The 135,752-nt window shown below is 39.4% G+C and overlaps 6 protein-coding genes, 2 long non-coding RNA genes and 2 pseudogenes across 14 annotated transcripts; 8 read left to right on the top strand and 2 right to left on the bottom strand.

Annotated features, from left to right (window-relative positions):
* Window positions 1-10,711: 10,711 nt before the first annotated feature.
* On the bottom strand, window positions 10,712-12,901 carry LOC112184671. Its single transcript, XM_024322918.1, has 7 exons — window positions 12,871-12,901; window positions 12,577-12,818; window positions 12,135-12,438; window positions 11,888-12,043; window positions 11,708-11,803; window positions 11,374-11,607; window positions 10,712-11,259 (listed from the first exon to the last, which is right to left on the bottom strand). The coding sequence occupies exons 1-7, from the start codon at window positions 12,899-12,901 to the stop codon at window positions 10,712-10,714; spliced, it is 1,611 nt and encodes a 536-aa protein (XP_024178686.1).
* Window positions 12,902-14,325: 1,424 nt separating this feature from the next.
* On the top strand, window positions 14,326-21,052 carry LOC112185419 (ABC transporter C family member 8). 2 transcript variants are annotated; one of them, XM_024323670.2, is made up of 12 exons: window positions 14,326-14,836; window positions 15,133-17,096; window positions 17,186-17,506; window positions 17,587-17,673; window positions 17,803-18,420; window positions 18,514-18,678; window positions 18,762-19,056; window positions 19,164-19,378; window positions 19,465-19,770; window positions 19,903-19,966; window positions 20,077-20,316; window positions 20,740-21,052. In XM_024323670.2, the coding sequence occupies exons 1-12, from the start codon at window positions 14,809-14,811 to the stop codon at window positions 20,838-20,840; spliced, it is 4,404 nt and encodes a 1,467-aa protein (XP_024179438.1). In that variant the 5' UTR covers window positions 14,326-14,808; the 3' UTR covers window positions 20,841-21,052. The 2 variants fall into 2 exon arrangements, with proteins under 2 accessions (XP_024179438.1, XP_024179439.1); XM_024323671.2 differs by lacking the exon at window positions 14,326-14,836 and having other exon boundaries at window positions 16,288-16,392; window positions 16,479-17,096.
* Window positions 21,053-37,500: 16,448 nt separating this feature from the next.
* LOC112183301 (ABC transporter C family member 8) lies at window positions 37,501-43,680 on the top strand. Of its 2 annotated transcripts, none has more exons than XM_040515187.1 (13): window positions 37,501-37,566; window positions 37,748-37,824; window positions 38,028-39,717; window positions 39,804-40,124; window positions 40,255-40,341; window positions 40,472-41,089; window positions 41,191-41,355; window positions 41,450-41,744; window positions 41,825-42,039; window positions 42,143-42,448; window positions 42,528-42,591; window positions 42,709-42,948; window positions 43,286-43,680. In XM_040515187.1, the coding sequence occupies exons 2-13, from the start codon at window positions 37,772-37,774 to the stop codon at window positions 43,297-43,299; spliced, it is 4,068 nt and encodes a 1,355-aa protein (XP_040371121.1). In that variant the 5' UTR covers window positions 37,501-37,566; window positions 37,748-37,771; the 3' UTR covers window positions 43,300-43,680. The 2 variants fall into 2 exon arrangements, with proteins under 2 accessions (XP_040371121.1, XP_024177409.1); XM_024321641.2 differs by having other exon boundaries at window positions 43,281-43,680.
* A 1,518-nt stretch (window positions 43,681-45,198) lies between these two features.
* Window positions 45,199-46,230, top strand: LOC121051809. Its single transcript, XR_005807054.1, has 3 exons — window positions 45,199-45,291; window positions 45,499-45,771; window positions 45,912-46,230. It is a non-coding gene; the product is annotated as an uncharacterized LOC121051809 (long non-coding RNA).
* A 10,707-nt stretch (window positions 46,231-56,937) lies between these two features.
* Window positions 56,938-66,906, top strand: LOC112184669 (annotated as a pseudogene).
* A 931-nt stretch (window positions 66,907-67,837) lies between these two features.
* LOC112186140 (ABC transporter C family member 8) lies at window positions 67,838-74,084 on the top strand. 3 transcript variants are annotated; one of them, XM_024324495.2, is made up of 12 exons: window positions 67,838-68,119; window positions 68,412-70,033; window positions 70,119-70,439; window positions 70,540-70,626; window positions 70,779-71,393; window positions 71,522-71,686; window positions 71,791-72,085; window positions 72,189-72,403; window positions 72,498-72,803; window positions 72,960-73,023; window positions 73,153-73,392; window positions 73,736-74,084. In XM_024324495.2, exons 2-12 carry the CDS (start codon window positions 68,561-68,563, stop codon window positions 73,834-73,836), a joined length of 3,882 nt encoding a protein of 1,293 aa, XP_024180263.1. In that variant the 5' UTR covers window positions 67,838-68,119; window positions 68,412-68,560; the 3' UTR covers window positions 73,837-74,084. The 3 variants fall into 3 exon arrangements, with proteins under 3 accessions (XP_024180263.1, XP_040371122.1, XP_040371123.1); XM_040515188.1 differs by having other exon boundaries at window positions 67,838-68,220; XM_040515189.1 differs by lacking the exon at window positions 67,838-68,119 and having other exon boundaries at window positions 69,076-69,239; window positions 69,401-70,033.
* A 14,276-nt stretch (window positions 74,085-88,360) lies between these two features.
* Window positions 88,361-91,396, top strand: LOC121051296 (annotated as a pseudogene).
* A 530-nt stretch (window positions 91,397-91,926) lies between these two features.
* LOC112190755 lies at window positions 91,927-96,058 on the bottom strand. 3 transcript variants are annotated; one of them, XM_024330236.2, is made up of 7 exons: window positions 95,890-96,058; window positions 95,661-95,792; window positions 92,874-94,596; window positions 92,701-92,780; window positions 92,477-92,604; window positions 92,152-92,397; window positions 91,927-92,068 (listed from the first exon to the last, which is right to left on the bottom strand). In XM_024330236.2, exons 3-5 carry the CDS (start codon window positions 94,576-94,578, stop codon window positions 92,488-92,490), a joined length of 1,902 nt encoding a protein of 633 aa, XP_024186004.1. In that variant the 5' UTR covers window positions 94,579-94,596; window positions 95,661-95,792; window positions 95,890-96,058; the 3' UTR covers window positions 91,927-92,068; window positions 92,152-92,397; window positions 92,477-92,487. The 3 variants fall into 3 exon arrangements, with proteins under 3 accessions (XP_024186004.1, XP_040370755.1, XP_040370756.1); XM_040514822.1 differs by having other exon boundaries at window positions 91,942-92,083; XM_040514821.1 differs by lacking the exon at window positions 95,661-95,792.
* A 16,317-nt stretch (window positions 96,059-112,375) lies between these two features.
* On the top strand, window positions 112,376-112,889 carry LOC121051787. Its single transcript, XR_005806930.1, has 2 exons — window positions 112,376-112,460; window positions 112,582-112,889. It is a non-coding gene; the product is annotated as an uncharacterized LOC121051787 (long non-coding RNA).
* Window positions 112,890-116,814: 3,925 nt separating this feature from the next.
* LOC112184668 (NAC domain-containing protein 30-like) lies at window positions 116,815-118,662 on the top strand. Its single transcript, XM_024322917.1, has 3 exons — window positions 116,815-117,040; window positions 117,562-117,830; window positions 117,934-118,662. Exons 1-3 carry the CDS (start codon window positions 116,815-116,817, stop codon window positions 118,660-118,662), a joined length of 1,224 nt encoding a protein of 407 aa, XP_024178685.1.
* The last annotated feature ends 17,090 nt before the right edge of the window (window positions 118,663-135,752 follow it).

The raw sequence follows: 135,752 nt of genomic DNA, 5'->3' as shown, positions 1-135,752 counted from the left end.
CTCCAAGGCCACTAGCATGCTTCTTATGCAAAGGACCGCATAGAGTGAATGAGTGCCCCCATAAGACCGCCCTCTCTGCCCTACAGGCTCATATTCACTCGAAAGAAATGGAAGATCAGCAAGAGCCAGAGGAGGAACCTGGTCACATGGGAGCTCTAAGATTCTTGGGTGCGGTGGAGAAGCGACCACAATCCCCTAAGAAGTCCCAGGCTAAAGGCTTGATGTTCATAGATGGTAGTATTAATGGAAAGGTAGCCAAGAGCGTGATGGTTGACATAGGGGCCACTCACAACTTTGTGTCAGAACCTGAAGCACGGAGGTTGGGGCTGAAGTTGGAGAAGGATGTTGGCCGCATGAAAGCTGTGAACTCTAAGGCCTCACCTACAACTGGACTATCTCGAGGGGTATCACTCAAGTTGGGTCACTGGCAAGGGAAGACTGACCTCGTAGTTGTCCAGATGGACGACTTTGATGTCATATTGGGGATGGAGTTCTTGTTGGCGAACAAAGCTATCCCCATTCCTAGTGCCCAACACTTACTTATTATGGGAGAAAGGCCGTGTGTGGTTCCGGCAAGAATCGAGCAACCAAGTGAACCCCGTCTCTTGTCCGCCCTCCAGTTCAAGAAAGGCGTGAAGCGTCATGAGCCTACCTATGTAGCAGTTCCTTTGATAAAGGATGAGACTAAAGGAGAAGTGATTCCGAAGGAGATTGAAGGGGTATTGGAGAGCTTTGTAGATGTGATGCCTCCTGAACTTCCCAAAGAATTGCCTCCAAGGAGGAGTGTGGACCATGAGATCGAACTGCTTCCGGGGGCCAAACCACCTGCAAAGGCACCTTACAGAATGGCGCCCCCAGAACTGGCGGAACTTCGAAAGCAGCTCGAAGACCTGCTCAAGGCGGGATTCATTAGGCCATCTAAAGCCCCCTTTGGTGCACCTGTGATGTTTCAAAGGAAGCACGATGGAAGTTGGAGACTGTGTGTGGACTATCGGGCTCTCAACAAAGTCACGGTGCGCAACAAGTATCCGATCCCTCTGATTGCAGATCTGTTTGACCAACTCAGTGGTGCCAAATATTTCACAAAGCTAGACCTCCGCTCGGGGTACTATCAAGTTCGCATTGCAGAAGGAGATGAACCCAAGACAACGTGCGTCACCCGTTATGGTGCCTTTGAGTTCCTGGTGATGCCGTTCGGGTTGACCAATGCGCCAGCCACATTCTGCACTTTGATGAACCAAGTCTTCCACGAGTACTTAGATAAGTTCGTGGTAGTGTACCTGGATGACATAGTGGTGTACAGCTCTACCCTAGAAGAACACGTAGAGCACTTGAAGTTGGTGTTCCAACGATTGCGGGACAACCAGTTGTATGTCAAGCGCGAAAAGTGCTCCTTCGCGCAAGTGACCATCAAGTTTTTAGGTCACATTATTGAAAGGGGTCAAATCAGGATGGATATGGAGAAAGTAGAAGCCATAAAGGAGTGGAGAAACCCCAAGAATGTGAAAGAGCTACGTTCTTTTCTTGGGCTGGCCAATTACTACAGACGTTTCATTGAGAATTACTCAAAGAAGACGACCCCCTTAACTGAACTCTTGAAGAAAGGGGTGACATGGGACTGGAGTAGTAATTGTGAGAAGGCCTTTCAAGATTTGAAGAAGGCCGTGATGGAAGATCCGGTCCTTGCCTTACCCGACCTGAACCAGCCATTTGAAGTCCAGACAGATGCTTCTGACTTCGCCTTAGGAGGAGTCCTGCTGCAACAAGGGCACCCTGTTGCGTATGAAAGTCATAAACTCTCGGAAGCTGAGAGGAGGTACGCGGCTCAGGAGAAGGAGTTGCTAGCCGTAATTCACTGTTTGAGGACGTGGCGACACTATTTGCTGGGGTCAAAGTTCCTTGTGAAGACAGACAATTCAGCCGTCAGCCACTTCCTGACCCAGCCGAAGTTAACTCCAAAGCAAGCTCGATGGCAAGAGTTTCTCGCTGAGTTCGACTTCCATTTCGAACACAAGGCTGGGCACACAAACCAAGTTGCTGATGCTCTAAGTCGCAAGGCTGATCTTGCCACCCTCAAGGTGTTGGCCACTTTGTCGAGCAGCATCATTGCCACAGACATCAAGCAACGTATCAAGGAGAGTCTGGAGAAGGATTCCGTGGCGCAATCCCTCATGAAAATGGTGAAGGAAGGGAAGAGCCGTCGGTTTTGGATGGAGGATGGCATATTGATGGCCAAAGGAGGACGAGTGTTTGTTCCGCGAGCTGACGGACTGCGAAGAATGCTTATGAGGGAGTGTCACGACACCCTGTGGGCAGGTCACCCTGGATGGCAGAGGACCCATGCACTCCTCAAGCAGGGGTACTATTGGCCCCAGATGCGAGACGATGTCACGGAATACACCAAGACTTGCCTGACATGCCAGCAAGACAAGATTGAGCGCCAAAAGACTCCAGGGCTGTTGGAACCGCTGTCTATTCCTACTCGCCCGTGGGAGAGTGTCTCCCTTGACTTTATTACTAACCTCCCGAAGGTGGGAGACTTATCAGGCATCCTGGTTGTGGTTGACAGGTTTTCAAAGTATGCCACATTTGTGCCAACTCCAAAGTACTGTTCGGCGGAAGACACAGCAAGCCTCTTCTTCAGGCATGTTGTAAAGTATTGGGGTGTGCCTCAGAACATAGTCAGCGATCGAGACACTAGGTTCACGGGAACATTCTGGACCGAGCTATTCAAGTTGCTCGGGTCTGAGCTCAACATATCTTCAAGTTATCACCCACAGACTGATGGGCAAACAGAAAGGTTCAACGGGATGTTGGAGGAGTACTTGCGCCATTTCGTTCATGCCAACCAACAGAATTGGGCGCAATTGCTCGATGTTGCACAATTTTGTTTCAACTCGAAGAAGAGCTCATCCACCAACAAGAGTGCTTTTGAAATTGTCACTGGCCAACAGCCTCTCTTGCCGCATACGGTGCAAGAAGTCTACAAAGGGGCGAATCCGCGTGCTTTCAACTTCACAAAAGAGTGGAAGACTAATGCCGAGATCGCTCAAGCCTATCTCGAGAAAGCGGCGGGGAGGATGAAGAAGTGGGCAGATCAAGGCCGCAAGCCCAGGGAGTTTCAGGCAGGGGACATGGTCCTTGTCAAGCTGCTTCCGGAACAACTCAGGTTCCTGCGCTCCAGAGACAAACGACTATTCAGGAAGTATGAAGGACCGCTCCCCATCATTGCTAAAGTGGGGAAGTGCTCCTACAAAGTCGATATTCCCGCCTGGATGAGAGTTCACCCCGTCTTCCACGTCAGCAACCTCAAGCCGCACCAGCCAGACTGTGAAGATCAAGCACGCAACCAGCCTGTTCGGGAGCACGTCGACATCAGACCACCAAAGCCGAAAGAAGTGGAGGAGATTCTAGCAGAGAGAGTGATCCGAGTGTCAAGGCGCCCATGCCAGCAGTTCCTGGTCAAGTGGAAGAGTCTGGGAGATGAAGAAACTAGTTGGGAGAATGCTGACGTCCTGAAGAAGAAGTTCCAGCAGAAGATTGAAGACTTCAAGATCAAGGCAGTCGTCGAGAGCGCCGACAGCTTAAGTGGGGGAGGATGTTAGGGGCCGCACTTGTAATGCCGCAAGCAACCTTGTCCAGGGTCATTAGTTAAGCCTTTGGTTGGTTTGCTTGCGTGCTAGGGTTGTTTTGGTAATTTACAAATTATGTAATTTATTTTATTTAGCAATTAGTCTCCTCGGCCTTTTTCATGTTTCCTCCTGCCAAGTTCATGTAAGGCCGATATGCTCTATAGGGAGGGGTTCCTAGTCGGCATAGTTTGGACTACGGAACTAGTATAGGTAAGCACATGTACTTTTGCCTCCCTTACCGTCTTACCATCAATAAAAGAGGAATTATTCAATCATCTGTGCCCCGTGAGATTGCTCTTTGATCTTTCCTTTCGATTATTCATTGTTCTTCGTGGTTGCCCCAACATTCATATAATTGTGTTCTTGCTTGTCACTAGCACTATTTTAATATCGTGTGGCTTTCATTGTTCCTTGCAAGGTACTCACTTGGCTGACTTGCTTGCTAGCAAGTGCCGCACGGTCCGCTTTGCGCATTGCAAAGTTCGGCCCGTGACATAGTGCAAGGAAGCTATCCACATGCAGAACAGTTGTACGCGGAGAGCGAAGACCATCATTCCGGAGAACATGAAATATTGAAATAAGGTTGGTGGTGGCCTAGAGGTCCAACTGCAAGGATCCACCACCCTCATGGCAAGTGATCGAGGCAGCACTAAAGCTGATCCACCTCTCGGGGAGTCCACTCCCATCTCAAATCATCAAAAGTAAAGGACTATTGGAGCTTACATTTAGATGAAATCAAAATCAAGTTGCATTCTGAAAACGCGGTTTATATATATATATATATATATATATATATATATATATATAGCTGGCCATATAACTATGATCATGCATGGCGTATATATACGTGGGATGAAAGCAACTGATTCATTGTATAACTCTTGTGGAGGTCAATCTCATTGCCTGAAATCTGTGCCAGATTTAGGCAGATCGATCAGATCTGTCCAGTGCATGTCTACTTCAAATAATGAAGGTCATGATATAGATCGTAGATATAGTTTTCTAAACAGGAGAAATGTACTCAATGAGAAGCTTGGCTGATCGACTAGTGGTAGACTGTTAGTGACCTAATTAATACACAGACCAACTACGAAACCGTTAAACTTTTCTCCAATATTGCTAAAGTTACACACTTAAAATCCGCGTGTGCCTCATTCAGTCATTTGTAATGGCTTCCCATGATATGGAGAAATTGTAAATATTTAAGTATTAAATAATCATATTGATACTCAATTGACAGGTTTTCTCTCAAAAGGTTTTAGAACTATTAGGAATGTATTACCGACTTGTTGTCTCAATTTTAGGTGTCATGCCATGTCACCTATACACATCACCAATTTGTCAAATCATGACATGTAATTCTTGAAAAAAATACCATATTATCCTTCCAAAATCTAATGAATCTAAGTTATTTTGGCTTCTTTTCAAAAAAAAAAAAAAAAAAGTTATTTTAGCTTTCTTCTAAAAAACATTATTTTGGTTTTTTTATTTTTTTCTTTTCATTACACTCATGCTTAGATTTAAACAACAATTTTTTTCTTCAATCAATAATAGAAAAAAATTCATGTAATTTAGTCAATAAATTTGCACGTACACTCGATCAATATATTTGCATAACATATGTATATGAATTTAACGTTTGTTGGGTTCCTGTAAATTCTGAAAATATAATGTGAAAAATACATATTCATATGATTATATATATTCTTTTGTTCATTTTTTTTCCTCTTTATGTAGCGGGTTTACATGTTATATTTGAGTTTATTATTGTTTTTTCCCTTATATTAAGATTTGTAGATGATAATTAATGGCTGGAATTTTTTCTTGCCTTTTAATTTAGACATACGTATTTTCCAAATTCAATTTATTAATGCTATTTTTTTGGATGAAATTAATCAATATTTGAAAAGAAAAGTTAATGCCTATTTCTTGACTATATTGATGCTATTTGGAAAGAAAATATATAGGAAAGAATTTAATTAAATGAAGAAAAATATTTTTCAAAGAATTTGTTGACATATCTCTTAAATTAATACATAATTAATAGCTTATCTTTTTTTTTTTTCACCTAATTTAATTCATCAATGTAATTGATTCATCCTTTAACATCTAGAAGGAAATATAAAAGGGTAAAATTAGTGTTGCAATAGTATGACGTGACAAGATTTATTATGTGGAATTGAAAATAAAATTTGTATTTACTTACATGGCATGACACCTATGATTTGAGGCCACAAATCTTAGGCCTTATATCATTGCCCATTTCTCATATTGTTATTGTATGTTTTCCGATATCGAACTTGTTTTCTATATCCTTAGTCTTGTACCTAGCGACCCACTACCCCAAACACACACATGAATATCAATTTCATCTTCCGATGCCCCATGCTTGTCAATATTGGTATGAATTTGCACATGTAACAAGTTAGCTAGTTCAAATAATTAATTATAATTTATGTTTCTGTCAAGTATCGTTTCTTATTTCATTTGTTAACTCATAGTCTAATTAGCGTCATTTAGAACCAATTTTTGTTGGTACACAGAATGAGATATATGCCATACATATCTATTTTTTTTGAACTTTTGAAAGTACTTGCACATGATAACCTACCTAAATTTAGATATGTTAGATGGGTTAGATATGTGATATGATTTTCATAATCCTGATATCCGTCTCCTCCAACAAAAGGAACAAATGCAAATCAAATTTAGACGTAATGTTATATACCATATATATCTATTGTTTTGACTATGTTGAAACCATATTCATCAATTATATTCAAATCCCCTAGACCTTTTTGAAGTGATTGAAAACAAAGCAAACTGTTTCTTATTCTATGGTCTCCCACCAATAAAGAAAACGAAAAAGAACGAAAATATTAAGGTTCTTATTCTATCGTTAATTAGAAGCGTGTTAAACTTTTTCTTGAATTATTACCACATGGATTGAGCATCAGGAACAAGTAAAGATTCCTAATCATGACAAAGAGATATAAAACAGGGATGACGTCGTTGGAATACATCAAGTAATTAACACAATGAAAGTGAGTTGTGATGTGCACGTTTTCCACACCGAATATCGTCGATCTAATGGAAGGGTCCTAGCTGCGCTAGTACTAGTCAAGGTTGGTCACATGACTCACATCCACTCAATTCTAGTTTTGCTTTGCTTAATTATGTATTTGCAGCCATGCATGTGAACATGTGAAATTGTGAATGAGAAAAGCTACGATATTTATAGGCTCAAAATAACATAGTTACGTGTCAAAATGAATGCTGGACTCGAATCCTTTCCCACCCACTGAAAAGTGCAAAGAACTCAATCATGGAGATCGTGTGTGTGTTGGTGGGGTGGTAAGGCTCTGAACTCTCATTTGGGAGGTCAGGAGTTCGAGCCCCATCATGGGTGAGGAGGGGTGGGGATTAAAAAAAAAAAAAAAAAAAAATCATGGAGATCGAAAATAAAGCATCGTTCCGGAAACATTGGGGCCAATTCTATGTGATAGTGGAGGGTGGAGCCGAAAGTAATGGAGCTAGGGTTACAATGCTCGTACGTAGTTGTTGACGAAATAATATGGTGCTAGGGTTGCAATGCACGTACGTACTTGTGAGCTATTAGACGGTATCCTAGGTAGAGAATATTATTTGGCCAGCACCATATTTCTGACTCCAAAGCTAAAGGTAATATATTGAAACCGACTAGCTCGTTGATACTATAATTGAAGGCAATGAATGGCTCGCCATGATTAAGTTTGTAAGGAAAATTTTTCTATGTAACGATGGTGTAAGTGGGGCAGTAAATTGAATAGATCTCAATAGTTGATATTTATAGATAATTTTTTTTAATAATAAAAAATATACTTGTTATTATCAAACCGTCTATTTATATTAGTGCACTGAATACTCTCTCAGCTTGTAATAAGTATCAATTTAATAAAACAATCTTATGTATTAAGAGAAAGTGAGTAGCTTACTTGTTGAAATAAACTACGAGATTTTCTCTCACCCTAGTTTTTGCCCCAAAACCCTAGCAAATGGCGACCTTGCCGTTCTCCCCTACCAGCCTCACGTCTTCCTCCTCCATGGCATCCATTGACGTTGTCACTGCTAGCTTTGCGGCCTCCTTGGCCCTCCTTGAAGGAGGTCAAGCTCACGACCTAGGAAAGATTGGTAGAGGCCATGTGCCCAAATCCTCCCAATCTTTTCTCCTTGGAAAATCCCTCACTCGCAGGCTTGTGGACTCCGCAACCTTAAAGTCTCATTTCCTCCGAACATGGATGGTGGAAAGGGATTTTAGGGTACAGGAAAGAAATGACAATCTTTTCTTGTTCTCATTCGAATCAACCAGGGACCGGAATAAGGTTCTCAGAGGAGGAGTTTGGTGCTTTCATCGTGCTACTGTCTGTCTGGAGGAATACGACGGGCTTCTACCTATTGCTGAGGTTCCGATAAAACATGTTAGTATCTGGGTTAGGGTTTTGGGTAATCCTCCACTGTATGAAGAACCTGATAACTTTATTCTTATTGGGAATCTCTTGGGAGGTTTTCTGGATTATGATAGGAAAGAGTTTCAGAAAGGAATTATTCGCATCCTCTTCTCACATGATATCTCAAAAACTATTATGCTTGAATGCAAGATTTTCTGGACTACAGGGATTGAGCCTGTATTGAAGTTTCAGTTTGAACATCTCAAGGGTAGGTACTCTCAATGTGGCCTTATTACTCATTATGGGGCCAAGTGTAAGGAACCTAATGCGACAATCTATGCTTCTAGGGTTTTGCACATTGGTGGCTTTTCAACATCTAGATGATCCTTCTCTTTCTCGACCCAGAGTAGAGGTGAATTACCTAAGCCTTCCGTTGCTTTGCTGAAGAAAAAGAAACCTGTTATTCAAAGGTTAGAGAGATCGCCATCAGGCTTGGACCCATCTCGTGTTACCGTGCAAGACATGGCTGAGGAGGAAGCAAGAGAGCCTGTTATGCTGTTGTGCATGGTGTGGAGGCTTCGGGCTATGCATCAATGAATGGTGTTTTTGAATCCACTCCTCCTGCTCAAGCTGTACAGATGAAGACTAGGGTTTACAAGAAAAGAAGTAGGAATGGAGGTTGTACTCCCTCCCCAAAGAAGTTTAAAACAATTCTGGGTGGTAAGCTTCTTACTCTTCAAGCAGATGCTCTTGGTTTGGTTGAAGCTGACAATGAAAGTGAGTACAGAATTTTGAAGAAGAAGGTGGGAAGGCCTCTTGGGAATATGAACAAGAACCCTCGCCCATAAAAGAAGGTGAGTGGGGCTCCATTGCGTCTCACTTACCCTACTGTTGCTGCTGTTTAGGAGGTTATCCCTAAGGACAAGGGCAAAGGAAAGCTCTAAGCTTTCTGTTTCTCTGTACCTAGCATTTGGATTCTAGTCTTTTGCTATTTAAGTTTAGCTTCTCTAATTGTAAGTAATGAAATTATCTATTTCTCAAAAAAAAAAAAAAAATTGAGTAGCTTACTTAAGGTGTTTCGATCTTTTTTTTTTTGAAGTAAAGATGAAATTGTATTAATGATTCATACGATTGCAATCGTACTGTAGGGCATCCAGAACAGACTCTGGAGCTTGAAAGAACCATTCCATATGAATGTCAGAATCAAAACCAAGACCTGCTAATCTATGAGCAACATGGTTAGCAGTTCTATAAGTATGATGAACACCTATAGACTGCAATTCACCTAGCAAACCTTTAATATCTTCAACAATAGTTCCCAAAGAAGATAAATCTTGGTCCTCTTCTGTCACAGCCTTAACAGCCTCTAAACAATCACTCATTAAAGCAATATTGGACAAACCAAGTGCCTGGATGATCTCCAACCCAGATTTAATAGCAAACAACTCAATATGATAAGCAGAAGACACATTAGGCACCCTATACGCAAAGCCAGTGATAAACTCACCCTTCACATTACGCAGAACATCTCCTATGCCTCCATGTTGTAATGAAGAAACATAAGCACCATCAACGTTCAAGCACAACATACCAACCATGGGAGGGGACGAGTATGTTATAGCTTTTGTCCTCTTGTAGGTTACCGGTGTCATGCTTCTGTTAGCTTGAAGAAACTCCTCATACCAAGCCATAGTACAAGCAACAATTACTGGTGCTTGTTTAACATTATCATTCCATAGTTTATCATTTCTGTTCTTCCAAAGCCCCCATAGAATCATCAGCAACTTAGAAAAAATATCTGATGAGAGACTGGAAGCCTGTTCTAGTAACCATTCCTTGAAAATAAAAGAAGGAGTAATAGGAACCTGAATGGAAAAAGGAGGAGCTGCAAGGATTTCCTGTGCAGTAGGACAACCACAAAGCACATATCCAACACTCTCTAACTGGTGTGAACAAAGCAAACAGCCCATATCACCAGTATAGCCCTTCTTGCTTAAACTCTCTCTTGTTGGTAGCACATTGTGACATGCTCTCCAGATACAAATAGAAACCTTCCCGGGGATATTAGCTTTCCATAACGTCTTCCAAAGAGTACTGAAAGGGTCACCAAGAGAGAAAGAAGCAAAGAAATGCCCCATCACCATATCCCTAGCTACAAAATAAGCAGATTTAGTAGAAAACCTGCCTTTCTTCTCAAACTTCCAACTCAGGCGATCTCTCCTATCTCTGCTACTGAGAGGAATACACAAAATGGCATTAACAACTTCCGGAGAAAATAGAGGTTGCAGAACATCCAACCTCCAACTCCTAGTAGTTGCATCAAACAAAGAAGAGACAGACTCAATGTCACAAGCAAACGGTCTGCGCAAGTGATGATGAAAAATGTTTGGAATCCACTGATCATTCCAAACATTGATTGAGGTGCCCGTGCCAACCTGCGAAAGTAAACCAGCCTGAATCACAGTTTTAGCTTCCATAATGCTTCTCCAGAAAAGAACCAGTTGGAAAGTATCTAGCCTTAAGCAATTGAGACAGTAATGAGTTACGATTAGTGATTAGCCTCCACCCCTGTTTTGCAAGCATAGATAAATTATGGGCATGCAGATTCTTGAAGCCTAGACCTCCCTCACTTTTAGACAGACACATCATTTCCTAAGACCTCCAGTGAATTTTGCGATTAGAATCTGAACCTCCCCAAAAGAATTGAGCACAAAGTTGATGCAAATCGTCACAGAGACCTTTAGGAAGCATATAACAACTCATAACATAAGTTGGAATAACTTGAGCCACAGCCTTCATTAGAATCTCCTTACCAGCAGAACTCAAGATTTTGGTGCGCCAACTGATCAGCTTCTTTGTCAGTCTTTCCTTTAAGTAAGAGAAAATTGCTGTTTTTAATTTCCCCACATGAAGGGGTAGCCCTGGATATCTGCCATGATCCTCGACACATTGCACCCCTAAAATAGAAGCTAAATTACCTTTGACATCAGGATGCACATTCTTACTGAAAACAACACTGCTTTTATCCAGGTTAATCTTTTGACCAGAAGCACGCTCGTAAACATTCAGGATGGACCTGAGGGTAGCACATTCTGAAACAGATGCTTCCCCAAATAGAAAACTATCATCTGCAAATAACAAATGATGAACAACTGGGGCCCCATGACTCATACGCAACCCTTTCAGTGATCCCTGAGTGACTGCATGAGAAATAAGAGAAGAAAGGCCTTCAACACACAAAATGATTAAGTATGGAGAGAGAGGGTCCCCTTATCTAATTCCTCTGGATGTAGTAATGTAACCTGTAGGTGTACCATGTAAAAGAATAGAATAGCGCATTGTTCTAATAGAACATAGAACAATATCAATCCACTTTTGCGCAAAACCCATCTTAGATAAAATAGCAGTAAGAAAAGTCCACTCCAATTTATCATAAGCTTTACTGATATCTAACTTGAGAGAGAAGAAACCCTCATTCTGATACCGAAGCTTATGCATAAAATGAGAAACCTCAGAGGCAACCAAAGTGTTATCAGATATCAAACGACCTGGAACAAAGGCACTTTGAAGAGGGGAGATGATTCCAGGTAGTAAGACTTTCAATTTGTTAGCAAGAATTCTTAGAAGCAATTTTATACACCACATTACATAGAGCAATAGGCCTGAAGTCAGATGCAATCTTAGGCTCTTTAATTTTTGGAATAAGAGTCAAATGAGTAAAATTGCTCTCAGAATCCAGAATACCTGTGTTTAAAAAAGTTTTTACCGCTAAACACACATCATGCTGAACAATAGCCCAGTGTTTCTGGAAAAAAGCAGAAGACATACCATCAGGTCCGGGTGATTTTGATAGATGCATCTGAAACAAAGCCTTCTTAATTTCCGCATCTGAATATGCAGCTAATAGAGAAGAATTCATATCATTATCAACACATGGTTGAATCTGTTCAAGAACTACCTCCAAAGCTGCAGAATCAGAACCCTCTGAGTGAAAGATATTTTCATAATAATCAACAAAAATTGAGGCTACCTGAGCAGGATCAGTTTGCAAATTGCCCTGACAAATTAGTGATACCGGCCACCTTATTACGGCTACGTCCGTTAGAAGCTTTCCTGTGGAAAAAAGCTGAATTATGGTCCCCCTCTTTCAACCATAATACTCTAGACCGCTGGCGCCAATAAACTTCTTCCAAGGATAGAAGTTCATTATACCTAAATTGAAGAGCTTTTTGTTGTTCAAAGTGAGAATGATCAAACGGAAGTTTCATCAACATATCCATCTTAGATTGCAAAAGAAACATCTCCGTTTTCCTCTGCCGAAAAGTTCCCGCATCCCATTCCATTAGAAGTTTACCTGTTGAACCAATTTTCAATCCAACCTGCTTCAGAGGTTCACCAACAGAGGGAATGGACCATCATTTCTGAATAACAGCAGCACATTCTTCATGTTGCATCCACATATTCTCGAACCTAAAACGCCTAGACCTTGGCACTCTGAGAACTGGTGCAGCAACTACCTCTACAACAATGGGATTATGATCTGACCTGTTAGGAGGCAGTGTCACAACCTTAGAATAAGGATAGAGTGCACGCCAATTGTGAGTGCAACAACTCCGGTCCAAACGTTCCTTCGTATAACGGTTATCCCAGGTAAAGCGAGAACCCACAAAACCCATATCCTCCAGATTACAGTCGGCCAAAGCTTCCTGGAACATTGTCATCAGAACTGTCCTCCGCTGTCGACCGCCCGATTTGTCATCTACACATAGAATCTCATGGAAGTCACCGGCAATCAACCACGGCAGATTTACCTGTGAAGCTAGAGTTCGTAATAGGTCCCATGTCTGAACCCTATCACCCTAAGCAGCAAAGCCATAGATGCCAGTGAACCGCCACCCTCCGACGATGCCCGGAGACTTAACCACAGTGTCGATATGGTGTGCTGAGTAAGTACGCAGATTGACTTTCAAGTCTGACGACCAGAAGAGGGCTAGACCTCGTGAACCCTTCTTTTTGGGATAACAGATGCATCCAGCAAAATCCATTTCGACTCTCAGATCCTAGAGAAGCCCCTGTCCGGCCAAAGTTTCCGAGAGGAAGACTAGACTAGGGTTGACTTTACGAACCATCGAAACCAAAGCTCTCTGTGTTTCCGTGTTAACCAGGCCACGACAATTCCAATTAAGGATCTTGAACTGCTTCATCGAAACAGATGCTGAAGCCACCGGAAAACTGGACAGAACCGGCAATGGAGGTGCAGTGCAGGTGCATTGCGTAGCAGGTGCAGTCCGTCCTGGAAAGAGACAGAAAGCAGAGGATGATGAAGAAGCAGAAGCGTCTGGATATTCTGACAGCAGGATGCCGCCAGGATAGCACTGCGACCACCGGAGGCGGAGCCGCAAATAATGACGGGCAGAGGCCCGACCTAGGGTTTTCTGGAACGATATATGAGGCGCGTGAGGCACGCAGGATTTGCTTTAGGTGTTTCGATCTATTAATAATTAATACATTAGAGTAATACAAGAGTCTCTCATTTGAATCACGAAAGTATATTTTTGGTAAATAAACATTCTTGATCAAATAATAACTTGATAAGATTCTTGACTCTTGAGTGTATCATTTACTTTGATTTATAGTCACCTTATTATTATTTTTTTTCCTTCTTCTTTTGGTTCTGGTGACCTTGCATTGTACCACGTTCCGCTATGTTATAGCACTATCCCAACTGGTCACTCTCATCGGTTAGGGTCGTCCATGACTCATGACCGTTGGACCTTTTGACTGTATACATGTGGCGTGACTCGATTCATGTCGATTTTTTACCACTGCAAATACAGGGTCTCAAATTCGTATGAAGTAGGTCTTCAACCTTTGGTCGATGTCCATAGATGTTCTAGTTGTTTTTCTTTTGACAAAGATACATGTTTTGTTATTTTGTTAATGGAATCTGTTTTTGGTTGGCCAGGACTCAAGAAATCCATTCTCGATCGACCTTCTTCAACCGTACACATTACACCCTCATTACAAGAAATCACATTGCCAAGTGAGTGCCTTCACCTCGATCTTCTACAAAACCAGATTACCAAAGGGTTCTGATATTGATGATCATAATTGAGATTGTAACAAACTAAGGGTAAATTAGGGCGTTGAAGCTTTCCTTTTCACGCAGAAATTAATCTTGTTTTCAGGGAATGCCTGCCAAATCGATGATTTGTAGACAAAGTTGGCAGTTTATTCTTGTACACATTAATATCTCCACGCACGATACGTCGTACACAAAACTGAATCATGTATTCAAAGAAAGAATTAAAAAACCAAAAGGAAATCTGGGTTTGTATGTATCCATGTGCATTACAGAGACAAAACAAAAGCCTGAAAATACGTGGTATATAATATAGATAGAGTAGGAAGCCAAATTGTAGACGTTGCATTTATATACAGACAAAGATATGCCTCTCTCACCATTTTTGTGAGCTTGACCAAGAATAAAAAAGAGAGAGAAAGAGAATCAGAGAAGCCTTTTGGTGAGCATAAAGTGTCCAAACAAATGAAACAATAGAGAAAACAAGATGCTGATGTGAGAGTGAAGAAGCGCACTACAGGTTCTGACTGCAGATGCTAGTTTTGGTAATTGATTAATGCTATATCATAGAGAGTGTTACGTGGGTGCTTCTTTCAATGAGGATTATATATTGAGGTTTTCGAGATTTGAGCTCTCCAACATAGTTTGAGCTGTAGTTGCTACAAGTATGGCTTCCTTGAAGGGTTCTGTACTTGGTATGTTCCCTTATGAACCTTCTCTTTCTTTCTTGTGTTTAAATAGTGATTTGGATAATGAATCTAGTTCTTATATTCTTGTTTCCCACTCGAGCATGTCTTGCATATAATCGTTGTATACAACTTTTCTCTCACAACACCGATTATATGACTAGCATGCATGTGAAAGTTCGGATTTGAGAAAGTTTTGTATGTATGTATGTATGTGTTATTATGAATAGACATGCACTTGATTCATACAGCTGTGTACAGCATGATTGATTTAGATTTTTTCCCTTGCCATGGACCATATGCAGGGATCACTTCTCAGATTTGTGATGGAGAATTTGATCTTGGTTCTTACTGCACTCAAAGGACTATGATTAATGCAGTAAATCTTCTCTTCCTCTTTCTTTTTTGCTTATTTACTCTTATAGCTTCTATAAGGAAGCATTATAGTAGTAGTAGTCCATCCAGAAGGGATAGATTCTCAGTAGTGGTTTCAGTCTGTTGTGCTCTTACTGGTATTGCCTATTTTGGTGCTGGATTGTGGATTCTGATAGCCAATAATGATGATCTATCAAATTGTTTTGAGAGCTGGTTGGATTACCTTGTTAGAGGACTAGTTTGGATTTCCTTCACAATTTCCTTGCTTGTTCAAAGGTCTAAATGGATCAAAATTCTGAACTCTGTTTGGTGGGTGTCCTCCTTTTCATTGGTCTCGGCTGTAAACATAGAAATACTAACAAGAACCCATAGCATTTGTATTTTTGATGTGCTGACATGGCCAGTGAGCTTCTTACTTCTATTGTGTGCTGTTAGAAACCTCAGCCACTTTATTCATGACCAAAGCCAAGAAAATAGCATATCAGAGCCTCTATTAGCCAAAAAGTCTGCTGAAAAGAGCCAGAAAACACAACTAGGCAATGCCGGTTTCCTTAGCAAATTGACATTTTCTTGGATCAATCCTTTACTCACTTTAGGCTACTCAAAGGCATTAGCTCCTGAAGACATACCATATCTGGTTTCAGAAGATGAAGCAGATTTAGCATACCAAAAATTTGCTCAAGCATGGGAGTCCCTGTCAAGGGATAAGAGCTCAAGCAGTACCAGAAACCTGGTTATGAGAGCAATAGCAAAAGTTTACTTGAAAGAGAATATATGGATTGCCTTTTGTGCATTCCTCAGGACAATTGCAGTTGTAGTTTCTCCTCTTATACTCTATGCATTTGTAAATTATTCCAATGCCGAGGAGGAAAATTTTTCCCAAGGCCTCATCATAGTGGGGTGCCTAATTATCACCAAAGTAGTCGAGTCTTTCACCCAGAGACATTGGTTCTTTGACTCAAGGAGGTCTGGAATGAGAATGAGGTCGGCTTTGATGGTCGTAGTTTATCAAAAGCAGCTGAAACTCTCTAGTGTGGGAAGGAGAAGGCACTCAGCTGGGGAGATAGTTAACTATATAGCAGTTGATGCTTACAGAATGGGAGAGTTCCCATGGTGGTTCCATTCAACATGGAGCTTTGCATTGCAATTACTTCTTGCCATTGGAGTTCTTTTCAGGGTGGTGGGGGTTGGTGCTCTACCGGGTTTAATTCCTCTATTCATTTGCGGTCTTCTAAATGTGCCTTTTGCAAAGGCACTTCAGAAGTGTCAGTCCCAGTTCATGATAGCACAAGATGAGAGGCTTAGAGCCACTTCTGAGATCCTAAACAGTATGAAGATCATTAAGTTACAATCCTGGGAAGAGAAATTCAAAAACTCTGTCAATTCCCTTCGAGAAAGAGAATTCAAATGGTTGTCTGAGGGACAATTTAGAAAGGCTTATGGAACTTTACTCTACTGGATGTCACCAACCATTATCTCTTCTGTTGTTTTTCTAGGGTGTATCCTTTTCAAAAGTGTCCCTCTGAATGCAAGTACTATATTCACAGTTTTAGCTTCACTAAGGAGCATGGGAGAACCTGTGAGAATGATACCAGAGGCTCTTTCAGTAATGATCCAAGTCAAGGTCTCATTTGATCGGCTAAATGATTTTTTGCTTGATGATGAGTTGAAAGATGATGAGATAAGGAAGCTTCCATCACCAAATTCAGATGAGAGCTTGAGAATACAAAAAGGCATTTTCAGTTGGTATCCTGAATCAGCAATTCAAACACTGAAAGAAGTGAACCTAGAAGCAAAATGTGAGCAGAAAATTGCAGTTTGTGGACCAGTTGGAGCTGGAAAATCATCACTTTTATTTGCTATACTTGGAGAGATGCCCAAAATTTCAGGAACTGTACGTCTAAAAACAGATGATAAATTTTATTTGCCATGCACTAGGTTTGTGTTAGTGGTTTCATTTGCTTACTTGTTTTATGCTTACAGGTCGATGTATTTGGAACCATAGCCTATGTTTCTCAAACTTCTTGGATACAAAGTGGGACAGTTCGTGATAACATACTCTATGGGAAGCCAATGGACAAGAACAAATATGAGAAGACTATAAAAGCTTGTGCTTTGGATAAGGACATAAATAGTTTTGATCATGGTGATCTTACTGAAATAGGCCAGAGGGGAATTAACATGAGTGGAGGGCAAAAGCAAAGGATTCAGCTGGCCCGAGCTGTCTATAGTGATGCTGATATCTACCTCCTAGATGACCCATTCAGTGCAGTAGATGCACACACTGCCGCAATTCTGTTTCATGTAAGAAAGATGTAGTCAGTGATATTTTGAAGCATAGTCTTATTGTAAAACAGGTCACATAATATGAATGGCTTATGCAGGATTGTGTCATGGATGCTCTAGCAAAGAAGACTGTGATTCTCGTGACTCATCAAGTCGAATTTCTGTCAGAAGTTGACAAAATTCTGGTATATATGCTTTGGCTTTTGTTAGAGATTAATAAAAACTTGACTTGTATTATTTATGAAACCACATAAATATTTTGTAAGAAAAATAAAAGACAAATTAACGTTTTGCATATGTAATTTCATTTCCAGGTAATGGAGCGCGGACAAGTTACTCAATCCGGAAGCTATGAGAGTCTCTTGACTGCTGGAACAGCATTTGAGCAACTGGTGAATGCTCATAGAGATGCAGTAACTACATTAGGTCCTTCAAATAATCAAAGCCAAGTAGAACCGGAAAAGACAGATATGATCCGGCATGAGGAGTCTGTAACTAATCTCACTAGATACAGCAGTGAAGGGGACACTTCTGTGAAGGCTTCACCCACAGTGCAACTAACAGAAGATGAAGAAAAAGAGATTGGTGATGTTGGATGGAAGCCCTTCTGGGATTACATTTTTGTTTCCAAGGGAACACTTCTGCTAGCAATAGGCATAATGGCACAGGCTGGTTTTGTTTGTTTTCAGGCTGGTTCAACTTATTGGCTGGCTCTCGCCATTCAAAATCCTAGTATAACTAGTCTTACACTCGTCGGTGTCTACACTGCAATCTCAACACTCAGTGCTGTATTTGTCTATCTGAGGTCAACCTTTGCAGCACATCTGGGACTAAGAGCTTCTAGAACATTTTTTGATGGTTTCACAGATGCCATCTTTAAGGCTCCCATGTTGTTCTTTGACTCAACTCCTGTAGGGAGGATTTTGACACGAGTGAGTATACTTTAATCTTCAACACCTCAAACATATACTCTGTCAAGTGTATTTGAATTACATATTTCTGATTTAGTATTTCTACTTTTGCAGGCTTCATCAGATTTAAGTATCTTGGATTTTGACATACCTTTCTCCATTATCTTTGTTGTGTCTGCTGGTATGGAATTGCTGACATGGATTGGAATAATGGCTTCTGTCACATGGCAAGTTCTCATTGTAGCCGTTCTCACCATGGTTGCTTCAAAATATGTTCAGGTAAATCAGAACTTCAGTTTCTTGAATCTGTCTCATTCTTAACCAATGGAATGATGGAGCTAACTTCTTTGTTTTAATTAAAGAGCTACTATCAAGCGTCTGCAAGGGAACTAATAAGAATTAATGGAACAACCAAAGCTCCTGTTATGAATTATGCAGCCGAGACATCACTTGGAGTGGTCACTATCAGAGCTTTTAAAATGGCTGACACGTTCTTCCAAAAGTACCTAGAGCTAGTTGACACAGATGCAAGACTGTTCTTTCATTCGAATGCAACAATGGAGTGGTTAATTATAAGAACAGAAGCACTTCAAAATGTGACTCTTTTTGTTGCTGCTTTTCTCCTTATTTCACTTCCCAAGGGTTATGTTGCTCCAGGTATTATTAGAATAGTACATGTTTGATTCTTTCACACTTCTGCAGTTAGGAAAATGAATGTGTTTACCGGTGTTTAACAGTTTTCCTTCTATTCTGGATGTCTGCAGGGCTTGTGGGGCTTTCTCTTTCTTATGCTTTGACACTAACAATGACACAAATTTTTGTGATCCGGTGGTATTGTAACTTATCAAACTACATCATCTCAGTTGAAAGGATAAAACAGTTCATGCAGATTCCACCAGAGCCTCTGGCTATTGTGGAGGACAAGAGACCACCATCTTCATGGCCTACAAAGGGAAGGATAGAGCTGCATTCTCTCAAGGTTAGATACTCGAATCAACATATGAACTACCTCATCGTTTGATCACTGAAAAATTCTAATCATTGATGATTTTTTGCTTGGTGAAGATAAAATATCGTCCAAATGCTCCACTGGTTCTCAAGGGAATTTCATGCACATTCAAAGAAGGGACTAGAGTAGGAGTTGTGGGAAGGACAGGAAGCGGAAAGACTACACTTATAAGTGCTTTGTTTCGGTTAGTAGAGCCAAACAGCGGTAAAATTATCATAGATGGACTTGACATCTGCTCTATGGGTCTAAAGGATTTAAGAATGAAGCTCAGCATCATCCCTCAAGAACCAACTCTTTTCAAGGGTAGCATCAGAACCAACTTGGATCCTCTTGGTCTTTACTCCGATGATGAAATATGGAGGGTAAAGGCTTTTTCTGCATAGCTTTTCTTCATCATTTCTCAGAGTTTATATATTGAAAACCAGTTTAGGCATTTTCCAAATGCATTATTGTTTTGTACTATAGTATATTATGGATGACCTTTTTCTTTGTAGGCTCTAGAGAAGTGTCAGCTGAAGGCAACAGTCAGCAGTCTACCTAATCTGCTAGATTCATCTGGTGAGTTTGGAAAGTTATTATGGTTCTACTTTAAGTGCCAAATTCCATCAAGTCTAATGAGGTTGTGAAGTGGATAGAACATAATGTTGTATAACTGTAATGCTTTACAGTTAGTGATGAAGGGGAAAATTGGAGTGCTGGGCAACGCCAGCTGTTTTGCCTTGGCAGAGTCCTTCTGAAGAGGAACAGAATCCTAGTGCTAGATGAGGCTACTGCTTCCATCGATTCTGCAACAGACGCCATTCTACAAAGAATCATCAGGCAGGAATTTGCGGAATGCACAGTGATGACGGTTGCTCATAGGGTTCCAACAGTTATAGATAGTGACATGGTCATGGTCCTCTCCTATGGTATGATTCTACATTCCAGTAATATCTTTATCATATTTCAATCAACTTAAGATGTCACAAATTAATTCTATCCAACATTGAATATTAAGATAAATAGCTTAGCATAGGAGTTCTATCGGGCACTTAGCCAACCGATGTGGGATTAGTAACACTCCCTCCACGTAAAATCTGATCTTATAGATCTCCAAGTTATCCTGTTTTAGTAGACCAAGAGGGTTTTAGGGTGTATATATCATAAGCGCAAACTTTGGAAAAAAAAGGCATGCAAACTTTGGAAAAAAAAAGGTACATGCCACATTGAAAACGAATGCCTGTAAAAAGAGGACCTCAGGTCAGTGTTGGAACAGCAGTTTACAAGAGCACAATATGTGGATATCAAACTTGTGGTTAATGTATAGTGTGGTTGTGTTTGTGAATATGTAGGGAAGCTAGTGGAGTATGAAGAACCTTCAAAGCTCTTGGATACCAACTCATACTTCTCCAAGCTTGTAGCTGAATATTGGTCAAGCTGTAGAGGAAACTGAACAACAATTTCCAATGCTGCATACAAGACAGACCTGGCTAATATCCAACAGATCACGTGGAAGAGAGCATGGAATTATCTGTTATAGTTTTAGTAATCAATGTAATATTCTTAGCCAAATAATACAAAAGTTTGTAATCTTTATTGTAGAATAAGAAAATTTGAGAGAGAATAATATGTATTTCTTTATTAATAATAGACGCTTTATATAAAGGGTTAAGAGTACAAAAATTACTAATATACAAGGAATTCTATTCAGAATACGGATAGAAAATCTATGATTAAATATACTCTCCTTATTACATAAGGATTCACATTATTGTTTGGACCAATCACACCAAAACATTCCTTTGAATTATAGTCCAGAGTCCCTTAGAGCATCTCCAACAGTAGAATTTATTTTTTAGTTAAATTTAGCTAAACTTGTGAATTATAGCTATTGATTTAACAATGTTGCTCCATCAATGATGGCTATTTGTAAGTGATATATTATGTTTCATTGAATCGTAAACTGACATGTGGACAAAAGAGGAGAGAGAAATATAACTTTTGCTTTAGCTATGTATGATTCTCTAGCTAAATATAGCTAGCCAATTTAGCTAAAGTTAAATATAGCTAAGCTATAGCTAGTCTGTTGGAGCTGAATTTTGCTTCAAAAATAGTTAAATATAGCTAAAAATTAAATTTAGCTACTCTGTTGGAGATGCTCTTAGGATTATGATAGGTAAACTTCCTTCTAGCGTATATGGAACCAGCTTGAAAAGATCTTATTGCCTCTTGGAATTTAGCTCCATCTCTTCATTTTTTAGCTGGTTGTGATTCCTCTCCATTTTTTCAAGCACACCAGATGATATTTGCAATACAGCAAAGCTTGATTGTCACATTTCATAGATGATTGTTATTGAAAAAATCAAGATTAGCTAGTGACACCCGAAACGTAATCAAAATGGACAACTATGTTTCTATCGGGATATCCGGATATCCGTGCATATATATATGGTTTACATGATTACTGAAGTCATGGCTAGCTAGCTAAGTGTGGTCATGTCCACTGTCCACACATTAAAAGTATGGTTTTCAATCAGATAAAGGTCCTAAATAGTCTCCACACATTAAAAGCTTGGTTTTCCATCATATCAGCAAGGTCCTAATTAATAAGAATGCTAGCTGCAGTAATCATAGCCTCACAAAAGTATATACCGGAAGCATACGTTATTGATTCTCTAGCTCGTGCTCGTGCATGTGCTAGCGTATGTTCAACCTATAACTACAATTCCACATGAACGTTTGTTAAGTTAACCAATACACTGGAAAGTGATATGAGGTGGTAATTTGTGTTAGCGGATCGTGTTTGTGTATTGTTTCATCGCAAAGTTGCTATAAATTGCGCAGGAAAGTACTTAAATCAATTCCATAGTTTGATATATCCCATAGTTTTTCTAGCAGACTACATATACCCCATTGATAGGATTTCAAAACATAAAAAAACTCCACAACATTTGGTTTTGAACATTTAAGGACAAAAGTTTACACTTAAGGACAATATGTTCTCCATCTGGCACATGTCATGAATTAATTTACTCTTTTACCCTTAACTACTTATTTTGACTTGTAATCCCTTTATAAGGATTAAATCTTATAAATAAGGACAATCTGCTCTCCACTTGCCACAAGTCATGAGTTAATTTATTTTTTGACCATTAACTACTCATTTTGACTTCTAATCATTTTATATATATATATATATATATATATATATATATATTTTTTTAGAATAATCCGTTTATGTTACTTCCCCCCCCCCTTACTACTCATTTTGACTTTTAATCCCTTTATATTACTTTTTTTTTTCTGAGAATAATCTCTTTATGTTACTTTTTTTTGGCTGAGAATAATCTGTTTATATTACTTCTCAAAAGAAAAAATATATATATATATATATATATATATCTTTCTTTTACACTTTTCTAAGAGAAATAATCTCAGACCTCACGAGAGTATCTCATCGCCTAATCCTACTGTTGCACTCGTCCAATCCTGCTACTGCACTCATACTTGTCAAGTTCTGCTACTGCACTTGTACTCGTATCCAGTTCTGCTACTGCACTCATCTTTGCCTAATCATGCTACCGCACTTGCTGCACTCATACTCGTCCAGTTCTGCTATTGCACTTGTACTTGTGTCCAGTTCTGCTACTACACTCGTCATCGCATAATTCTGCTACTGCACTCGTTCAATCCTGCTAATGTACTCCATGAACTCATACTCGTCCAGTTCTGCTACTGCACTCGTCATCACGTAATCCTGCTACTACACTCGTTCAATCCTACTACCCGATCCTGATCGACAAAGTTTGTTTCATTTTCCTGCCCCCCACTCTAGTGTCAAAGCTAAAGTCATCTCCAATACCATCCGCAGCATCCTTAACCAAAACAAAATGATAATTCAAAAAAATTAGAAAATAATGCAGTATCACATTGTTACCAATCAAACTATATAAAAATAAGGTAAAGATCCAAAGTGAAGTAGACCAAAAGAAATTTGCAGAAACCGGAGAAAGTTAGTGATACTAAATTCATGAATATGCTCCCCATGCATATCAAAGTAAACTACAGAACCTTTGATTAACAAAAGACCAAAACCTTTAAATAAACTTCACAAATACAAGAAACTGCACACAGTAGCACATAACAATAATAAACTGCACAAAAAAACTTCAAATATACTGCACACAGTAGCACATAACAATAATAAACTGCACAAATAAACTTCAAATAAACTGCACACAGTAGCACATAACAATAATAAACTGCACAAATAAACTTCAATTGAACACAGTAGCACATAACAATAATAAACTTCACAAATAAACTTCAAATAAACTGCACACAATAGCACATAACAATAATATGTACTTCACACATAGCAAGATAAGAACATTGATATAACAAAACCAGAAGCCAGAACAACAAAAAGCCATAACCCAAAATGGGGTAAGTTCTAAAACTGCAATAGAAGATGTCTAGATAATCAATATACATGGAAACATGGTTAAGTATTCCCATCACATCACCAAATATCTGCGGGTTTCCAGCACCTAGTGCATATATCAATTAAGTAATCATCAGAAGCCTGAAAGACAATCTCTTTTGCTTTATTATGATAAATTGATCATCACTTTCAGTAACCCAAAGCATTCTATAAGTAACTATTGCAATCAAAACCTGTATTCATAGATAAATAATATAGAAATTCCATAAATTAAACAAAATAAATGCTTCATGCATCAATATAAGAATTAAACAAATAAGAACACAATTCATCAGAACCAGCAACGACCCAACTGAAATAAAGGGGCAAATTTTCGAATACCTTTTCAAGAAATGGCGTCGTACTGCCCTGTTCTTCTTGCCCAACAGCCTTGTTAGCACTCAAGCCACCACTATTGTCAGCCATCACAGCTTTGTTCTCTTCTTCTTCTTTCTCCCTTTCACTCTCCGAATTGGAGTCTTCCTTCTCTGAAATCACAATCACGCGGTCCTTCTCCTTCTCCAGCAGCACCTCCTCCTCCTTAAGCTTTTTCATAGCCAACCTCGTCCTCGGCCTCACCATAGCCTCAGCTACCAGCCTCACGATCGTGGCACGCGTCCTTCGAGACGGAGGCGGCAGCGACTATATTTACAGCCGCGAAGCTTTGAGAGTCATGGACATGACTGATATTTCAAGCTGAGTGGTGCTACTACGAAGATTTTGCAATGCGTTTAGGTTTTCTGATTTGGGTTTGGGCGTTTTGTGTTTTGCATTTTGGGATTTCAGGTTTTAGTTTGTGAGGATTATAGCAGTGGCATGAGCGTAAATTGTAACAAAAATTAAGCATTTTAGTCATTTTCTATCAAAATTCGAAGCCAGGCTTGCTTCATTTGGTTTTGGGCCTGGGCTTGTGTCCTTCTTTGTATAAAACAAATTGAAGGTGGGTTTTCTGTGTTTATATCTTTGGTCAGGTGCTACGATGTAATTTTCTATAGTTTTTCCCCATATCAGATTAAATAGGTTGAGATTCTCCTTAAAGAGGTTGTACAATCCATTCGGACATGACCCAGTAGCATAACTCGATCGAAACCCACAAGAAATAAGATAGGTTAAATATGAAAAATTTAAGGGTCCTTGACCCAAAGCACTAAAATAAACTAAAATGATCTCACTTACCCTAGCAACAGATTTTTATTCCCACCAACCCAATTTTTTTTAAAAATGACTATCCTACCCTCAACCTAATTAATTAATAAATTACATTGTGCCACTACTCCTCTCTCTCTCTCTCTCTAGCACGCCGGCACATACTACCTTCTGTTTTTCCACGTCGGTTTTTCAACACCAGTGAGATTCTTGAGAATGATACCGTCAGAGCCGGCGAAGAAGGCGAGGATGTGAGTGATGGTCGAGATCGACCTCCTCGGCGGTCCAGAACGACCTCATCAGCGAGGAAGGCTTCTGCCTCCCCTAGGTCCTTGCCCTCCGGTCTCTCTCTCTCTGCCATGGAAGCTCCGAAGCTGGAGGATAAATTTGATTGGAACTCGCCCAACACGACTCGTCGTAGCGCAAACTCGTCGTTCTCAGTGGTTAAGGTCGACGAACACTGGAATTTGGATGAGGAGTGAGATCTTCGGTCTTCAATGATGCCGAAGATTAGGGACCGTCAGCAACCGCGAAAAACAGAAGAGACGTGGGTGCCTAAATCATTTTTTTTTTGGTAAAATGGGGAAGAAGGAAAAAAAATGAAAAAAATTGTTCTATTAGGGGGCAATAAATGTCTATTGGGGTAATAAACTGACAGGACCCGCCCCGGATTTCACCCTGAAATCCGAAGAGGCCCTGCGGGGCCCACCTTAGAAGAAATTCTACCAAAAATTTGACAGAACTTCCCCTAAAAATGGACAACCCAAAACCTGTAGAAAAACAATTACACTTCTAAATCATCCATCCTTATTCTCCTGGAGCCACTTTGCTCCCTATATCACAACATCTCTCATATCACCAAACAATTCTGAAACTTAAGAATATTAATCTCATAGATTATCAGAGCAATCTAATATACAGGCGAACAAGAGAATAGAAAGCAAGATAAATGACCGATGCTTTTATAATGCGGAAGCTATGACAGCTATGCCTCAACCCCAAGTACGCTCGACCTCAAGCTAAACTGGCCTGCAAACTGGGCATTTAAAACCGAAGGGCCCAGGGGAAAACATTTAAAATCCGTTAGAGTGAGTGGATGAAAAATAAGTAATTTCAAATGAATAAGTAAAACTTAATGCTTTCCAACGACATCTTACACGTCAAAATCCGTCGCCGGATGGAGGAGTTATGGCCGGAAGAAGGTGACGAGGTCGGAGAGGAAGAGAGAATCGGGGAGAGAGAAAGGAGAGGGCTCGGTAAGTTTCCGAAAATGGAAACTTACCACAGTAACTCGTCCTATTTATAGAAACTTACCATGAACAGTAACTTTACCATTTTGCTTATAACTTTTGCATACGAACTCCGATTTTTACGTACCACATATGCACGCGCTCGGTTTAACGTCCTCTACAACTTTCATGAAGGAAATTTTCTCAAATTTTGACCCGAACAAAAAGTCAACTTTTAGGGCCCCCTAAAAGCATTGAAACGACAGTAAAAGTGAAAGTAAAAGTTGTTTACCGTCCAAATGACTAGTAAACCGGTGAATTCGGGTTCGGGACGTCACATAAACATTTCCGGCGACCTATGAGATCTCCGACGACTTTTTTGGGGACCTTCGGCGAGGTTTCAAGAAAAATCAGGTGGGCGGCGGCTAGTAGGCGAGGTTTCTAGAAAAATCACCAGAGCCCGGTCACCGGTGAAGTCTCATATGGTTTCTCTCTCTTCCATTTTTTTTTCTTTCTCTAAGTAACAAAGCGGTGAGGGTAAAATAGTCTAAAAAAAACTTAATGGAGTATTAGGGAAAACTTCTTTAGAGTGTTTTGGGTAAAGAGAAATTAAAAAAACTGAATGGGGTAAGTGGGAAAAAAACCCCTAGAAATAGGGTAAATGGACAAAAACCCAAAATTTAAAAACGTTTACTTGTATGTCAATCTTCTAAGATACTAAATTGACAAATACAAGTTCAGATGACACCAAACCCCATGCTTATTACCCCATTAATTACGTCCACTCGATTCTTAATTCCAAAAATATATGGTAGATGACACAACACGTGTTGCACTGATTTCTCTATCTAAGCGCAATTCCAATATCTTCCCTATAATTTCTGTATTATAGGGATGCAAAAGTTAAAGTTTTAGCCTATTTGTCTTCTCTAACTCGGTAACTCCAACATATTCTCTACTTTACAGTAATATTTAGAATCTCAATAATTCTTTCTTAAAATTTTAGATATTGCTGTAAATGTATGGAATTTTTTTTTCTCTTTCCTCACTAACCCTAAAATTGAGATAGTTATAGAGAATGTGGTGGAGCAAAAGATGCTTATTTTTCTATAAAATAGAGAAAAATTAAAATATGAGGTTGTTGTTAGGGTCGCTCTAAGAACATCTCCGGTGTCCAAGGGGCCAAAGTCATTTTGGGTCTTCACTCTTAAAAATTGATCTCCAACCTACCCCCAATAAATTAAGGGTGCGGCTATTGCCACCCTATCATTTACTTTGTTTACCCTACTTGCTCATTACACCCTACATTTTAATTTCAATTATTAAATTTACTTATCTAACTCATTTCTCTTTCTAGAAATATCCTTATATGACATATCCAATTAAAAAAGATTTTTTTTTTAACGAAAATCTCTCATTTAATTTATACCAATAACAAAACTAAAATATATGAAAGTTTCTCGTAAAATCATAATTTGATTTACTTCCATTTTTTTTCTTTCAATTTCAATGTTCGTCTATTTCAATCTATATAAAAATATTAGTAAGTTAACAACTATGAGCAATGAAGAAAATATTGATTTTTTTTTTCGTGTTTTAATTTTCTACTTTCAGTGCTCATAAAGAATATTGCAAAGATTTTGATGAAATTAACACTAATGGTTTTGTGAATTGAATAACGAATTAACCATGAGGAGAGAACAAAAAGACAAAAATAAAGTAATAAATTCAAATTTGGGTGGAGAAAAAAAAGATTAATGTTATCCAATGAGAAATTAAATAGATTTGTATTTAATTAACTGATTATGTATTTAGTTTTCTTTACAAATTTAGATTTTATAAAATTAGTGTACTTATTAGTCATTTTACATTTGGGTAATATAGTTTTTCAATAATTTAAATATTTATAGAGTGGATTAAGAAAATAGTAGAGTGGCAGTAGCCGCACCCCTAAATTAATCTCATTTTGTGTCTGGGCTCAAAACACGATCTAAAATGGATCAGTTTTGACGCGTTCTTTGGCGGACGCTCTTTGATGGAGCCTGAGTTCCTTACTCTCGCAGAGGATACAGTATTGGGCTGAAGATGATTACACGCGCTGAAAATGCAATGAACAACTTGGGGGACATGTGGAGCCCACTTGTCTGAAGTTCCTGTGACACATTCAAGTGTGGAAAATCCAATGGCCCATATTTGGTTCAATTAACAATCAAGGATCCAGATTAATTCCCTTAAAAACTAAAAAAACTGATTATATAAATTAACGGCCTAGATTAAATTCAACGGCTATTAATGAGGTAAAGGATTTTTACCGAATTTTTTTTAAAAAAATTTCAATTAATGACGAAATATTATATAAAATAATTATTTATGATATATAATTCATAGTATAATTAAATTTTGGGAAAATGATCATTTACCCGATTTTAGGCTAAAAATTGCCCACTTGCTCCACCAACTGTTTTTTAACCCCATTTACCCAAAACACTCTAAGGGATTATTTCCCATTTACCCAATTAATTCTTTTTTCTTTTTTTTTTGAGACTTTTTTGCCCTCTCCTTCTTTCTCACTTAGAGAGAGAAGTCACCTTCCACCTTGCTGTGCTACGGTGACTAGTGGCCGGTGCGGTCTCCGGCGACCAGACTCCGGCGACCGGTGACCGGACTCCGGCGAACGGTGACCAGACTCCGGCGAACGGTGACCGGATTCCAGAATCCGGCTATTATTGCCCCCCAGTAATCATATTACTGCTCCCCAGTAATCATATTATTGCCTCCCAAAAATCATATTATTGACGTCCAGTGAATTGTATGAACTCCCAAAACCAAAATGAATACACTACAGGAACAATTGATCAATTTATAATCATATTACTGCCCCCCAGTAATCATATTATTGCCCCCCAATACAAAGTCCAATGTTTCTACTGCCTCCCAATAGACCACCAAAAATGCACATTTTTGTAGGATTCACAGATAATTTGACTTTAATACACAGAAAACAACATATAACTTATCAAAACACCACACTATAGTGATCCCTGTCCCTCATATCAAAGTCTACTGGGGGCCAATAATGTGTCTACTGCCCCCAGTAGACCATCAAACAAACCCCACAGTTACATTGCAATTCCTTCCTCATTCTACTGGGTTCACAGTGTACAAAAAAAAAAATGCTTCTGGCACCCAGAAATTGCTCTGGGCACCGGATCTGAAGGACAAGGGACGGAGGCACCGGCGCACTATTTGCTGTCTGATTGGCCGGCCGGAACTGTGAAATTGCAGGTGCAAATGGCCGGACCTTGAAGCTCCAGAATCGATTGGATTTGGGACGAGGTTAATGGTGGAGCTCATCGGAGGTGCACGTCGACTGCTTCTCCAGAAGCTTGACGACCTCTTTCGACTGGTCATTGGAGAAAGCTCTGACGCGGATCGACGTCGTCCACGGCGAGGAGGAGAACGACGATCGCACCCGACGTGCCCGGCGAGGAGGAGCAGTTTGTCCCAACGGTTCGGGTCTCTGACAACCCGATGGACCTGGACATGTACAACCAGTGGAGATGCTCCAGTGGCACTGGAAGTTCGACGATCTGATTCGTCAGAAGCCTAGGTCGCCGGAGGCCTGGGTTGAGCATCAGTGAGAGAGAGAGAGAGAGAGAGAGAGAGAGATCGGTGAGGGGGGGAGAGAGAGAGAGAGAGATTAAAAGGAGGGTAATTATGTCAGTAGAAGTTAGATTGGGTAAATGGGGTCAAAAAACTCTTAGTGGAGCAAGTGGGCAATTTTTTGGTTAAAATTGGGTAAGTGGTCACGACCCCTTAAATTTTTATCTAAAATAAATATAGTTCATAGATATACGACTAATGAGTTGGAGATGGATGATCTCAATGAATAGTATTGAGACTTGGGGTGTCAAAATGAAAATGAGATTTTAGTCTAGGTTGGAGATCATGCCCTATTAGCTAACTAAAACAAATCAAAATATTTTATATACTTCAATAAAAGAAAACATATATTTTATACACTTAAATTCAAAGCATTTAGCATGTGCATGTTAGAATAATCTTGGGAAAATAATAAATATTTTGATCACAGTTTTCAGGGGAGACGTTTTCCCTAACCCTAGCTTAATTAATTCCAAACCTTTCTGATATTTCACGCAAAAATACATCTGAGTGTCCTATATTTTAGGGGGTCGTGACCACTTACATAATTTTTGACTAAAAATTGCCCACTTACTCCACTAAGAGTTTTTTACTCCAATTTACCCAATCTAACATCTATTGACAGTATTGCCCTCATTTTAATTAATAAATTACACTCATCTCTCTCTCTCCCCTGCCTCTCTTCGATCAATTCTCTCTCTCCTCCCCCCTCACCGATTTATCTCTCTCTCTCTCTCTCTCTCTCTCTCTCTCTCTCTCAGATCGCCTCCACCTTCTCTTCCAAATCGGCCGGTGAATTGCCATTTCTGACTTCACAAGGTGGCTCGATGTTTTGACCTTGATGTAGGGGCTCTAGTTCGCAGTGAGTCCACACTCCTTGACGATTCTGATGAACAAGTATGAAGACGGCGAGGACAGTAATTGAGAGGTGTAAAATGGCGTCGTAGCCACGGGCTGTGGCGGCGCGGGGGAGTTGATTGAGAAAGTGAGGAGCGAGGGCGTGGTGAATAGTGAGGAGAGGTCGTTGGGTTTGCGAAATTGGGTGAGGAGTTCAAGGCTGGCGAGGCGCTGGTCGTCGGTCTGTCTCAGACTTCAATAACTTCAAGCAGTCGTGAACCAGCGGCGGAGAAGATGGATTTTGTTTTTTTTTTTTTTTTTTTTTGGTAAATTTGGCAGAAGGCTTATAAGGAAATAAGAAAGAAGAATGAAAAAAAAAGTTTTATTGAGTAGTTATACATGTCCATTGTGGGGCAATAATATGATTATTGGGAGGCAATAATATGCATATAAATTGATCAATTGTGCCTGTAGTGTATTCATTTTGGTTTTGGGAGTTTATGCAATTCACTGGAGGGCAATAATATGATTATTGGGGGCAATAATATGATTACTGGGGGGCAATAATATAGTTACTGGGTATTATTAGGGGCCAATAAATTCAGACGCAGGAATCCGGTCACCAGTCAGGTAGCCGGATTCTGGTCATCGGTTGCTGGATTCCGGTCACCGGTGGTAGGATTCTGGTCACCGGTCGCCGGAGTAGGGTCACCAGTCGTCGGAGTCCGCCACCGGAGTCAAGCAAGGTCTCCAATGACTTCTTTCTCTATGTGACAAAGAAGGAGAGGGCAAAATTGTCCCAAAAATAAATAAAAATGAATTAAAAAATACTTAATTGGGTATTAGGGAAATAATCTCTTAGAGTGTTTGGGTAAGTGGGCAATTTTTAGTCTAAAATTGGGTAAATGATTATTTCCCCATATTTGGATGCCCATTAAGAGTCAATCTGACGACAACAAGCAGAATTGGAAATTGTTGAAAAGGATATATAATTGAGCCATGCCAATACCATGCGAAAAGGATGGAGCTGTAAGTTGAAAGAAAATAAAGGGTGTTTTTGTTTTTTTGTTGTTGTTGTTCTTTTTTTCCATGAGGAAAAGAAAAGGTACAAAGAAAAATCTCTAAAACAACCTAATTCATGAAAATCAAAGTTAAAAGCACGTAAGACACTAAGAGGGAGACCATTCCAGCTAGCTATATATGTGTTATAGCATCTTTAGCAATGCTACCTATTTTTGAGTCAAATTTTAGCTAAAGTAGCTAAAAAGTCATTTTGGCTAGCTACTTTAGAAATACGTCTGCATTAGTACTCTCTATTTTAGCTAGTTTTGAATTTATATTATTTTTTAAATGAAGATTAAATGGTTTAAATATATTTATAAATTACATAAAATAACTCAAAATGAATATTTTAAATTATAGAGAGCATCATCTCACTCTCTATATTTAGGAGCGAGATAACTAAAAGTTATAATAGAGAGCCATTTAGAGCATCTTTAGCAGACTCTCTATTTTGGCTCCTTAGCTATTTTGGAGAGCATGTTTAGCTTTTTATCTATTTTAGCAGTTGCACCAGACTCCTAAGTGGCTCTCTATTATAACTTTTAGCTATCTCGCTCATAAATATAGAGAGCGGGATGAAGCTCTCTATAATTTAAAACATTCCTTTTAAGTTATTTTATGTAATTTATAAATACATTTAAACTATTTAATCTTCATTTAAAAAATAATATAAATTCAAAACTAGTTAAAATAGAGAGCATTGCTGCAGATGTAATTCTAGAGTGGCTAGCTAAAATAACCTTTTAGCTACTTTAGCTAAAATTTGACTAAAAAATGGCTAACATTGCTAAAGATGCTCTTAAGAGTCTGGTGCAACTGCTAAAATATATAAAAAGCTAAACATGTTCTCCAAAATAGTTAAGAAGCCAAAATAGAGAGTCTGCTAAAGATGCTCTTATAAACCAAATCCACAAGAGCATTAGCAACAAAGTTCGCCTCACACCAAACGTGCTTGAATTCAATATCCGAGACTTGTGACGCCAAAGTTTTGATATCAAAAACCAGCATATGAAGCTAGCTTCCATGGAACTATGATCTTATTATTAATGCAATTAATCAAGATCTTGGAGTCTCGATCTTCGACTTTGATTTTAGACATGCCATGAATAGCAGCTGCTTGTAGACCTGCTTTGAGTACCAAAGATTTAGCCACAAGGACATTTGAATCACTTAGTCTCTTATAAGAGGCTAGTATAGGAATACCCTGATCGTTTCTAATGATAAACCCTACAGCATCTTGATTATTATTTCGAACAGAGCCATCAAAATGGAGTTTAACAAAATAAGTAGGGGAGGAAGTCACTTAATAAATTTAGTATTAGGAGTTTGAAAATTTCTAACATCAGCAAAATTGGAGTAAGCAAGAAACATATTAGCAGTAGCGAAAGCAACTTGGATGACCTTTTTACAAACATTTCTAAAGATTATTTCTAGTAATCCAAATATGATACCATATAAAAAGAGCCTTAGAGAGTAAAGTAGTTGAATGAGAAGAATTGTTAATAACAATATGATCCAACCAATTTAAGAAAGAGTGTTGCCAATCATAAGGAATAATATGGAGATTAGATAATGCCAAACATCTTTGGAAAAAGAACAATTAAAGAAAAGATGATCGATAGATTCTATATTAGTAGAGCAATTGAGCTGGGTTTTTCTATTCTATACCCAATAGCAACGTCAGTAAAGATTGATTTATGGGGAGAAAACTCTTAATTAGTTTCGTCTTACCTCAATAAGTTAGTGGAGTCCATAATTCTCGATTTTGGGGTAAGAGTCAATAAATCAATTTCATTGAGATGATCGCTTATTGAATAAGATAAGAGTGCTCGTTGGAGATGATTCGCACCTTAATTTCTTAACTGTTGAAAGAATTTCTCTTCCCTAGCTCTAATAAGAATTACTAAAGTTCTTTTATGCACCTACGATGCAAATGACGCAACACTTACAAAATGATCTCAACCCTTGATATTTATATTCAACTTTTTTTTTTAATAAACAAAAAGTGTATTTAATGTAATCCATCCGTCTATTTATGTTGGCGTAAGTGCACGTAAGTGCTCTAAATCCTCCCCATTCTTTTATGGGTTTTTGTCAATTTACACCATTTTTAGAGATTTTTTTCCCACTTACCCCACTAAGTTTTTTAATTCCCTCTTACCCAAAACACTCTAAAGAGGTCTTCTCTAATACCCCATTAAGATTTTTTTTTTGTTTTTATCATTTTTCTAATACCATTTTACCCTCACCTTTGTTACTTAGAGAGAGAGAGAGAGAATGGAAGAGAGAGAAACCATAGGGGACTTCGCCGGATTCCGGTTACCGGTCGCCGGAATCCGGCCAACTTCGCCGGAATCCTGTGAGCGGTCGCCGGAATCCGGCCAATTTTCGCCGGAATCCGGTCACCGGCCGCCGGATTCCGATCACAGGCTACCACCCACCGGAAAGTTTTTTTGCCCCCAATAGACGTCTATTGCCCCCTAATAGACGTCTATTGCCCCCCAATAGACGACTATCAGCCATGTATTGCCCCCCAATAGACGACTATCAACCATGTATTGCCCCCCAATAGACGTCTATTGCCCCCAATAAAGGGGCAATAGACGTCTATCAACCATGTATTGCCCCCCAATAGACGTCTATTAACCATGTATTGTCCTCCCAATAGACGACTATCAGCCATGTATTGCCCCCCAATAGACGTCTATTGGGGGCAATAGACATCTATTAGGGGGCAATAGACACCTCAATAAACGTCTATTGGAGGTTTTTTGCCTCCAATAGACGTCTATCAGCCATGTATTTCTCCCCAATAGACGTTTCGATTACCGAAATAGGAACTAATCTTCCTAAAATTAGACAAACAAAACTTTGATTAAAGAAAAAAAATGAAGAGATTATATCAATTTAAAAACGTCTATTGCCTCCCAATAGACATAGACATTCAAAATTTGTTTTGTCCTTCCTTCTGTCCCATTACTTAAAAAAAAAAAAAAATATTGATTAGGACACCCAAAAAATGATCTGGGCACCCACGCTGCACCTTTCTTTGCCGGTTTTCGCCAGTTAGAGACCTGTTGCCGGTTGCAGGTCATCGATTGTTGTTTTGATCCCAGTCAGTAGATTGAAACCGGAGCACGAAGATGTCTGAATGTTAAATCAGGCCCTCGGTTGCAGATCCGTTGCTGTTGCAGGTTGCAGGCCTCGATTGCTGTTGTGAGGAGACCGGCGAGATGGAGATCAAGACGTGTGTGTTGGATCGTCGGAATCTGCAAGAGGGAGGGAGAGAGAGAGAGAGAGAGAGAGAGAGAGAGAGAGAGAGAGAGAGAGAGAGAGAGAGAGAGAGAGAGAGAGAGAGAGAGAGAGAGAGAGAGCGGAGAGAGACAATGATTCAAATCGGCTTGGCTACCGGAGTCGAAGAAATGACGACGTGAACAGCACCGTTGCTTTTCGATGGATCAGCGCCGGAAAACGCAGTGAATCCTCTACCTCCACGTCTGGATCAAAGCCCGGAAATGCCACCGCCGTGGAAATCCACCGAAGTCGTGCTGGGGGGGGGGAGAGAGAAAGAGAGGCAAGCTCCGGCGAAGGGATGGGAGAGAGAGAGAGATAATGGCAGTGGTTGCAATTTCTTAATTGAGTTTAGGGCACAATGGTCATTTGATGTCAAATTGTGTAGATGAGAATAAAAATCTGTTGTTGGGGCAAGTGGGATAACTTTGCCTCATTTTGGGGCTTTTGGTCAAGGACCCTTCTTTTATTTTAATTAGACAATTAATTAAAAATTAGTTGAATGATTAGCTCAATAATAAATTGACAGCTACAAATCCAGATAACACAACCAATGCTCATTTAAAAAAAAAAAAATAAATAAAAAAAATAAAACACAACCAATGCTCATTAGCCCATTAATTACGTCCACTTGTTTCTAAGTCCCAAAAATATATGGTAGATTACCTCAAAAAAAAAAAAATGGTAGATGGCCACAACACGCGTTGCAGGTACTGATTTTTCTATCTAACAGCAAACTAAAACAAATCAAAATATTTTATATACTTCGATAAGAAAAATACATATTTTCTGTATTTAAATTCAAAGCATTTAGCATTTGCATATTAAATTCAAAGCATTTAGCGTATGCATATTAGAATATTCATATTTACAAATTTTGGGAAAATGATAAATATTTAGATTACAGTTTTCAGGGCAGACGTTTTTATTCCTGACCCTAGCTTAATTTTCCAAACCCATTTGATATTTCACGCACAAAACAAACTAAGCATGGCACCCTAAAAGAGAAAAGGTTCAATATATAGAGTAAGGTAGACGAAGGTTAAGTAAGCTGAGTTAGAAGGGTAGGTGAATATGTGAAAGGTACGTATTACCTGGAATCCTGGATGCAGGGTTGATAATCATTAATAAAATTGGTAAAAGTAACTAATTAAAATCTTAAACACGAAGTTGAGCTAGGGTCCATGCAGTCATGCAGATGTACCAGTTTCATAGATTCAACCACAAGCAAACACGATCGACCTTGCTTGAATGCACGGTTTTCTAGACACCTTCTCTGTTTCCTATATATCTTTAATCTGTAAAGAATTAATGAATGTTTAGTTTTGATATGTTGGGGTGAAATATATAATGTTTCTATTTTGGGTATCTGGGTTAGTTGAAATAGACATTTTTGCTTTTCATCGTTGTGTATGCAAAGTTATGCGTTCTTAGACCATTTTTTGAGTTGATTGATTTGAATGTTTTTCATGATTTTGGTATAAATGTGAAAAGACGGAAATGGGAAACCTATCGATTATCTTCTTGGCTCTGTTTCTTTATCTCTTTTTTGATTTTCATGTTAGTTTTACTTTACATTTTCTACTCATGTTCCATTGGATAAGTGTGGGTTTCATGTGGAAGCTAAGCATTATGTCCACACTTATTAATTGTCTGCCCTGTGTCATGAGTTCTAAATAAGCATTATTTCCACACTTATTCATTGTCATTATTTCCACACTTATTCATTGCCTTCCATGTGTCATGATTCATTTTGACACGGCTAATCTCATATTACTTCGTTTTCAGAACTGAATTCATGATATCGAAAATATATTAGAACTTTGAAAATTAAAAGTTACACCCAGCAAATTTCTTACACCATGCAAAATCATAAAATCTCTAAGTACATTCAACATATTGTTTCCAATAGTATCCTTTCTTTAATAAAACTCGGGAAAACCCAAACACTCGGTAAAACCTAAGAAATGAAGCAATTATAATGAAAAGTGAAATTTGAGTTTAAAGTTTTTACTGAAAGAAAACGATGTTGCTACGTACGTGAACACTGTGAACATCTAGGTACAAATAGCAAACATTATTCAAATTTTAGGATATTTTTATTATTATCTTAATTTACCATGACTTTTAACGTCATTTCTTACAAGGGCATAATTGTCTTTTCATGCAAAATTGATTTGTTGGGTATAGTTAGATATTTGTTTAGTACATTTAGAAAGACCCAAAAAGAAATGCAATTTATGGACATTGCCTTGACAAGGAAAATACTGATAACAAAATATTTAGTACATCTGTATATATAGTAAAAAAAAAAAAAATTAGTATATATAGCAAGTCTACCAAACAAGTTGCTACAACAATGGCTTCATTGAAGAGTTCAGTACTACTTGGTAAGTAACATATGGATTTCTCTCTTTCTTGATCTCAAATATGGTATTATTAACAGTTTGCTGCTCTTATATTATGAGGTAGAATTCAATATTTTTTTTTTTGAAACGGCAGAATTCAATATTTTGGTATGCAAGGATCTGCATCAGTTTGTCTGTTTGCATGTTTTCTCTGTTTGATCATGTCCATATAACTGCATTCCCGGCACTTTTTGCATTTCTTATATTGTTTTCCAACTTCTCAGTACTTTTTAACATGCAGGGAGTACTTTCTCATGGCTGTGCGATGGAGAACTTGAGTTTGGTTCCTACTGCACTCAAAGAACTATCATCAATGCTGTAAATCTGTTCTTCCTCTTCGTTTTTTGCTTTCTTACAATTGTAGCTTCAATAACAAAGCATTATAGTAGCAGCAGTCCAACTATAAGGGGTCACTTTTCTGTAGTTGTTTCAATCTGTTGCTCTCTTGGTAGCTTTGCATCTTTTACTGCTGGTTTATGGGATCTAATAGCCGAAAGTGATGTGGGATCTGATCGTTTCAGAAGCTCGGTGGATTACTTTGTCAGAGGACTAGTTTGGATTTCTTATACAATTTCACTTCTAGTTCAAAGGTCTATATGGATCAAAGTTTTGAATTCTGTTTGGTGGGGGTGCTCCTTTGCATTGGTATCCGCTCTAAACACTGAAATATTGGTAAGAACCCACAACATTGACATTCTTGATGTACTGACATGGCCAGTCAACTTTTTACTTCTCATATGTGCTGTTAGAAACCTCGGTCATTGTTTTTACCAACATACACGAGATCCTAACATCCTATCTGAGCCTCTATTAGCCAAAAGGTTTGCTGGAGAGAACCAGCAATCAGAACTAGACCGAGCTAGTTTCCTAAGCAAATTGACATTTTCTTGGATCAACCCTTTACTCAACTTAGGTTCCTCGAAAACGTTAGCTCTTGAAGACATCCCATCACTGGTTAACGAAGATAAAGCAAATTTAGCATACCAGAAGTTTGCTCGAGCATGGGATTCACTATCTGGGGAGAAGAACTGCAGCAATACCAGGAACCTGGTTCTGAGAGCAATAGCAAACGTTTACATGAAAGAAAATTTATTTATAGCCTTTTGTGCAATCGTCCGAACAATTTCAGTTGTAGTTTCTCCTCTTATAGTGTATGCTTTTATAAATTATTCAAATGTCGAGGAGGAAACTGTCTCCAAAGGCCTCATCATAGTGGGGTGTCTAATTCTTTCCAAGGTGGTTGAATCTTTGAGCCAGAGATATTGGTTCTTTGAGTCTAGGAGGTCTGGAATGAGAATGAGGTCGGCTTTGATGGTGGCAGTTTATCGAAAGCAGCTAAAGCTTTCTACTGTGGGAAGGAGAAGGCACTCAGCTGGAGAGATTGTGAATTACATAGCAGTTGATGCCTATCGAATGGGTGAGTTCCCGTGGTGGTTTCATTCAACATGGAGCCTTGGATTGCAACTATTCCTTGCCATTGGTGTTCTTTTCTGGGTGGTTGGTCTTGGTGCTCTTCCCGGATTAGTACCTCTCATTGCCTGTGGCCTCCTAAATGTGCCATTTGCAAAAGTTCTTCAGAAGTGTCAGTCCCAGTTCATGATAGCTCAGGACGAGAGGCTTAGAGCCACTTCTGAGATCCTAAACAGTATGAAAATCATCAAGTTACAATCATGGGAGGAGAAATTCAAGAACTTGGTTGATTCACTTCGTGAAAGAGAGTTCAAATGGTTGGCTGAGACGCAATTTAAAAAGGCTTATGGACCTCTAGTGTATTGGATGTCACCAACCATAATCACTTCAGTAATCTTTGTAGGATGTATCCTTTTCCAAAGTGTCCCTCTAAATGCAAGTACCATATTTACAGTTCTTGCTTCATTAAGGAGCATGGGAGAACCTGTCAGAATGATACCAGAGGCGCTTTCAGTACTGATTCAAGTCAAGGTCTCTTTTGACCGGCTAAATACATTTTTACTTGATGATGAGGTAAATGATAATGAAATAAAGAAATTACCATCACAAGATTCTGAAGAGAGCTTGAAAATAGATAAAGGCATGTTCAGTTGGTATCCTGAATCATCAATTCCAACTCTGAGAGATTTAAATTTGGAAATCCATAGGAACCAGAAAATTGCAGTTTGTGGACCAGTTGGTGCTGGAAAGTCATCACTTTTATACGCTATACTGGGAGAGATGCCGAAAGTTTCAGGAACTGTGAGTTTGTTTCATTAAGTGAAAAGTTTACATGCCTTTTGCCACTAATTTCAGTTGCTTACTGTCATGTTTCTTGCAAACTGCAGGTTGATGTATTTGGGACCATAGCCTATGTTTCTCAGAATTCTTGGATACAAAGTGGGACAGTTCGTGATAACATTCTCTACGGGAAAACAATGGAGAAGAATAAGTATGAAAAGACCATAGAAGCTTGTGCTTTGGATAAGGACCTTAGTAGTTTTGACCATGGTGATCTTACTGAAATAGGCGAGAGAGGACTTAACTTGAGTGGAGGACAGAAGCAGAGGATTCAGCTGGCGCGAGCTGTTTATAGTGATGCTGATATCTATCTCCTTGATGACCCCTTTAGTGCCGTGGATGCACATACAGCTGCAATTCTATTTCATGTAAGAAAAAATAATTCAAGCATACATTTTTCTGGTGTCACAAATTCAAATTTGAGATGCATTAGAACCATGATTTCTCTAATTGTAGACTGAGTATACTCATTCAACTCATTTTAAATGATTTATGCAGGCTTATGTAATGGCTGCTCTGGCACAGAAAACTGTAATTCTAGTGACTCATCAAGTTGAATTTCTCTCAAAAGTCGATAAGATTTTGGTACATTGTTAACTTACATTCATATTTTATCTGCAACAAAAGAGAAATATTGATTTTAGCATTGAACCAACTGCATGAATATATTGCTTGATAAATAAGCAAAGCATGTCCCTATCACTTCATTTTCCAGGTAATGGAACATGGACAAATTACTGAATCAGGAACCTTTGAGAATCTCTTGACCGCAGGAACAGCGTTTGAGCAACTTGTTAATGCTCACCGAGATGCAGTGACATCAGGTACTTCAAATTATCAAAGTCAGGGAGCATTCAAGAAGGAAGAAATGGTTGTTCCGGAGGAGTCTTTTCGGATTAACCTCACTGAAGATAGCAGTGAAGGGGATATTTCTGTGAAGGGCGTACCTGGGGTGCAACTAATAGAAGAAGAAGAGAAAGAGACCGGTGATGTTGGATGGAAGCCCTTTTGGGATTATATTTTTGTTTCTAAGGGAATAATTTTTCTATGCTTGGCCATAATAGCACAGTCTTGTTTCTTTGGCCTTCAAGCGGCTTCAACTTATTGGCTTGCTATAGCTATTGAAATTCCAAATATAAAAAGTGGAATGCTCATTGGTGTTTATACTGCAGTTTCAACGTTTAGTGCTATCTTTGTTCATCTAAGGTCATACCTTGCAGCCCTTGTTGGATTGAAAGCTTCTAAAGCATTTTTCTCTGGTTTCACTGATGCTATCTTTAAGGCCCCCATGCTTTTCTTTGACTCAACTCCTGTTGGGCGAATTTTAACACGAGTGAGTATACTTGAACTTCAAAGAACACACTTTTCACTTGAATCCAGTTAAGTGTATTTACTACCTTTTAAGCTTTCCTTTGAATGTTTCTATTTTTGCAGGCTTCATCAGATTTAAGTATTTTGGATTTTGACATACCCTTCTCCATTTTCTTTATTGTTGCTGGTGGCATTGAAATGCTGACAACAATTGGAATTATGGCTTCTGTCACATGGCAAGTTCTTATTGTAGCCATTCTCGCCATGGTTGCTGCCAAATATGTTCAGGTGGATTTGAATTTCAGTTTCTTTCTTCTTTAATTTCAGTTCTCTCTTTTTCAACGAACGGGATAGTAAAACCAACTTTTATGATTTGTTCAAGAGCTACTATCTAGCGTCTGCAAGAGAATTGATAAGAATCAATGGAACAACCAAAGCTCCTGTAATGAATTATGCAGCTGAGACATCACTCGGAGTGTTCACTATAAGAGCTTTTAAAATGGTAGACAGGTTCTTTGACAACTACACAAAGCTAGTTGACACTGATGCAAGGCTCTTTTTTCATTCTAATGCAACCATGGAGTGGTTAATAATAAGGACAGAAGCACTTCAGAATTTGACCCTGTTCGCTGCTGCTTTACTCCTCATTTTACTTCCCAAGGGTTATGTTGCTCCAGGTACCTATTTTATCAGTAGTCCAATTTTCACACTAGAGAACTTGAGGCCGTTTAAGGCCTAATTTTGTGGATATGCGCAGGGCTTGTGGGGCTTTCTCTTTCTTATTCTTTGACACTGACCGGAGCACAAATATTTGTGACTCGATGGTATTGCAACTTATCGAATTACATTATATCAGTTGAAAGGATAAAACAGTTCATGCAGATTTCACCGGAGCCTCCAGCAATTGTGGAGGACAAGAGGCCCCCATATTCATGGCCTCAAAAGGGTAGAATAGAGCTTTTTTCACTGAAGGTAAGATATGCTTTAGTCATCCACATGAGCTTCCTGCTGATGGACCACTTATCAATTGATCACTACAAATTCTAATGATTGTTCATTTTGATTGGTTCAATAGTTAAATTACCGTCCAAATGCTCCACTAGTTCTCAAGGGAATTACATGCACATTCAACGAAGGGACTAGAGTAGGGGTTGTGGGAAGGACAGGAAGTGGAAAGACTACACTCATAAGTGCTTTGTTTCGTTTAGTAGATCCAAGCAGTGGTAAAATTATTATAGATGGACTTGACATCTGCTCTATGGGTCTAAAGGATTTAAGAATGAAGCTCAGTATCATCCCTCAAGAACCAACTCTTTTTAGGGGTAGCATCCGAACCAACTTGGATCCTTTAGGCCTTTACTCCGACAATGAAATATGGAGGGTAATTGTGTATTCTGCATAAAATGTCATTGTTCCTTGGCTAGAATTGTAGTTCATTTTGATGTCTTTCTCATTTGTAGGCTCTAGAGAAGTGTCAATTACAGGCAACAGTCAATAGCCTACCCAATTTATTAGATTCATCTGGTAAGTTAATGTTGTTTGCTGTATGCAAAAGAGAAAAATAATGCCGAATTCCTTATTTAAGCACCCAATTTGATAATTTCTAATAGGGTATATAACTAGCTATAATGATTTGAACAGTGAGTGATGAAGGGGAAAATTGGAGCGCCGGGCAGCGCCAGTTGTTTTGCCTTGGAAGAGTGCTTCTCAAGAGGAACAGAATTCTAGTTCTGGATGAGGCTACTGCTTCCATCGACTCTGGAACAGATGCCACTCTACAAAGAATCATCAGGCAGGAATTTTCAGAATGCACTGTGATAACTGTAGCTCATAGAGTTCCAACAGTCATAGACAGTGACAAAGTCATGGTCCTCTCTGATGGTAAGCTTTTATATATTTGAATCTCTAATCAAATTTGAATTAGACAATAGACGTTGAAAATTTCCCCCATGCATGTTTATAATTTCTTCTTCTGTTTGCGAGTGTTTAGAAGAACAAAAAAGAAAACAAATAGCACAGAGGTAAACTAACTGAGGGGTACTACCATTGTAGAAAGTACTTTGGTGCATTCTACCAAGGGCTGTAAATGTAGTGTCTTTAGTTGGTATCAGTTGTTTACGGGTACTGTGGTGCAAGCCAGTTTGGGTATGTAGATGTAAACTATTAAGGCTGTTCCTAATCTGCAGTGTGGCTTTGTTTGTCTATAATCGTAGGAAAGCTGGTGGAGTATGAAGAACCTTCAAAGCTCTTGGATACCAACTCCTACTTCTCCAAACTTGTAGCTGAATATTGGTCAAGCTGCAATACAAAGTTACAAAACTGATGCATAAAATGCAAATAATTGATGCGATGCTGACATTTTGCATAGTGCGGACCAAGATATTAATGCGAGCTTGGGCCTAGAAGAACTGACAGCCTGTTATGAGTTTGGAAATGCTGCAATGCTGAACTGTGGGTTGGATTGAAAGTTTAAACCAAGTATTTTCTTACACGTACTTTTTAGTGTAAACTTTCATTTCTTGTTGTTGTTGCTTTTTTTTTTTTGGACATGAATAATTTTGGTAAACTAATTTACTTTTCCAAACATTCGGATGAAATCCAAAGCTCAAAACATTCTCCACTACGTTTCTCTTCAGTGTTTTTTGTTTTTGGTTATTTTCATTTTTACTACATCTTCACTACTTGCCAATTTTATGGAGTGTTTAAAATGGTAGACTATTTGAGAGTTCTTTGATAGAGATAAGACTGGAGTCAAGAAGGCCTAAAATTCTCACCAATTTAGTTGTAGAAGTCAATCAACTACACAAAAATATATAAGAAGATGAGAAGATGATAACATGTTTGAGTTAAGTTTTGATCAAGGATAGTTATGATGTTTTATGTCTTTAAATGATCACTTTTAACTGTTTGAAAAATAAGGTGAGATCAATTTGATATTTTCAAAACTGGTCGTTCTTCAAAATTTCTCTCAAAAGTTCAAGGATCGTTAACACAAGTCTATTTCTAAAGAAAAATTTCCCCAACAACACATCTGGAGTTGATATAAAGACTTTCCAAAAATATAATTTTTGCGAGATTATTTTGCATAGATTTTGGAATGATGGAGTTGTCATTTAGTTGAAAATTAGAGAGACTGAGATAGCTTGAAATGAGAGATATTCATTTGCGGATAGGTTTTAAAACTGTTAGTGGCATATTTGTAAATACATCATTGAGCTTAACCCAAAATCGTCATTTCACTCCTTTAAGTGGTAACAAAAATTTCCAAGTCAATCCAAACATGTTCAATAACAACAGATCTGGAGCGGATACAGATCAAAACCTGATTCATTTATAGGTCTATCTTACATAGGTTGACAAAAATAAAAAAGTCTTTATATTAAAATATATATATATATATATATATATATATATATAACTATATAAGCTTTGCATAAACCGTAATCACTAAAAACTCGTCAACGAATGCATGAAAAATATACAAAGGATGAAGAAGACGTATTGAGAAGTGGGATACAACTTATACAAGTGGCAGTGGTGTCGATCTGTCGGATGTGAGCAAGAATAGTCGAGACGGCCGGGTTGTCACTTGAACAGTTGTACGTCAACATTTTTTTTTTTTCATAGTCGCATATACCTTTAGAACCGGGACATTTTACTCAACATTTGAGTTGCACACCCCACAAGAAATATGTTTTTGAATTCTTTGTCTAAAAGCTGCAAAGGTAGTCAATTGGTTTCATGGAGGTTAATCTCCTACTCATCAGATTAATTTTTGCTTTTGTTACTTAAGAGTGTGGAGACAAAATATTCGGTAAAATGTCTTAAAAAAAAGTGCAGCTGCATAAAAAGGGTGAATGGCAATGCTGTAGGTGTGTGTGGGTTGAAATGAAGACGCGAACTCGATGCCTTCATCTTAATGTCTTTAATGCTTCTAAGTTTGATTTGCTTAACGTAGGTTGCCTAAGAAGCTTCGATCACTTAGTTTGTAAGTTATTTTCCCCCGCAAATGGTAGTCGTACATACTACATACCATAACTAAAGGCAGGAAGAAAAAAAAAGAAAAAAAAGACAGAGCTTGAGCTATCTAAAAACTAAAAAGACGAGCAAAGAGTAAGTTATACGTCAGTACTTATTTAGATACAATGGAGACACATGGAACGAGATTTGAGCTTCTGCTACAAGTTTAGTTCACCATCACAAGATTCTTCAATTACCCCCCATGTATGTATTTCTGATAACTTCATTATCAAAATCACATTTGCAGCTTTTTTGCTTAAAGTGAAGTATAATTCATCATCAATGTGGTATATTAGTCTCTCTTTTTCATTCTTGTTTTGTGTTTGATCATATGAAAAGTTTCACTAAATGAACTTGTTTGTTCTGTATATGATAATGCTGATCATTTTCCTAACGACGGGTTTTATGCAGGGAGAGTTTTCTCATAGATTTGTGAAGGAGAGCTTGAGTTGGGTTCTTACTGCACTCAAACAACTATAATTGATACCGTAAATTTGCTCTTCTTCTTGGTTTTTTGCATATCGACTCTTGTAGATATCTATAACAAACCATTGTAATACTAGTCCAGCCAGAAGGGACAGGTTCTCTGTAATGGTTTCTATCTGTTGCGCTCTTACTGGCACTGCATATTTTGCTGCTGGTTTGTGGGATCTAATAGCCAAAAATGAGGAGTCTGATCATTTTGTAAGTTGACTGGAACTTGATTATTTTGTCAGAGGACTAGTTTGGATTTCTTTATCAGGTTCTTTGCTGCTTGCTGAAAGGTCCAAATGGATCAAAGTTCGAAACCCTGTTTGACACGTCTTCTTTTTTCTTGGTATCAGCTATAAACATTGAAGTCCTTGTACGAACCCATAGCATTCAGGTTTTAGATGTACTGACATGGACAGTGATGTAGACCGGTTGGCGAGAAGAGTAGAAGAACAACTCGATCAATTCAAAGGAAAACCCGGTTTGCTGCAAATTTGGCATTCAGTGTCCGAATTGTGATTGCTATACCTTTCTGGAAAGGGAAAGACGCCAGGAATAAACTCGTCGCTTTGCCACGATGCGTGGGCTTTTTCGGATTTTCGGGGTCGTTTAGGGCCTTAAAACTACAATTTACTATTTTTTAGGATTTTCGGTTTTCTAGTTTGTTTTGGATTTGTTTTGTTTTTACCCGTGGGCTTTAGGGTTTCATTGTTAGTCTCCCTAGGTTTTCTTTTCTCATATATAAGCAACCTTAATTAAACAGCTGCAGAACCATCTTTTATCATATTATCAATCAAATTGAGAGTTTTCTCATTTATCTTTGGTGGACTCCAGAATCCTTATTTTAAGTTTATTGCTTGTAAACCTAGAGTTACTTTCCGACTGCGTCAGATAGTGAACCTTTTACTTCTCCTATGTGTTGTTGAAAACCTTGGACACTTGGTTTATCGAGATAACAAAGATCCTAAGAGCCTATCCGAGCATCTATTAGCAAGAAAATATGGTGGAAAAAGCTAACCTATCGAACTACCTCGTGCCAGTTACCTTAGCAAACTAACTTTTTCCTGGATTAGTCCTTTACTAAAGTTGGGTTATGAAAATATTTATAGAATTTGCTGTGTATTCTTCTCATTGAGAGGAAAGCATTATATACACAAATGGTTACTAAATTACAGCTATCTAGATCCTCAATCTAAGCTATTTAGATCCTTAGTCTAAGCAATTACAATGACTTAGCTATTTTGACCTTTAGTCTAGGCAATTACATAATGAAGAGGAAGCTAAGATCAAGCAATTACAAAATACATTGAATCTGGACATAGATGATTAATTAGGTGGTTTAGCACTCCCCCGCAAATCTGATGATCCAGGAGAGACAAGATTTGACCGCAGAAGATCAAACCGCTGGCGGGAAAGACCTTTTGTGAAGATTTCTGCAAAATGATCTGGAGATGGAACAAATTGAACGCGATGAGCACTAGAAAGAAGGTATTGGCGGATGTAGTGATAATCGAGCTCAATATGCTTGGTACAGGCATGAAAGACTGGATTAGATTCCATGTAAGTTGTACTGAGGTTGTCACACAAAAGGATGATTGGTCGAGGAGGTGAAAACTGAAGTTCAGTGAGGAGATATGAAATCCAGATAGTATCAGCATAAGCATAAGCAAAAGAACAATACTCAGCTTCAGCAGAGGAGAGAGAAATAGCCTGTTGCTTCTTAGCACACCAAGATATAAGATTAGGTACCAAAAACACACAAATACTTGTGGTGGAACGTCGAGTATCAGGACATCCAGCCCAATCTGCTTCTGAATAAGCACGAAGAGTGAGAGGACTCGAGGATCGACAAAAAGACAAACCAAAGTCTGGAGTCCCTTTCAGATAGCGAAGTATACACTTAGCGACAATAAGATGAGAGGTTTGAGGAGCACTCATAATTGGGCAACATGGTGAACAGCATAGGCAATATCAGGACGAGTGAATGTCAATTATTGAAGAGTGCCCACAATTTGCCGATACTCAGTGCCATCAGGCAACAAATCACCTTGCATGTGAGAAAGTTGAGAAGTAGCACAAACCGGTGTAGTACAAGGTTGGCACTTAGTCATGGAGTGGTGATGAAGGAGATCCATGGTGTACTTGGTTTAAGAGAGTCAAAGACCAGTAGAAGTAGGTTTAGCTTCTAACCCCAAAAAGTAGGCAAGACCACTAAGCTCAGTGAGCTCAAACTCTTAGTTAAGAGTGGTGATAAATGAAAAGAGAAGTTCAGGTTGATTCCTAGTCAGAATGATGTCGTCCACATACAGTAAAAGCAACATGATGGCAGATTCTATACTCAAAATGAACAGAGATGGATTAGCTTGACTTTGAAGAAAACCAAATTGAATTAGGAATCCACTAGGCTTGTAAAACCATGCACGAGGAGCTTGCTTCAAACCATATATTGCTTTGTTGAGGCGAAACATGATGAGGGCAAGCTGGATCAGCGAAGCCTAGAGGTTGGATCATAAAAACTGTTTAAGCAAGAACACCTTGAAGAAAAGCATTCTTCACATCCAACTGACTAAGGGTCCGGCCAAAAGAGACAGCTAAGGATAGAACTGTTCGAATGGTGGTATGTCAGACTACAGGACTGTAAGTCTCATCGAAGTCAACACCAGGTTGTTGATGAAAACCCGTAGCAACAAGATGAGCTTTGTACTGCTCAATAGAACCATCAGACTTGCGCTTGCGCTTGAGTTTGAACACCCACTTACAGCCAACAACATGTTGTTGCAGATCAGGAGAGACAAGGACCCATGTGTGGTTTTTCAGAAGGGCATTAAACTCTACAGACATTGCCTGGGACCATTTAGGATGACGAGCAGCTTCAGTATAACATGTTGGTTCAGCAGGAGAAGAGCTTGTACGTGAGAGCTAGAAGAGCCTTGGGTAAGGGATAACGAACAGTACCATCAGTGCAGACTAAAGGTTTGAGAGTGCCATCTTGCTTGCAGGTAACCATTGGATGGATGGTTACAGTAGGAGAACATGGATTTGATGAGTAACCATCTAAAGAATGCTCTGGAAGAGAGGGTAGGACAACTTGTGTGATGGATGGAGAATTTGAAGCAAGTTGTCGACGTTGATAGGTGTGTAATGGTGCTGGAGGAGGTTGGTGTGTTGAAGGAGGCTGTGGAGTAGGAGGAGGTGGGGGAGTCGGAGGGGGCTGTGGAGCAGGAGGGGACTGGGGATATGATGACCTGGATTTTCATTATGTAATTTTGGTAATTAATAATTGTCCAGTTGTACGAATAATTGTTAGTGTGCTTTATTCGTAGATTTTATATGGAGTGGAATGATTTTCGTACGTATAAATAATTGAATTTCACAGTTTAGGGGTCGTGTGAAGTTTGACTTTTTATATGTAGGGATTCTCGGAAAATTTTATTCACAAAAGTTGTAGAGGGCATCGATACGAGTTCGTGGACATGCCGAACGCGTAAATCGGAGTTCGTATGAGGAAGTTATGCCTATTGGAAAAAGTTTCTGTTTTAGTATATAAAGGAAAAATCAGAAAATATTTTCATTTTCCTCATTTCCTTTTCCGGAAGCCACTCCCTCTCTCTTTCTTCTCTCTCGTCCGCGCCCTCAGACCCGAACCCGACTTTTCCGGCGAGCTCCGGCCACCTACGGCGACGAAACTTTCCAGACAGGATCGCCTCCGCCGTCTGGTCGTCCCTCTGGTGTTCTCTATCGACGATTCTCCTTCACGGCGGCGCTGCAAGTTGGCCCAGATTGAGGAAATCGGACCCGGCCTGAAAACACAGCTCCGACGTCGGCAAGGCTTCGATTTTTCTTGGTTGAGCTCAGAACAGCCTCGCCGATCGATCCTTGGTGGTTGTTTGGATCGATTCACGTGAAACTTCGATCAACTCGGATTGGATTACTGTTCACGGCTTGTGAGGTAGTTTTCGATCCCTTAGGCTTGTTTTCTGACTTCGATCCAGTTATGAAAGTTCACAAGCATGCTTAGATGAAGCTTTTTGATGTTGGGAGTTTTGTGAAATATTGAGTTTTGGCCGGCGGCGGTGCGCCACCGTCTGTGGCGGCGTTCCGGCTGTGTTCCGGCCATGTATGGGACTGTTTCTGGTATTATATGTCTTCTACTCGTCGATACGAGTGTTTCGATATATAATATGCAAATTTTGGAGTTCGAATGAATTTGTTATGATTTTTGCAGTTTCATACCGATCGATTTATTTGATCCGTGAGGATTCGAGCGTCCGATCGACTTGTGGTTTGGTCACATCGATCGTGGACGTATTCCGAAGACTTTGGGAGGTCTCGGATGTGGTTTTGCCTCGATTGGCTCCACTTTGGGGATTTTAGTTCAAAAACAGGGGTTTCGAACTTAAATCAAATGTAAATCGTTACTAAGTGGGAACCGTTTGTGATTAGGTACTTGACGAAGTATTTGGACGGTTATTCTGTAGTTTGACTACTTATTCTGCATTGAAGACGCAACAGGAGTTTCGAGGTGAGTAAATCTCACAAGGACCTTTATGAACAGAAGTACCATTATTGTTTTGGCGTTAATTATTTAACTGCAAACTATAGTTGGTATTAGTAGGCATTCCTGAGCGAATGACTATATATATATATTTAGATGAAATATATATATCCTTGTGAATGATTGTGATGAATAATAATATGCATGATGGTGTTCATATTATTGTTAAATGCGACTTTTCAGGAAACGATATTATAGAAAAAGATGTTTTCTATTGTTTGAAAAGTATTGAGCTTGATGTTACATTTTGAGTCAAGCGTGACTCATTTTAGATGTATTGGTCTTTGTACCAAGGGTCACAGATGGTGAGCAAGGATTAGGAAAGTCGAAGCTAGATGTTTTGTAACGTTTTTAGGTCAGATGCGACTTACTTAACGTTGATCTTAAGACCAGATAGGGTCTAAGAAGATCTTATGTCACAGATGGTGATAAATCATATATAGTAACAGGTTGCAGACGGTAACCTTGATGTTTGACATCATGACCAGATGGGGTCTGAAGATCATGAGTCACAGATGGTGACAGATGGTGATCAATGGTTGAGCTGAGACCAGATGGGGTCTAAAGATTATAGGTCACATATGGTGACAGGTTGCAGATGGCGACCTTGATGTTGATTTCCTGACTAGACGGAGTCTGAAATCATATGTCACAGATGGTGACAGATCACAGATGGTGATAGATCACAGATGGTGATCAAGGCAGGAAATAGGTAATCACGTCCTGGTTAGGACGAGTGATTACAATTTCAATAGAGTTCTAGTTTATCTGCCATGATAGCTTATGGGAGTAACGGTCGAGGTTGCTTGAGACTCATAGGTATGCAGCTTAAAGGAGAGTTCCGATGGTATTCTTCTTTAATTGTCTAGATGAGACTTGAATTGCTACTTGATGGTTAAGTTAGCAAATAGGGCATGGTCATAGCGGTTACTCATGTTGTCATTTCTGTGGAAAGGATATAGAATGTTAGAAGGATTCATGGCTGCATGTTTCCTTAAGTAGATTGATGTGAGTTGTTGATTGATGTTCATGAGTTACTCATACGAGCTTGAAGAAGCTTACCGGGTTTGTTGTTTGGCAACCCCGGTGCACCATTGTAAATAGTGTAGGGTCTAATCCTGCAGGTCAGGAAAATCGTGGCTGAAGCTGAAGGAGCTTGTTGGCAGCAGAACGGGTAGGAAGCAATTTTTGTTGGCTTTGCCAATATATGACTTCCGCTATGCAGTAAGCTCTGAGGAGCATTTACGTTTTATTTGTGATGACAATTTAATTCGTAAATTTGTATAATATATAATTCTGTGGAGCGAGTGTATGTTATCTTGGATGGTTCAGTTCCTCAGTAAGTACTTGTTTAAAGGAAAGATGTTCCAGGTATTTGTATTGATGACTGAACATTCACGCATGTATAATTATGGGATTATATATTTCGATTTTTATTGTTGTTAAAAATCAGGGGCGTGACAGGGGAGCTGGATGAGGTTAAGAAGCCGAAGGGGGCTGGGGAACCTGAAGAGGAGGAGTAACTGGAATGCAAGTCCACTCAGAGGAGGTGGAAACATGAGAAGATTTGAGGCGAGCAAAGCGGTTGATCATAGGGTATGTGGGAGCTGAGTGACCTAGTCTATGACAAAGTTGACACAGACTTGAGCTAGGAATGCTGCCTAAGATACCAGGAGAAGATATCCTTGCAATAGTATTGAAAGCATTGTTGTTGTTCCAACGATTTCTATTGTTATGTCGATTATGAGGACGAGACTCGGAAGCAGGCTTGTTTTAGTGAGAATGTGTCTAGGATGCTAACATAGTGATTACACGCATTTTTATACGTGTAATTATATCTAAAACACTAGAATTAAGTTAATCCTCACGTCAATTATAATGTAATTAATCTAATTTTATCTATTTTGTAGAAAATAAGCGGAGTCACGGAAATTAAAAGCATATTGTGCAAAATCATCGTAGCAGGGTGGATATTTCAATGAAGGTTGAGGTGGTCAACTCTAGGTCAAAGCATCCTTAATTAACCATTAGCCTTAATTAGCTAGTGGTTAATTAATGTTAATTATGAATTGCACGTTGGCTGAATTGAGAGAGTCCAAAATCATGTATTTTGGTGACACATGGCAGCATTATAATTAATCATTGTGGTTCAATTATGCAATGTGGGACTGCAGCATTTCATTCTTTCTTCTACTGCCAAAACGCACAGCAGCACGTGGCATTATCCTTGCATCATTCAACCAATGTGACTATGACACGTGGCATACTGTCTCCCCATGTTCAATCATATAGCCGCAGACCACGAGCTATTTAAGGGATCTCTATTCCTCTAACCAAGAGGACGGAACAACCCTAGACCAACAGACCTGCAGCGCCGCTCTCCAAATTTCCAAGGGGAGGGCTGCTGCCTTCTCCCATCAATCACCTTCCCACCATCTTTTCTTTATTATTTTTCTTAGTAATCTTTTGGAAATTTAGGATTGGATTACTCATTCAACTATTCAAGACTTCAAGGGAATCATCATCAAGAGCACCACACCTCTATTTTGGGTAATTGGGTGAAGAAATTGCTTGGTTCATACTAGCTCATAGCTAGAAGTGACCAAGCTAATTCTCCCCTCTCTTCCTTATTATCTATTCCATAATTTTATTTGCTATTGATGATGTATTTAACTATGGAGAGTGAGTAGTTCAATTTTGGGAGTTAGGGTTGTCAACCCCTAACTCATCTTGTATAAATATTGATGCTTTAATTTTAATAAATGCAATTTCCATTGTGTATGCTTTAAATCCGAATTTATTGGTCCTTAGAAGCATGTTTCTAGGCTTTGTCACCCTTTGAAATTATGTTGTGGGCAATTGTGATGAATAAATTGATAAATTGACAACTTATTGGTCTTGTTGCATCTAGGATTTAAGTGTGGTGACCATTAGCTAGCTTAATTGTAGCTAAGCTTGCTTGGGTCTCTATTATCTTGCACTCTAGGCCTCTAATTTTAGATATTGCGGCCTTAACCGGCGTAATGCCTAAATTAGATAGTTGATTGTGGCCCTAACCGGCATAATCGATACACCGAAAGGATAATTGGTTTAGTAGCCTTAACCGGTACTAAATACGGGACTCGACACATATAAGAAATGCATGCATTTGTGAAATTGGCTTCGATATTTGCAAGGGGGTTAGTGTGAATCACCCGACACTCCCATGTTCCCATTAATTTGAAAACCCAAATTTAATTTTCTAGTTCGTTAATTAGTTGTTTAGTTTACTTTTTGGTTGCGTTTAATTTAGTTGATTCCCAATTCAAAACCCCCTACAAATTTCAACTCATTTGTGCATATCCACCGCTAGGCTCTTAGTTTTGATTAGGCTTTGGTGAAAACCAAAGCCGAGCATTGCTAAGGCTTGGTGCCTTAGATTAGCCTTTTTATTCACTTTATTTTTATTTGGTTTGCTTAGTGACTTTAGTTCCGACCACCCAAGGATTGTGGGTTAGCCACTAATCCCCGTGGTACGATAACTTTGGGCATTATACTTCCCTATCTTGACAACGATACGTACGCTTGCGTAAAGGTGTATCCAAGTCCCATAGCAAGAGGTGGTGGTGTTGAGCAATGCCTTCGTGGTTTTTTGGGCCTCGCTGGTTACTATAGGAGGTTTGTTCACCACTTCGGGCTTATAGCCCAACCTATTACAGCCATGATAAAAACAGATAATTTTTGTTGGACTCCTGAGGCTGAAGACGCCTTCACGCTGCTCAAACTCGCCATCACCACAACACATGTTCTTGCCATGCCCGATTTCTCCAAGCCCTTCATCGTGGAAACCGACACTCGCGGCCTCGGCATCGGAGTGGTCTTGTCCCAGGAAAAACATTCAGTGGCCTATCTTAGTAAGGCTCTTTCTCCACACAATCAATCCCTCTCTATCTATAATAAGGAGGTGCTTGCCATATTATATGCAGTGGATAAATGGAGACCTTACCTCCTGGGCAGCCCATTTACCATTCTCATAGATCATCAGACGCTGAAGCACTTGCTTGATCAAAGGATTTCAACCCCTTCCCAACACAAATGGCTCTCCAAACTCTTGGGCTATGACTATGGGATTGAGTACAGGGCCGACCACCTCCACACCGTCCCTGATGTGCTATCACGCTGCCATGAACTCTGTCCCATACAAGCTGTCTCTTCACCTATCTTTGACAGTTTACAACATATTCATCAAGCCTGCATCAAAGACCCAGAGGCCCAACAAATTCTCAACGCCTTAACCCAAGGCCAACAAACAAAGAAAGGATTTTCACTACTCAATGGGCAGTTGCTTTACAAAGGGAAGTTATTTGTACCTCAGACTACTGAATGGTGAGCCAAAGTCCTCCAAGAGTTTCATGGCTCACTCGAGGCTGGCCATTCCGGTTACCTCCGCACACTTGTCCGCCTCTCCCACAATTTTGAGTGGCTGGGCTTTCGTCGGGATGTCAAGGCCTTTGTAGCTGCTTGTGATCAATGTCAAAGGCAAAACTATGAAGCACTCAAACCACCCGGCCTTCTCCAACCCCTTCCAGTTCCAGAAGACGTCTTCTATGATATATCACTGGACTTTGTGGATGGTCTGCCCTCCTCACAAGGCATGAACGCCATCTCAGTGGTCGTTGACTGCCTCTCCAAATATAGTCATTTTATACCCATCACTCATCCATATACCGTTGCTCAAGTCACCGATGTTTTCCTCCGGGAGGTCTTCAGGCTTCATGGTATGCCCAAGTCAATTGTCTCTGATCGTGACCCAATCTTTCTCAGTCGCTTTTGGGAAGCTTTCTTCAAACTCCAACTCACCAAGTTTTTCAAAAGCTTAGCTTACCACCCTCAATCGGACAGCCAAACCGAGGTGGTCAACCGATCCTTGGAATATTATCTCTGATGCTTCGTCTGCATAAACCATCTTTCTGGCACAGATTGATTCATTGGGCAGAGTGGTGGTACAACACCTCCTACTACTCCACCATTTAGATGACACCCTTCCAAGCTCTCTATAGCAAGCCACCACCTTCCATTCACAGCTACCTCCCCGGCACCACCGTGGACACAGCACTATGTGATCGGGACACCTTACTTTAGTCTCTCCGTCACCACATGACGATGGTACAAAATCGCATGAAACAACAGGTCGACAAAAACTTCACTGAACGGGAATTTGAAATTAGAGCCTGGGTCTTCCTCAAGCTCCATCCTTACCGGCAACGTTCTCTCCTCAAGCGACCATCGCACAAGCTCGCTCCACGATTTTATGGGCCCTTCAAGGTGATTGAACGAATTGGCAAAGTGGCATACAGATTGGATCTTCCGGCATTGTCGAAGATCCATCCGGTCTTCCATGTCTCCCTACTCAAACTTCGGATCGGTGATTCCCTTCCCACCTCTCAGACCTTGCCCCAATTTGATGACAAAGGCGAGCTTGTGTGGTCACCCGAGCAAGTTATCGATATGGCGGTGGTCAAGAAGAAAGGACGCTTGGTGACTCAGTGGCTCGTCCAGTGGAAGGGTTTGCCTAAAGAAGACGCGACTTGGGAAGAGGCTTAGGATATCGTGGCCCGCTTTCCTCAGTTTAGCAGCCGAGGTCAGCCTGCCTCTGAAAGGGGCAGGACTTGTTAAGAGTAGCCCATCTAATCACTCCTAAATCTCTTTTGTACTGGCCCACTATGCCTAAATGCCATCCTTTGGATGTATGCAACGGTGGTCCTGTATCGTTGCTGTCTTTTTCTTCTTTTGCCATATGGGATACCATCTATATCATGTAATCTCTTTGCCCACAGTTGGCATAATATGATGATCAATCTTTGAATTCTTTTTCCCTTTTCTTTCTTAATTGTGCACCCAACACTTTTCCTCTGTTTATTAAAAAAAGATTGGGTTGATTTTTGTGGTGGTGTTTTTTTTTTTTTTTTTTTTGAAATGACAATTTTATCCCCTTAAGTGGGCTCCTTTTTTTTTTTGAGTAGAAGGAGGTCAACCATTTGTATTCAATATGGAAAAAGCAATATTACACAGTGACCCGCCCCAGTGGGGCCAACAGAAAGAGACACAGTTAAACGCAATTCCACTCCACCTATTGAGTGAAGCTCAGGGGGAGTAAACTGATAAGAAACTGACAACTAAATTTATCCGCAGAATCTATCAGTAGACTCGCTGACAACCTCAGACCAATAATCCATGTAGTTCCTCGCGGGTATTGATCCAAAAAATAGGACAAAGGTAGATACCGCAACGAATTAAAGCCGTCCCGGATCCCAAATTTTTATCGAAAAACCTCCTGGATCCCAAATCCGAATCCAAAACTTGGTGAGTCCAACTTCCTCCCTTCCATACCACCCAATCAGACTTAGGCCTAAGTCCAGATGATAAACTTGAGCCCAAGCCCAACGAGATCGTCTCCTAGAATTCAGGTCAACGCATCAAGCAAACTTTCCAACACCTGTGCACCAGAGCACCGCCACTCCACCATAGGATGAACAGTCGCCTACACCCCACGCCCACTGCGCCTACGCCGGAGGTCACTGCTTGCCTTGAAGCCAACAGAATCCCCACCAACCGCCAACCCACAAACCTGTTGCAGCAGTCGCGGAAGATCCGATCGGAGAGAGAATGAGCCCAATCTTCTCGACCATAGCCTGCACAAGGTGCCATCATCACAGGGATGATTTGACCCGCAACGACCATAGTAAGAGAAAGGGAACAGATTCAACCCTCTACCCGGATCCCACTCCTTCCAACCACCACCGCTGCCCTCCTTCGCTAATCCAAAAGTCATTTGGCTCGCCATCATGACCACACCAACGCCACAACTCTCCTCAACCCACGCTCTGCTATCGAGAATAGCAAAAGCCAACACACAGAGGCCGAAGCCTGAAAATATCTCCATGAATGGAGTAGGTTTAGGATGCGACAGCCAAGAGACGCGCCTCTCCACAAACCCTAGCAGAGTGCTAGGGGCATTGTTTTTCCCAATTTGAATTAGCTTAACTTTAAAGTGGGCTCCTTTGTCATAAGAGAAAGGAGAATGAGAATTAGAGGGAGAATGAGAATTGTCTTTTTTAGACACGGTTGAGGAAAATTGAAAAACTCAGAAGGTAAACTGATTAACTCGGGAGGTAAACTCGGGAGTTACCCTCAAATCTCAAAGGGCATCCAATATATTAATAGCTTTTGGCATGGTGATCTTACTGAAATAGGCCAGAAGGGCCTTAACATGAGTGGAGGACAGAAGCAGTGGATTCAGCTATCCCGAGCCATCTATAGTGATGCTGATATATATCTCCATGATGACCCCTTTAGTGCAGTGGATGCACACACAGCTGTAATTCTCTTTCGTGTAAGAAAGACAGTACATGTATTTCAAGAAGATTGATTGATTTGAATGATTTATGCAGGGTTGCGTCATGGAGGCTCAGGCAAAGAAAACTGAATTTTGGTGACTCATGCATCAAGTAGAGTTTCTCTCAGAATTTGATCAAATTTTGGTACAAGATCATTAGCTCATATAATATATTTTTTCATAATATCTTTAATCATTCTATTCATTGAACCCTATGAATATTTGGTTGTATATATAAACAAAAAAATACGCACTTTGCACCTTATGTGTTTTCGCAGGTGATGGAGGGTGGACAAATTACTCAATCCGAAAGCTACGACGGTCTCTTGACAGAAGGAACAGCATTTAAGCAGCTTGTGCGTGCTCATGGATGTACAGTAACCACATTGGGTCCTTCAAGTTATAAAAGCGAAATAGCAAATAAAAATGAAGATATGGTCCAGCCAGAGGAGTCTTTTCGGACTAACCTCCCTAGAGATAGCAGTGAAGAGGACATATTTTTGAAGGGTGCAACTTACAGAAGAAGAAAAGAAAGAGATTGGTGATGTCGGATGGAAGCCTTTTTTGGGATTATATTTTTGTTTCTAAGGGAATACTTCTTCTATGTTTAGGCCTAATAGCACATTGTAGTTTTGTTGGTGTTCTGGTTGTTTCAACTTATTGGTTAGCTGTAGCCATTCAATTTATTACCAGAGCAAAAGGCTTCAGAAGCTTTCAACCCCAATTGGACTGCAAGAATTGTCCTTAGATATACAAACACATAACTAAGTATTGAGATAGCAGAATACACTGATGCTATCTTTACGGCTCCCATGTTGTTCTTTGACTCGACCCCTGTTCGGAGGATTCTTACACGAGTGAGTGTACTTGACCTTTTAAGACATAAAAAGTCATATTCTCGGTTACTTTAATTTGTAAGGTGTATTTGAATATTACTTATTTCAGAATGCATGTCCATTTTTTGCAGGCTTCGTCAGATTTAAGTGTTTTGGATTTTGACATACCGTTCTCTATATATTATCTTTGCTTTGACCACTGGTATTGATGTGCTCAGAGTAATTGGAATTATGGCTTCTATCACATGGCAAGTTCTCATTGTAGCCATTCCTGCTATGGCTGCTGTTAAATATGTTCAGGTAGATCAGAATTATAGTTTCTTGATTTTCTTCAATTTCTCTCATTATTGACTAATGAAATGATGGACTTCCTTGTTTGGTTTGCAGAATTATTATCTAGCCTCTGCAAGGGAACTAATAATAAGGATAAATGGAACAACCAAAGCTCATGCCAACAACTATGCAGCTGAGACATCACTTGGAGTCGTGACTATAAGAGCTTTTAACATGGTTGACAGGTTCTTCCAAAATTACCTAAGGCTAGTTGACACAGATGCAGGATTGTATTTTCATTCTAATGCAGCCATGGAGTGGTTAATTATAAGGACAGAAGCACTTCAGAACTTGACAATTTTCACTGCTGCTTTTCTCCTTATTTTACTTCCCAAGGGTTATGTTGCTCCAGGTATTTTCATGCAGTTTCATACTGAGGAATTTGAAGGAGCAAGAGTTTTGCCTCCTTTTTGTGGATGTGTGCAGAGCTTGTGGGGCTTTCTCTTTCTTATGCTTTAACACTAACAGCATCACAAGTTTTTATGACTCGATGGTATTGTAACTTGTCCAACTACGTCATCTCAGTCGAAAGGCTAAAACAATTCATGCAGATTTCACCAGAACCTCCAGCAATTGTAGAGGACAAAAGGCCACCATCTTCATGGCCTCAAAAGGGTAGGATAGAGGTGTTTTCTCTGAAGGTGAGATATAGTTTAATCATACACAAGAACTTCCCTTTAATGTTAAGTAATCTCTTTATCAATTGATTATTAAAAATTTCTGATCTTTATTATTTTTCTTTGGTAAAGTTAAAATATCCTCCAAATGCTCCGCTAGTTCTCAAGGGAATTACATGCATATTCAAAGAAGGCAGTAGAGTAGGAGTTGTGGGAAGAACGGGAAGTGGAAAAACTATACTGTAAGTGCTTTGTTTCGTTTAGTAGAGCCAAGCAGCGGTAAAATTATTATAGATAGACTTGAGATCTGCTCCATGGGTATAAAAAAACTTAAGAATGAACCTCAGCATCATCCCTCAAGAACCGACTCTTTTCAAGGGTAGCATTCGAACCAACTTGGATCCTCTCGGCCTTTATTCTGACAATGAAATACGGAGGGTAGGCCAATGGACTCCAATAATGGCTTTTACGTACTGCATAAATATTATTCTATTGTTTCTCAGCATGTTTTACTAATGACATCCAGTTTAGCACTTTTCAGATGAAGTTTTACTGTGGACCATTTTAATTACCAAAGTTTTTTTTAGGCTCTAGAGAAGTGTCAGCTCAAGCCAACAGTTATCAGCCTACCTAATCAACTAGATTCGTCTGGTGAGTTGATGTTTCTACCTGTAAACAAATAAGAAAATTCATGATGGACATCTTAGTTAACCACCCAATTTCATCAACTTTATCAACCAGTGAGGTGAATAGATCAGATTTTTATATAACTGTAACTTGTTGTACGAGAATAGAATTGTGTTATCATTGATAATAGGAGCCCTTTAAATAGGGAGTTACAAGGTACCTAAAAGGTAATAGAATCCGATTACAATTAAATACCTAAAACACATTCCTATTACAACTCTAAACCCTAGTTTGTAGAGGCACACATTATCTCGATATCCTTCAACACTCCCCCCCCTTGTGCCGCTCAAACTTGGTGATGACGCTTTGATTGTTGCCTCGTTAAAAACCTTGCCAGGTAACAAAAACCTTGTGAGACAAAAATAACCCTGGTCGAAGGACAAAAATAACCCTGGTCGAAGGACAAAAAGAGCACAACACGTCCTTCACTCTTCGAGATCGAACATGTAGACATCATGCCTCCCCCTGATGTCAATGTCTCCCCCTGATTGCTACAATCATGGGAGTTCGGATAACTTTCTCAATCCGATGCTCTTCACATGTTTCTCGAAGGTGGATTTTGGTAACGACTTAGTAAATAAGTCCGCTACATTATCCTCTGATCGGATTTGGTTTACTTCAATATTTAGAAGTGTCTGTTGTTGCTAATTGTAAAAGAACTTTGGCGATATATGCTTGGTGGTGTCACCCTTGATGAAACCTAACTTCATTTACTCAATACAAGCTGCATTATCTTCATAAATGCATGTAGGTTTATTTGTGGTAGACTTCAAACCACAAGTTCCTCGAATGTGTCTAACTACAAACCTTAGCCATATGCATTCTCGCACAGCTTCATGTAGAGCAATAATCTCTACATGATTTGAGGAAGTGGCAACAAGGGTCTGCTTTGTAGACCTCCAAGATATCACAGTGCTTCCCATGGTAAAGACATAACCCGTTTGGGAGCGACCTTTGTGAGGGTCAGAGAGATACCCTGCATCAGCAAAACCCATCAAAACATCGTTGTCATTTTGATGGAGGGGAGGAGGAGCACGGAAGGTGGCATTTTGCCTTGTGGAGTCTGATCCAACACTTCCGTTGTTTCTCTTCTCTCTGTAGGGATAAAACAAGCCCATATCAATCGTACCTCTCAGGTATCGAAAGATTGTCTTGATGCCAATCCAATGGCGGCGTGTTGGCGCAGAACTATGTCGAGCTAACAAGTTCACTGCGAATGAGATATCCGGTCTTGTGCATTGAGCGAAGTACAATAATGCGCCTATTGCACTTAGATAGGGCACTTCTGCCTCTAATAGGTCTTCGTCCTCATCCCTTGGACGAAAATGATCTTTTTCTGGCTCAAGACTACGACCGATCATGGGAGTACTCACAGGCTTTGCTTTATCTTCATTAAAGCGCCTTAATAACTTTTGAGTATATGCTGACTGATGGATCATAATCCCATCACTACGGTGCTCGAGTTCTAATCCGAGGCAAAACCGTGTTTTCCCAAGATCTTTTATCTCAAATTCGGATTTCAAGTACTTAGCAGTTTCCTTTAACTCATCTAGAGTTCCAATTAGGTACATGTCATCGACATAAACTGCTACAATTGCAAATCCGGAACTTGTCCTTTTTATAAACACGCATGGGCATATTTCATCATTGACATATCCCTTCCCAATTAAGTAGTCACTTAGATGGTTATACCACATCCGTCCGGATTGTTTCAATCCATATAGTGAGCGTCTCAATCTTATTGAAAACGCGCTCCGTGGTTTAGAGCCACTTGACTTGGGTAATTGAAGTCCATCTGGAACCTTCATATATATCTCTGAATCTAGATCCCTATAGAGATATGCTGTAACCACATCCATAAGCTGCATGTCAAGTTTTTCGGAAACTACCAAACTGACAAGGTAGCGGAACGTTATAACGTCCATTACGGGAGAGTATGTCTCCTCGTAGTCGATTCCAGAGCGTTGTGAGAAACCTTGCGCCACAAGGCGGGCTTTGTATCTAACAACCTCATTTTTCTCATTACGCTTTCTAACAAAGACCCATTTATGGCCAACAGGCTTTATACTTGGGGGTGTCAGCGTTATAGGCCCAAATACCTGTCTCTTTGTTAGTGAATCCAATTCAACCTGGATCGCATTTTTCCATTTAGGCCAGTCTGCTCTACGTTGACATTCTTCAACGGAGGGAGGTTCGATATCATCATGTTCTATAATTCCTCGAGTGATAGAATATGCAAACACATCATCAAGGATAATAGAGTCTCGACTCAACGTCTCATGTACACTAGTGTAATTCATGGAGATCTCTCTATTCTCTGGAATTGGTTCTGACATTGGAGCGTCCCCCAATGATGTCTCTTGGACATAACCATAATCCAGAATATCTTCATGAGACGGGTTATTTATGTCGATGATTAATGGATCTTTTTGTGCCAAACTCGCTTTCTTTCTCGGGCGAGAATCCATCGAACCTTTGGGCCTCCCACGTTTCCTTGTTGGGAGCCCAGCTTGAGCCACATTGCCATCACCATTAGTGATGGTGGCGCCATGCTCAATACCTCTAGAGGTGGCGCCATGTCCACTATTTTTAGGGACATCAATCCTTGCAGGCACGTTTGCAGCAGGTATATGTGATCTTGTCACTTTAGCGATATCAGAAAACGCGTCAGGCATAGAGTCTGCTACGTTCTGAAGATCGAGAATTCTCCGCACTTCAATTTCGGACTGTGCGGTTCAGGGATCAAGATGAGACAAAGTGGGGACAGACCACGACAATTCCTGTCGTTCCTGTTGAACATTATTGTTCTGATCTCCCCTTAACGATGGGAAGACTGTCTCATCAAAGTGACAATCCGCAAATCTTGCGGTAAATTGATCGCCTGTCAAGGGTTCCAAATAGCAGATAATGGTTGGAGAGTCATATCCAACATAAATGCCCAATCGTCTTTGAGGACCCATTTTGGTGCGCTGTGGCGGCGCAATTGGCACATAAACTGCACACCCAAATATGCGTAAGTGTGAGACATTGGGCTCATACCCAGTAACCATCTGGGATGCAGAGAAGGGTTGAGTGGCAGTAGGCCTCAGACGAATAAGCACAGCTGCATGCAATATTGCATAGCCCCAAGCAGAAACAGGGAGATTGGTGCGCATAACCAATGCTCTAGCAACCATTTGAAGTCTTTTAATGGTGGCTTCTGTGAGACCATTTTGGGTGTGAATGTGAGGAACAGGGTGTTCAACCTCAATCCCAATGGACATGCAATAGTCATCAAAAGTTTTTGACGTAAACTCTCCAGCATTGTCAAGACGAATTGACTTAATGAGATGATTAGGGTGGTGAGCCCTTAACTTAATGATTTGTGCTATGAGTTTAGCAAATGCAGCATTTCTGGTGGACAAAAGCATGACATGTGACCAACGTGTCGATGCATCAACCAACACCATAAAATATCTAAATGGTCCGCAAGTTGGTTGGATAGGTCCACAAATATCACCTTGGATTCGTTGCAAGAATGGAATATTTTGTTTAGTGTCCTTTGCATAGGATGGTCTCGATCCTAATTTTGCTAAAGAGCAGGCTTTGCAAAATGAAAGATGGTCTTTAGAAGCAACCATAGAAGAATCCAGTTGAGCCATGAAGTCACAATTGACTTTAGAAGTAGAGAAATGAACCAAGGAGGCATTAGTGGTGTCAATACTACTATTGGGCTGCAGGGGGTAGGCGGCTCTGGCCCTACCTTGGACCGAATTTTCCTTCTGACTTCTTTTCGTTTTGAAAAATGGATGTCCGTGTGAAGTCTTTAGTATACGGATCATCATATCACGACCTGGGTGTCCCAGACGATCGTGCCAAAGCCTATATGTGTTAGAATCCCATAAGTCATCTCTCATGATATGGTTGGATTCAATGACTCGAATAGTGGTTGCATACAACCCACTAGAGCGACATATAAGTTTCTCTAATACTCGTTTATGTCCGTAGTCATTAGAGGTGATGCAAAGGAACTCTGTCCATTCTCATAATGTGTTTCCACATGAAAACCATTGGCTCTTATATAATAAAGTTCGAATTAAGGTATGTCCAAGACATTAAGTAAAAGAATTGGCACTTTATTAATAGCCAATGATTACATCAAAGTTTCCAAAGTCTAATCCAAAATAAAATCAAAGTAAGACACATTGTAGTCACTCTATCCATTTGGTAACTCCAATCAAATATGACCAGGAAAGTAGAGAGAGATGTTGGTGGAGCAAGGCTCTCTTAAGTACCAATAATCTCAATGACTTTCCTAGTCATTAAAGATGATGCAAAGGAACTCTTGTCCATTCTCACAATGTGTTTCCACATGAAAACCATTGGCTCTTATATCTTTAAAACTCAATAGGGTCCTTCCAGCCCTAGGAGCATATAGAGCTTCGGTGACATTAATACTTGTGCCATTTGGCAACATAAATTGAGCTGGTCCTCGACCATGAATCAATTGTGATGGTCCAGCCATCGTAGTCACAGAAGATCGACTAGGCGTCATGCATAGAAATAGTTGCCTATGTCGCAATATAGTATGTGTGGTGCCACTATCAACAAGGCACTCCAACTCTCCAGGAAACATACTGAGAAATAATAAAGTTCGAAATTAAAAACATGTCCATGACATTGAATAATACGATACTTTATTAATAAATGTAGCCAATGATTACATCAAATGGTCCAAAAAGGTCTAATCCAAAATAAAGAAAATCAAACTAAGACACATCGTAGTCACTCTATTCGTTTGGCAACTCCAATCGAATATGACCAGGAAAGTAGAGAGAGAGGTTGGTGGAGCGAGGCTCGCTTAAGTACCAATTATCTCAATGACTTTCCTAGACATCATATTTTATTGGGTATGCCACATAAGAAAGAGTTAACACAATTGTCATTTATTGACTATTACATGATTCTTGAAAAATAAAGAGGACTATTTCTAATCAAAGTCTGCAGCATCCTTGTGCACTTCATCTTCAGCTTTGAAGTCCTCCATGGTGAGATTAACGTCTCCACCATTTTCTTCTTCTTCTGCAAGGTACACTTCTTGCTCCCTCAGGTCCCTGTATGCCCTGTATCTTGAAACTAGTTGCTCGCTTGCCTTGCATTGCTTGAACCAATGCTCACTAGATCCACATCGATGACACATATCATTGTGGTTGCCTCCCTTCAATTGAGGTGCATGTTGTGGGCGTTCCCTAGGAGGATTTGTGCCTCCACCACGACCCATGGCTCCACCACCACGAGCTATGGCTCCATTGCCACGGATAGGGTTGCCACGACCCCCTCTCCCACGTGTGGCATTGCCACCACGTGTATTCCCTCCAAACTTGCGGTTTCCTTCCTGATTAGGGCGGTTATATGGACCCATACGTCCCTCATGTCCCTTATTCCTAGGGTTCCGCTCCTTGTGCCCTCTTTTGGGTGCATTATAATTCGCCTCATGAACGCTCTTAGTTCCAATGGGCCTTGAATTATAATTCTTCACGAGGATGTTATCATGTTTCTCAGCTACAGATATGATATTGATAAGCTGATGAAACCTCGTGATCCGTCCAGCATTGACTTCAGTACGGTATTACTTTGATACCACAATGGCTGAAACGGGGAAGGTGGAGAGAGTCTTCTCAATTAGCTCTTGCTCTGTGACAGGTTGTCCACAGAATCTCAACATGGATTGTAAGCGAAGAGCCTCTGAATTATATTCAGTAACAGACTTGAAGTCAGCAAAGCGCAGATTGTTCCATTGAACCTTCAAGTCAGGGAGGAGGGAATCTTGGACATTGCCAAAGCGCTCTTCTAGCGCTACCCATAGCTCTCTTGCATCCTTGATCGACATATACTCCAATCTGAGTGCCTTGTCCATATGGCGTCGCATCAAGATAACTGCTTGGGCATGCTTTGTAGATGTTCGGTTGAACAAAAGATCCGGGTTAGGTGCCTGGATTATGGGTAATATTCCCTTGGAAGTGAGATGATTCTCAACATCGGTTACCCAACTGTGATAATCCAAGCCTGTTGAGTCAAGCATGGGAAAGTCGAGTCTAGGTTCATTCGACATCCTGAAAATAAGAAGAGAAAATATATTAGTTTCGGAGTTAAACTTCCACGAAAACTAAAATAATAAGATTTCCGAGCTATGCTACCAAGAAATCAATTTCCAAGAATCTCTTTTGGATTAGACCAAACAATAATGTTTTAATATGGTCACAATTTGATGCTTACGGACGCTCTTAGTCCAAGCATTGTGAACGCTCTTAGTTCACACGAACACTCTTAGTTCGTTTAATTATGCACACTCTTAGTTCGTTAAGCGTGAATCGTGTTGTAGGAGAATAGAATTGTGTTATCATTGATAATAGGAGCCCTTTAAATAGGGAGTTACAAGGTACCCAAAAGGTAATAGAATCCGATTACAATTGAATACCTAAAACACATTCCTATTACAACTCTAAACCCTAGTTTGTAAAGACACACATTATGTCGATATCTTTCAACATAACTCTATTTAACAGTAAGTGATGAAGGAGAAAATTGGAGCGCCGGACAGCGCCAGCTGTTTTGCCTTGGAAGGGTGATACTCAAGAGGAACAGAATTCTAGTTCTAGATGAGGCAACTGCTTCCATTGATTCTGCAACAGATGCCATTGTACAAAGAATCGTAAGGCAAGAATTTTCAGAATGCACAGTAGTTACTGTAGCTAGCTCATAGAGTTCCAACAGTTATAGACAGTGACAAAGTCATGGTCCTCGCCTATGGTATGACCGTACGTATTATTATTCTTGTTATCTCATAATCAGATCTTCCAAGTACTATATATATATATATATATATATATATATACACTGAATATGTATCCATGCACATATCTGTTGATGTAGTTTTGGTATCTGACAGCTTCAATACCACGTTGAATAGGCTCATAAAAGCTTAAGCTAGCTATTAGCTTAACAGACCCTATGGAGTATATATAGTTTTACTAAACCTTGGACAAAGACATGTAGGATGTTGGATCTACTTTTTCAATGAATTTACCCGTAGCAAAACCTGCAGCATGATAATCCATACGCGGACAGTCTTAATCTTGGGTTCAGATCCAGAACCAATTGGCAATGGATGAAGTGGCACAAACCCTTATAAACCCTTAGGCAAGGTTTCATTACACGTGGACAACTGGGATAACCCGGTTTGATACCATGGTAAAGTAAACTGGGACTCAAATCCAGAACCAATTGGTAATGGATGGAGTGACCCAAACCTTAATAAACTCACAGACAATGTCCAATTTTTCCCATGTGGGATGTATAATCTCAACATTCTTAATTCCAGATCAAAACATCAAGTTATCTGGTAAGACCCTATGCATGTAATCAACCTGAAAGGACTATATAGGCATGTTTTACATTCATCACTAAACATTGTCCAGGCTACATTAACTCCCCACTGAAAACTGGTCCTTGCTAGCTAAGAGTGGGTGCATTCCGGTCCATGCACATTAATATCATCTACATATAGAAGTGACATGCAGGTGATGAGAGTATTCGATCAACGAGATTGAGGGGGGGGGGGGGGGGGGGCTGGTAATCAATGATGATCATTAATTGTACTGGAAAGACTGAATTAAACCTTCTCATTGAAAGTGAAAACTCATATTGTTTGTTTGGTGTAGGACAGAAATTGCTTGGTAATCGAAAGAACAACATTACATTTTCATAAATCGAGGAATGGAGGTTGTGATATTTCTTTACATTTCCATTACATAAGAGGCTTAATGAACATCTTCCTTTTTTTATCTTTTTTTTATCAAGGGTGTAATGACCGCCACTTAGATTTCGGTTTGCACATCATACATAAATCGGGTAAATTTAGATATCTAAATGGGTGAGAAGAACAGACTTCAATAAAGAATAGAGAATGTAGGGTGCGGTAGGAAAGTAGGTTGAGATGAGCATCAACTGATCGGCCTCCTCTTATAACTAGTAAAACATGTTCAATATCATTCCGTTTCCACTGAAACTTGATGTGTTTTTGAATCATGTGCAAAGTCTGAGAACATCATGCATTACTACCAGGTCAGCCATAGAGATTTCTACGGCAGTCTGGCTTCCTTGAGGAGTTGACTACTTGGTAAATAGTACATACACTACTAAATTTCTATGTGAATTGTTGATTGGAGAATACATTTGCTGCTATCTTACACTTGCAGTGAAACAATATTCAGTATTCTGGTATTCACAGATCTTCATCAGTGTTTTTATTTCTTGAATGTTTGATCATGTATCTCTCTGGCTTCATTTATAGCCATACTTTAATTCATCATTTTATTTATGTTACTGCTGTCTAGATGTTCACCTTTAACAAGCAGTTCCATTATATATATTATACTGATCATTTTCCTTGCAATGGATTATATATGCAGGGAGTGCTTACCCCTCTGGATTTTTGATTCAGAACATGAATTGGGTTGTTAAAATGCACTGAAGAAACTAGCGTTGATGCTGTACACCTGCTCTTACTCTTTGCTTTTTTCCTTATATTAGAAGCATTTTTCTAGCCCTACTAGCATTCATGTGTACTCTTAGAAATCCCAGTAACTCTGTCGATAAACAAGGCATGGATAGCAGTCTATCTGAGCCTTTGTTGGCCCAAAATTCAGCTGGGAAAACCCAACAAACAGAACTAGGCCATGCGAGTTTGCTTAGCAAACTGATATTTTCTTGGATTAATCCTTTACTGAAATTGGGTTTCTCAAAAACTTTAGCTCTAGAAGACATCCCTTCTCTGGTTTCTGAAGATAAAGCCAATGAAGCATACCAAAAGTTTGCTAATGCATTTGAATCCCTGTCAAGAGAGAAGAGCTCAAGCACTACGAAGAACCTGGTTCTCAGAGCCATAGCAAAAGTTTACATGAAAGAAAATATATGGATAGTATTTTGTGCATTCCTCAAGACTATTGCAGTTGTAGCTTCCCCTCTTATACTCTATGGTTTTGTAAGTTACTCAAACAGTGAGAAGGAAAGCCTCTCTGAAGGCCTCATGTTAGTAGGGTGTCTAATCATCGCCAAAGTTGTTGAATCTCTGAGCGAGAGATGCTGGTTCTTTGAGTCGAGAAGGTGTGGAATGAGAATAAGGTCAGCCTTAATGGTGGCAGTCTATCGAAAGCAGCTGAAGCTTTCTAGTTTGGGAAGGACAAGGCACTCAGCTGGAAAGATTGTGAACTACATAGCGGTGGATGCTTATCGAATGGGTGAGTTCCTGTGGTGGTTCCATTCAATGTGGAGCCTTTCGTTGCAACTATTGCTTTGCATTGTTGTTCTTTATGTGGTAGTAGGTGTTGGTGCTCTGCCTGGCTTAATTCCTCTAATTATTTGTGGTCTCCTTAATGTGCCATTTGCAAAGGTACTACAGAAGCGTCAGTCCCAAATCATGGTAGCTCAAGATGAGAGGCTTAGAGCCACTTCTGAGATCCTAAATAATATAAAAATCATTAAGTTGCAATCATGGGAAGAGAAGTTCAAGAACTCGATTGATTCCCTTCGCGAAAGAGAGTTCAAACCATTGGCTGAGGCACAAGTACACAAGGCTTATGGAACTGTTTTGTTCTGGATGGCACCAACTATCATTTCTTCAGCTGTTTTTGTAGGATGCATTGTTTTCCAGAGTGCTCCTCTAAATGCAATTACCATATTTACGGTTCTAGCAGCCTTGAAGAGCATGGGAGACCCTGTCCGAGTTATACCAGAAGCTCTTTCTGTAATGATCCAAGTCAAGGTCTCATTTGATCGGCTTAATGATTTTTTGATTGATGAAGAGATAATGGATAATGAAATAAGAGAACTCACATCACAGAATTCAGATGACATCTTAAAAGTAGAAAAAGGTATGTTCAGCTGGAATCCTGAATCAAGAATCCCAAATCTGACAGATGTGAATTTAGAAGTAGAATGGGGGCAAAAAGTTGCAGTTTGTGGATCAGTTGGTGCTGGAAAATCATCTCTTTTGCTTGCTATTCTTGGAGAAATTCCCAAAATCTCTGGAAATGTGAGTGTAAAAGAAGATGTTACATATTTTGTATTATATATCATTATCTAAGATCTTCACTTACTTTCAAATTGCTTTTAAACAGGTTGATGTATTTGGAACCATTGCCTATGTTTCTCAGACATCTTGGATACAAAGTGGGACAGTCCGCGATAACATACTTTATAGGAGGCCAATGGAGAAGACTAAATATCAGGAGACCATAAAAGCTTGTGCTTTGGATAAAGATATTGATAGCTTTCAGCACGGGGATCTTACTGAAATAGGACAGAGGGGCATTAACTTGAGTGGAGGACAGAAGCAAAGGATTCAGCTAGCAAGAGCTGTCTATAGTGATGCTGACATCTATCTACTTGATGATCCCTTTAGTGCAGTTGATGCAACTACAGCTGCAATTTTATTTCATGTAAGAAAGAAAAATTTAAACATTTTCATAACTGCAAACCAAATTTAGTGTCATTGTAGAGATAGTTTAGTCAGTTTGAATGACTTTGCTATGCATGCAGGATTGTGTCAAGGTTGCTTTAGCAAAGAAAACTGTGATTCTGGTGACTCATCAAGTTGAATTTCTCTCAGAAGTTGATAACATCTTGGTATATGTTCCGTAGCTCATCAAGTTGAATTTCTCTAAGAAGATAGTAACATCTTGGTATTTATGTGTGTGTGTGTTTTTTTTTTTTTTTTTTTTTTGCATTTAGATACAAGGTATACATGGTTTACACACCTACATTATTCCACTTTCCAGGTAATGGAGGGCGGAAGAATTACTCAATCCGGAAGCTATGACGGTCTCTTGACAAAAGGAACTGCATTTGAGCAGCTTGTGAATGCTCATAGAGATGCAGTAACAACATTGGACAGCCCAAACTACCAAACCCAAGAATCTGAGAAGGAAGATATAATCCAACCAGAAGAGTCTCAAAGGACTAATCTTGCCGGTGAAACTGAAGGGGATACTTCCATGGCGGGCATTCCTGGGGTTCAGCTAACAGAAGAAGAAGAGAAAGAGATTGGTGATGTTAGCTGGAAGTCCTGTTGGGATTATATTTTTGTTTCCAAGGGAACACTTCTTCTATTCTCCGGGATATTATCACAGTTTTGTTTTTCTATTTTTCTGGCTGCTTCAACTTATTGGCTAGCTCTAGGCATTAAGATTCCTAATATAACCAGTGCTACACTGATTGGAGTTTACACTGCAATTTCTTCACTCTGTGCTGTCTTTGTATTTCTAAGATCATATTCTGCAGCCCATATGGGATTAAAAGCTTCTAGAGCCTTTTTTGAAGGTTTCACCGATGCTATATTTAAAGCTCCCATGTTGTTCTTTGACTCAACCCCTGTTGGGAGGATTTTAACACGAGTGAGTGTACTTTGATCTTCAACAACACCTGGAAAACATATTACTTAAAGTAGCCTGTCAAGTATTTTTTTTTTAGTCACCTATTTCAGATTCATGCATGACAATGTATACTTCTACTACTTTTTCAGGCTTCATCAGATTTAAGTACTCTAGATTTTGAGATACCCTTCTCCATTATGTTTACTGTTTCGGCTGTTATTCAACTGCTGACAACTATTGCAGTTCTGGCTTCCGTGATATGGGAAGTTCTCATTGTAGCTATTCTCGCAACTGTTGCTGTACAATACGTTCAGGTGGATTGGAATTTCGAGTTGCTTTAGTTTCTTCATTCCATCTCTTCTTCACCAATTGAATGATGGAAATCTAATTACTACTTGTTTTATTTTTTTTACTGAAGAGATATTGTCAAGCCTCTGCAAGGGAACTAACAAGAATCAATGGAACAACCAAAGCTCCTGTTATGAATTACGCAGCTGAAACATCACATGGAGTGGTCACTATAAGGGCTTTTAAAATGGTCAACAGGTTCTTAGATGACTACCTAAAGCTAGTTGACACTGATGCCAGACTGTTCTTTCATTCTAATGCAACCAGGGAGTGGTTAATATTAAGGACAGAAGCACTTCAGAATTTGACCCTTTATGCCACTGGTTTTCTCCTTGTTTTACTTCCTAAGGGATACATTTCTTCAGGTATTATTCTTGTAGTTCATGTTTGATTGTTTTGAACTAAGGAATTTGAGGTTGTTCAAAGGTATTAACAGTCTAGCCTAAATTTTTCTGAGTGTTTCTGCAGGTCTTGTGGGGCTCTCTCTTTCTTACGCCTTAACACTCACAACAACACAAATTTATCTGACTCAATGGTATTGCAACTTAGCAAACAACATAATATCAGTTGAAAGGATAAAACAATTCATGCAGATTTCACCAGAGCCTCCTGCAATTTTGGAGGACAAGAGGCCACCATTTTCATGGCCTCAAAAGGGTAGAATAGAGCTGCATTGTCTGGAGGTATATATATTCATCATCATACACTTGAACTTCTTTATTGGTGTTGCGTACATTTGATCATGTTTTAATCACTAATTATTTCTGTTGGTTAAAGATAAAATATCGTCCGAATTCTCCACTAGTTCTCAAGGGGATCACTTGCACATTTCAAGAAGGGACTAGAATAGGAGTTGTTGGAAGGACAGGAAGTGGAAAAAGTACACTCATAAGTGCTTTGTTTCGTTTAGTAGAGCCGAGCAGTGGAAAAATTATTATAGATGGACTTGATATCTGCTCTCTTGGTCTAAAAGATTTGAGAATGAACCTCAGCATCATCCCTCAAGAAACAACTCTTTTTAGGGGCACCATCCGAACCAACTTGGATCCTCTAGGCCTTTACTCGGACAATGAAATATGGACGGTGAGCCAACTGATCGACCCTAATTTTGAAAAGGCTTTTCCTGCATAATTAAATTTTTCCAGTATATCTCATTTAGTTTTACTAATCAGACCTAGTTTAAGATTTTAGATGCAGTTCTGCCAATATGGACCATTATAATGACATCTTCATTTTTAGGCTTTAGAAAAGTGTCAGCTCAAGGCAACAGTCAGCAGCCTGCCTAATCTGCTAGGCTCATCTGGTGGGTTTATGCTTCCTGTATATATTTGAGAAAAGCTATCATGAAAATCTTCCTTGAGTGGCCAATTCCATTTAGTCTATGAGTTTGTGAAGTGATACACAACATTTATGACAATAGTTATTTGAACAGTGAGTGATGAAGGGGAAAATTGGAGCGCTGGGCAACGCCAGTTGTTTTGCCTTGGAAGAGTGCTTCTCAAGAGGAACAGAATTCTAGTTCTAGATGAGGCTACTGCTTCCATCGACTCTGCAACAGATGCCACTCTACAAAGAATCATAAGGCAAGAATTTGCAGAATGCACTGTGATAATTGTAGCTCATAGAGTTCCAACAGTCATAGACAGTGACAAAGTTATGGTCCTCTCTGATGGTAAGCTTTTATATATTTGAATCTAGAATCAAATTTGAAGTAGACATTGAAAACTCTGCCCATGCATGTTTTTGATTTCTTCTTCTGTGCGAAGTATGTTATTTGCCAAGTGCTAAGAAGAACAAAAAAGAAAACAAGTAGCACAGAGGTAAACAAACTGAGGGGTTCTACCATTGTAGAAAGTTCTTTAGTGTATTCTACCAAGGGTGTAAATGTGTCTTCAGTTGGTATCAGTTGTCTAAGGGTAATGTAGTGTAAGCCAGTTAATTGGGTATTTGGATGTAACCTATTAATTAAGGCTGTTCCTAATCTGCAGTGTGGCTTTGTTTGTCTAAAATTTTAGGGAAGCTGGTGGAGTATGAAGAACCTTCAAAGCTATTGGATACCAACTCCTACTTCTCCAAGCTTGTAGCTGAATATTGGTCCAGTAGCAAGACAAACTGATAATTGCCCAACATGCGTGTCTACAACCATTGATATCCATCTGCTTCATTTTCCATTATTTTGCACAATTTTTGGTAATTGACTAATTGTGAGGTTAAGACTTGGGAGTGCCCTCTCTTATTTCCGGCCATGTTTTCTTTTGATTTTTATCAGTAAAACCTACTTTCTGGTAACTATATATACGGAATTATGGCCTGATGGGGTCTTCGCTTCTATATGTCGAGAAAAGTAACAGAGCAAAAGGAATATATAGGAGAGATGTTTGCAATCTTTGCAGTACAAAATACAGCTTCACAACAAACCTTAATACAACAGGAAATCATTGATCATACACATACCCCTGTTGTAGGAGAATAGAATTGTGTTTATTATTGATAATAGGAGCCCTTTATATAGGGAGTTTACAGAGTACACAAAAGGTAACAGAATCATAATACAATTAGTATACCTAGGGTACTTTCCTATTACAACTCTAAACCCTAGTTTGTAGAGGCACACATTATGTCGATATCCTTCAACACTCCCCCTTGTGCCGCTCAAACTTGGTGATGACGCTTTAATTGTTGCCTCGTTAAAAACCTTGCCAGGTAACAAAAACCCTGTGGGACAAAAATAACCGTAGTCGAAGGACAAAAAGAGCACAACACGTCCTTCACTCTTCGAGATCGAACATGTAGACATCATGCCTCTCCCTGATGTCAATATCTCCCCCTGATTGCTACAATCATGGGAGTTCGGATAACTTTCTCAATCCGATGCTCTTCACATGTTTCTCGAAGGTGGATTTTGGTAACGACTTAGTAAATAAGTCCGCTACATTATCCTCTGATCGGATTTGGTTCATTTCAATATTTAGAAATGCTTGTTGTCATTTTGATGGAGGGGAGGAGGAGCACGGAAGGTGGCATTTTGCCTTATGGGGTCCGATCCCACACTTCCGTCGTCCCTTTTTCTGTAGGGATAGAACAAGCCCATATCAATCGTACCTCTCAAATATCGAAAGATTGTCTTTATACCATTCTAATGGAGTTGCGTTGGCGCGGGGCTATATCTAGCCAACAAGTTCATAATAATTGAGGTGTCTGGTCTTGTATTGTGCTAAGTACAATAATGCTCCTATTGTACATAAGTAAGCACTTCTGCTATTAACACGTCTTCGTCATCATCCTTGGGACGAAACGGATCCCTTTTCGGGCCAAGACTACGGACGACCATGGTGCATCTTTGACTTTATCAAAAATGTCTCTTGACACGGTATACAAGTTCTAAATTTAGACAAAACCGTGTTCTCCCAAGGTCATTCCTCTCAAACTCAGATTTTAGGTGTTCAGTGGTTTCCCTAAACTCTCAAGGGTTCCAATTATGTTTATCAACATAAACCGCGACAATTGCAAATCCGGAACTTGTCATGGAAAACGCGTGGGCATAGTTCATCATATCCCTTCCCAATCAAGTAGTCATTTTAGTGAGCATTTCAACCTCGTTGCAAATGCGCTCCGTGGTCTAGAGCCACTTGACTTGGGTAAATGAAGTCCACAAGAACCTTCATTATATTCCATATCTAGATCCCCATAAAGATACGTAGTGACCACATTCGTAAGCTGCATGTTCAGTTATTTGGAAGCTACCAAACTGACAAGGTAGTGGAGTGCAATGACATCCATTACGAGAGAATATGTCTTCTCGTAGTCGATTCCAAGGCGTTGTGAGAAACCTTGCGCCATAAGGTGAGATTGCCATCTCTTTTTCTCATTACGCTATCTAACGAAGACCTGTTAATGTCAATAGGTTTTATGTTAGGAGGTGTTGGCATCTCAGGCACGAAATCCTTCCTCTTCGTTAGTGAATCGAATTCAACCTGGATCGCATCTTTCCATTTAGGCCAATTTTCTCTACGTTGGCATTCTTCAACGGAGTAAGGTTCGATGTCATTGGTCTCAATAATTCCACGATCTCTTGTACACTAGTGTAGTTCATAGAGATCTCTATATTCTCTGGAATTGGTTCTAACATTGAGGCATCCCCCAACGATGTCTCTTGGGCATAACCACAATCCAAAATATTCTCATGAGACGGATTATGAGTATCAATGATCAATGGATCAAGTTGTGCCAAACTCGCTCTCTTCTTAGGGCGAGAATCCATCGAACCTATGGGTCCCCTACTCTCTCTAGCGGAACCCATGGCCTATGACGCCATTATGCCACCTTTGTGGCGTCACCATACTACCATCCATGGTAGTGGTGCAGCACCCATCTTCTCTGGGTGGCACCATGTCCTCTTGTGGGGACATCAATCCTTGCAGGCATGTTTGCAGCAGGTATATGTGATCTCGTCACTTTTAGGGGATCAAGATGAGACATAGTGGGGACAGACCATGACAATTCCTGTCGTTCCTGTTGAACATTGACATTCTAATCTCCCCCTAACGACGGGAAGACTGTCTCATCAAAGTGACAATTCGCAAATCTAGCGAAATAGAGATCGCCTGGCAAGGGTTCTACATAGCGGACTTATAGTTGGAGACGCATGTCCAACAAACAAATATATATGCTTTCGTTGCAATGACTCATGTTGATGCGCTGTGGTGGCGCAATTGGCACATGAACCGCACACTCAAATATGCATAAATACGAGATATTAGACTCGAACCCAATCACTAGCTGTAACGCAAATAAAAGTTGAGTGGCTACTATGAGTCATAGACGAATTAGCATAGCTGCATGCGATATTGCATAACCCAAGCGGAAATATTGGTGCGCATTACCAATGTCCGGGCTACCATTGTAGTCGTTTAATGGTGGTTTTTCCGCGAGACCAATTGGGTGTGTACATGGGAATATGATACTTGATATCAATACCCAATGATATGCAATAGTCATCGAAAACTGTCGATGTAAACTCTCTAGCATTATCAAGTCAAATTGACTGAATGGGATGATCTGGGTAGTGAGCCCGTAGCCATATGTTATGTGCTAGGAGTGTAGTATAAGCAGCATTACGAGTGGATAATGGCACAACACGTGACCAGCGTGTTTGCGTATCAACCAACACCATAAAACATCTATATGGTCCGCAAGTTGGTTGATCAAATCCATAAAATTCCCTTAGATTCTTTGTAAGAATGGAATTATTTCCTCAATCTCCTTTGCATAGGATGGTCTCAATCCTAAATAACATGCTTTACAGAACGAAACATGGGCTTTATAATCAACCAATGAAGGTTTTAGTTAAGCCACAATGTCACAATTGACTTGAGAAGTAGAGAGAGGAGTTTATGGCGTCAATGCCATGTATTGGCCGCAGGGGGTAGGCTGCGCTGGCCGTGTGTGGCCTGTCTTTGCACAATCATGGCGCCATGAGGGGCATGTGCAGCTCCTCGAACCAATTCTTGGTTCTTACTTTTCTTCGTTCTGAAAATAGATGTCCGTGTAAAGTCTTTCAATACACGGATCATCATGTCAAAGCCTATATGTGCCAAAATCCCATAAGTCGTCTCTCATGACATAGTTGGATTCAATAACTCAAATAGTGGTTGCATACAACCCACTAGAGCGACACATAAGTTTCTCTAATACTCGTTTATGTCCGTAGTCATTAGAGGTGATGCAAAGGAACTCTGTCCATTCTCATAATGTGTTTCCACATGAAAATCATTGGCTCTATAAAGTTCGAATTAAGGTATGTCCAAGACATTAAGTAAAAGAATTGGCACTTTATTAATAGCCAATGATTACATCAAAGTTTCCAAAGTCTAATCCAAAATAAAATCAAAGTAAGACACATTGTAGTCACTCTATCCGTTTGGTAACTCCAATCAAATATGACCAGGAAAGTAGAGAGAGATGTTGGTGGAGCGAGGCTCTCTTAAGTACCAAGAATCTCAATGACTTTCCTAGACATCACATTTTATTGGGTCTGCCACATAAGAAAGAGTTAATACAATTGTCATTTATTGACTAAGGCAAATTGTCATTACAAAAGTTCTTGGAAAAATAAAAAGGACTAATCTAATCAAAATCTGTTGCATCCATGTGCACTTCATCTTCAGCTTTGAAGTCCTCTATGGTGAGATTGACATCTCCACCATCTTCTTCTTCTTCTGCAAGGTACACTTCTTGCTCTCTCATGTCTCTATATGCCCTGTAGCTTGCAGCTAGTTCCTCACTTGCCTTGCATTGCTTGAACCAATGCTCAATTGATCCACATCGATGACACTCATCATTGCGGTTGCCTCCCTTTAATTGAGGTGCACATTGTGCACGTTGCGGGCGTTCCCTAGGGGGGTTGGTGCCACCACCACGACCCATTGAGCCACCATTACGGCTAGGGATAGCATGACCACCTCTCCCACGTGTGGCATTACCACCACGTGTATCCACACCAAACTTGAGGTTTCCTTCCTGGTTAGGGCGGTTATATGGGCCCATACGTCCCTCTTGTCCCCCATTCTTAGGGTACCGCTCCTTGCGCCCTCCTTTGGGTGCATTATAATTCGCCTCATGAACGGTCTTAGTTCCAATGGGCCTTGAATTATAATTCATCAGGAGTATGTTATCATGTTTCTCAGCTACAGATATAATATTGATAAGCTGATGAAACCTCTTGATCCATCCAGCATTGACTTCAGTACGGTATTGCTTTGATACCACAATGGCTGAAACAGGGAAGGTGGAGAGAGTTTTCTCAATTAGCTCTTGCTCTGTGACAGGTTGTCCACAAAACCTCAACATGGACTGTATGTGAAGAGCTTCTGAATTATATTCAACAACAGGCTTGAAGTCAGCAAAGCGCAGATTGTTCCATTGAACCTTCAAGTCAGGGAGGAGGGAATCTTGGACATTGCCAAAGCACTCTTCTAGCGCTACCCATAGCTCTCTTGCATTCTTGATCGACATATACTCCAATCTGAGTACCTTATCCATATGGCGTCTCATCAAGATAACTGCTTGAGCATGCTTTGTAGATGTTCGGTTGAACATAAGATCCGGGTTAGGTGCCTGGATTATGGGTAATATTCCCTTTGAAGTGAGATGGTTCTCAACATCGGTTACCCAACTGTGGTAATCCGAGCTTGTTGAGTCAAGCATGAGAAAGTCGAGTCTAGGTTCATTCAACATCCTGAAAATAAGAAGAGAAGATATATTAGTTTCGGAGCTAAACTTCCACGAAAACTAAAATAATAAGATTTCCGAGTTATGCTACCAAGAAATCAATTTCCAAGAATCTCTTTTGGATTAGACCAACAATGATGTTTTAATATGGTCACAATTTGATGCTTACAGACGCTCTTAGTCCAAGCATTGTGAACGCTCTTAGTTCACACGAGCACTCTTAGTTCGTTTAATTATGAACACTCTTAGTTCATACGAACACTCTTAGTTCGTTATGCGTGAATCCCCACAATTCCGCTTTGTTAAATATCAAACTCATTTGGCAACATATATTCCAATATTTGCATAAAATAAAAGGAATTTAAATACAAGAAAGTAGCAACCTTAATTATAAAAACTTACGTGATTGTTCTTAGCTTGAAGACACGCGCGTGTTGATGCAGGCGTGTAGTTAGAATCTGGTCGAAAATTGGCAGTTGGTGGCTGCCCTTCTCCCTTCCCCTTTTTTTCTTCTTCTTCCTTTTTTCTTTTTCTTCCTTTTTTTTTCTTCCTTCCTTTTTTTTCTTCCTTCCTTTTTTTTTCTTCGGGCCCAAGCCCGCTCCTCCCTCCTTTCCTTTCTTTTTTTTTCTGGCCGGCCGGGTCCCTCTCTTTTTCTTTCTGTTTCTTCTTCTTGCTTATTTCTTTCCTCTGTTCTTCTTCTGCGTCTTCTTCTTCTGGTCTGCAGCAATGGGAGGTCTGCAGATGCGGTCCCGGGGCGCTGGAGACGGGGGGGGGGGGGGGGGGGGCGGCGGAGGTGTAGGCGTCGCCGGCTGGGCTGGGCTGCTGCAGGCAGGTCGAGCTCGGGTCGGATGTGCAGGGGCTGCGATTGTACGAGGTTTGCAGGGGAGCGTCGCAGGCCAGGCTGGGCTGCTGCAGGCAGGTCAAGCTCGGGTCGGATGCTGCAGGCTTGCGGCTGCTGCTGCTGCTCGGTGGCCTGGGCTGCTGCTGCTAGTCGGCCTCCTTTTTTTTTTTTTTTTTTTGTTTTGGGTTGGCGGCATAGAGAAAAGTTTTTTTTTTTTTTCTGAAGCTAGGGTTAGAACTCGTGCTGATAACTTGTTGTAGGAGAATAGAATTGTGTTTATTATTGATAATAGGAGCCCTTTATATAGGGAGTTTACAGAGTAGACAAAAGGTAACATAATCGGAATACAATTAGTATACCTAGGCTACTTTCCTATTACAACTCTAAACCCTAGTTTGTAGAGGCACACATTATGTCGATATCCTTCAACAACCCCTATTTTCTATAATACAAAATTTCAGTTACAACATTACACTTTCAGAACAAACTATATATGAAATCTCTATCTTGTACGTCGCTCGGTCTAAAGATTCGTAAACTACTTTTTGAGACGAAGGTAAATGTGGGGATGTGACTTCCGAGGTTCGAGGAATTATACTGGTCGGGATATAAGTTGGTATGACTCGAAAGGGAGCAACAACTTCTAGTCATAATTATAATTTACCCAATAAAACCAACGAAGATTGTATGGCCCCTGTTACTTCTCGGAAGAAAACGTCACCGACCAAGACATCAATTCAAATGAAAGGGGATATCCAACAAACGAAAAAAGAGAGAGTAAATATACACAGTAGTGCTAAATTTTCCAGAAATGGTGAACGTGTCCTCTTCTTTAACTATTCTGCAGATGAGCTGTGAGGAGTGAAGCTTCACTTTCTTCATTACCATTTCTACACTTTAATTACAAGTAGAACACTGATGAAATGTTGTAGATTATATATACCACAACTTAGGTAATCACAATCTTATAAAAAAAAAAACTTAGATGAGCATAGAAAATTTATACCCGATGATATCTTTCAGATATGATCCGAGTTCTCGTTGAACGAACAGATTATATGTTTCAAAGCTCATATTTGAAAAATGACTTACGAGATCAAAATAGCTTTCTGATCTAGAGCATTTTTCTCTGGTTTCACACGTACATGTCTCTTTATGGTTTCATGCATTGTCCTTCTTTGATTCAAATAGTATATGAACTTGCAAGGGCGCCCGAAGTAGAACTTTGAAGTTGTAGAGAGGCAATAGAAAAGTTGATACAATAAATGTGGACTTGGTTTTACTACATATAAATACGTCGTTATTTACAATATCTAAATCTGAGGTGGTACGTATTATTAAAACCGCTAGAAATGGATCGTACGTGGGTGGTGTCTTGGTGACCTTATACAGATACAGTTTAATCAGATATTCAGATAAAAGCAAAAAGGATGTTGCATCATGCCTGTATAAATGAGTAATTGACGGTTGTTTGTACCCACATTCGCATGGCCACCCGGACGTAGCTAATGTGCATAGTTATTGAATGATTTCTAGTTACAGTTTGCCACTCAACAAATAATTGGGCCGATTGCCAGAAATGTTGGCCGATGAATAATTGGACAATTCATCTGATCTAAGACGAGTCACATAAAAATAGGCCGATAGAGGGTTTCAAAAGTTTGGCCTTTGGTTATCGGCCGGCCCGTAGTCATTGGTTTATTGTCTAAAAGCCCATTGGCCAATACTCTAATTGGTTTCCAATCCGAACTCAACTTAGAAGGATAATGGCCGATTGTCAGAGAGGCCAATAAGCGATAAAGATGAAATTTGATCAAGTAGTATTTCAGTCGACTTGAAATTCATGTCAGCCGATAAGGAGAATTCAATCCAAGATAGCCTACTTCAAGATTAATTGCAGCCGTTGATGACGTCCATCAAAGCCAATCCGGATAGAGTCCAGCATCAAGTCAGCCGACGATAAGTATTGAAGCCGAATCAAGATAGAGTCACTGAGGCAAGAAGAGGCCGAATTCCACTCAACTTCAAAGAGTCAAGAGATCAGTTCAAGTCATAAAGCAGCTGATATAAATAGAAGCATCGACAGAAGACAAAGACACACAACTCCAGGAACTCAAGCCATCAAGCTTTTCTTATTTCGTCTTACCTTTCGCTTAGGTAGAATTTCCGTATGTTTCCTTAGTTTATTTGCTCTGCTAGTTACAATCTCAGTTACTTTGCCTTTCTTGTAGCCTAGTATCGATTTTGAATTGTTCTCTTTGTTTTCTTTCAAACAATAGTTAATAATTTGCAGCCATTCTAGTTTTCAGTTTCGTTGTTATTATCTTTTATTTGCTTCTTATTGTCTTTATGCTTTACTTGTTTGATCGTGCTATTTACTGTTCGTTGTCGCATAGTAGCTATTAATCTTATATTTACTCATACTCTCACAACCGCACCTAATTCACCCGACCTTCAGCCACCAAGTCCTTAATCTAGAGGCATCGAACCGCAGCCGAGAATAAGTTCCTTCCTCGGCTAACAATTGCTTGATAAGTCAGATTTACATCCACTACACCTACAGTTGCACACTTGGCCTTCTGGCCGTGTGCTGGCACGCTCCGCATCTATTCATCGAGAAGGACATTTGTTCCTTGATCCCTCGGCTGTATAGGCCGAGGTGATTTTCAGAGGCAACATCTTTTGGCACGCCCAGTGGGACTGTGATTACTATTTTCTTAGTAAGGTTGAATGCAAGGGAAGGAGGTTAGTCAACAAAAACAAGACAACCCATATAGTGTAAACAGGGGAAAGAAGTGTCTTCGGTGTGGAGAGTCAGGACATAATTCAACTTTTTGTCCATCACGACCGAAGCTCGATCTTACTCCAATCAGAATGTCACTTGAGTCAAGTGGGAATGGGACTTCAGACGCTTCATCGGCAAAACAATCAGCCGATGAACATAGAGCTCAAGAAGCAGCAAAGACTGCATCGGCTGAACTAGCCGCAAGACAGGAGGCCACACAAGCAGCGGCAGCCGACGCCGCTGCAAGGCAAGAAGACATGAGACGAGCGGCCGCTGACGCAGCCTTGGCCAGGCAATCTACTGAAAGTTCATCTAGAGACTCGCCACTTAATGCTTTTCAGAGCTCCTCGAATAGTGCAACCACTCCCGGTGCTATCATCTATGCAACACAAGACGGTAGAGTTAGAGATACTGTGGAAACTGATTATTTAGGACCGGCCGGTGTGTCAGCCGAGTATTTGTACAAAGCATTGAATGAGGTTTTTAAATTGCAGACGAATGAACTCGCTACCCGAGGAGAAATCAACAATAGAACGTTGGTAGATCAGTTAGCTACTGTTTTGGGAGAGAACACTAACCGATCTATCGGAGGATTGCAAACATCTCTTGAGCAATTGAACCAAACAATGGCGGCTATGGTGAATGGTCAGAACACTTTGCAAACCTTACTGATACAAAATCAACAAGGACAATTCAACCAAGCACTTCAACCTCCATGGCAGCAAGCTCATGCTTATGTTCCACAGCCACAGGCTCAGTTTCCTATTGGTGGACAGCCGTTTCAAGCTCAACCCCAATTTGGAATGGCCAATAATTATGTGCAACAGCCGATAAATAACAACAACGGTTTGGGAGGACAAAATCCACCTAGGAATGGGTTGACAGTCGAAGAAATAAGGAGAATTTGTGAAGAGACTGTAGGGCCGGCTCCTAGAAGAACGGCCAGGCCGAGATACACCAAACCATATCCGGAAAGGGTTGAAAACAGAGACTATCCGAGGGGATTCAAATTTCCCGACTTTCCTTTATTCAGTGGAGATGATTACCAATCAACTATAGCACATATTTCCCGGTTCACAGCGCGATGTGCTGAGCATTCTAGAGACGATGATTTGAAGTTGAAGTGGTTTGAGAACTCACTGACCGGCCCTGCTCATGCTTGGTATGTCAACTTGGCTCCTAATTCTATTCAAAACTGGGCCGACATGGAAAGAGCTTTCCATGAGCAATTCTACAGAGCCGAACCAGAAGTCACAATCGCTGATTTAGCAAAAATGTATCAAGAAGCACATGAGTCGGCCCAAGATTTCTTAGATAGATTTAAGGCCGCAAGAAATAAGTGCAGAGTCAATCTGGGAGAACTAGAGTTTGTCAGAATAGCTCAGCAAGGTTTGAATTATGAATTGCGCAAGAAATATGAGGGAGTTGATATTAGAGACATCTTTGAATTAACCACTAGCGTGGCTAGATACGAGGCAATCATCAGAGAAGAAACTCAAGCTAGATCAGCCTCAAAGGGAACTTATTATAAGAATCCTACTGTTCATGCTATGGAGGCCAATTTTGAAGGTTTGAAGGTCGAGGAAGAAGATTCGGCCGATATCAATGCTGCCGAATTGTTTATAAACAAACCAATGATTTGTAAAGCCCTTGCAAAGCCAACAAACCCAATCAAGGATAAACCTCAGCCGATAACCTACCATACCAAAGATGGCACACCTTTAAGATTGACACCTACCCGCACTTACACTTTTGATATCACAAAGGCTGACATAATTTTTGATCAACTTCTTGCTGAGAAAGTAATTAAATTGCCAAACGGCCATGTTATACCTAAGGCCGATGAAACTAGAAATAAGTCTTATTGTAAATTTCACAATTCATGGAAGCATTCTACTAACAATTGTGTGGTTTACCGTGATACTTTGCAGGATCTCATCGAAAAAGGAAAGCTGAAGTTTCCGGAGACGAGCAAACCAGCTCAGCTTGTCGATACCGACCCTTTTCCAGTCAACCTGGTGTACGTCAACTTCCCAAGAGGTCACAGGAAGAATTGGCCAAATATGAACTTGTCTGATCCTAGGGCCCGAAGGAGGTATATGTTTCGTGACCAGAGGAGGGAACCAGTTTATGATAGTCAGGATGAGGATGCATACGATATGACAATGCCACCGGCTTTGAAGGCCTCATCGTCATCTACATCAAAAGTACCGCCGGCCAGCGCTGTGATTCTGTGCAGCCGTTGCAACTGTGAGGTAACCCTCAATAATCTTCTGCAAATCAAGAACCAAGAGTTAGCTACTGATCGACAGGTAAGGCCTGGGTTAAAAGCTCCAACTAATTGTGAAGAAAGTAAGAAGAAAGACTCAGGAGGGAAACATGCTGGCAATGAATTGGGGACTCCCACGGCCAATATGGCCGAGGATGAAGTACTTAAGCTCTTTGGCCCTCATAGTCCCAAGGGATGTTATCAGGGACAACAAACATCCCAAAGTGTGTTTAAGAGGATAAAGGAATCTGAAAACGCCGAAAGCGGACGACTTTCGGTGAGGAGAAGGTTGACTTTTGAGGATGATGATCTTGAGGGAAATTTTGCGGATGGTTTCAATGGCCGAAGACGATCAGGTTTTGACCAAGATGATCGATTTTATGACCAAGATTATTTTGCTAGAAATAGAGGCCGAAGACCTTATAGGACATATCGGCCACCAGTTACTCATGATAATAGGTGGTATGGCCGTGCGGCCAGAGATCAGCCATTTTCCCCTTTGACAAAAACTCAAAAGAGACGTATCCAAAGGGAAGTGGCGGCCGCAAGGCAGCAAGGGTCAGAAGGGCAGGAAGTCAGACGCTCTACTGAAGCAGATAACAAAGAAGCCCCTATAATAAGAGAAGACTTTCATAAGGATTCAGGAGAACCTATGGAACTTGAGACCATCGGTGACCATTTTGAAAATGTCCTTAGCTTCCCAAAGCTACCCCATCTGCGGTTTACTGAAGGAGGGGTTAAGGTCTTCAAACATCTCAACCCTCCATTTAAGTTGGCTGAATTAGAAACAATGAGAAAGTTTCACCAGAAACATTCAGCCCTTGCAATTTATGGGCTTCCAAGGAGTCAAGACTATATTCTCAATACAATAGTAGCAAATTCTGATGCCGATCATGCTCTGATTCGGCAGGGTTTCCATAGCCGATTCATTACACCTGGTTTAAAAGCTTTGTATCAAGCACATCGCAAAGGAATCCAGAAGAAGGATATAGTAGCTCAAATTCCAGTTTCAGAAGCCGACTTTCATTTCCTTAGATGTTTTCATATAAGTCACTCGGCTGAGGAAACCTATGGCATATCGCCAGAAGAGGCCCAGCTCGCAAGGGAACTTGATGATTATTTAGAAAAGAAAGACTTTGCAACTGAAGAGCAGGCGAAAGCAGATGCCAAAGCTAAGGATATTGAACGACAGAAGGAAGTGCAACAGGCGGCTATGGATAAGACGCCAAATGGAAAAGTCCCTACCATAAGAGTACTGAGAGGACAGGATCAGCCGTTCTCAAATCAAGATCTAGGGATGATGAAAAAATATCATAGGATGTACTCAGCATTGGCCACTTATGGCCTAACTGAGGAGGAAAGCGCGATGATGAAAATGTTAGAAAAGGATATGTCTTCAGAGTCATACCTCATCACTGAGGATTCTAGCATCGGCTTAAAAATCAGTTATCAAGCAATGATGGAGAATTATAAACTGGAAGCCAATACTGATAACTTACCTATTTCTGATGCCGACCTGACTTACCTCTGCGCCCACCATAAACAACATCCAGCTGCTGAGATTTATGGATTCACGCCCGCCGAGAGCAAATTACTAGATAATTTGTCCAAATACCTGCGGGCTCGTGCAATCGAGTGGCAAGCAGAGACAGAGAAGGCGTCCACCAAGCTGACAACTGGGGCCGTTGAAGAATTGAAGAAAGAGCAAGCCAGTCTCAATCAGAAGTTGAAGGATGAAGAAATGGTAGAAGGTGCTGCCACGAACAACGGTAAGCAAGACGATTATGGAGACGAGGGTGATGAGGAAGTCGATTATGGAGAAGAAGAAGAACAAGGTGACTACGATAATGAAGCTGGAATCGACTACGACATAGGAGATGACACAGCTTTTGACATGGAAACTTTATCCCCATTTTACAAGGGCGAGGCCGCCTTTGGAAAAGGAGAAGGTAATACAATGGACATCAACATGGTTTATGTCCTACCTTCCGAACTCAAAGCTCAACCAGGTCAGTCAAATGAACTGATCGGCGACTTTGTTGCCGATCAACAACCTCGATTTGAGATTGATGAAGCTGTTGCCCAGTTGAAGGATGAAGACGGCCGTGTGGTACTCACAAAACCAACGGCCAAAATGGCTCAGCATTTGAAGCCATTATACATCACGGCTTACATAGAGGGATATCTAATAACGAAAGTTTTGGTGGACAATGGTGCAGCAGTTAATGTGTTACCTACAGCCGTTATGAAGAAATTACGCAGAACTGAATCCGATTTGCTACCTTCGGACATCACAGTGAGCAACTTCTCTGGCGGGAAGAGCAGGCCAAGAGGTATCCTCCCACTCGATGTCACAGTGGGGGAAAAGACAAACATGACAGCTTTCTTCGTGGTCGATTCATCTGCTCATTACAATGCATTGCTTGGCCGCGATTGGATTCACCAGAACTTATGTGTACCTTCTTCCCTGCATCAAGTTTTGATCTTCTGGCATGGAGACAAAATTGAGGTCATTCCAGCAGACAATAATCCATTTCAAGCATCCAACAATGTAGTAGAAGCAAGGTTTTATGAGGACGATATTGGTTATTTCACTTTCAGTGGACGAGATAGCAAGGGCCGACCTACCCAAGTTACGGCCCAGAAAATTGTCAACCTAGGGAGTGAGGATGTTTTTCAAGATGCAGAACGTCCAACCCTGGTTGACCTCTTCAAGGACAATATCAATGTCTAGAGACCCAAGGTCTCTAGAAAGAAAGGCCGCAGTCCGATCTATTTTAGGACGTTTGCTGGCCTATTGGGCCGACAGGATTACCAAGTCTAACTCGGCCATCAACTTGATGGAATATATTGCAGAACAACAGGAAGAAGAATTGCAGTTGGAAGATATCGGCCCAGCCCCGGCCGAATTAGAAGATACTGAAGCCGAAACTCAAGATCCTGTAGACCAAATCAACTTGGGAGATGAAGATAACCCTCGGCTAATCTCTATCAGTAGACTTCTCGATCCAGAACTACGAGCAGCGATGGAGGCTTTATTACGAGAATATAAGGATTGTTTTGCATGGGAGTACCATGAAATGCCCGGGCTCGATAGACGCTTAGTAGAACATGTATTACCTCTTAGAGTTGATTGTAAACCTTACAAACAAGCCCCTTGGCGATGTTCCGCCGAGGTACAAATTGAAATGAAAGAGGAAATTGAACGATTACTACATGCTAAATTTATTAGACCTGCTAGATATGTGGAATGGGTTTCCAACGCTGTACCTGTAAGAAAGAAAAATGGCAAGATGAGAGTATGCGTTGACTTCAGAAACTTAAATTTAGCAACTCCAAAAGATGAGTATCCTATGCCAATGGCCGATCTCTTAATTGATTGAGCGGCCAAACATGAAATATTATCTTTTATGGATGGTCATGCCGGCTATAATCAAATATTTGTAGCCGAAGAGGATGTCCATAAAACCGCCTTCAGGTGCCCAGGCTTTGTTGGAACCTTTGAATGGATAGTGATGCCTTTCGGCTTAAAGAATGCCGGAGCAACTTACCAGAGGGCCATGAATGCCATTTTTCACGATTTAATTGGCAAAACCGTAGAGGTGTACATAGATGACGTGGTTGTTAAATCAAAAACCCGATCAGGACATCTAGCCGATCTTGAGCAAACATTCAAACGTATGCGAAAACATAAACTTAAAATGAACCCCAAAAAGTGTGTTTTCGGAGTATCAGCGGGGAATTTTCTTGGTTTTCTCATTCACCAACGAGGAATTGAGGTCGACAAGAATAAGGCTAAAGCCATTATCGATGCACCCGCTCCTTCAAACAAAAAACAGCTACAATCATTCCTTGGTCAAGTTAATTTTCTCAGACGATTCATCTCTAACTTGGCCGGTAAACTTCGGCCTTTCTCTTCTCTACTTAAGTTGAAAATTGGAGATGAATACAAGTGGGAGCCAGACCACCAACAAGCTTTTGACGAACTCAAGAAGTATTTAACACAACCCCCAGTGTTAGTACCTCCACATAAAGGAAAGCCGCTGAAGCTCTACATAGCGGCCACAACTGAATCAATTGGGAGCATGTTGGCTCAAGACAATGATCAAGGAAAAGAGCAAGCCATCCATTATTTGAGCAGAATCCTCACACCCGTTGAGATAAGATATTCGCCGATTGAAAAACTATGCCTCGTGCTCTACTTTTCGGCGATTAAATTACGACATTATATGTTACCATCAGTTGTTCATATAATTTCACAAACGGATTTAATTAAATATATGTTGACTCGGCCGATCATCAAAGGCCGAATTGGAAAATGGACAATGGCGCTTTCTGAATTTACTTTCAAATACGTGGCCCAGAAGTCAGTCAAAGGCCAGGCATTGGCTCAATTTCTTGCTGACCACCCTTCTGTTGAAATTGAAGATATGGAGAACGTTGAAATAGATACTGCACAAGTCGGCCAGATGTATCACGAGCCTTGGCTACTATATTTTGATGGCTCAAGCACCAGCGACTCCGCAGGGGCAGGAATAGTGATTGAATCTCCAACCGGCCAAAAGCATCAATATGCCTTCAAACTGGACTTTAACTGTACAAACAACCAGGCCGAATATGAAGCCTTAATAATTGGCCTGGAAGTATTAGAGGAACTTGGAGCAACAAGAGTTAAGGTGTTTGGGGACTCACTATTAGTCATCAATCAAATGCTCCAGGTTTTTAGATGTTCAAATCTCTCGTTGGCCACTTATTATGCCGCCGCACAACAACTGCTTAGTTGTTTTCATGATGTGGAATTTCACCATCTTCCGCGAGAACTCAATCGTGAAGCGAATGAAATGGCTCAAATTGCTTCCGGCGTCAACATTCCAGCAGGCCAAACTAACAAAATCATCAAAATTGAGAGAAAATCGTTGCCATCTTTGGCCGAGAGAGGTATGCCGGCCGATGTCTTTGAGTTAGACGTACCACTTGGTGATTGGAGGTTTTACATTATCCAACACCTTTTGATGAAAACTGATGGCGGTGGGAGCCGAAAAATTAGAATGTTGTCCAGCAAGTTCATAATTAAAAATGGTGAACTGCTAAGGAAAAGTCCTGATGATGACCTTCTTCTTCGTTGCCTCGGCTCCGAAGATGCCCAGCTAGTAATGGCCGAAGTTCATGAGGGTATTTGCGGAGCACACCAGGCTAGGATAAAAATGAGATGGCTAATTTGGAGACATGGTTACTACTGGCCAACTATTCTTAAAGATTGTATTGAGTATGCCCGAGGTTGTGCTCCATGCCAACTACACGGATCCATTCAGAGAGTTCCTGCTTTCCCCATGAATCCAATAGTGAAGCCATGGCCTTTTCGGGGCTGGGCAATGGATATAATTGGCCAAATCTCTCCCCCATCTTCCAAGCAGCACAGATGGATACTGGTAGCCACAGACTACTTTACAAAATGGGTTGAAGCCGTTCCATTCACCTCCATAAGTAGTGCCGAGGTGATCAAATTCATTGAGCAAAACATCATTCACCGCTTCGGTATTCCAGAAACTATAACAACTGACCGAGGATCGGTATTCATAGCTGAAGACGTCATCAAACGGATGGCTGAGTATAAGATTACAATGCAGCAATCGACACCCTATTATGCTCAGGCTAATGGACAAGCTGAGGCCACAAACAAGGTCCTCATCCAAATCGTGGAAAAGATGATTCAGGAAAATCCGCGTGATTGGCACAATCTTCTATCAGAAACTTTATGGGCTTATCGGACCTCCAAACGCTCGGCTACAGGGACAACTCCTTTTGCTCTGACTTATGGACATGATGCAATTCTACCAATGGAAATGATAGTCAGATCATTGAGAGTCGCAATGCAAAACAATCTCACAGCCGACGAATATAGTCAGGCAATGTTGCAAGAACTAGAGGATCTTGACCAGGCGCGGTTGGATGCATATGATCGGCTTCAAGCTCAAAAGAAGGCTGTCGCTCGTGCTTATAATAAAAAGACCAAATACAAGAGTTTTGGCGAAGGCGAGTTGGTTTGGAAAGCAGTGTTACCGATCGGCACAAAGGATCCCAGATTTGGAAAATGGTCACCAAATTGGGAGGGTCCGTTTATTATCGACAAAGTTCTTGGAAAATGAGCATATCATTTGAGAGATAAGGATGGTGAACGACACACAATGCCCATCAATGGCCAATACCTAAAGAAATATTATCCCACAATGTGGGAAGCGCGAGCTGCTGAATAATGGTGTAACCAAAAGATGGCCACTAGTTTATACTGTATATATGTTTAGGCCATCTTGATTCTGGCCGATGCAATTAAGCCGAAAAGATTATTTTTATCAGATTTCCAGTTTGTTTGCTTGGCCATTATACTTGTATTTACTACTACAAGATATTATCTATCCATGATCCAACGATATTTATGATAATCTACCGGCAAGCAAATAATTAATTAAGTTTTTCATCGGCCCATAACTTTCAAATGTTTACAAAAACCGGCCAATGGCCGACAAAAGAGCCACATTCATCAATCATCATTACTCGGCTAATAAAGCTTTAAGAGCTCCCAAGGTACAACTAGTATCTTGAAGGTCACTCTCAAGTTGCATACACCTAGGCTCAGAAGTTTTCAAATCGGCCTCTATCTTCTTCAGTTGTCCTTGGTTTTGGAAACACTGCTTACTCCTTTGAAGGAGCTTTTCCCCCACTTCTTGTCTCTCTTGTTTCAAGGACGCCAATTGTCTCTCCAACTCATTTATCTTGCCTTCAAGAGACTCCACAACCCGTTTTTGTTCCATACACCAACCAAACTCGGGAACCAAGGCTTTCTTCATTTGCTCACAAGCCAAGATTTGTTGTCTCCTTTTTTCTATTTCTTGGTATGAACCAGCTACACGGGATATTTGTTGGGTCAACACTTCTAGCTTCTCACCAATGAGAGCTACCTTGGGAGGGGCAAAGTATTTGGCTCCACGTAACAAATCCATGGCCACTTTCACTTTTGATAGTTGGCCTGTTTCCACAAATTCTTTTAATGGCTGCGCTAACGCTTCCTTTACCACCTTTGGAGCCCCATCAACTTCCTCCCTTGATGTCAAGTGTGCGGTTGGTAACTGCGAAATGGCCGAGCAGCATTCTGGTTGGATTAGAGCATCGGCCGAAAATGCCCTCATGAAAGCCTGAAGTTCGGCTTCAAACCCTTGATTACCTTCCTACAATGTCAGCCACTAAGAATCAGTTCTTTAGCATAATAGAAGGGAAGTAATCACAAACATGTTTGGTGGTGCAAACTTACTAGTTCATTAGCCAACACCAGGTGTTGCTCACTAAGCGACGAGGAGGGAATACTGGCTTGCGTTGAAGTTTGGGTGAGCACAAGTGTTTCTTCCATATTCATTGTCACAACTTCGCTTTCAGCCATTCTTTCAAGAGAAATTATCTCTCCCACAGGTTCATCACTACTTGGTTGGCCATCTTTATCAATGGTTAGTTCCACGGATTCCTCTATTTCACTAGGAATGGCATTTTGGACGTTGGCCTTCTGCAAATTCATCATATAAAGTATGTCATATTTATGCTCAAGTTAATAGCCAATTTTTCACTCTGGTGCTATGTCATACCTTGAATGTCTCTAGGCAACTTCGTTTGGCCAAGCACAATCGTTCTTCGCTCTCAGAAGATTGCTCATCTTGTGTTGCCGGTCGTTTCGCTGGAGGAGATTGAGACGTTGAAGACAAAGTGGCACCATCTGTTATTCAAAGGAGACAAAACAGAAATGCCATTAGCCATCGGCCATGATTCCTTACATAATGGCCGACTGCAATTCAAATTGATTTCGGCTTACCTTTGGCCGCCTCAGTGGCCGCACTATGGTTGGCCTTTCTCTTTGTGCTTTAGCACACTTCTTCAAAGATTCTTGGCCACCTACAATCAACAAACCCCAAGTTAGTGAACAAACTAACAACATGTGCATAAATGAAAGTACACTTGGGGGGGGGGGGGGGGGCAACAACTTACTTATAGTTGGGATTGCTCTAGCAACCTTGCTTGTTATTTTACCACGCCTTACAGCTTTCGGCTTCTCTTGTGCCCATGGATTTCCTGCAAAAGCTGATCGCCTAGCCGACACCAACCCATCTTTAAAGCGGCTACCTACTCGTTTTGCCCACCACTCTCTGAACTGGGAGGAACTCTTGCTAGTTGCTACTCTTGTCTTCATGGGAAAGCTCATGTTGTACACAAACGCCTTGTTATTCTGCTCAATGTCGTCCTTGTTGGAGAAAACGGCTCGCAATGAACTATATCGGTTTGACGATTCTGGCACCGGAGCCGGTATAGCTTGATAATATCCCAACTGACGACTGAAGTAGGATGGTGAATATAACTCCACTCCACACTTGAGTGTTTTACCAGACAAGGTACCCCAGAAGAGATCCCTCATACCTATTGCACTCTTCCAAGCTGAACACGCAGTCTCCCATCTCGTCTCACTTTCTGAGGCGTGTTGGCTGATATCCATTGCAAGGTAGGATGGATACTTCCTACTAAAACAAACGGCAAACTGTTCTGCAGAAAACTCTGGACACTTGAACAACACCTCAAAACACTCTTCTGCCGAATGAGTAAGTAAATCAAGAGGAGCCAATTGTTGTCCAAGAGTGGTGTCTATGGCCAATGCTAAACCCGGCTGTCTGAAAGTGGGAAAGTAAGTGTGCAGCCACAACTGAAAAATCCACAATGGCCCAGACCAATTTGGGTTTAGTCCTTCGGTCACACAATGGTGAAGACATCTGTATAAGTGGGCGAGCACAAATGGACCAAGAGCCAATGGCTGATCGCTCTCTTGTACTTCCTTACTTGCTAATGCTTCAGCCAACTTGTAGTACTCCACATTTACTTTTTTAGAAGTTGTGCACACTAAGTACTTACATATCCAAAAGGCAAGAAACGCAGCATGCTCTACATGAGTTACTTCCATTGTCTCCTGCTGGTTTTCCTCTCTCTCTTCTGGACTGCCAATACTATCAAGTGACTTATTTCCCAAGCCGCTGTTAAACACCTCAATCCATGTATTATAATTGGCAACGGCTGGTCTGCCCTTACTTCGATCTCTTAGCTCACCACTAAGATCAATGTCAAACTTTCCTTCTGCAAATACAATGTCCACCACTTGCCCATGTGGCGGCAGGCCTATAATGGCCGCTATATCAATCAAGGTCGGACTAAGTGCACCAAACTGAAGCTCCAGAGAGTTTGTTTGAGAACTCCAAAAACACATAGCGGCAGCCAGCAAGGAGCGGTCACAAGGAATAGTAATGGTGGACAGCTTGATGGCGTCATAGATCCCAAGTCGTTTCCATATTTCCCCAAATCGCTTCTCGACTCGTTCTACCCACGGAATCCAGTTGGCCGTTTCACCAGGCCATTTTCCTGGTTTTGTTCCCCATGCTCCCCATGCTTTTCCTTCACTGAAATAGCTAGAATCATCCACTTCATGTTGGCTCAAAATTTTTTCCACATCAGCCGGTATATCACTCTGGAAACTTGGGCCAAGTTGACGTACCCCACCTTCATTCGGGACTCGTTGTGTTATTCTATTCATGAAGGCCGAGGCATTCTTTTCAGTGGCTTGACTTAGTGCTTCCGCCAATGCAAATGAGCGTTTGGTGATACTTTTTTGTTTGCCTTCATAATTATCTTCTCTGGTCCCTTTTGAAGCCATTGCTTGGACAACCAAGTCCTGCATGATATAGAGCATAATTGATTAGCACACCATGTTTCTCACAGTACACCAAGTTTCTAGTTATTCGGTGCTATTCGCCGAAAACCACGAAACTTGAGGGGGGGCAAAAGCATATTACATGCATATGAGCCAAGACATTCTCGATATATAAAAAAAAAAAAAATATATATATATATATGGCCAATTGCACATGGGAAAGAAAATTTGTATGTGACTAATTGCATTAAAGCAAGTCTGGGTAAAGTTAGATAATGCTATTTGGCATTAATTATGCTTCATAGGTTCATAATAATTATGAAGTTGTGTCTAACTATATTATTTGACTATGGTCATTAAAAACAAAGTCAAAAGTCATCTTTGCAGCCAAAAAAAAAAAAAAAAACTGGGAACTTGGCAGCAATACAACATATATTAATTGCATGTGGGAGGGGCCTCATATAATTGCTGCAGATTTTTATAATACTAGAAATGGTGGCCGCAACTACTGCATGTGGGAGGAACCTCATGTAATTGCTGCACATTTTATAATTGCAATTGCAATTAATTGACATGCAATTTTCGGCAAATGAGCTGGGACAATTAAAATAAAGCTGGGACATTCAATGTTAATTGAATGTTTGGCCAATTACATCACATCAAGTCAGGGAGATCACCAATTGGCATTAAATTATCTTCCTCTAATGAAGATAATTATGCATTTACTCAATCATGCATTACGGGGCCTTTGAAAACCAACAAAGACAAAAGTGTTGCTTGGTCCATTTTATTAAATTACATCTGGGGAATATGCAGCACATTTAATGGCATAAGTGGGCTTCATATAATTGCAATATGTAGTTGGATTTTGGTAAGAACTACTGAGCTGACGAAATTACAAGCAGAGAACAAGCTTTTGAGAGGGGTTTAAAGACATCTGCCATCTAGTGCTTAATTGCAGTCAGTTTAATTCATGGCATATACTGTAGATTTCTGGGCAAATAAGAACACAAGTGCAGAATGCTATAATTGCACAACTAACTACCCCAAAATACGAAATTGCATTTCAAAAGCAAGAAATATACCTGCAATTCAAGATTACCCAGTCACTATATAACCCTGATAGATTTGGATTTGCTCAAAATCAGGAGATACCCAGCTATGAGTTCAGCTCTGAAATAACTGAAGAGATAACTACACAAAGCAAAATGCGAAATCTGCACAAGAAACATGCATCAGATTCTGCAAAAAAAAAAAAAAAAAAAAATTCGAAGTCTGGGTTTTTATGGTCAGGTTCAAAGTTCAAAATCGTACCTCTTGCGTGATGATAGTCCACTTTGCATCCTACTCACTCCATACCCAGTTCATGTGGTGAAGGGTCTGATGGATTTAAAGATGAGATCTGGGAGTTAGAAGACCACCTGTAACAAAGCCTTGCGTTTCTATCAAAAGGAAGAGAAAGACTGTGTGGTCGGGAGAAGCTGGGAAGGTGAAAGATAAGATGATTAATAAAAAAAAAAAAAAAAAAAAAAGAAGGACGGGTCAGCATATAATAAATTATGCACATGCATCAAACAAAAAAAAAGAGAGAGAGAAACTTATTTTAGCCCATGTCGCAATTAATTGCATGGCAACAACAGTTTGGAGTTGAAAGAATCAACTGACAACTCTTCATTCCAAAAAAAAAAAAAAAAAAAAAAAAAAAAAACGGAATGGGACCACTTTTCTTTTAGATTGGCTACATCTCTCTCTTTGTTGGCTGACTATTTTTTCTTTTCAATGGCCAACTTGCAACTTTCCTTTATGTTGGCTGCCAATTTTTTTTCAATGGCCAACTTGCAGCTCTCTTTTGTGTTGGCTGCCAATTTCTTTGTTGGCCAACTTGCAACTTTCCTTTATGTTGGCTGCCAATTTCTTTGATGGCCAACTCAAAATTTGTTTTTGTTGGCTAGCTTTCTTTTTGTTGGCCAACTTAAAATTTGAACTCTTGAGTTGGCTGCCACTGTCAATTTGGGTTGGTTGCCATTCTTACTTGTGTTGGCTGACTTGAATTTCCTCATGCATTTGGCCAACTTAAAATTTGAAGTCCTTTGTTGACCTACTCCCCCTCACTTGAATTTAATGGCCAACTTAAGGTTTTCCATGTGTTGGCCAATATGAGCTGCAAATTGGATTCCTTGCGATATTTTTTGTTTGTTGGTTGATACTTAGCATTTTCACTTGTTGGCTTCCGTAAGCCACTCTCACTTGTTGGCCAACTCTAGTTCTATCAATCGGCTAAACTCGAGTAAATTAATTGTTGGCATTCGTTAGCCGATTTGACTACTCGCTCTTCTGTTGGCCGATTTAAAAATTAATAGCCATTGGCTTCCATGTATCTATTAAATTATTGGCCACCAAAAGTTATATTCCCGTGTTGTCCTACTTAACTTGGTTTGGCTTACTAGCGAGCAACTCCCTTCCCTACTCAAATATCATTTTCTCAAGTTGTCTGGTTACTTACTTACTAGAGCAAAGGTATAGATGCCAACTTATCAACTTGGATTTCGGCCATTAAATTTGGTTCGCCAATTTAGTCAATTTTCCGAAATTTCATTCAACGAAGGAAGTATGTTCTAGCCATCAGGGAGGTCATGTGGAGCATTAATACATGAATTTTCGAAGTCGATTAGGGGCCCAAGTTGACTCAAATTTCTCAACCACTCGGCGACATTCGCCGATGCTTAAGAAACTTGGGGGGGCAATGTTTGTACCCACATTCGCATGGCCACCCGGACGTAGCTAATGTGCATAGTTATTGAATGATTTCTAGTTACAGTTTGCCACTCAACAAATAATTGGGCCGATTGCCAGAAATGTTGGCTGATGAATAATTGGACAATTCATCTGATCTAAGACGAGTCACATAAAAATAGGCCGATAGAGGGTTTCAAAAGTTTGGCCTTTGGTTATCGGCCGGCCCGTAGTCATTGGTTTATTGTCTAAAAGCCCATTGGCCAATACTCTAATTGGTTTCCAATCCGAACTCAACTTAGAAGGATAATGGCCGATTGTCAGAGAGGCCAATAAGCGATAAAGATGAAATTTGATCAAGTAGTATTTCAGTCGACTTGAAATTCATGTCAGCCGATAAGGAGAATTCAATCCAAGATAGCCTACTTCAAGATTAATTGCAGCCGTTGATGACGTCCATCAAAGCCAATCCGGATAGAGTCCAGCATCAAGTCAGCCGACGATAAGTATTGAAGCCGAATCAAGATAGAGTCACTGAGGCAAGAAGAGGCCGAATTCCACTCAACTTCAAAGAGTCAAGAGATCAGTTCAAGTCATAAAGCAGCCGATATAAATAGAAGCATCGACAGAAGACAAAGACACACAACTCCAGGAACTCAAGCCATCAAGCTTTTCTTATTTCGTCTTACCTTTCGCTTAGGTAGAATTTCCGTATGTTTCCTTAGTTTATTTGCTCTGCTAGTTACAATCTCAGTTACTTTGCCTTTCTTGTAGCCTAGTATCGATTTTGAATTGTTCTCTTTGTTTTCTTTCAAACAATAGTTAATAATTTGCAGCCATTCTAGTTTTCAGTTTCGTTGTTATTATCTTTTATTTGCTTCTTATTGTCTTTATGCTTTACTTGTTTGATCGTGCTATTTACTGTTCGTTGTCGCATAGTAGCTATTAATCTTATATTTACTCATACTCTCACAACCGCACCTAATTCACCCGACCTTCAGCCACCAAGTCCTTAATCTAGAGGCATCGAACCGCAGCCGAGAATAAGTTCCTTCCTCGGCTAACAATTGCTTGATAAGTCAGATTTACATCCACTACACCTACAGTTGCACACTTGGCCTTCTGGCCGTGTGCTGGCACGCTCCGCATCTATTCATCGAGAAGGACATTTGTTCCTTGATCCCTCGGCTGTATAGGCCGAGGTGATTTTCAGAGGCAACAACGGTAGAATTATGATCATATTATGAATTGAAGGCTAATAGATCTATCTAGTATGATTATATCGAGTTCAGGACGCTCTATCAAACTTGATGGATAAATTAGGACTAGAAGACACTTATTAAAGATAATTAAAACCCCTAACGAGACATTTGATATATTAGAGGCCAAAAACAATTCGATATAGTTATGTTGTAAACTTATCGATCAACACCGGCCTACTACGAGATATATGTAACGTACATGTCATGCATATCACTGGTTAATATAAATGACCTTTACAGTGCAATAATGTCAAGGCCATTGCCGGGCTTCCATGATGCTTCTCCATACTACAGTCTCAACAAATAAGATTTCCTTGTAAGTGATAGCCATAGTACCAGTGAAGAGCTCGGGTTTGAGAAAAGGAACAACGAAACGGAGATGAAGATAGTTTGAGAGAAAATAATACACTAGCTAGTATATTGTTTCTTAATGCTTCGTTACAGAAAATGAGAGAGAGACTTGCTATTTATACACGACGCGTAACCATACTACCCACACCTAACTAATTAGCCTAATAAACTAATTAGTAACAGATTAACTAATTAGCTTATGGAAACAAACGCAATGGCTGGAGACAGCTGGCAAGAAACACGTGTCCAAATATCTCCTGAAACTTCCAGAGTTTTGGTAATTATGTAACTCCCCTCCTCAAGCTCAGCTAGGGTAACTAGTGTGAGATTGACACAATGTGTCCAAAAGATAGGTGAAGGCAATCCTTTTGTCAAAATATCAGCAGTCTGCTCTGTGGTGGAAACATATTCCAAATGAAGATCGTTGTGCTGCACACGTTCACGAACAAAATGGAAATCATTATCTAAATGCTTAATTTTGGAATGAAAGACTGAATTAGGTGCTAAGGCCAAAGCAGACAGCAGGTTGTCACATTTAAGCAAATCATGAGGAATCTTAATCTTCAAATCACACAGCAAGTGTCTGATCCAGCTAATCTCAGCACCAGTGTGGCTAGACTCCTGTATTCAGACTCAGTAAAGCTTCGTGACACAGTGCCTTGCTTCTTAAACAGCCATGATACAGGACACAAACCAATGTATATAACAAAGCCAGTAGTAGAACGCTTCTGTATGACTTCTCCAGCCCAGTCAGCATCACACAAATCCTTTAACATTCGCAGCATTGGTTAAAGCACCAGTAGAACTATAGAAGAGTCCTTTATGCAATGATCCTCGTAAATATCGTAAAATTCTTTTGACTGCAGCATAATGCACATCAGTAGGGTTTGTCATGAATTGGCAAACAGTATTGACAACGTACGCTATATCTGGTCATGTGAATGTTAGATATTGTAAAGCACCTACAATACTTTTGTAAGCAGTGAGATCCTTGAGAGGAGTACCTTGATCCTTTGTCATTTAATAGTGAGGAAGGCATGGAGAACTGCAGGATTTAATAGTATCCATTCCTGTCTTGGAAGCAGATCCTTAGCATACTTAGTTTGACTGAGAAATATACCATGTTGCACTTTGCTTACTTCCAATCCCAGAAAGTACGTTAAAGTGCCTAGATCCTTCATGTCAAACACCATACTAAGTTCAGAGATAACCTCATGAATACCTCTAGAGTCTGAACCTGTAATCACTATATCATCTGCATATAGTAACAAGGCAATCATTCCTCTTGTAGTATGTCTAATAAAGAGACTTGGATCAGAATGAGAGAAGGTAAATCCCAGGCTTGGCAGAAAACTGGTGAACTTCTCATTCCAAGCTCTTGGGGCTTGCTTCAGACCATAGAGAGATTTCCTTAACAAGCACACATACTCAGGATGTACATGATCAACAAAGCCTTGAGGCTGAGCCATATAAACTTCTTCCTTCAAATCTCCATACAGAAATGCATTTTTAACATCTAATTGTCTTAACTCCCAGTTGTTCATGGCAGCAAGGGCCAGAATAACTCTTACTGTGCTATGCCTTATAATAGGACTAAAAGTCTCATCATAGTCGAGGCCTTTAGCTTGACTGAATCCTTGAGCTACTAATCTGGCTTTATGTCTTGAAATAGATCCATCTGGATTTTTCTTAATCTTGTATATCCCTTTGCTTCCCACGATGTTTCTGTTCTAAGAGACCAAGTAACTTGCTTCTTTAAGGCATCAATTTCCTCCAACATTGCTTGAACCCATTCAGACCTACCAGTAGCTGCCCTGAATGACTTAGGTTCAACAACATCACTAATATCTGATATAGCAGTGAAACTGGCCACTAAAGAAGGGATACTCATCATAAAGCTTTTGTTGTGCAATGGCAAAGAAACAATAGAAGTCTTCAAAAGTTTTCTGTTTAACAATCCCATTTTTGGCTCTAGTCATCATACTATGATCATTGTGATTCTTGTTCACAATGAACTCCAATTCCTGTGGAAGATTCTCACCATTAACATTTTCTCCAAATTGTAAAGCATTAAACTCACTTGTATTTAGACCATCAACTGGAGCAACTGCAAGACCTTCATTAATTTCTTCACTACCATGTTGACCATTAACAACTTGATCATTAACAACTTCATTTTGAACAACTTGATCATTAGCAACTTCATTTTGAACAACTTGATCATTAGCAACTTCATTCTGACCATCATTACTTATTTCAATAACTCCAACATCATCACCACTAGCCTCTACTTCTATCAGCACATCGCCACCTGATAAGCTCATAAATGTACATGATTCTATATTAATTTCTTCATGTTTTCTTAGCTAGTTTTCCATCTATTTGAGTCATTTACTTTATTTTTATGTTTTGTAGGTGTTATGGAGCAAAGTAGAAGAAAAGAAGCCAAATCAGCAAATCTGCCTGTGCAGATCAGTCAACTTCAAAATGAAACTGAGAACAGCTCAGAGCGAGTGAGAAAGTGAGCTTTATATGGTTGGAAATCCTTGGATGTCTAGTTTCCAGAACTTTTAACGGTTTGTCTATATCATTTTTCTACAAAAAGTTATGGCCGAATTAGTACAGCAATGTCAGACATTCCGAGAATCTGATACTTTAACTGAAGTGGCAACACACCTAACTTGGCAAAGTGGCAGACACCATTCCTTTACAACAACTACAGCACACTATCTTGAAAAGTTGCAGCCATCCATCTTTGAAAAAGAAATATTTCCAGCTGCAATAACTAGTGCTAGGAGCACTATATGACTAGAGAACCAGATTGGAGAGAAGGGGAGAACAGAACGGGAGAGCAGAAGATAGAGAGAGACATTTAGTTTAGACTTATGTCTGCAGCACAAGAGGAGAAAGAACGACACCCTTTCTGCCATCTTCCAGCTATCATCTCTTTCTTTTCTTTTCTTCTAGTTTTTGTTTTCATCATAACTATGTCTAGCTAAATACTTTTGTAGCTAGGGGCGATTTCAAAGCCCCGAACATGTTCAATTCATATTAATAATTCAATTTTTGGTTTTCTATATTGTCAACTGAGTGTTTGATTCACCGTGTCTACAAGATGAATCTTTACTTATTTACTTAGGTGCGCAACTAAATGAATAAGTTAGGATTCTAATGCTAGGAGTAACACTAGATTCGTATATGTCTTGTGTTCATTCCAATTGAGTAGCAAAATATTTTCGCGAATTACATGTGACTCAAACCATAGGTTTAGCAAGACTACCAACGTACTTGTGACCCTAGATTTATCCAAACCTTTTTCTTGCTTAATGATTTTGATATGTTAAACTTAGCGAGCTTGTGTCTAGGTTGCATATTCGAAAATAGATTAAGTGGTGAGCTTGTATTCACTTAACGAGGAACTAAGAAAGGGTAATGGGTTAACTCGAGCTTGTGAGTTAATTTTGGGTAAATTCAATTGAGAATTAGAATTCCTTAACTGAGCTTTGATATGAATGAATATGTTCGGTGGTAGAGAATGAGTCATTAGCTTTGTTTCTATTAACAGTTTTAGAATCTTATAAAATCTGTTTCTGTTTGATTAGCTTTCTGTGTTCAGTTTTACGTGAATTATTTCATATAGCAAATCAATTCAAATTGTTCTAAATTTTGTATACATATTGTTCAATGTGTCTTTAGTGTCCTGTAAAAGTTTCAGAAAATTCCATTGAGTCTAGGTTAGTTAATTAATTTATTTTCGTTAACTGTTCAGTAGCATAGTTTATAGTAGTTTGTGACATTTGATTAGCAGTTTAGAAACAATCTTCAGCGGGTAATGACCCTTGCTTGATCATTATATTACCAACGATGATGTTTGAGTGCAAGGTTTAAGTTGTGCATCTTTTAAGACGTGCCACCACCTATCCTAACCCCAGGCTGCACATCGTCACCATCATTATTTTGATCAACAGGCTCTATTTCAATGCTCACATGCATCACCTTCACTCACATCACCACTTCTTGCACTAGCACTACCACCACTGTCCCCCTCCAACTCAGTGGGAGCCTCACTGAGTGGGACAGTAGAGTGTAGGACAGGCATGTTCTGAGGAAGAGTAGTGGGAGGTGTAGACAAGGGAAAGAATGTGACAGGATTAAGAGTGGAAGACACAGGTGGAGAAGAAGACAAAAATGGGAAACAAGACTCATCATGAATGACATGCCTAGACAGCCACAGTTTGTTATGAGAAATGCTATAACAGAAGACTCCCTTGTAGCCTAAGGCATATGATAGGAGCATTTTAATGCGACGTTTTAACTGCATTTCCCTACATTTTCTGAGTTATTTCCTTAATAAAACCCTGTTTAGGAAAGTTTCCATTCTTTGAATGGGAAAGTTCTTATTTGTAGAAAGTTTCCATTTTTGTAGTTTCTATTTTTCATTTTTGGAAAGTTTCCATTTTCAGTTTAGGAAAGTTGCCATTTTTCATTTTAAGAAAGTTTCTATTTTTCTTACTAGTTTCTATTTTCAGGTCCTTGTCATAAATAAGCTGAAATGAGCTCACAAATGGAGAGAGAAGCTAGCCAACGTTGGAGGGAGACAAGATGAAGTACAAAGGGAAGCACAAATGAGCAGAAATGAAGAAATGAAGCTTTCCTGGTCCAACCAGGAAACCCTGTCCAGAAAAGGAAAGCTTGCCAAAACAAGACTCTTAAGCCAACCAAGAATGGAGATCGAATTAATGAAGTGACATGGCATGAGAGAAGCTTCTTGAAGACTCTAGATGATGACATGGCATAAAGGTGGCGCATGGAGGCCCAAAAACTCTCAAGAATGAAGTGGATTTTCGGCAATTGGATTAAAGGCCCATAAAAGCCCATGGAATTAGGGTTTGTGACGCAAAGAGTAAACCCTAGGGAGTTGTTGCCGTAAAATCCTAAGAGATAAACAAGGAAGTTGGCGTGAAAATCAGAAATTAAAAGAAGATTTCGGTGGAGATTTTCTAGGGCTATTTTTATGGAAAGAAAATATTCTTGGAGGAGTAATTTTATGTGTTTGCCGTGCAAAGGGAGAGAGATAAAGAGGTAATCAACGTGAAAATCAAGAAACCCTAGGGTGATTGACGCCAAGAGAAATTCAAGGGAGAAATAAAAGGAAAGAGAAAAAGGTGGAGACCAAGAAAAGCTCAAAAGAAGTCTAGATACATTCCTATATTCCCTAAAGGAATTTTGGCCGAATTTAAAGTATAAAATCAGAATATTATCAAGGGAATTTCGGCCAAGATTATTAGGGAATTAAATGGAATTTTGTGATTGGTTGAACCACCTCATAGGGCTTATTTGGCAAGATATTATTGGAGAAAATTATGTGGAATTTTCAGATTAATTCCATGAGTTTTACACGGCTTGGAGAGCAAGGAGGCCGTGCCCCTATATATTCTCCCATTTTCTCAACGTCAGTGGCTCCCTCCTTTGTGTTTTACACTTTAGAAAAAAATCAGAAAATCTCTCTAGCATAGCCGTGAGTTCCTCCACCCTCTAGAGCAAGCCACGAGTTCAAGCAAGGCCAAGGGAGAAGAAGAATTTCCGTGAGCATCATCCTCCATCACCATCCTTGAAGCTTGCTTTCGAGATTCAAGAGACCACCACATCAATCGTTCATCACCATCTCCATCTCACGGTGTAATCCGATTCTCCTTTGTAACCTTTGCTTTGATTTCGTTGGTTTTGTTCTAGTTGACATATATGTATGAACAAATATTAATTTCTGGAATTTTTATGATTAATTGAGAATTTTCAGATTCATATTATTGTTCTTCAAGAGTTGCTTATGTGGGTTTGTTTAATTAAATTTGCGTTATAGATATCCTTTGTGTATTAATCTTATTTGGGTCGACACTTATAGGATTTATGCATGATTGTTGCTAGGTTTAAGAACATGAAATCGACTTTTCATTTTGTGTAAACTTGAATCAAAGTAGTAAAGGTTTTGTACAAAGATCGAATTTAATTAAAGAGAATTGCAATTAGGTGGACTTTTCCATACTAAGTTGTACACTTGAGTTGATAGCCTTTCTCTATGTGTAATGCGTTGAACATGTTATGATTGACTAGCTTTCTAGGGCTTGAATGCATGTTTGATAGGATTAGTCTATGTGCTTTCACTTAGATTAATTAGCATTGAAAAGTAAAATATGGGAAATTGTTTGCTTTTAACGTTTCACATGATCAACTCCTTTCTCATGACTTAGATGAACAATATTAGGGTGTGAATCAATTTTAATCATAAGTTTCGATTTTGATCTTTGTTCTCTCATTCCATTTGTGTTTTTATGTTTTTGCATTTTAATTCGTTTTTTTACTTAATTAATTTAATTTCAAAACCCAAAAACAAAATCCCCCCTTATTTTAGTAAATAATGTTTATAATTGTGAATATTATACTTTGTTTTAATTTTAATTTTTTTTGTTTGTCCTACATTGACAGGTGTACCCTCAATCCCCGGAATAGAACGATCCCTATTTACTTTATACTACTAACGATATTTCAGGGTTAAATTGTGCGCTTGCTAAAGGCACATCAGCATATCCTAAGGACACACATTGTGTAGTCCTAGGATCTAATTTATCATGAGTATATGATCTAAGATATGGATAGTAGGAAGAACCAAACACTTTAAGCTGAGAGACATTTGGAACTTTGTGAAACACTAGCTCATAGGGAGAAGTCATATTGATTGACTTGCAGGGCATCCTATTGATAAGGTAACAGGAATGAGCCACACTATGGAACCAAAAATGTTTAGGCAGGCCTGCAGTAGACATCAAGGAAATGGTTGTTTCTATAATATGTCTATTCTTTCTCTCAACAACACCATTTTGCTGAGGGGTATAAGGGTAAGTAATGCGATGGAGAATTCCTTTAGAGGCTAGAAAATTTTGGAAGGCTTTGCTATTAAACTCACCTCCTCCATCTGTTTGAAAGATTTTAATTGTTGAAGCAAGCTGTGTATGAACAAAAGCACAAAATTTCACAAATTGAGCAAGAACATCTGATTTATTGATAAGTGAAAAAATCCACACAAATTTTGTACAATCATCAATGAAAGTAACATAGTATCTATATCCTTCAATGGAAATGCAGGGAGCAGGTCCCCACACATCAGAGTGTACTTTATGAAAAGGAAGAGGGCTTTTGGTTATAGAATCAGGAAAAGGTAGTCGATGCATCTTGCCCTCTAAGCAGTGTGTACAAACAAAACTAGAAGTGAAACTAGGTAATTTTAGTTGAGACCAAGACAACATTTTGGATAGTATAGGTTGAGTAGGATGACCTAACCGTTGATGCCAAACAGGATATGGTATGGAAGAGCCAACAAAGGCAGTATGAGACAACTCAGGCATTGAAGCAACATATGGTGTCTTGAAGAGAAAAAGAGCCTCCTCACTACTCTTTCCTTAATAGAGAACTATTTTGGATGCCTTGTCCTACACAGCAATATCATTCTCATCAAGTGTTATAAAGCAATGATTATCTCGACAAAGTTTTGTAAAGGAGAGCAAATTCATAGCAAGATTGGGAACATGCAACACTTGGTTAAGTCTTAAGATATGATCAGCAGGCTTGATATAACCAAAACCAGTATGTGCTATATTCAAACATGTACCATTACCAATGGTAATTTTGTTGTCAGAAGCGTATGGTTGAGCAATTGTGAGAATTCGAAGATCAGAAGTCATATGATGTGTAGCACCAGAATCTCCAACCCACACTTCATTGTTGGCTTGATTATTTTATGTAGTAGATGTACCAATTTGATTCATTGAGTAGCCAGAAGTAGATGTTGAAGCACCACTGCTTGGATGGAAGCCACCAGGGAAGCTTGAGTTGGATGTTCCAGTTGGTACAAGATATCCACCTTGTGGATGATGAAAGCCAATATTGTAACCTCCAGATGATTGAGCAGTTAAAGCAGTGAGAGATGTAGGTGGCTCAGTTCCTTGGTAGGAAAAGTTGGTCCTGTGAGTACAATTCAAGGCAACATGACATTTTAATCCACATATTTGGCAAGTTGGAATGGAAAAGGATGGATGTTCAGCAGGTACATCAGTTCTATAGAAACAATTGGCAGCAATGTGGCCCTTCTTGGAGCAAATTTGACACTCAAGTGTTAGCATGTGGCTGGATGGCCTGACTTGAGGAGTTTGCTGGCTTTTATACTCAGGATTCTGATAGCATGTACTTGTGAGATGTCCATGTTTGCCACAAATTTGACACTTGTGAACACGAAAGTATGTGTCTACAGTATGGCCTCTCTTTCCACACACTTGACATTCAACACTACCACCACTTTGTTTTCCATCCTTAGTTTTACTGTCATCCTTGAGACTCCATCCTCTACTGTCACCATCTCTCTCTCCATTTCTGGTTCCATCTTCTCTAGCTACCATGGCACTCATATTAGAGTGTAGAGAGAAACTTCCTTCAATACGCCTTTCTACAGAGAGCAATTGAGACCTCAAATCTCGAAGATTAATTGGAGTCTCTCTTAATTCTATCACAGTCCTAACTGTTGAATATTCTTCAGGTAGTCCATTTAGGATAACAATGATCACATCTTCATCAAGAATAGCAACTCCCACAGACAACAGTTGGTCATGAGCACTCTTCACAAGCTGTAAGTACTTCTTAATAGATTCACCACCTTTTCGAAGTGTTTGTAACTCAGTCTTGAGCTGCATGATGCTCACTCTTGACACAGCAGAAAATCGTTCTTGAAGGGAAAGCCAGGCTTGTCTAGATGTTTTGCAGCCAATAATCACATCCACAATGTCTTCATTCAATGTTGCCATAAGTCTGCTCAACAAGGCCATATCGGTTTGCTTCTAGGCCTTGTATGCTACAGTCTCTTCACTAGTGACTTCACCTTCAGTTGTAAGAGAGCATAGCAAGGAGGTGCCATCTCGGTACCATCATAGTAACCAAAGAGGCCATTTCTGGCAAGAGTGGATTCAAACTAAAAACTCCATTTGATGAAGTTTGTTTCTCCAAGTCGAATAGTGATCATACTCAGAAGAGAGTGCACATCAGAGTGAGTAAGAGCAGGTGTAGTAACAACACGAGGTGCCATTAATAGGTTGCTGCAAGTTTCAACATGATGCTTCTACAAAAAATACCAAATGTAACAATTTCAACAAGTTCTAGAGGTTAACAACTCGAAACTCGCAGATTCGTTAGTGTACTCAAATTGAAACTATTTTTGCTCAAATTTTTCACTCGATTTGCTCTGATTTTGCTATCAATCAACATAATTTTCCTCTAGTTTTGCTCTATATGCAATTGGGATCCAGCTCCTCTAAAGTGAGAAGAGTGTGAATTTAATTCAATTTCATAAAATCTAGACTCTCTATCTAATCTAAAGGTCATGACAAATGACATATCACTCTTCTATCAATTTTTAGTTTTTCATCTAAACCATAGTTAACTTGTCGTTAACTCTAGAAAAAAATAATAATAATAAATTAGGGATTTGAGTTGCTGCGTTTGCTTTCTCTGAACTTCCATGGCAACTCATCCATGGTTGAAGAAAAGAATAAACAAATCGTTCTGTTATTGATTTACCATTCAATTGTTCATTACACTACTAGAATAATGCTAATAGACATCATGTCTTTAAAATCAGTTAGGATTTCAACTGATGTAAATTATGTTTATAACATCGGTTCTAAAAAATCTGATTTCTATAAAATAATTAACATCGGTTCTTATGCTCAACTGATGTCTATACTTTTCAAACAAAATTTAAAAAAACGCGGAAATGTACTAAGTCAAAAATTAAGGAAGCGGGAGCAAAATTTTAACTCCCTCCCAACACTTAAGTCTTTCCACGACTGATTGACTAGCTAGGTTTTCCTCTATTTTTCCCCACACCGGCCGCGATACAGAAACACCGCGACCGATCGTCCTCTTTCACCCACACCGCGACCGATCGTCCTCTTTCCCTACACCACGACCGATCGTCCTCTTTCCCTACACCGCGATCGTCCTCTTTCCCCCGTCCAGTAACCGACGACCTCTTTCGCCTTCTCTGGCTCCGATGGCTTGATTTCCTCCTCCTTGGCCGCCTCCTTCTCTCTCATCTCTCGTCTGAAATCCAGCGAATCTCCCAATTGCTGAGATCGAGAAGCCGAAGCCGGAGCTGCAGTGGCCGTCTGTCCTTTCTCTTTCCACGGGCCTCCCTTTCTCAGCCCCTCTCTTCGACCGTCGAGGCGGCGACGGCCATCGCTCTCATCGACGATAATTTTCTTGAATCTATAGTTTTCTGGGTTTGTGATTTCGTAAATTTGATTCATGCTTGTGCTCTCTTTAATTCTGATTCAATTTTCGTTACCCATATAACGGTTGGAAATAAGATTAGACTTTTGTATTTTTCTGAATGTGATTTTAGGCACTTCTGAGGCAATCGCGGCTATTAAGGAGCAAGAGAAGAAAATTAACGATTTTAGACAACATTGGTGGGATTATAAGACCTTCAAGGTACTTATCTAAGCTTCGACTAGTACTGAGTTGCTGGATTTTCAGTCCAGTGAACTTTAATAAGATATTTGGTGCTGTGTTTCAGATTGACGTTGTTATTGGGTCCACCGAGCTCCGGCAAGACGACGCTACTATTGGGAGTATTGGCTCTCGCCGGACGCCTTGGAACTGGTCTTCAGGTAGTGGTTTATCTTGCATACTCATGACCAAGGGATCTTACTGGTTGGCCCTTCCGTTTTTAATTCATTGTATGAAAAAGTTTATGGGGAAGCTTGAATATGAAAGCTCCATCTTACTCAATCAAAGTTTAGTTTCTCTGCAAATGTACGGGGCAGGATCTTACTGATCTTTGTACCACTTTCTTTTCCTTCTATTGTTGTTTTGGTTGCCGAAAATGTTGAAATCAGATATTATGTCGAAAGAAAATTTATCAATTTTCAAGAAACTACTAATATCCTAACTTGGTTCTTTGGACAGCTCTGAGAGGATTGGATCTGTGGACTGGCTTTTTTCACCTTGAGGCAAATCAAAGCTCCCACTAATAACTTTGATCCTGTAAACAACATTGGGGAAGGCAGTTTTGGTTGTGTCGACAAGGTACTGTAGTTTTCATTTACCATCTCTGATTATAGGCCTTGATTTCATAATTATTGAAAATTGAATAACCTGTTTAATGCAGGGCATCTTATTGGATGGCATTACAATTGCAGTTATAAAGAGGAAATCATTTAATTAAACAGTAATTTTCGTTCTTTACTCAGAAATCAAGCAAATTAGAGAAAATGAGAAAGAGAGTGGTTTTGGTTTTGATTGATTAGTCAAACACAAGCTTGGCACTCGGCCTTTGAAAACATAAATTTTGATATTGTCAGCTTTGTTGTTTCTAATTCAGCTAAGCAACTAGAAATGACTTGAATTAAGGTGTTTAATTATATATGTATGGGGGATTTTGTGTTTGAGAATCCAGAGGATACTTTGCAGTCATGGCACATTGATGGTTATAGTTTTAAATGTTCATGGGTGAATCAACTTTTCTATTTCAAAAGTTCAGATTAACTATTTTCGCTGTTTGTTAAGTTTCTTAAACAATATGGTTTTGATATGGACTGTATGGATAGTGGAGATTGGATATGAGCAAGCAGATTAAGATACAATTTGCAGGACACTATTTCACATTGCATTGTTTAAATAAACTCAACTATTCTTAACATGACAAAATTTTTTTGGCAAACTTCAGTAGTAGTTGTCTTAATAACCATGTGTTTATGGTTCATTTTACTGTGACTTTTCTAACCTCAATTTGACATTTCACAGGTCTATCTAAATTCATGGACTGCAATTTACGTACCTTTGGACAATGTGGGAACGTGGAATGTGAGATATGAGAATTGAGCCCGACAGTACTTAGGCAGTCCTGCAAATTTAACTTTTCTCAATCATTTACTTTTAATATTTCTGTTTAGGATGATCTTAGCATATCATGAAGACCAATGCTGTGATAAGGGTTCTCTCATGCAATGTAATTTGGAATCAAGGTAGTTACATCTGTCTCTTACATATATTTATAAATTGTTTGTTACTTAACTCTAGTGTTTTTTATAAGCTCAGTGCAACTTCATTCTATTTTATTCTTATTTTTTTAAGCGTGTTATTGGGGCTGTACTGTAAGTCATGAGCTTATCTGAGTACTTTACTGGTTAGTGCTGCTTCTCAAATCTCAACTATATGTAGGATAGCAGTGCATTTAATTTTAGGAAGTCCCAGCTATGATGCATTAGCCAAACATATTACTTCTATGCACATCAATATATTTATGGCTACTACATTTATGTTTTACCTCAAGGAAAATGTATTTAACATAGACAAGCATAGGCTTCAGAATGTTTTAAGTTTTGTTGACATGTTAAATGCGATTTTTTGTGCCTCCTTGATATGTTGATATGTATTACTGTGGATATTTACTGGGGATTTTTGGCAGGAAAATTATTGGCAGGATATTTGTCTACTTATTGGTGTACCATAGAGTCCTATCGATCTCTTTAAGGGTTTGCATGTGTTTACTTACACATGTTATTGATCTGACTATTATGTACTGGCCGGCTGCAGGGTTGGAGAGGTGTGGAAAGAGTTGCAGGTTGAGATGGATAAACTATTTGAGACCAGAACTTAAGAGAGGCTGAAATCTGAGAACCACACACAATGAAAGGAAGACATTGAAGATCAGCAGCTCTCCACTTGTTAATAGTTTCCAAAGTTAGTGATAGGTAAACAATTTTACTAGTTTTTGTTCAAGTGTTTGAGACTGAGAGGAATTTATAGTACTTGCATTGATCTTTTCCCCTTTGACGTATATGTTATAATAATGTTATAACAATTCAGACTTTAAAAATAAAAAAACAATTCCATTTAGCTTGGCTTGGATAGTACTGTACCTCATCTCAACGGAATTTATGCTTCTGAAGGATGGTTCATGAGGTTGATGGAGGGAAACAGGCAATTTGTCACAAGAGACCCAGAAAAGGCTCACTTATTTTATCTTCCTTACAGCATGCGCTAATTGGAGTTGAAGCTTTATGTACCTGGTTCACATCAAATTAAACCACTGGCAATATTCCTCAGAGACTATGTGAACATGATTGCTGGGAAGTATCCTTTCTGGAATCGCACACATGGGACAGATCATTTTCTTGTTGCTTGCCATGACTGGGTTGGTAATCTTTGATCCTTGTTATTTCCTTGTTACTGTCCCACGAAGAGTACCAAATTCCTGATGATCTGTTGTACTGTTTTGTATGTCTTTAAATATTATGTGTGGATTGTAGTAATTGATCTAGAAAGTTGAAATACAAAATTAGCATTTTTTTTATGAAGAGTAACATATACAAGTTCATGCAGCTGTTATACAGTTGTTTCATGGTTAGTGTCCCGAGTTCTTTGAAGTGAAACATGGATGAATATTTTCTGGGATGACGGGGTTGGATGCCAAACTGAAAATTCTTACTGCAGGTATGCTTTTAATGATAAATTTAAACCCAGTTTGTCTTTCTGCCTAAGTTTATGTAGAGTATGGTTTCCTGTTTCTTTTAAGTTTTGTTTTGGATTCTGATTTTGGGTCTTTTTGATGCAGCAAATCTGATATAATTAAAGAGCATAAAGGTGAGGCTAGGGGCGATTAAGAAGAAGAGGAACGCTGTGCTGAAGTATCTGAAGAATAATGTTGCTGTTCTTCTCAAGCCTTCATATTAATGTATATGGAGGGTTAAGTTTCATGGCTCATTAGTTTTAATGTATATGATGTGTCAATTTTATCATTGTTTTGCTTGGCCTTAATAGAAATTAATACATTCCTTAATATTTAAAGTACATTTGAATTTCATGTTATTTGTGGATCAACTTTCTAGTACCAAATACAGCAGGAAAGGGATATGAAAAAAACATCAGTTACTTATGAAGAACTGATGTCAGAAAACACAAATTACATCAGTTTGAAAACAAAAACTGATGTCAGAAAAGAGAAAATACATCAGTTTGGAAACCAAAACCGATGTCAAGAATGAGAAAATACATCAGTTACCAAACAAAAACCGATGTCTAGCATTACTATGAACATCGATATATAAACAAAAATGATGTCTAGTATAAATATAGACATCAACATATAAACAAAAACCGATGTCTAGCATTACTATGGACATCGATATATAAACAAAACCGATGTCTAGATTACTATGGACATCGATATATAAACAAAAACCGATGTCTGGTATAACAATGGACATCGATATATAAACAAAACCGATGTGTAAAATAAGTATGGACATCGATATATAAAGAAAAACCGATGTCTAGAATAACTATGGACATCGATATATAAACAAAACCGATGTCTAACATAAATATGAACATCAGTTCAAACTATACTATAGAATATAGATTGAATGTCTAGTGAAATATTATGTACCAAACACACGAAAAGCTTATGAACCACAAGAAAAAATTTATGAGAACCAATGTTTAAAATATTATCAGACATCGTTTCTAAATCAGAAACGATGTTAAAATGGATAATTGTATTGTTAGACCTATATTTCATTAAGCATCTAATGCCAAAATATGAAGGTTTGGCAATAGCTAAACACACCAAAATGGTGATCACATTAATGTTTTTACATCGGTTCTGGACCTTAAACCGATGTCTCGTTGTAAAATAGACATCAGTTGTGAACCGATGTCTTAGTTTTGGCGATCTTTAACATCGCCCACTAAGACATCGGATTTTTTTTTTTTTAACATCAGTTGTGAACTGATGTCTATGAACTTTATCCTAGTAGTGTTATCTCAGTTGCGTTTGCCCTTTGGTTTGTTCCAATGCTAGAATTATATATTCAACAATTGTTCAGTGATCTATTAGCCAACGTCATGAATTTAAGAAGAAGAAAAAAAAACTTGTGTAACAACAAAGGACAATTATTAGCTAGCATTCAAAATTGAAACTTGGGAAAGCATTGGGAATTTCTATCAGATGATAGAAGAAATTGGACTTAACTTCTATATTAGTCATGGAATTACGAACTCATTCTTGGTCAATTTTTCCCAATATAGTATTGCTTCTTGATGAATTTTCCGATTGACACAACTTCCAGGGTTATGTTTATAATTCACATGGCATATTCATTGCTGCTATTCATTGCAAGTCAGCTTTTTTTCTCTTTTGTTCTTCTCCTCTGCAACCATGAATGAGGAGACAAGCTAGTGTATTGGTGGGTATGAAATACCCTCATTTACAACTATTTGAACAAAAATTTACAAGTATTTGAACCAAAATTACAACATTGAGAACAAAAGTTACCATATTCATTTACACTATTTACATATAGTTAAACAAAAATTACAACATTGACAACGAATTTGTTCAAAAGCTTGTAAAAAAGTCATAAGAGGAGTAATTACCATTATTATAACTAAGATTACAACATTGACAACAAATTTGTTCAAAAACTTGTAAAATGTCGTAAGAGGTGTAATTACCATCATTAGAACTAAGATTACACAAAGTAAGTCTCAAATTACAACTTTGACAACAAAATTTGTTCTCACTTTTGTAAATGTGGGTATGAGATACCCACCACTACACTAGAATTTCCCATGAATGAGTTGCCATAGCCAGAAACACAGAGAAAGAACGCGCAGAAACTCCACGCCAAATCCCTAATTTTTTTTTTTTCATTTTTTTTTCTAGAGTTAACGGCAAGTTAACTATAGTTTAGACGAAAAAATTAAAAATTGATGGAATACTGATGTGTCAATTGTCATGACCTTTAGATTAGATAGAGAGTCCAGATTTTATGAAATTAAAGAAAATTCACACTCTTCTCACTTTAAAGGAGCTGGATCCATGCAATTGAAGTCTTCGATTTTTTGCATGCTTACTAACACAAATTAATTCTTGCTCAATTAAGCACAGTGCTCAAGTTTTACGCTAGATTTTGCTCAATAGATCAAGATCGCAGCTCAAAATACACAGATCACTATATAAAGCAACAGAGACAAGTGCGATTCACCTTAGAATTTCAGTGAACACAAGAGTAGCTTGAAATTGGAGAACAAAGCAGAGCCTCACTTGATCGATCTAAGCTCCAGGGATGATCAAAGTTTCAAATCACAGCAAGATCGAAACAAGAACTGGAATTGCACACAGATAATGATTGCGGAAGCATGAATCACATGTCCTGGATCTATGAGTGCTCTGATACCATGACAGCCATAGTACCAGTGAAGAGCTAGGGTTTGAGAAAAGGAACAACGAAACGGAGATGAAGATAGTTTGAGAGAAAAGAATACAATAGTATATTGTTTCTTAATGCTTCGTTACAGAAAATGAGAGAGAGACTTGCTATTTATACACGACGCGTAACCATACTACCCACACCTAACTAATTAGCCTAATCAACTAATTAGTAACAGATTAACTAATTAGCTTATGGAAACAATCGCAATGGCTGGAGACAGCTGGCAAGAAACACCTGTCCAAATATCTCCTGAAACTTCCAGAGTTTTGGTAATTATCTAACAGTAAGTAGGCTATTTCATCACCAGGTCGGCTTTGTTGAAATAGCAAATCAAACATATGAGGAAACTATTGGTTTGGTGGGTTTCTCCGTTTCTAGATAACCATGCCACGTTTTTCATCTTTTATTACCTATTATGGGCTATGCATATAGCTAGCCATGTTGCAAACTTTGATTTTTCATTGCATATTTATTTACTGCATTCTCACATGCAGATTGTATTGGTCGATCAAGAGACAAATTCAATGCTTGTGTGATAGTTGTGTTGTAAGACTAGCTGCCTGTATAAGGGATCAAGTAGTACGTTGTAATGCATCCCAATTAACTCATTGAAGAGTTCATCAATAAGATAGCAGTAGCTAGTCTTCCATTTTGTCTCTTCCTTTGCTTTGTTATTCTTGCTTCTTTTGTTTTACGTGTGAGTGAGAGTGTGGTGTGATTTGTTTGTAAACATATTACCCATTGTAGTTGTTGTTAGCTTGAAAGCTTAAATACCTACAGGCTTAGGGGTGAACACCAAACACAGATGGGGCTTTTAATGCTTCAATCGGCACTGTCGCCTGTCACAACTCAGGCGGCTGCCCTTTCACAGGTGAGCTCCCAAAACAGGTTTCCTGCATTGTGTGTCCCAAGAACATGGTTGTAACCCCATACATGCTCATTCAGCCTGGAATTATTCGTGCTGTACAGCTTATGGCTCTGTTTCTCCCAATTTGTTAGCTTTGGTTCGTCCGTTTCATGATATGTATTAATTAATTACCTTCTATTTTCATCAATCATTAGGTGCTGCTTTTCTGCTTCATGTCCATTCCAAAGGTAATTTTGGGGTGGTTTCATTGTTTGGCTCGGCCAGCGACTTTAGCAAATATACCGAAGGGTATTTATTACGAAGTTTTGTCTAGCGATTCTCATCCTTCTTGAGTTGCAATGATACGACGTTGCCTCTTAGGAAAACAAAACAGAACTTGTATAGCTTTGAACCATGCATGACCTCCGTCTAAACTCAACTTCAATTCTTCATAGTATTCCATTGTATATTGATTAAGAAACGACATATATTTAAATATGCAGTAGTCAATGGTATGTTACAATAAGGTTGACCAAATATCGAAGATCGTAGAAGAATTTTCTGGAAAATAATGAGTTTTATAAAACAAAACCTAATTTGACACAAAGTTGGAAATCCTCTTGAAGTTACTATAAATAAAAAAGTAAAACAAACTAACCTCGATCAGTACTTAGAATCACATCAAGATTGGTTTTCAAACAGGCATTCAAAGTAAAGTTCAGAGATGGATAACAAGAAGTCCTCTTCAAGTGCTTTGATAGCATTACCTTCGCCAATTAAAGAAGATGAAATTGAATGGAAGATGAGCTTACCATCTGGGGTGAAGTTTCGGCCCTCACATAAAGATTTATATCATTATCTCCATATGAAGGTTCATACTGGGCGCATTGATTTTGGTGGAGTTATTAGAAGCATCAATCTTTATATATATAAGCCCGAGGACTTAAGAGGTATGTAATAAAAAAGAAGTAGAAGCTACGTACGTAACGATCATTGATTCTGTATATGCACGTTGTCTCTTAATTCTTGCCCCTTAGCATCAATTAGCTAGTTTATACTACAGTTTTCGTAGCTCAAGTTTGGATTGCTTTTGGGTTTTTTACAAAGCAGAAGCAATAAGACATGGAGTTTTTTAAAGTTGCCATTTAGGGTTTTTCACAAGAAATTTTTTTAGCGTTAGGGTTTTGACAAAAAGAATTGTTAGGATAAATGTCTTCGACAAGAAAACGAGCTCAGTTTAGGGTTGGTTTTGGAATTGATTTAGCGCATTCAGTCCAATTACTTGTTCTTGTTTTCTTTTCTTATTTTCAGAGAGGATTATTCTTCAACTTCCATTGCACTCAAGCTTTGAATCAAAATCTGGGGTTTTAGACTTTTAATTGAAAAAAAAATTAAGAGTATTCCTTTTAAAGATAATTATTTATTTATTTTCTTGAATGAAGTCAAACAATGACAGTGAGTTTTTACACAGGTTTAGCATTTGATAATGATGATGGCCGCTTGTACTTCTTCACACCATTGCAAAAGAAGTTCACAAAGGGAAAAAAGACAAACAGAGTAACCGGAAATGGTTTTTGGAAGGTCACGCAGAAGTCTGTAAAGATTATGGACGATGACAACAAGCCTATTATGACCAAAACACCTCTGTGTTACTTTTACTTTTGGGGCAAAAAGGGAAGGAAAACTCAGTGGCTCATGGACCAGTACAAGCTCATCAACGAGGGCAGTAATCCTGTAATGGTACGTTTCCATCACAATGTGCAGACCTAATTTGGTTATAATGTATAAGAAACGTACTTATTGTTAAAAATCTGCAGACATAACTTGGGTTTTTCTTATGCAGTTGAAGAATTGGGTTCTTTGTGTTGTCCACTATAAGCCAAGAGGGAATAATGATACAAACAAAAGAAGCAGCACTGATTCAAGGTCCGAGGCAGTGGGATCTTCTACTCAAAACTCGATGATAGGTTCGTCTTCCGAATCCAATCCCCAAATGTCCTTTGGCAACAATAACTTCAATGTGGCTTCATCTTCTAACCCACAAGGTACTAGTTCATACCCAGAACCGGTGGCATTCCAGACTCCTAGTAACCCAAATAAGAGACAGCAGTGTTCTACTTCTTATGATGAGCCTTTGTGTATCACCTGCCCTGGTAATGACATTGCCTCTTATGCCCAATTTCATAAACGTAGATCACCTAGTGCTAATGACACCCCCAACATTGATCAAAACCAAGCTAGTGACCCTTCTTTTGATCAAATAGTTTCTAACGTACTCAACCAGGATCCTGATGAATACACGTGTCTAGAGCCATTACTCAACCTAGATATAGGCGATTACGAGTGGAAAGACGATATTTTTAATGATCTTTTTCCATCTGAACTTAATCCTCAAAATAGTAACCCTAATAGCATGAACCCTACAACAACTACTACTAGTCATCCTACTGTCTCCGCCTCAGATCCACCTCCTCCCACCTTCAACTCTTCTGCCGATGAAAATGCCAGGATAGCATCTATGGCAAAAGTGGGTCAATCCAATGCCACAACAAGCTTATCGATCGATCAATAAGGAAGGGAAGACAAGGTAGGAGTTAAATTAGTTAATGCTGATTTTCTCTTTTGTTTGTTCTTCACTTCTTCATTAAGTATATTTGGGAATTCAATTGTATAATGTTAACACTTTTTTGTTTTTTTTTTGGTGAACTAAAAAGTTTGGAGAGAGGAAGGACATCTCACATGGTCGTGCTAGGACAGATCTACAATTTCGATCCTGAAGGACTAACGTGGGACATGTACTTGTCTCCACATCCCCCAGATATAGATTTCCGCAGGAGATTTACAAATCGCGTGACTCAACATAGGACTGTTAGGAGTGGGGATAGAACTTCAATTGTACAATGTACTTTAGGTATTTCAATTTTGTTGAGGTAATTTAATTTTTTTGAATCACGTGTAGTGAGACCGTGGAAGTTTACTTCTTTACGGAATTTAAACTAATATTTGTCAAAATATTGGTTAACGTGGCTAGCTAGGTTTAATTTGATGGTCACGAAAAGTGTCAAGAGTTTTCGGGTACTTCTAATACTACCATGACAGATTCTATATATTTTGCAATATTATTATATTTATAACTAATTTTCTTTATTTATTCAAAAGCCTTTTTGACCCTCCAAGAAGCAATTCTAAACATGCCCTAAGATAGATCGATGGCAGTTGCTAATTCGTTAGTTTTTAGTCTTTTAGCTAGCTAAGGCTTATTTCCTCGCTCAAGTAATCAAATCTGAATTCAATTGATCAAATAGATTAGAGCTCGAAATAAAACTCTATTAGATCAGTTCCATTACATGAGAAAACTATGCAAACAACCCTCACCCAGCTATTCCAGATGAAACGCATGAGATACTAAAATGAGGAGACAACCAAATTGAAGTGTTCCTAACATTGTGACCTAAATTAGCTAAGAATAATGAAATTCACACTCCCTACTTTGCAATTCACACTCCTTAAGTTACCAAAAAAAGAATAATAGAGTGTAGGTTGGAAAATGGGAGTGTGAATTTCATTATTCTTAGCTACAACTCTTCCACGAAGATGACGTCGCACTACAACGTCAACAATACTGTTAAAAAAATCACACCAATTTGACAAGGTCTAGAGATCTTGGGAGGCGTAGGCTTCGAATCTGATCAAAGAACACTCAAATTAACTTCTGCAGTGCAAATACACAACAAGGAGCATCAAATCCTAAATCACCTCCACATCGAAACACTTCCTCCACTGCCAAAGGAACTGGAAAATCTTGAAGACAAGAAAGAAGAACAAGACTCACAAAGTGATTAAATGGACAATCAATCAAAGGGTGAGCAATCACGATCAGGTGATTACTGATGTGCAAGAGTGGGCAAGCTCCTCTTAACACGAAGCTACAAGGAACATATTTAATTATAAACAGCAGGAGAAGGCATAGGATAAGAATCGTTAGAAACAATGATGCCTAATAATATAAACGTATATGAGAAAGAAAAGAGAGATAGATTTAAAAAAAAAAAAAAAAAAAGTCTGGAATCGAAATGCATGATTGTAAAGAGACACATGCTAAAGAAAAGAAAAACAACTAAAAGGGGAAAATGAAGTAAGAAGCTTCCGATCTAGGTCAAAATACAGGCAAAATCGCCCATAAAGGGCGGAGATAGTTGTAAGATCAAATATGGACATAACACATATCATCATAAAGTAATTGATGATTAGCTTAATATCAATCCTAGTTTAACATGGATACGAACTGTAAATCAATACTTGTAACTTAATGAAGCAGTGTATCTATTCATTAAGGTAAGTAATCCTATTCTTAGTCTGCAAGAAAGACTACAATGAAGTGTTACATTAGGAATCTAACTAGGAAACCTAAACCGATATGGATAGCTTTAATGGGAAGCTTCTTGAGGTTTAAGTCACCTATATATACAGATGAATTGGTCCCTGATTACTACCGACGTTTTTGCATATTGTTCTGTCCATTGAGAAGCAAGTTGGTAAGTAACAGAAGACCATATTCAGTGATCGTATTAGCAATTGCATAAGATGGAATCCATGCCAGTGATTGCTGAAGGTAAGCCTTAATCCCTTTTATGATTGTGTGCATATGTTGTGAGCATGTATATGGTTATTTTACAATTGGTATCAGAGCATAGGCTCACAAGTATCAAAATCGTTTTAGGGTTTTGCAAAACAAACACAAAAAAAAAAAAAAAAGGGTTTTTGCTTTACGGATCAAGTAACTGTTCAGGTAACTGACCAAGTCACTGATCAGGTAACTGACCATGTAACTGGTCATGTAACTGATCAAGGTAAGTTACTTAAGTTGATTGCTGCATCTGGTTAAATATCAAATTCATGCTTCCGCTGTGATTTTTAGCAGCAAATTGGGGAAAAAGCAAAAACAGGTTTTTCTGCGAAATTGATTTCGATTCATAGCATGATAATTGAGTTTTTGATTGTGCTCAAGAACCCTAGTTGCATTCCCGGCGTGCGTTAGGTTAGAGTAGATGGTGACCGGATGAAATTTACAATTTCTTGATTGTTATGTGGTTTCTTGGAATCGAAACAATTTTGATTGTGCTTGAATATGCATGATGAATTGATTGATGATATGGTATTGTATCTGTGATTGTGTAAAATTGCATGAAGAACAAAAATCTCCCAGGTTTTGTTTACACATTATTATTAAAATTGACAGATACGAGAGCTTAATTTTCTTACAAGGATGAATCTGGGTAGAATATAAAGTTAAAAGCTCATGGGTTTTGTGGTTTTCTGTTGGCATAAGTGATTATGATGCACAAAGCATTCTTCATTGATGTTGGCAGAAAACAATGATCAGGTAACTGACCATGTAACTGGTCAGGTAACTGACCATGTAACTGGTCAGGTCACTGACCATGTAACTGGCCAGGTCACTGACCATGTAACTGGCCAGGTCACTGACCATGTAACTGGCCAGGTCACTGACCATGTACCTGATCGAGTGACAAAACTGAAATTGTGTTTTGTGTTTTAAAACTATGCTTCAGTTTTATCTTCCAAAGAAGTGGTCAAGTATGGTTTTAGAATACAAAACAGCAATATGCATGCTTGATGAAAATAAATATGGATACTTAGAAATTTTTCTTCTGTCTAAAGATGTGGATAAATTTCTTTGGATAACTTGTTTTCATTGAACATGGTATATTGATAAAGAACTCCAGAATGTTATGCTTCTGCTCAAAAGTGTTGCTTAACATTGTTTTTAGTTATGGACTGATATGAATGCAAGTATGGATTGTTTAGGTTTTCTGTATGTTCTTGTTTTGGTTGCTTAAAGCTAAATAAAACTCAGAAAACTTAATATTATTTTCTTTACAAATTAAGAACTCACATGAATTTTTGTTTTGCTCCTTAGGTAACTCCTACATGAACTTGAACAGTGTCTTGATGTTAACTGGAACCAACTATAGAGCTTGGCTAGATTCTGTAGAGAACTATATGGGAATGCATGAGAATATAGACTATTGCTTTACTGAGGATAAGCCTATAGAGTTGAATGAAAAGAGCACCAAGAAAGAAACAGACCTTTACAAGAAGTGGCATAGATCCAATAGAATGGCTAAGAATCTCATTCGTACCTCTATGTCGAAGACTGTCAGGGGAAGTATAGAAGAACCTGAGCTAGCATCAGATTTTCTGGAACTCATAGGTGCTAAGTTTAAAGAAAGTGAAAAGGCAGAAGCAGCTAGACTAACCAAGGAGTTTCATGATTTGAAGTACATGGGTTCAGGGGGAGTTAGAGAACATATTATGAAGATGATCAATATAAATGGCAGACTCAGGGAGCTCTTGATGGGGGTTAGGGATGAGCAGGTAGTGCATTATGCACTTCATTCCTTGCCTAACAGTTTTAGTCATCTAAGAACCAGTTACAATTCACAAAAGGGAAATTGGACTTTAGATGAACTTATATCCATCTGTGTTGATGAGGAAGCTAGGATCAAGGAAGAAAAAGAACCTGCTACAGCCATAAATCTTATAGAAAAGCCTAAGAAGAAAAAGCCCCAGAACAAGCTCAAGCCTACCAAAGCCATAACTAAGAGTTCAACAGCTGCAGTGGCCAAGGAAAACAGGCCATTTAGGTTCAAGTGCTACTTTTGCAAAAGAGTAGGACACATAAAAAAGGACTGCACCGGCTATAAAAATTGGTTAGCCAAAAAGGGTAAGATTTTTTCTAATACAGTTTTTTCTTTAGAAATTAATCTTATAAATGTTGAACCACAGTCTTGGTGGATAGATTCAGGCTCACCTATTCATATTACTAATTCTTTGCAGGGATTCATAAGGAGCAGAATCCCAAAAAGTGATGAAGTGAACCTGTGTGTAGGCAATGGCATGAGAGTGGCAGTCAAGGCTATTGGAACCTTAAAGCTCGATTTAGGATTAGGAAAATTGTTAGTTTTGGACAATGTTTTTTATGTACCTTCCATGAGAAGGAATTTGGTTTCAGTTTCTCTTTTAGTAAAATCTGGTTGTAGACTTGTTATTGATAGTAATGGAATTCTTATTTCTAAAAATTCTGTTCAAATTGGTTCTGGTGTTATCTCGAATGATTATTTACAGTTAAGTTGTTCAACGGCTCAACAAGAAATTTTACTTGTTGAAGATAACACAAACAGTACTAGCACTTTAACAGGTGTTAAAAGAACCAAACTAAATGAAAAGTCTGCATTTTTATGGCATAGAAGACTCGGCCATGTTTCAAAAGAGAGACTGAAAATATTGGTGAAAAACAAAATCCTAAACGAACTTGATTTTTCTGATCTAACAGATTGTGTGGAATGTTTTAAGGGAAAAATAACCAACACAAGAAAGAAAACTGCATATAGAAGCCAAAATTTATTAGAACTCATACACACTGATATATGTGGACCATTTAGGCATCAAACTATCTGTGGGAATGTGTATTTTATCACATTCATTGATGACTTTTCTAGATACAGTTATATTTATCTACTTTCAGAAAAGGCACAAGCATTGAAAGCCTTTCAAATCTTTAAGTCTGAGGTAGAAAATCAACTAGAAAAGAAAATCAAAACAGTAAGGTCAGATAGAGGGGGAGAGTTCTATGGAAAGTACACTGAATCCGGCCAACAAAAGGGTCCATTTGCCTTGTTTTTGCAAGACAATGGAATTAAAGCTCAATACACAACACCCTATAATCCACAACAGAATGGTGTTGCAGAGAGAAAGAATAGGACTCTTTTGAACATGGTTAGATGCATGATGTGTACAACTGGCTTGCCTAAATTTCTGTGGGGTGAGGCTTTAAAAACTGCAAATTATATTTGCAACAGGACACCTAGCAAAGCCATAGAAAATACTGCTTTTGAGCTTTGGTGTGGCAGGAAACCTAGTCTTCATCACTGTCATGTTTGGGGATGTCATGCAGAAGCTAGGATTTATAATCCAAGCTTGAATAAACTTGACCCCAAAACTGTTAGTTGCTATTTTATAGGTTATCCAGATAAATCTAAAGGCTATAAATTATATTCTGCTCATCATTCACCTAGAATTTTTGAAACACATCAAGTAAAGTTTCTAAGTGAAAAAGTTCACAATACAAACCTTGAGGATTTAACCTCAGTTTTTGAGGAAATTGTGTCAGATGAGAATTTAAGTGTAGCATTGCCTTTAGAACAAGATGTAACTGATCATGTCACTGGTCACGTAACTGACTATGTCACTGACCAAGTAACTGTCCCTGGTCGAGTAACCGGTCAAGTGACTGACCATGTCACTGACCAAGTAACTGTCCCTGGTCGAGTAACTGGCCATGTCACTGCCCAAGTCACTGACCATGTAACTGTACCTGATCAAGTCACTGCCAATGTCACTGACCATGTAACTACCCAAGTAACTATACCTGATCATGTCACTGCCCATGTCACTGACCAAGTAACTGACCACGTAACTGGTCAAGTAACTGAACCTCAAAATCATCCAGTGGCTCAACCTAGAAGATCACAGAGAGCAAGAAAACCAACTTATGGGGGGAAGAGAGTGACTACATTGTTTATCTACAAGAAGCAGAAATTGAAATGGATTGTGCAGAGGACAATGATCCAACTACATTTAATCTGGCCATTGAAAGTAGTGAATCTCATCAATGGCAGCTAGCAATGGAAGCAGAAATTAATTCCATGAGTCAAAATGCAGTTTGGGAATTAGTTGAACCTGACCCCAACCAGAAGCCTATAGGTTGTAAATGGGTTTTCAAAACCAAAAGAGATGCAAATGGCAATATAGAGAGACATAAAGCAAGATTAGTTGCCAAGGGTTTTACACAAAAAGAGGGCATTGACTTTACTGAGACTTTTTCTCCAGTTTCTACAAAAGACTCTTTTAGGATAATCATGGCTTTAGTGGCTCACTTTGATATGGAACTGCACCAGATGGATGTTAAAACAGCTTTCTTGAATGGTGAACTAGATGAAGTGATTTATATGAGGCAGCCAGAAGGTTTTGTGCGAGCTGGAAGTGAAAACTTAGTGTGCAAATTAAGAAAATCAATTTATGGCTTAAAACAAGCTTCTAGACAGTGGTACAAGAAATTTGATTCTGTGATTTCTACTTTTGGATTTACATAAAATCTTGTTGATGAATGTGTTTATTTGAAGACAGTTGGGAACAATTTTATTTTTCTGGTACTCTATGTGGATGATATACTTTTGGCTAGCAGTAACATTAAATTGCTTAAAGATACCAAGAGTTTTCTGTCAAGGAATTTTGACATGAAAGACTTAGGAGAAGCATCCTATGTACTAGGTATTGAGATTAAAAGAGATAGGGCACAGAGACTACTTGGTTTGTCTCAACACAATTATATTACCAAAGATTTAAAGAGATTTGGTATGGAGAAGTGTGCAGCTGGAGAAGTTCCCATGTCCAAAGGAGATAAGTTAACCAAGAAGCAAAGTCCCAATAGTGATGTTGAAAAGGAAAATATGGAGTCAAAGCCTTATGCCAGACTTGTAGGAAGTCTCATGTATGCACAAGTCTGCACTAGGCCAGACTTGTCTTTTGCAGTAGGGATTTTGTCAAGATTCCAATCCAATCCAGGCCATGAACATTGGGTAGCTGGGAAGAAAGTGTTGAGATACCTGCAGAGAACTAAAAGTCACATGCTAGTTTATAGGCAAGTGGAGGATCTGAAACTCATTGGATTCTCAGACTCGGATTTTGCAGGGAATTATCCAGACTCCAAGAAGTCGACTTGTGGATATGTGTTCATGCTTGCAGGAGGTGCTATTGCTTGGAAAACCATGAAACAAACACTTGTTTCAACTTCTACTATGCAAGCTGAATTTATTGCAGTATATGAAACTGTGTGTGAAGGACTTTGGATTAGAAATTTTCTCATGCAGACCAAAGTATTGAGTCACATTGTGGCTGGCACACTTGTGATTTATTGTGACAATGAAGCTGCAGTTTTCTTTAGCAAGAACAGTAAAAGATCAAATAATTCTAAACATATTGATCTAAAGTATTACAGTGTTAGAGAAAGAGTAAAGCATGGTGAAATAGCTGTTTTGAGTATTGACACAAATTCACAGCTAGCAGATCCTTTCACCAAGGCATTGTCAGTGGCTGCATTTCAGAAGCATACAGCAAGCATTGGAATTTTAGCTAATTTAGATGCTTAGGTTCAGTAGAGAGTTAGAGCAGTTGGAGCAATTTAAAATTTTAAGGTTCTTGAGTTCTTGTATTTTCAGTTGTGATATTTTTGACTTTTATTTATCACAACTTATTTGTAATGACAGTTTTGATTATCAATAAAATTTTGAGGTATTTCCAGTTATGATTTTGCTGTAGCTTTATTGTTTTGTTTTGGAAATTATCATCTTGTCTTGAATATCATACTTGCTATCAGATGGCTTAAATCATGTATAGCATGATGCTAAGGTTCAAGCAATAATTTTAAGCCATCAGTGTTCAGTAAATTTGCTTGAGTTTCTGGTTTTAGAAACATAAAGTAGGACCTAATATATGTTTACTTGTTGATACACATTAACATATATTGTATCACTTCTGGTTTGACATATGTGGATTGTAGGAGCTTATGTTTGTGGTTTTGAAACTCTGCATTTTTGTTAAAATGTATACTGTTTCTTGCTCTGCATAAGTAACTGTGATCTGACCATGTTGGAATGGATTTTCGATTTGAGTTTGTTATCTGGCGCGCACTTCAGTAAGTTAAATAGGTTTTGATGTTCACTGGTGCAAATCATCGAGCATGATATGTGTGAGTCCAAGGGGGAGATTGTAAGATCAAATATGGACATAACACATATCATCATAAAGTAATTGATGATTAGCTTAATATCAATCCTAGTTTAACATGGATACGAACTGTAAATCAATACTTGTAACTTAATGAAGCAGTGTATCTATTCATTAAGGTAAGTAATCCTATTCTTAGTCTGCAAGAAAGACTACAATGAAGTGTTACATTAGGAATCTAACTAGGAAACCTAAACCGATATGGATAGCTTTAATGGGAAGCTTCTTGAGGTTTAAGTCACCTATATATACAGATGAATTGGTCCCTGATTACTACCGACTTTTTTGCATATTGTTCTGTCCATTGAGAAGCAAGTTGGTAAGTAACAGAAGACCATATTCAGTGATCGTATTAGCAATTGCATAAGATGGAATCCATGCCAGTGATTGCTGAAGGTAAGCCTTAATCCCTTTTATGATTGTGTGCATATGTTGTGAGCATGTATATGGTTATTTTACAATAGTCGCCACCAATTCTCAACTATGACAGGAAAAACCCTAGAACGAGAGGTGTTTACATGTTTTGGAATACTTGGAAGTAAAAAGATTGAACAAAAATTTTTTTTGGACATACACATCCCAATCGATCTACTTAATACGCACTCGTATTTATTTTTCTTGTACTTTTCTCCCTAAACTTCATAATTCAAAGTTTGTTCTCAATTGCAAGAAAAAAAAATGAAATTCGTAAAATTAATTTGTGACTTTTCTAATTGACTTGTTAGTGTCAGGAAAAAAAGATGGATTCTTGGACTTGGGATTGCATATTTTAAAACCTAGAAAATTGATGATTTTAAGCAGTAAACAACCAATTTCTTGATGCATTTCATTTGTCAGTTACAATGCTTTTGAGCTGTCAACCATCAATTTCTTGATTTTCATCTGTCACCTATGTACTTTCATCTACCATTGCTGTTGGGAAATTTAGAAGCAAAAGATAATAAATATATATATGCACGGTTTCTGCAATATTTCTTCGAAAATCCTATAAGATCTCAAACATAGTTACATACTTGCAGAGTTTGAAAACAATGAAGTAAGGAGACAAACACCATGCTACCGCCCCTAACCTCTTCTGGCATGCAATGTAGGGGCAGCATGTATATAGCCATATATATATATATATATATATATATATATATATATATATATATATAAAAATCCTATCCAGAGCGAGGTTAGGGTTTAGGGTCACTTTTCGGTCGCATATCCATATCTCACCAGTTCAATTTTTAGGTACTAATGTATAGATCATCTCTACAAAATTTCATCAAAATTGATGGCCTTTAAGGCATTGATAACTGCCTTAAAGCTAGTACGGTTCAGGTTGGACAGATTCAGTTCGTCCATTGGTTTAAGCGAGTTAGAGACCTTAAAGACCATCAATTTGGCTAAAATTTTGTTGAGATGATCTATACATTAGTATCTAAAAACTAACGGTTGAAATGTAGATATACGACCGAAAAGTGACCCTAACCCTAATCTCGCTCTGAAATAGGAACTGTATATATATATATATATATATATATATATATATATACTAGCAGGGCCACCCACTATGTGTGTGGAGAGAAGTTAAAGATTGTGTAGAAATTTCTCGTACAAATACCACATTTTCTGCTTTTTTTTATTCTTTTGTTTTCTATTATACAATTTTCCATATTATCCCTATTGATTCATTATAATTCATAGTTTTTTAATAAATAAAGGTTAAATTGGCAAAAAAAATCAGTTTTGGAGAGCAAGCTCTCTTCTCTTAATAATAGAATAGATATATATAAAAATAATAGTATATATATATATATGCATGTATTGTTAAAGGAAAAACATATTGTGTGCCTTCGTCAAAGCAACTGACGGAGAGGGAATCAAGGAATCAGTGATTACCATCAATCAGCACAATTATAGATCAATCAGCATTCAATGTATTTAATGTAATTAATATTTCTGTTGTAACTCTATCCCTATATAAAGGGACTATGAAATGAAATGAGTAGACCATTTTCCAATTGTCATTTTACTTCAACACGTTATCAGCACGCTCAGAGCAAATAGCCAAGAAAAAAAAAATCCAAACCCTAAAGAAGAAAAAGTTTTTCTTTTCTGCCGCTTTCAAAACCAAAAAAAAAAAAAAAAAATCTGCAGAAGCAGATCGAAAACCCCATCCTCCATCCTCCAAAAATCCCAATTTCTCCTCCCCACCTCCTGCTCGCCCATCACTGCACCGATCCAAACCGGCCAGCAGCACCGACTCGACCACCGGATCGGCCCCAAATTCATCCCAGTCGCTCCGGCATCCCCAGACGCCTCACCTCCGCCTCTCCGGCCGAGCACCACAAGCCACCACCGGCCTCCACCAAATTAATAAGGGCACCCAGACGCCCCTGCGTCCACCCACCTGCAGTGCCCCAGCGCCAGCAGCACGATCGAACCTCCGGTCCAGCCTCCGACGCTTGTAGCAGCGCCTCCGATCCAACCTTGCACCGCCGGACAGCCTCCGATCCAACCTTTCTCCCATCGCTGCTGCACCTATCCCTGCTGCAACAACCCAGCCGGCAAACCCAGACCTCCGACGATCAGATTTGCTGAACAAGTCCCGGACCAACCAGCTCCGACGACCCAGATTCAAGAGCTACCACCCAGCTCCGGCGAACTAGACGGAGACAGAAGCGCAGAAGGAGGAAGACGCGAAAGGAAGAAGAAGAAAAAAAAAGAGGCAACTCGGGCCGAAGTAAGGACCCGGCCCAGAAAAAAAAAGAAAAAGGGGCCCAAAGAATAGAAGGCCCAGAGAAGAAGAAAAAAAAACAAAAACAGAAAAAAAAGGGGAGAAAGGCCCAAGTTTACACCCGGCCCAAATATTAAAAAAAAAAAAAAGGCACCAGCAGGCCCAGAAACCAAAAAAAAAAACAGAAAAAGAAAAGAAAAAAGAGAGGCCCTGCGGCCCAGACAAAAAAAAAAAAAAAAAAAAGTAGGCTTGCAGCCTAGAAAAAAAAAACAAGGCCCATTACTGAATAGAGGAAGCGGCCCAGTTTTTCTCAAGTCCAAAAACATCGTTACGCACGCCTGCATCAACACGCGCGTGCGCTAGGATTGTTTTATTTTTCGAAACCAAGTATGTTCTCTTTAATTTATTTAATTTCATACTATGGTAAATTTTCATTATTTATTTTCTTGAGCATGCTATATATTTTATTGTTTACGCTTTTATTATATTTTGTTATTAAGCATGTTTAATTAGATAATTTAGATTGTTTTAAGCATGCCTTATTATTTATGTTTTATATCATTATATTTAAGCATGCTTTATATTTTATTTCTTATGTTTTTATTATGCAATTGTGAGCATGTTTTGTGAATTTTATTTACTCTTATATAATTATTCCTAAGCATGCATTTATATTATGCTATTATTTATATTTTATTTTACGCATGATATATTATTGTTATTATTATGTGTAGTATATAATTTATTGTATATTTGTGAAATTTGAGCATGCAATGTAGCTTATTTTTATATGATATATTTAAATGTACTATGATTATTTTTTTTTAATACAACATATCAATACCGTTTGGCCATGATAATGAAATTTCATGTGCATTATACACACAACATTACCGTGATAAAGTATTTTCACATAGCATCGAAAAAAAAATGTGTGACCATTACGAATCTTGTTCTTGAAATCTAATTCATATGTTTGGAAAATAATTTACGTGGATGTCTTTATGACTGCGTAATTTATATCTTCTCTCTTGTTTTTATGTAGATGGCTGATCCAACTCGACCTGAGTTTGACATCTTGGACTCAGAAGGACTTGAGTACCATCGTTGGGTTTCCGATATGGAAACTGCCTTTGTGGCAAAAGACTACACTGCCACCATTACTGATCCCAAAGATGATGAACTATCTAATAAGGTGAAAGCAGATGCCTTAATTTTTCTGAGGCGACATATTGATCCTAGCCTACGCTGGGAGTACCTTCAGTTGAAGACACCCAAAGCACTGTGGGATGCCCTTAAAGGACGTTTTGGGAACATTCACGATACTTTGCTCCCAGGACTGGCTGTTCAGTGGAATGGAATCCGCTTGCTTGACTATAAAAATGTCAATGACTTCAACAAGGACATGTTGCGCTTAAAGGCACGTCTCAATTTCTGTGGAAGAGAAATCACAGAAGATGATATGATCTACAAGACTGTTACCACCTTTCCTAATTCAGCTTTTATACTAGCGAACCAGTATCAGTTGGATTATGACAACAAAAGAATCACAACCTTCAATAAGTTAATAAGCCTACTGCAAGTGGCTGAGAGACAAAATAAGATTATCTTGAATAACAATGCCAGGCCCAATGGGACAAAGAAATTCCCGAGGCTAATTATGGAAAAATGAAAGGTGGAAATAACTCCAATGAAAGGGGGTATAGACGTGCTGATCCCTACCCACGTGGCAACAATGCACCACATGGAAAGGGACATGGGGATCATGGAAACAAGATGCCAACGGAAAGAGTTGACAATGAACCATGCTATAGGTGTGGATTCATTGGGCATTGGTACAAGAACTGCCAAGCAAACAACAGAGTAGTAGCCAATTACAAGAGGTATAGAGAGTCTAAAGAACAAGTGGCTCACTTTATGGAAGAAGGAGGTCATGACCTAGACGTCAACCTTACAGTTGCAGACTCCAATGGCAAAGAGGAACTTGCTAAGTCAATGAATGCTCTCAATCTTGACTGATCTGCTTTATTCATTTTATTTTCCAAAAAATAGTTGTGAAGGCATGATGCCTCATTTTTAATTAGACTATTGTTTGGTCTTAAAGTTTATTTTCAATCATGGATTGATGAATAAAATTTCTGAACAAGACTTGATTTGATTATCGTTGGCTTATTAATAAATTTTGAATTTTATTCTGAAGCACTGAATTTATTCAAATTTATTTACTATACACATATTTACATGGTTCAACATAGCACTATGAAGATGTAAAGCAATACATCTAGAAAAAAAAAATTATTAGAATGAAAAGAATACCATTCTACGCAAATAAAAATACTCTAAAGAATATGAGTTATATTTTCTAAATACCTCTAAAGAATATGAGTTATATTTTCTAAATACCTCCCATTTATTTATAGGAATGAATGGAGGAGAACTTGAGTGCTTAGATGATAGTGGGACTACCCACAAAATATTAAGAAATAGGTAATTATTCATTGAACTAATAGCCTATAATTCCTATGTGACTACGATGATTGGAGCTTCACAACTAATAAAATGGCGAGGAACTGCCAAATTTTTGCTGCCTAATGGTGCAACATTTCAAGTCACAGACGCTCTATATGCACCAAGAGCTAATCGAACCTTGTTAATGTTTCAAAACAATTTGTGCCAACGGTTATCATGTAAAAACACACCGTGAGAATGGAACTGAATACTTTGATATTACATCTAATGACTGTGGAAGGAAACACATCTTAGAGAAACTTATGAGTCAATTTAGTGGACTGTACTTCACTACGATTCGGATCATTGAATCCTATACTGTCACCAACAATGAAATGTGGGACACTGACTCATACAGGCTTTTTGCATGACCGCCTATGGCACCGAGGTCGTGACATGATGATCCGTATTTTTCAAGAACTCACACGGACATCCCTTCTTTCGAGTGAGAAATGGGAGAAAAATCCGCCACACTGCAAGGTGTCGGTTCTAGTATTGCTCAAATGCAGTCATTGACTTCTGAAGTACCAGAAACACTACCTCCCTCCCATTATGCCTCATTGACTATTTCAAAGGCACATCACTCGTTTTGCAAAGCCTGCTCTTTAGCAAAAACAGGATCGAGACCTTCCTATGCTAAAGATACAAAACAAAACATTCCATTCTTACAAAGGATACAAAGAAATGTCTGTGGACCTATCCATCCAGAATGCGGACCATTCAAGTACTTTATGGTTCTGGTGGATGCTTCGACAATATGGTCACATGTCGTTTTATTGTCCACCAGAAATGCTGCAATACTCCTAGCACAGATTATACATTTAAGGGCTCACCACCCTGATCACCCTATCAAGTCTATAAGGCTTGATAATGCTGGAGAGTTTACATCAAAAGCATTTGATGATTATTGCATATCTATTTGGATCGATGTAGAGCATCCTGTACCCCATGTGCATACACACAATGGTCTCACAGAAGCCACCATCAAAAGGCTACAGATGGTGGCTAGGGCATTGGTTATGCGCACCAACATGCCCATATCTGCATGGGGTTATGCAATATTGCACGCAGCTTTACTTATTCGTTTCAGACCCACAGCTAGCCAACCATTATCTGCGTACCAGTTGGTAACTGGATATGACCCTGACATTTCACACTTACGCATATTTGGTTGAGCAGTATATGTGCCTATTGCGCCCCCACAACGCACTAAAATGGGTCATCATAGACGATTAAGTATTTATGTTGGATACGAATCCCCAACAATTATACGCTTTGGAAACCTTGATAGGCGATCTCTCTACCGCTAGATTTGCGGATTGTCACTTTGATGAGACAGTCTTCCTGTCGTTAGGGGGAGATAGGAAAAAGGATTTTCCAAGGGAACGACAGGAATTGTCGTGGTTTGTCCCCACTCTGTCTCATCTTGATCCCCGCACTTCATAAAGTGAAAGTGAAGTGAAAAGAATAATCGATCTTCAGAACGTAGCAGATTCGATGCCTGATGCGTTTACTGATATCGTAAAGTGACGAGATCACATATACCAGCTGCAAATGTGCCTGCAAGGTTAGAAGTCCCCAACAAGGGGCACGGTGCCGCAGATAGAGGCACTGCAACCGCACTTAGTGGAGGTGTGGTTGAGGCCGTGGCTCCCCAAGGAAGAGGGGGAGGTCACTTGGTTCGATTGACACTCACCCAAGGAAGAAGAGGGTGAGTAAGGCACAAACCAATCATCAATGTATAGAATCCCTCTCATGAGATTGTCTCTGATTATAGTTATGTCCATGAATCAATACTGGAGGACGCTCCGATGTTTGAAATGATTCCAGAGAACAAAGAAATCTCAAAGGATTACGAGAGTACGTATGAGTTGATAGAAAGATCTTCCATACACATTGATGATATATACTGTTGCTCAAGGAATCATAGAGCACGATGATATCGAACCACGCTCTGTTGAAAAATGTCAACAAAGAGCAGATTGGCCTAAATGGAAAGAATCAATCCAGGTAGAATTAGATTCTCTGACAAAGAGACAGGTATTTGGTCAGGTAGTGCTAACCCCACCAAGTGTAAAGCATGTGGGACATAAATGAGTCTTTGTCAGAAAGCGTAACGAGAAGAATGAAGTCCTGAGGCACAAGGCTCGCCTTGTGGCGCAGGGTTTCTCACAACGCCCTGGAATTGACTACGAGGGGACATACTCTCCCGTAATGGACGTTATAACGTTCCGCTACTTAGTTAGCTTAGTAATTTCCGAAGGACTGGAAATGCAGCTCATGGATGTGGTTACTGCATATCTCTATGGGGATCTAGATTCAGAGATATATATGAAAAGTGCCTAATGGCCTTACATTACCCAAGTCAAGTGACTCTAAACCACAGAGTGCATTTGCAATTAAGTTGAAACGCTCACTTTACGGATTGAAACAATCCAGACGGATGTGGTATACCCGTCTAAGTGACTACTTGATTGGGAAGGAATATAAGAACGATGAATTATGCCCCTGCATATTCATAAAGAAAGCAAGTTCCGGATTTGCAATTGTAGTAGTATATGTCATAACTGGTACTCTTGATGAAATAAGAGAAACCGCGAGCTACTGGAAATCCGAATTTGAGATGAAGGATCTTGGGAAAACTCGATTCTATCTAGGCCTTGAACTAGAGCACCGAGTTTGTGGAATATTAATCCACCAGTCTGCATATGTCCAAAAGTTAGGAAATATAACATGGACAAAACACATCCTGCTAGCACTCCCATGATCGGTCGAAGTTTGGATGCAAGGAAAGATCCATTTCGTCCAAAGGAAGATGACGAACAAGTGTTGGGAGCTGAAATTCCCTATCTAAGTGCAATAGGCGCATTATTGTACTTAGCCCAATTTACTCGACCAGACATTGCATTCTCAGTGAACTTGTTAGCTAGATTTAGCTCAGCGCCAACGCAGCGTCATTGGAATGGTATCAAGAACATTTTCGATACCTAAAAGGAACCATTGACTTGAGACTGTTCTTTCCTTACAGAGAGACAAGAGGGACCGCATATGGAACTGTAATCCCTAAAGGAAAGGTTGATGGTGAAAGCGTCACTCCCTGCACCGAAACACCAAATGAAGTTTTGGTTGGTTTTGCTGATACTGGGTATCTCTCTGACCCACATAAAGGTCGTTCCCAAACTGTTTATGTATTTACAAATGGGAACACGGCGATATCTTGGAGATCAACCAAGCAAACCCTTGTGGCTACCTCCTCGAACCACTCAGAGATCATTACTCTATATGAGGCGGTTTGTGAGTGTGTATGGTTAAGAGTTATCATCATACATACTCGAGGGACTTGTGGTTTAAGTTCTACCACTGAAGAGCCTACTTGCATTAATAAAGATAATGCAGCTTGCATCGAAAAGATGAAGCTAGGGCATATCAAGGGTGATAATACAAAACACATATCGCCAAAGTTTCTCTACAATCAGCAACAACAGTCCCTCCTCAAGATTCAAGTGAATCAAGCAAGGTCTGAGGAGAATGTGGGAGATTTGTTTACCAAATCATTGCCT

Source organism: Rosa chinensis, chromosome 2, assembly GCF_002994745.2.
Source record: "Rosa chinensis cultivar Old Blush chromosome 2, RchiOBHm-V2, whole genome shotgun sequence".
Taxonomy (NCBI): Eukaryota; Viridiplantae; Streptophyta; class Magnoliopsida; order Rosales; family Rosaceae; genus Rosa; species Rosa chinensis.
This window is presented reverse-complemented; position numbering and strand designations above follow the sequence as displayed.

Coding starts and splice junctions, on each gene's coding strand:
- LOC112184671 (XM_024322918.1), bottom strand. CDS start 12,901: ATGGGACCTATTACGAACTCTAGCTTCACAG. Junction 12,044..12,134: donor TAGCCGTAATAAGGTGGCCG/GTATCACTAATT, acceptor TCTTTCACTCAG/AGGGTTCTGATTCTGCAGCT. Junction 11,260..11,373: donor CTATTCTATTCTTTTACATG/GTACACCTACAG, acceptor TTTCTCATGCAG/TCACTCAGGGATCACTGAAA.
- LOC112185419 (XM_024323670.2), top strand. CDS start 14,809: ATGGCTTCCTTGAAGGGTTCTGTACTTG. Junction 17,674..17,802: donor CAGAAGTTGACAAAATTCTG/GTATATATGCTT, acceptor TTTCATTTCCAG/GTAATGGAGCGCGGACAAGT. Junction 18,679..18,761: donor TTGCTTCAAAATATGTTCAG/GTAAATCAGAAC, acceptor TTTTAATTAAAG/AGCTACTATCAAGCGTCTGC.
- LOC112183301 (XM_024321641.2), top strand. CDS start 37,772: ATGGAGAACTTGAGTTTGGTTCCTACTGCACTCAAAGAACTATCATCA. Junction 37,825..38,027: donor AAAGAACTATCATCAATGCT/GTAAATCTGTTC, acceptor TGATCGTTTCAG/AAGCTCGGTGGATTACTTTG. Junction 40,342..40,471: donor CAAAAGTCGATAAGATTTTG/GTACATTGTTAA, acceptor TTCATTTTCCAG/GTAATGGAACATGGACAAAT.
- LOC112186140 (XM_024324495.2), top strand. CDS start 68,561: ATGTGTACTCTTAGAAATCCCAGTAACTCTGTCGATAAACAAGGCATG. Junction 71,394..71,521: donor TTGGGAGGATTTTAACACGA/GTGAGTGTACTT, acceptor CTACTTTTTCAG/GCTTCATCAGATTTAAGTAC. Junction 72,804..72,959: donor CGGACAATGAAATATGGACG/GTGAGCCAACTG, acceptor CTTCATTTTTAG/GCTTTAGAAAAGTGTCAGCT.
- LOC112190755 (XM_024330236.2), bottom strand. CDS start 94,578: ATGGCTTCAAAAGGGACCAGAGAAGATAATTATGAAGGCAAACAAAAA. Junction 92,781..92,873: donor TAGAGCAATCCCAACTATAA/GTAAGTTGTTGC, acceptor TGTTGATTGTAG/GTGGCCAAGAATCTTTGAAG. Junction 92,605..92,700: donor GGCCACTGAGGCGGCCAAAG/GTAAGCCGAAAT, acceptor TTTGAATAACAG/ATGGTGCCACTTTGTCTTCA.
- LOC112184668 (XM_024322917.1), top strand. CDS start 116,815: ATGGATAACAAGAAGTCCTCTTCAAGTGCTTTGATAGCATTACCTTCG. Junction 117,041..117,561: donor TAAGCCCGAGGACTTAAGAG/GTATGTAATAAA, acceptor GTTTTTACACAG/GTTTAGCATTTGATAATGAT. Junction 117,831..117,933: donor AGGGCAGTAATCCTGTAATG/GTACGTTTCCAT, acceptor TTTCTTATGCAG/TTGAAGAATTGGGTTCTTTG.